Here is a 144,179-nt window from a genome sequence, read left to right on the forward strand (position 1 = left end):
GCCCATTGGAATATATATAAACTCTCCCCGGCCATATTATACTGTTCATCAGGGTCGTAGAAGTATTATACTGACATCCAGTCTAAGGCTGCACTAGTGCAAGAACGTTGCAGTAGTTAGTTCTGCTAATTCGGGGACTTACGTTACAGAGTAGTGTTGTTCTGGTGCAAGAGGATGCGCCTGCACAACCAAGGCACGCCTCCTTCTGCAAAACCTCTTCTTCAGTTCATATATGTTGCAAGGAACGCTTGCACAAGCAAATCAAGAGTGCCAGAGACTGAGTGATGTTGCACATCGGTCCAGCTATGTGACCCTCTTGCATGGGTGTGCATTTTTGTTCATTGCACTAGTGCAGTGTTCACCCGGATGTCAGCCACTATCTTTTAAAGTTGTTAACTCCCAGTGAACCTGTTTCATCCATGCTGGCTGACAAGACAAGCAGCCTTCACTAATGGTAGGGACCCACCAGGGCTGCAGCACAGCTGTTGGGGCTGCCTTTGAAGTTGCCCCCTTTTAAGTTGGGACTCGATGGGTCCCTACAGTCCATGGGGGGGGGGCTGCCGGTCATATCAGCCACCATAATCAGGTGTAAGAGAAAATGCTGGCATTCCATCCAAAGAAGAAAATTGCTCAAAGGATGTGTTGATTGGGGCCATCCAGCCCAAACTGAGAAACTGGCAGGTGAATTTAAGTGGGACATGGTGTGAACATATACTTACTTCTGCTGAAATTAATAGGAGCGGCACTTAGGTTCTCCCTTCTTATTCTAGCTAATATTACATGTTATAAGAGCATTTTTTGTGGGTGTTAAAGATGGGGGCCCTAATCCACTTAAGTCAGATGCAACAACTTGTGGCCCTGGATGGGAATGTTCATTCACATCTCTATCAACAGATACATCCAGCTCTTTTGGTGAGTCCTCTGAATTGAGCATCACAATGTGAATGCAGACAAAAGGTGCACCTGCATTACCTTCATATGCATAAGCCTGTTTTTGCAGGCAGATCTCCCTTGCTGGATTGAGACAACCATTTAAACCAGTGATCTTCACTATTTTTCAAGCAGGGGCTCCTTTGGCAAAAACCTTTCAGTGTGAGAGCCATTTTCCACTGCATTGACCTCTCTAAAGGCTGTGTTTTCCCCAGAGCTGGGTGGCAGGGTGGACAATAAACAAAACAAAGCCCTGTCAAGCCCTAGTGCCATCTAAGAAGGTGCACACAGAATGCTGGGAAGTGTAGTCCTTCCCAGCACTTTCCCCATAGAGCTCTATGGGGAAAACACTGGGAAGGACTACACTTCCCACTGCCCCATGCATGCCTTCCAAGATGGTGCTGTGGCTTGACAGGGCTCTGTTTCCCCTAAAGGAGCTGCACCAGCACTGGGGAAAGTGCAGCATTGTGTGGTGGGCATGGTCGCCTCTGCACTGGCCAGGGGAGAGTATTTGGCTTCAGCTGAAGTTTTTCACAGGCCTAACAAACAGTTAATTAGGGTGCCATACCTATAGCCAATGGAGGTTCTGGCAACCTAGAGGAGCCACCACTGGCCCCAAGGCCTTGCAGTGCACTGGTCTAAATCTGTGTGTCTTAAGACTTCAACAGCTCTGTCTGACTTCAGTAGAAATTGTAGCTGGTAGGAGAGTGCAGTGGTTGAGCAGAACACCGTGGTGGTAGTGAGTAGAAGTACTGCAGAACAGGGCTTTTGGTTTTGAGATTCTTCTCATTCAAAAGGTAAAGTAAGTGATTTTTTTGTTACATGTTTGCTTTCCTGTTATTAATTCTTAATACTTTTTTAAAATGGACCTTTGTTCCCAGCCTCACTGTCTCATTATAACTTTGGCACCTGTTTTGAAGAAAGACGCTTTAATAAATAAAGGAAAGGAAACTCCTGACCGAACTGTAATAAATAATAATATTCATCATAATAACTTAAATCTCAATAAATATTTTTTATCTAGATTTGTCTCTGACTGGATGCATTGCATCAAGTAGTCTCTGCTCGCTCATGACGACCTCAAATAGAAATGCAATTAAGTAAATGACCTTAGTCCTTTTGTAAACCAAAAAAAAGAAAAAAAGATCCACATGTTTTTTCCATGGCATAGCTTAGGCAGGAACAAGTGATTAAAAACACAACTTCTATTCACAGAGAATCAGAATGACCTGAACTCTAAGTAATCACTGTCTTGAAAAAAAAGTGGGATTGAATTCAGAAATCAGCTGTCCCTTTGGAATAGGGTTAAAAAAAAAAAAAGCTTTTAAAGCCATGCAGAACTTCAGCTGGGTGAAAACCATTCCTGACTTGTCCCTAATATACTAAAAATATTTCTGCTCACATCTGAGGCCTGGTACTCAAGTTACTCTGGTGGTGTGGGAGCTTCAGCAGTGTTGTTACTTCCTGGGCCACCAGGTAACCTGAGAAGCCTAGTACGTGGGCGTCCAGAGCGGTGAGGAGCAAGGGAGAGGAAGTTGCTTCCCCTGGATTGAGCCAGTCCTACTGAATTCAATGGGACTTACTCCCAGGTAAGTGGAGATAGGCTTACAGCTTTTGCCTACCCTCCCCAGAAAAGTCCCGTGGACATGCATGGCCATGTACCATGTGGGAGGCGTCCAAGCTATGGCTCCTTTCTGTGCCATTTTCTGAAGACTGGAAGGGGAGGAGTTGCAGCATGGGCTTCTTTGGCATGGTCTAGGGCTTCTCATGTTACCCTGGGAGCACTGGAAGAAACCGCTCTCATAGGTACTCTTGACAGAAACCCTTTCAACTAGAGGGTTTTTAAACAGTATTCCTGCAGCTCCTTGGAATTCTATCAAGGGTAAAAATCAGTGAGAACTTTAGTAATGGCAGACAACTTTCCCCTCAGGGTGTGCCCACCATTACCATTACCAAAGAGTGTGCCTACCGTTAGTGCCTACCTACTAACTGCAGGGAAGTCATGAGTGAATTTTAAGGCTCATTCTTGTACAAGGCGACAGCTAGGCCCAACAGGGCTGACCAGCAACCTGCATGAACGGAGAGTGTACCCTCATGCCCCAGAATTCTGTGCAACGCATGACTCTCTTGGCAGACAAATTAATGTAGAAGGATTGCTTGAGCGTAGGACATTTGAAACATGCTGCTTTAAACAACGACCCACCTATGGAGAAACGTGTGTGTGTGAGAGCATGGGAAACACAAGCTTCCCCATGTGCTGCCTCACAAACAGACATCATTCTTCTTTCTCAAATCCTCTACTTTCACTTTCTACAGCTGGGACTGCCTTCTCATCCGCCTTGTAGCTTAACTTCTTTCCATGTTCCTGCCTACCCTGCTTTTGCTTCATTTGTTCCCAGTGGTAAATGTGTGCCTCACAGAGATACTGCATCTATTCAAATTACACAGGTCTTATGAATAGGCTTGCTTGGGACAGAGCCACATGCCTTGGTGGAATAGACAGCAAGGAATGACAAGTCTGCAGGAAGAGGGGGAAAGCAGTGGCCATGGCCGTGAAGTACCCTTCACAATAAATGCATTTGTGTCTTAAGTGCTAACTCAGACTTTACCACCCCTTTGCTATATTCTCTGGAACATTATGGTCTGGTAGCCCATAAGTCATGAAACCCATAGATGACTACCACTCACCTCCTCTTAAAAGTCAAAGTCAAATTGTGCCCATATATTGGGGTTAGCATTGGGGTAGCTGGTGGTTGCTTCCAATTCTGTAACTGGAAATGCAAAAAGCCAGACAAATGATCAAACAGAGGTTGTGTTGTTAAGCACCTGCCTAGCCAAGTATTGCCAAAGGTGGATCACCTCAAAGCAAATGGTGTAGTTAACCTCCATCCCTCCTGGATCTCCGCCCCTGAGCATTGATGCCTATTATTTGCCTTCCTGTACAGACAAGAAGCCCCCAACAACGGTTGCATCTTCTCCCATTATCCTGTGCTGGATTTCAACCAACCAGGCTCCCACGACTGCTGCCGTCCTGTATGCTTGGTCCTCTTCCTTCATCCTAAGCCATCATTCCATCTCCTTGGGAGCCTTGGTCCCTTCTTTGCCATTTTAGCAGGAATGCAATACCATAGCAATGTCCAAACACAAAAGGACGTCAGACGCATCCACATTTTTTAGCGGAATGTTTTCTCAGTATATGGTATGTTGAAAGGTCATCGTCCAAAAATGAAAGATCATCATCATAAGCAATAGGTCTGCAGCAAGGCTGCGGTCTTATTTTGTCACTGGCTAACTTTCTGTTCTGGGTCAAATTGTTTAGAATTTGGTCATACAGGGTTACAGCGGACTCGCACGAACCGCTACAGTACCGGAAAATCATCTCTTCTTTGGTGGTGTATCCCAAACCCAAGTCAGTCACATTTAAGTGTATTTCAGCTAAGACACAATCCCGGTTTTTTACCCGTTGACCTCTCCGTCCCTTTCTGCTGCTGGAATTATTAGTATTTTTTGATGCATTTTGCCGGTTTCTTTCTCGTTTGGAGTAAAACGGAGCAGGTTTATCTGGTGACCTCTTCAGTCTTTTTATAGTGGCTTGAATAAAATCCACCACATCACCAAGTTGGTTGGGATAATCGCCAGGCATATTAGCTGTTTGGAAAAGACAGAAAGAAAACAGTGTGTCAAGTGACCACATATCCAAATAAAAAAAATTTATATATTTAAAATATATAAAATTGGAGAGATGTGGAGACACTGGGTTGAATTGTGCCTGCTGGGTTAATATGTATCCATTGGAAAACATTGCATTTCCATTCTAAATTAAATGGTCTTGATCCAGAGGTCCTTATGTGAGAGTGCAGGTAGTGGTGCATCCCCACAGCATCCTCTCACTGCTAAATGTATCATCAATGCTACACATCATTGATTGGGAAAGGTGTTCTTAGTCCCAGTCCACTTTGCCTCTACTAGTGACTGCTGAAGTCCTCATGCACAGCTCCCATTCTTTTCCAGTGGGACTGTACAGGAGAATTTCATGGTACCTAAAGACAACTCTTCCCTCCCTCCCTGCTAACTGTAATTAGATGGCCTTCAACAGTTGGCATGTGGAAATGTGTGAGATCATTATGAACTGTTCTCATTCTTTGATCTTCCCATAGCACAGTTTGAAAGAAGAAAACCAAGTGGGCTATGAATTGGGAAGGTAACACAAGCACTGCAGATGCTTTTTAGTAGTAGAGGTTAGCAGAGAGCAAAATTCACCTGTTGGCATGCTGAAATGTTAACAGGGTTTAAACAATTAAAATGACATCTGAAAGTAAGAACATGTGAGGCTCAGGGTGAAATAGAAACCCCTTAGTAGCATTCATTAATGAAACAGAACTTCAAAGATGCCAAGGTCAAATACTCTCTAAATGATTAATGGTGTTCTGGTTCATTACCTTACTTGCTGGCTTGCCAAAATAAGAGGGAAAGACTACAGGGCAGTTATTCCTCCAACTTAGCACTCCCATAAAATTGGACACTTGTCATAGAGTCTTCCCTCCCCACTCCCATCAAAGGGAAGTGTTCGATTCCTGATCTTTTACATGAATGGCAGTATTGGGAAAAGACAGGACTGAAAAACTCAGAACCCAATTAGCTTTGTTATTTTTCCCTATTGTGGACCCTTTCCACTAGACCTCAGAGTGTATCAGCGGAGAGGAATTAAATTAATAGGCCGTACAGGCAGTCCTCACCCTAATACTTTCTGTGTTAAGACGAACAACTCTTAAGACGTTTGTATATTGCCACAATTTCAAGTTTACAACTGTGTTTCAACTTTACAACACCTGCCCTGGAAGAGGAGGCTCTGCTGCTGGCGCATGGGCTAGAGGAGGAGGTGGTGGCAATGGCGGCTCAGACTTGCATTGTCACTAAGACTGGTAATCCTGGTGGTGGCGGCTGCTGCTGCTGCTGAAACTGCGGCTTTGAAGACACAGTTTTCAAAGGCAGGGAATGGAGCTCCCAGTCAGCAATTCCATGAACCGTTGACTGGGGAAGCTCTGCAGGGGCTGACGGGCCCATCCCTGGTACTGGCCCTGCCCCCTGCATCTGATGTCAGACACAGTGGCATGGCCACTGCCCGAGAGAGGGTCTGTTCGGACCCTCTCCCATCCTCCCCAGTCAACATTTTATGTAAATGCTGGGTGGCTGGGTTTCCCCCCACCCCCAGCCCAGGGGATGGCCATCCTCCCTTGCTCCACTGTCCCTACACCTAGGGGTATAGCTATAATTGAGCGGATGGGCTCAAAGAACCCGGGCCCCCCAGATCCACCCCTCCCTATTTTCTTCATTATCTCCCTCACTCCAAGGGGCTGCTGGGGAGAGGGGTGAACATGGGCCCCATCTCCCCTAGCTATGCCCCTGCTGGCCCATCACAAATTTCAACCCAGCTGCCTGGAAGTTTTACACATGAGGCTTTTAAAGCCCTTTAACTCACGTCTCTTCTGGAACGGAGGGGTTGTGGTCACATATCGGTTAGATTTATCCCTGCGAGTCATCGGGGAGCAGTTCACACACAATTCAGGTTTTTCACTGTGCATTAATGTGTAGCCCAATTTATATCTGGGGTTAAAACATCCATTTTTTTGCATCGGCTTTTTGGGACAACTTTGAGTTTGCATTAAAGCCTCCAGGTAAATCCGTGGTAAAGCCTGCTGTATGTACCGCCCTGAACCATTTCGGAAGGGCGGTATACAAATCAAATCAAATCAAATCAATCAATAAATAATAAAAGTCCCTGGAGTTTCCTTTGCCAAGAGGCTCTCCAACCTCTTCATTCCAGGCAAGGAAAAGCTATGCAGACAGGAAAGATATACTCTTCCCTTTGTTGCTAACTAGAGGAACCCAATGTGCCCAATTTCTGTTGGATAGGACTCCTTCCTCACCACCTTCCATAAGATCCTCTTCTCTCCTCCTTTTCATGACTGCCTGTCCCAGGGTCCATTCCCAAGTAGATTTACAAAACTGCCAGCCATTCCAAGTGCTAAATAGACTCTCTAGGAGCAGTGCCTCCCAGAACTCAGCGGTTTTACCTCATTCATTTCAATTGCACTGTTTGAATGTACTGTTTTTTCTGAGCTAATGATTCTTGAAAGCAAGTTTGCTCTATCAAATCCCCTACGTAATCCAAAGTGTTTGGATTGGAACACTGATATGTGTTCCCTGTCAGCATTTGAACTGGTTTTTCCCCATCAGCAAGGTAAAGAAGAGAAATTCTCAGCTATTTGGTCAAACTGTATTGAATTGTTTATGCTTTGAAATACAAAACATATGCTTGACGAAAGTGGTTTTCCCCACTTTTCTTATCCCCGCTCCCACCACGTTGGTTGTATCTTATTATGTTTAAGTTGTGTTTAAGGGATTTTTTTTTCTTTCTCTCTCCCCCTTTTTCTCTCCCAATATTCACATGTATTATTTATTATCCTTCATTTTGTTTATATAATGTAGCCTTATTGCAATAAAAGAAAAATCACCCTTATCATCATCATCCTCATCCCCCACATAAATGATTTATTTTGCTAATTCTCTAGGAGGGCATATTTTGATTCTCTTCTAATAAAACTTGGATATTTTGCATTGAAAGCTTGTCTCCCCCATTTAAATCTCTCCTGCGCCTATGTACACGTGAACATTGGGTCCAATGATCCCATAGAAGGACGCAAGAGTCTAGCCCCATGTGTTGTAACTTATACAAACATGTATAAAGCAGGTGTTTGTGTATGATTTTTAGAATGAAAGGCCTCCCAGGTAAAGGGAGAAGAACTCTCACTACACAGCTTCCATCCCATGGCCATGGGAAGAGAGCTGGTCTTGTGGTAGCAAGCATGACTTGTCCCCTTAAGCTAAGCAGGATCTGCCATGGTTGCATATGAAAGGGAGACTAGAAGTGTGAACGCTGTAAGATATTCCCCTCAGGGGATGGAGCCGCTCTGAGAAGAGCATCTAGGCCCCAAGTTCCTTCCCTGGCATCTCCAAGATAGGGCTGAGAGAGATTCCTGCCTGCAAGCTTGGAGAAGCCGCTGCCAGTCTGTGTAGACAATACTGAGCGAGATGGACCTATGGTCTGACTCAGTGGATGGCAGCTTCCTATGTTCCTATGTTCCCCAATCTCCAGGCACTTTCCTGCCATCTAGGCTTACTCCTGGTATGGGAGCCCTCTTGGGGGAAGAGTGATACTGGAAGAAAAGCGATGAGGTGGAGGTAAACCACAGACAGGTGGAGAGCTTGTAACACCCCTCAGCTGCCAGTGTTCCATGTTGCAGCATCTGCTTTGCATGCAGAACCTCCCTGGTTCAACACCTAGCACCTCCAGGTAGGACTGGGAAATACTTTTGCCTGAACCCTTGGAGAACCACTGCCAGGCAGTGTAGAATATACTGAGCTAGATGAATCAAAGGTGTCCTGAGCCACTTTAGGAAAGGCGGTATATACATTAATTAAATAAAATATGAGCTAGCTTCCTATGTTCCTATGCTTATCCCCTTTGCCCAAGAAATGGCCCCTTCCTGCTTTAGACATGACTGAGGCAGGCCTGAGTTTAAACAAAGGTATATACAGCATCCTGGATTTGGATACAGAAAGCCAAAGTGCAAATCCCTTCTCTGGAACATGGAAAGCTTCCTTATGCCATACCAGCCCCTTCAAACTCTAAATGAAGACAGAGTCCGACTCTGCTATGAAGATTCCTTTTCTAAGCATAATAAGTATCTCACTCAGGAAGCAAGAGGGTATTTATATCCATCCTAGTCAAGCCGCTGGCGATACACACGAGGACGAAGGCTGCGTGCATATGCATAGCCCTAGCTGGAGGAAGGATCACATGTACAAACGGATGCTGAACATGCAGTTCCTTCGATTGATCCTGCTGCTGAGGCTGTGCACACAGAGCCCTGTTAGGTAATTAGTGAGAGCACCAATCAACTGTTAGGGGAGTGGCAAGGCTGGATTTAGTTCCGCCTCCCCCTGCCAAACAGCTGAGCGACACAATTGCTGCTTTTTTAACTTGGCTATTTGCATGCAGTCCTGGCTGCTGCATGATATGCAGTTTGACGGTGGGGCATCACTTGTTATAGCAGTAATGCAATAAGTGGATGTTGCCCACCACTCCTCCCTGCTAGATCAGCTCCCTTATTTTGAGTCATATACTTAGTCCTCCTCCTCCTCCAACCAGAGCAACAAATACTGGATTGCTGTGCAGATTTGCATGGCACTGGAAATGTGCAAATGCAGCACTGAAGGGAATGGTGCCATCTGTCTTGTCTCTTCTCCATGCAAGTCACATGAATTAAAAAGAATATTTCAGCATAAGGATGGTTTATCAAGGCTATATCCAAGGCTGCGTACACCCTTGGCTACAAACAAAGAACTATGTTTTGCAAGGATAGCCAAATTCTACATTCAGATTTCAAAATTTTTGTTGTAAACTGCCTAGAGACGTACGTTCTGGGTGGTATAAAATATAAATACATACATACATACATGCATGCATACATACATATGCAATAACGGCATGCATTTGACAGATGCATGCTCACAGCCTAACTATGAGTTGCTGTGAGCATGTTACGAGAGTTTACTAGAGCATGCTTAATTTTTCTCTACTAAACAGGAGCTGCAGGAGCCCAATACGGATTGGAACCATGGTGTGAACGTTAGAGGGGCTTTCCCTTTTGACCTTGCCATGGTCCTAATTCATAATGGGCTCTCACTGCTGCAATTTGCTTTAGTGCTTATTATTTCATCAGTCCCCGTTTTTCTGCCCTGGGCCTTCTCAACAAGTTGTCAGCAACAAGTTGTAAACAAGCGGCTGAGCTATTAGAAGAAGCTGGGTGTATGCGGCTGCTCTCACAAATTCAATATAGTAATCTGTAGACACAAGAGTTCTTATCTGTAAAAGCTTTTTCATTACACTCCTGTTTCCCCCTAGAGTAGCCAGTCCTCACAAAGGTGGATCCCACAGGAGAAGAATCCTCAGAACACATAGAATTGCTTTCTGGAACAGTGGCCAACTTTCTGCACAGCTGAACACTGGTGTAGGGAGTCATCAGGACAGTTGCACCCATTTGCAGGCAGCCTCAATGGGGTTGTGCAACAGGGCAGTTGTGCGACGACTTAAAACAGCATCCATGCAGTCACACAGGCACAGGGCTACTTCCATTGGAAACGGATTGGGATGAAGTAAAGCTGTGTGACTGTGTGGATGCTGTTGCACAACTGTTGTGGATGCTGTTGCACAACTGCCCTGTTGCACACCATCATCTGGGTTGCCCGCAATGTATTCAGCAGCCCCAGTGGGTCCCTAACACTGGTGTTCTGCTATGCAGAAAGTTAGCCAGTGGGGTGAGTCACACGATTGCTCTGGGTGGGGGGAAGGCTGCACTTAACCTACCTTCTCCCCAATGACCAAACTTTCCTCCATCAGTGTTGTTCCAGCCTCCAGGCATCCCTCAATGCAATGCGTGGCATGCGCGTTGCATTGGGGATTCCCCACTCAGTTGGAAGCTCTATGCGCCCGTCTCAGTGACTCCTCAGGCTGCACACAGCCCGAGGAATCACACAATACCCAGTAGCCAGGGCAAGGTTGCAGAGCACCCTTAACCTCAGCTAAAAGCCGAGTCTGTTAAGAGGGTTAGGCAGGTAGGGATCAAAGGGATCCGCGAGGATTCCGCGGCTGCTCACGACCAGCCTAACCCTGCTTGGGTCAGCCCAGGCAGGGTTAGGCTGGTCGTGAGAACAGCCTCAGTGTCTTCATCACACAGAGAGATACTTCTCAAACATTATTATTAGCTGTCAGTAAATATCATTATTAACTATACTCCCAAAGATTATTATTAGCCGTTAACTAGTAGTATGGAAATATTGTTGATTTACTCATAATTACCCAAATAGAAAGTGACTCTGAATTTAAGATGATTCCCTTAAAAATTAGAGGTTAAATACAGGTTATACTTGCATTTACCTGAAGGGAACAGGACTCTGAATTTAAGATGACTTCCCAATTTCTAATATCAAAAGGGGGGGAAACTAGTCTTGGATTCAGGTAAATACAGTACCATCAATAGTTATAAGCTGCTTTTCAACAAAAACCTTTTCAAAGTAATTTACGTAGAAAAGAATAATGAGAAAAAGAGGCTCCCTCTTCCCAAATGGCCCACAATTCAAAAAGAAATGCAAATGAGACACCAGCAACAGCCCTTGTAAGGATGCTGTGCTGGACTGAATGTTGCTCTCTATCCCCCCTGCTAAATATAAGAGAATCACCACTTTGAAAGCTGCCTCTTTGTTAGTAGGGGTTAATGTTCAACCATCTAGGCACCGGGCAAAGTGTGAGTGGGATAGAGAGAGACGGAAAGGGAGAAAGTGAAATCTTTTGGCCAACTTGGATCATTCCTGAAAGAAAATGTGGCTTCTCTCCAAACTGTGAAGGGGGAAGCCCAGGAAAGATTCCAATGGGGAGAGAAGGGGGAACAGAGAAGACGGCAAGAGGAAGAATGCAGATGTGGTTTTGCATCTGCTGGGAAGATGCTGAGAAGGGGAGAGAGGCCTGAGAATCACTCTCTCACAGCAAAGCAACACTGGAAACTACTGTGTATGTTACCGCAAAAAGCACCCTGGGAAAACCATGCTACATCCACCACACAGACAATGGGTGGGCTCTGGCATACATGGTGGGAGGATGTGGCACTTCTGGGCAGGCAGAGGAGGGCAGAGGATCCTGACTGTAGCACAAAGTTGGACCTGCCCCCCTGCCTGCCTCTCCTCCCTCCCTCCCTCCCTTCCTTGAGCTGCACGTATGCCTGCTTCCCAGCTCAATAAATGAGAAAGCAAAACTAGAGCACAGCCTCTGTTTTGTGCTCCCTGCCAGAGGCGCTCTTTCCCCTGGACTTTGGGGATGAAGTCCAGGGCCTCCACAGCCCCTGCCCCCCCCATCTTTAGTCTGTCCTGGGTGGTGTGGTTGCCCAGTGGAGCATAATGATGCTTAATTTGCAGCAGGGGGGCCTTCAGGTCTAGACTCCAAAATTACCTAGTTGCACCTCTGCTCCCTGCTGCAAGGGACCAAATAGCCACCTTCTCTGGCTTGACTTTTAAATGATGGGTTGTTATTAATTTGTCCCCATGGAGTCTGAGGCGGTCCGGTTCCCCTACCTCTACACCATGGTCCAGATGGGGATGGGGCACAAGGTTCCTGGTTCAATCCCTAGTGTCTCCACGTAAGACTGGAAAAGACTTCTTTGAACTCTGAGGAGTCACTGACAGTCAGGGAAGATAATACTGAGCTAGATGGACCAATAGTCTGACCCAGTATAAGACAGCCTCCTATGAACCAATGACCCAGATCCCCTGCCCTCATCCCATGGGGGGATCTTTAAGCAAGACAGTACAAGCATGTCAGCACCAATACAATATCTACGTTGGCTCTTACTCCTAAATAAATGTGAATACTTGGGAATAAACCTGGGGATATACACGTTTACTTGGGGGCAAACCTTATTGAACTCAGCAGGACTGGCTTTCAAGAAAATGTGCACAGAATTAGTCTGCATGGCTGTAATTTACAAAACTCATAATCTGAAAAACAATCTTGCAAAGTCATTGGGCAGTTCTGAAGTAAGTAGTTTGTAGAGTGCAACTTCAGACCAATAACTTCAGGTTTCTAGCAGGGAACATGGCAACATTTGCTGCAAAAGTAGATTGCTGCTCTCAACCCATTAGTTTTAATGCAAAGTTTTTATATATTCTGATTTATTGCATTGTGATATACTGAACATGACACTTGTCAGTTTACAAAAAATCAAAGTAAATGGCACTGTGGCTAAAATCCATAAACTACTTAAACCATCCGTAAGGTCCATAAACAACCCAGTTAAAACTGAAGTTCCTGGACATCAGCCCAGTTAGGTCTAGCAAAAGCAGTGAGACTAAACTGTCTTAAATATAAACTGTAATAAGGCTGTGTCAGGGTTATATCAGTAAGCTAGAGTGCAACGTTCTAGCCTCTGTGGTTGGGGAAATCACACCAGAAACCAGTTTCAAGCCACAGATCACTTATGTTAGAGAAAGTCTTGGAGCAATACTTAATCTGATCTTTAAATCAGAGTTCTCCAAAAGATGCATGCAAAGGTACAGTAAGAGGAGGCAAAACAGTGGTAGTGCCTTCCCAATTTTATTTATTTTACATTTATATCTCGCTGTTCCTCAAAGGAGCCCAGAGCAGTGTACATGGTTATGTGTATCTTCACAACATCCCTGTGAGGTAGGTTAGACTGAGAGATAAATGACTGGCCCAAGGTCACCCAGTGAGTTCCATGGCTGAATGGGGATTTGAACTCATGTCTCCCCAGTCCTAGTCCAACACTCTAAATACTACACAATGATGGCTCAAATGATGGCTCTGTCATCCCCCCCCCAACATTTTTTGCCAGAAGACTCCTTTATGGTGGCCTATCCTCCAACCCTCCAGCCCCTCCAACATTTATCTCTGCTCCCCCAAAGAAAACTATCTCATTACACTCTTGTATGTGTGTTGTGGACTTGGCTACAGACCTGACCCAATTTTCTCTAGAGTTATTCTCATTCGCTTTGATGAAAGGGGCAGACATCCGGACTAAATTACTCAACGGAAGTCTTGTTGAAATTAATAGGACAAGTTAGTCACGACTAACTTGCCCTATTAATTTCAATGGGACTTCCGATGAATAATTTAGTCAGGATTGCAGCCAGTATTTTAAGTGGCTTGCATTTGGAGGTACTCTTGGCAAAGGTATTTTCATCTGGACAGCTCTGGAATGCATTGCTAGGTACTTAGAAGTTCAGAGGCCCAGCCCCACAGCCCACTCTTTGATAATTAAACTCAATCATATCCTTCCAAGAATAACTGCGGGGTTTTTTTTTTTACAATCTTTGATATTATAATACAGCACCTATGAAGGTGGAATCAGCAGAGAGCCAGGTGAGGCCAAGAGCTCTCTCCCATGCTCTGTGCGTGTGCCTTCATGGCTGCAATTCCTTTTGGGGAGAGGTCATGGAGGAGGGAGGTGGCTGGTGAGATTCAGGGCTCTGAGCAGTTCATTGGGGGCCAATGCCCCATGGGCCATGCTCTAGTGACATCCCTGCTGGAATGGGTTTAGAGCCTAGTCTACATTAAATTCCTCAACTCTTGCTTGATCCAAAGCAAGATTGTATGTGAAGCCCTATGAATCAGAAGTGTAGACATGTCAACTGTGAACAGCTGTGTTTATCATGTGGAGAACGAGAGTTACCACAACAACATGTCTCAACCAAACGTCTCATTTTCTAGTCATTCAGCTTAAACCTCTTTTGGCCAGAGGCCTCTAGGACTTCTGTCAAGCAACAAGACCAATGTACCACAGGGCTGTTGTCAGAAACATTAGGCCTTAGGAAAGATATCCAATGGGTCTGGAACAAGCGTTACTTCTCCAGATTCTATTGTGGTAAATGGGCAAATCTTGAAACAGGTTCTGCCTACAGTTCCTCAGGGCCTAATGCAGATGACAGAAGTATTGTAGGTTCCGTCTGCCAAACTAGCAGGAAGGGAAATTGGCTGCTAGAGCAGAACAGAGAATTGGGCACCATATGAAAATGGGCCCAGGAACCCTCCTTGCTTTCTCCATCCTGTGTAGACCAACGCTATATATTTGTATACTACCCTAACGTAATGGTATCTATGTTTGGTTAGGGCTCATAATTTTAATGGATTGTTCAGATTTCAGGAGTTCTCCCCTATAACAAACAGAAAACTCTATTTGATATGGACAAAGTCTGCCAATATTTTTCATAAAGTCATATGCCCTATTTACATATAGAGGCTGTCCACACAACCAAAAACTGGGTAGGACAAGTGTCCTACCCAGGTTTGGGACCTGTGTGTGCTCTCAATTGTTGGTTGTGTGGGAGCAAATAACTAGGTAGGAGGAGGAAGAAGTGACTGTGTGGGAGACAGGAGCTGGGTTGGGCAGCTTTTCCTCCTACCTTGGTCAAATGCTGGATATGAAAGCTGGGTAGGACAGCGCTGCTCTATCTAGCTCTAGTCTCCCACACAATCACTTCTCTCTCATCCTACCTACAGTCTCGTTATGTTCAACACTTGTACAAGTGTACAATGTAACAGGTAACAGATCTGTACATCTTTACGGTTATGCTGAACACAGGTACAGCAGTACACCTCCTATCTATACCATGCATTCAAGGGATCTGTATTAAGGCTCACTTTTTAAATGAACAGTCATTCACACAAACACACATGTACAGACATCTGTACAGTTGTACAACATAATGGGCAGGTTCAGATAAATGGCCCACAGCAGCCCCTACTTGTGATAATGTTGGGGAGATGGTACAAATGTGCCTGCCCTGATGTCACTCAAAACATGCCAATGCAATCTCGGCACGTTCTTTAATCAAGTGTGAGGGCTGATAATCCAGATCACCCTTCCACATGCACTACAAAGCCCTGTTCAAATGGTTTCGTAGTGTGTGTAGAGGGGCAATTTGCATGATCACCCCTCACAAGCGATTAAAGATGGTGCCAAGATTGCATTGGCACATCCTTGAGTGTCATCCAGGCAGGCGTGTTTGTGCTGTGATCCTGACATTATTGCACGTAGGGACTGCTGCAGTCCATTGTCCATCTGAACCAGCCCAATGTCAGAATAGAGTTTGTGTGTCTGAATTAACCAGGTTTCAATTTGTCCAGCCTTCTGAAATATGTTGTTTCCAAAATATGTGCTGAAGAGGGAGAATTGACTTTTGAAAGCAGCAGGAAGAGTAGCAACATTTGAAGCTGCCTAATACCGAGTCAAACCATTGGTTCATCCAGCTCAGCTGCCCACACTAACTGGCAGGGATTCAAGTTCTGGACAGGGTTCTTTTCCCCGTCCCACCTGGAGATGTCAGATAATGAACCTTGGATTTTCTTCATGCAAAGCATGTCTCTACCACTGAGCTAAGGCCCTTCCCCGATAGCAAATATGCTTTCAACTTCATCCCTCCTCCCCCTCAACATAATAAGAGTAAGCTGTTTGTAGAAATGCAATTCATTTTGTTTGGCACCCCAACATTCATTTGTATGTTAATAGGGGACTATAATTTCTGCCGATGTGAAGGACAAGACTGGGGTGGCCAGTTCTGAAGTTTTCCGGCTCTTGGACTATAACTCCCACCATCCGCAGCAATTGTGGCTGGGGATGATGGGAGTTGCTGTCCAGCAACAAGTAGGGAGCCTCGGGCGGGACTATACTGTTCATCATTTGTCAAGTTAAAATGTCGAAATCCCTTGATTTGTAGAATATTATTTGATATATGCAATGAGTCTGAGTATGCTTATATTCATGTTGTTGGGTGCTGTATTGCAGCTTTATTAAATCTAGTTAATGATGAATGTACTTTGATTGAAACTGATTTTTAGGTTTTTAATGGCTTCCCTCCACTCCACCCCTTAATCCATGATGATTCTTTCCTCTTAATGAACTCTGACTCATTCTTCATGAATGAAAGCTGCAGCCTCATTTACTTTATTAGGAATGACTTACACCAACAACAGTGCAGTGCTTCTGAATTTCCAGACAGCAAACATAGGTTTATGTCTGCCTGGGTTGCGGAGAAAGTAGCACATGATCTAGAAGTCATGAACTACGGATCTATGTTTGTGTGCAATTGCCAGAAGGGAGACATATCCTCCCCAGGATTATGGGAATTCCAGAAGCTGCATGTAACTAAGCTTGTAGATACTTCTGGTTTACATGCTATTTCCTCTGCACAAACAAGGGCAAGCCCAAGGACTGGGTGGCAAAAATTAGGTGGTGCCACCATAGGTGAATACCTGCGGCAGAAATTCACATGGATTTTATACCAGGTTAACTGTCATGACTCCTCCCAAAGAATATTGGGAATTATAGTTTGATGAGACTGCTGAGTCCTCTAATAGAGATCCCCAGCCCCATTCACAGGTCCCAGCATTGCCTGGGGTGTGGGGTGTGGGAAGGACTATTAAACCAGTTTAAGTTTGTGGATTAGATATGCCCCATATAGGTGACCTGTCAATCCTGCCAAAGCCAAAGACTGACAAACAGACTAGCACTGCACTAGTGCAACATGTTACCAAGCACATGGTAACACTGCAAATGAATCAAAAGCAGGGGCATAGCAAGACCCCCAGGGGCCAGGGGACAAAACTTGGGTCAGAGGCCCCCATAGTGTGCACCCCGCACCCCAAGCCACACCCCCTGCATATGATGTCAGATGCAAGGGGCCGGGTAGCCAACATCTGCCACTACTTATCTTGGCCTTCGGCTCTGGGGTGGGTTGGGGGTGATCCAAGTGGGACAGGTGCGGCGGAGGGCCTCTCTTCTCTGGCCAAACTGCGCACCTGCACAGTTTGACGATGGACGTTGCATGACATCACGGGCATGCAACATCCATAGTCGAACTGCACGGGCACGCATTTCGGCCAGAGTGGAGAGGCCCGCCGCCGCCACCACACTCGCCGCCTGTCTCGCTCAATCACCCCCCACCCCTGGAGCCGGAGGCCAAGATAAGAAGCAGCGGTGGGGCAGTGGGGCCGGAGCCGCGGCAGGGCGGTACAGGCGGTCTCCTTGGAGGCCCCTTGGGAGCCCCCTGACCCATTGGGCCCAGGGATATTTGTTCCTGCTTGTCGAATGGATGCCACACCCTTGATCAAGAGCACAAGAGATTGAAGCATCCACTCGGCTTTATGACCGTTGCTCATTGCACATGTGCAGTGCCCGTCTGGATGCCAGCCAAAGAAATAGCAGCTTCACGGTGACTAGTCCTCTTGAATCTCCATGTTTTCAGTATAATTGGCCTGCCTGTTGGGCTGTCTGAGATGTTACTACACACCTGATTTTGTCCAGGCCCTTTAAAGACTCTGGCCCAGGGGCAAAGTGTTCATTTTGGGCCCCCTGCCCCCACCGCTCCAGCCTTCATCTCTCTGGCTGACACACTGCGCAATGTTATGCCCATGGTGGAACTAACACAAGCGTAAAATTTGCACAAATGGAGTTACACGCAATTTCATTTGTGTGATGTTGAGCCTTAAAATTGTGCAATGTTTGTGCTTGTGAAACAGCACAGTTGCACAATGACGCAAACATTACATCCCACCACTTAAGTAACATCGCACAGAAGTGTTACGCTGCTGCATCCTGTGTCAATGTAAGACACCCAAATACTGAAATAACTCTTGATCCTGGGGTTGTATTCTAACTGCCTTGAATGAAACAGATCAAATGCATCATTTCAAACCCTGAACCATACTTTGGATGTGGGCCCTCCATGTGTGGGGCCCGGGGCAATTGCCCCCCTTCTCCCCCCAACAAAGAACCCGGTCTTTGTCTTTGCACCCAGTTTCCTGTGGGCTGGAAAATGTGGAAAGCTTGCAGAAGTGCCTATCTGGAGTTAGGGCCAGGACAACAGAAAGCACATTCAGCAGCATGACGGCGAGGAAGTGGCAAGGAGGAAAGGGAACTTTTTCTTACAGTCCATTTGGCCAGCATAGGGAGTCAGCAGCTTGCTGGAGGTGTGATCGTCTTCAGTCCCTTCTAGCACTGGGCGGGCCCTCTCGGGAGGTGTCTTACCAGCGGGAAGAGGAAAGGTGGAGATTGTGTTGAGTAGCACCACGCAGAGAGCCACCACATCCCATAACTTCATCTTAGATTTCCTTCCAGCACAGGACCCTGGCAAAGAGGAGACATGACATTAGCTTTCGCCTCTTCCCTCTGGACTGAAGCCCTACTATGCATGTGCCAGCCCTGGGCCTCTCTCCCCTCTCTGTCTTGGCAGCTTCTTGTAAACTGTAAGCCCTCTGGGCTAGAACCTTGCTATTTTTATGCTCTGTACAATAACAAACCCAACGCTTGGTGCTAAGACAGTGTTTATTAGCAGCAATAATAACTTGTCTCGTTGGCTGTCTCTCGTGAGTCAGCTGCTGGTTGGGGAGGGATAAAGAAGGCTGGGTTATCTCTATGCAGGCTGGAGAAGACAAGCAAGAGCCAACCGGCAGATGATGTTCAGGGGCTGCCCAAGGTATTGTGGTACCTGAGGTCAGCTGCCTTGCCCCATACCCCTGGGGGAGGTCAACTCCTTTTCAAAACCAGTCCTTGCAAGCTTTGAAAGTACATGGGGGAGGACAGGGAGGAGGGAACATTGCCAACCACCTCCTCTTCTCTCCTTGTGGCTTTTGCAAGCTTGCAAGTGTCAGCTTGAGAATTGCTCCAACTGTGGCAGTTAAGGGCATCAAGCTGCTTTGCTGGTGCCCCAATAATCTGCCGCCTCAGGTAAATGCCTAACTTTGCTTCATGAAAGGGTCACCCCCAATTATGATTAATGCATCATCAACCCCAGTGGGTTTAGTTTGCCTTCCATCTCCTTGGAGAAAGAGCGGGATATAAATGTAATTTTTTTTAAAAAAAATAAAAAATACTGTCAAAGCTGCAGTACAACAGTCTGGTCACTCTTCCACATCCTGTTTAGCCTCTGTACTTAAATTACAGGGGGAAAAGTAGGGGAGTACTGAATCAAAACCAATTTTAACCCCACCCCAGTTTTAGCCAAATCGTGCCCCCATAACCACCTGCCCCCTGCACAGTAGAAGTAAAGGGTCTCCTCAGTTTATGTTCTAAACACCTTCCTCAGTTTATGTTCTACGCCAGTGCCCACTGCAGTGATGAAGCATATTGTTTAGAGACATTCCCCTATATGGGACACTAGTCAAAAGTATTAAAAGAAACTAGCTGATCCAGTGCAGAGCATCTGCGCCCCTAGTTATCCCTCTCCCCCTCCCCATCTAAACTGACACCTCTTATGTCTGCTTGTTCATGGGGAATTTTAGAATATAAGAGGTGTCAGTTTAGATAGATGTCAGGATATCTTAGACAGCTCAACCTGGTTCTTGGGCAGCTTGTAAGTATGGCTGTGGTGAGATTCTGAATTAAGACTAAACACTTCTTGGAATTACGTTTCATATAAAGCCCTTTGAAATGCATTATGTGTGGATGTGTTATTATTTATGTACTATGTTTTATAATGCTTTACTATAAATTGTATAAGTGAACAATAATCTTTGTCTCTGAAGTTCTTATTTTTAAATTGTCAATACAGTACCCTATGTGAACTCAAGACCTGCACAGTGGTGCATTCTCTGTCTTATGTTTTCATATTCCTTGGCTAGCTGAATAGATGACAGCTGATCTAGATGATGATGATGATGATGATGATGATGATGATGATGATAATAATAATAATAATAATAATAATAATTCAATTTCTATACCGCCCTTCCAAAAATGGCTCAGGGCGGTTTACAAAGAGAAATAAAAAATAAGATGGCTCCCTGTCCCCAAAGGGCTCACATTCTAAAAAGAAACATAAGACACACACCAGCAACAGTCACTGGAAGTACTGTGCTGGGGATGGATAGGGCCAGTTACTCTCCCACTGCTAAATAAAGAGAATCACCATGGTAAAAGGTGCCTCTTTGCCCAGTTAGCAGGGGTGCTAAGGGTGTGAAAATCCCCTATTAGAGACAATCTGCGACAGCACATCCAACTTAATGTCTGAATAGGGCTACTTTAAGTAGTGGCCTGAGCCCCTGAGGCAGAGGAACTAGCTGCCACTGCCTCTCACAACACAGAAACACACCAGCCAAAGTTTTGTCCACCATTCCACCAATTTTTTTTGCTACCTCATCACACAATTGTTTTCCCCATCCTGTCTGTCCTTCCTTCTCACTCTCTTTCGAGCCCTCCTTGCTCAGTCTGTTGCATCTAGTGTTCCCTCTATTTCCCCATCCAGGACAGTTTGAGTCCTGGATACTTGAAGGACTGCCTGCTCCCAAGGGTTTTTGCCTGCCCAACAAGGTTGTCAGAAGGGCCCTTGCTCCGTGTGCTGACAATGAGAGAGCCTAAATTGTTGTGCACACAGGACAAGGCCTTCTCTATTGCTGCCCCCAGCCTCTGGGATGCTCTCCCAGTGAATGTCAACTCTTTGACATCTGTGGCAGCTTTTAAGAAACAGCTAAATACCTTTTAATTTGTTCAGGCTTTGCTGCTTCTGTTTGTCTTTTTTATGGTGTGTGTGTGTGTGTGTGTATGTTTTATGGTTTTGACTGTTTAACTGTGATCACATTACTGTTAAATGTGATTTTTATGGAATTTTATTGTATTTTAATTTTTGTAGACCGCCTTGGGATGTCTTATGAAAGGTGGTATAAAAATTGACCAATAAACAAACAAACAAATCAGTGTGTGGAATGAGTTTTTTTCTGGGCGGCAGTATCAAGGCAGTGTGCGCGCACATGCATTCAGAGTGAGGCCTTCCTGGTTCAACCTGAGTGGGATCTAGAATTAACTGAGTGGACATCAAAAAACTTGTGTGCATGTGCACACCTTAGAGGGAACACTAGAACATAAGAACAGCCCTGCTGGATCGGGCCCAAGGCCCTTAAGCATCCTGTTTCACACAGTGGCCCACCAGATGCCACAGGAAGCCTCCAGGCAGGAGTTGAGGGCATGCCCTCTCTCCTGCTGTTAGTTACTCCCCTGCAACTGGTACTCAGAGGCATCCTGCCTTGGAGGCTGGAGGTGGCCCTCAGACTAGTAACCATTGATAGACCTCTCCTCCATGAAGTTATCCAAGCCCCTCTTAAAGCCATCCAGGATGTTGGCTGTCACCACATATTGTGGCAGAGAATTCCACAAGTTGATTATGCGTTGTCTGAAAAAATACTTCCGTTTGCAGATCCTAAATTTCCCAGCAATCAATTTCATGGGATAACCCCTGGTTCTAGTGTTATGTGAGAGGGAGAAGTATTTCTCTCTATCCACTTTCTCCACACCATGCATGATTTTATAGACCTCTATCATATCTCCCTGCAGTCGTCTTTTTTCTAATCTAAAAAGCCCTAGGTGTTGAAGCCTTGCCTCATAAGAAAGGTGCTCTAGGCCCCGATCATCTTGGTTGCCCTCTTCTGCCCCTTTTCCAGTTCTACAATGTCCTTTTTTAGTTGTGGTGACCAGGATTGTACACAGTACTCCAGGTGTGGCCACACCATAGGTTTGTATAAGGGCATTATAATGTTAGCAGTTTTATTTTCAACCCCCTTCCTAATGTTCCCTAGCATGCAATTGGCCTTTTTCACAGCTGCCACACATTGAGTCGACACTTTCAATGAGCTGTCCACCACAACCCCAAGATCCCTCTCCTGGTCAGTCACTGACAGCTCAGATCTCATCAGTGTATACTTCAAGTTGGGGTTTTTCATCCTAATGTGCATCACTTAACACTTGCCAACATTAAACAGCATTTGCCATTTTGTCGCCCACTCCCCCAGTTTGGAGAGATCCTTTTGGAGCTCCTCACAATGTGTTTTGGATTTCACTACCCAAAAGAGATGCTATCAACTGCAAATTTGGCCACCTCGCTGCTTACCCCTACTTCTAGATCATTTATGAATAAATTAAAAAGCTCCAGTCCCAGTACAGATCCCTGAGGGACCCCACTTCTTACTTCCCTCCATTGTGAAAACTCTGGTTGCATCCTTTCTTCTCTCTCCTTCATTTTGAACCCTAGCCCACAGCCCACCATGACCATCCTTCCTTTCCCCCCTCTCCTTTACGCTCCCCTCCCCTCCCCCCAACCCCACCTGGATGGATCATAGAAATGGATCATAGAACAAACCAATCCAGAATTTTCACTTGAGGCACAAATGACCAGGCTCAAACTAGCATACTTTGGACACATTATGTGAAGACCCAGCTCCCTTGATAAGTCCATAATGCTGGGGAAAGTTGAAGAAAAGAGAAGAAGAGGACAACCAGCAGCAAAGTGGATGGACTCGATTACGACAGCAATGAATGCACCACTGAGAGACCTTAAAGGCAAAGTTGTAGACAGATAATCCTGGAGAGAATATATCTACAGTATGTGGTCGCTAAGAGTCGACACTGACTTGATGGCACATAACCAATCAACCCCACCTACCACACCCAGCATTGCCCAAACCAGAGCTGCCCTTACTCTCCTCCATCCCCTTCTTCTGTTCCTGCCCAGAGTTTTGAAAAGCCAGGGAAGGGACAGAAGGAAGAAATGTTCTGAGCCAGGGAACTAGAGTGTTGGCCTAGAGCATCTCCACTCTGCTGGCTTCAGTCCACTTCCTTATGCTGCCTTTGCCTTTTTGCAGAGCTGGTGTGGAGCAGGTCTTTCCCAAGCGGTGTGGTGGCTCTGCTCAGCAAAGAGCTGCTCTCATGGTGGCCAGACAGAGGTTCCTGAGGTGGAAGGGGTCTGCAGGGGACATCTTGCTGCCCTGGTGGTTCTGCCAAACTCTACTGCTATAGACAGCAGCCTCACCTTGCTCCATGGAAGCACCGCCCCAGCTACTATGTCCCATGTATCCATTTGCAGAAAATGGGTGAATACTGATACTGCTCAAAGTGCTGTTACAAAAGAAAAATGACTAGATACGTGCCCAGAAATCATACAGTGGGAGAGCACACAGCCAGAATTAATCTTAAAAACCTGGTTTTAATTGTTTGGTTTTAATCTGTGGTTCACTGTTTGATTTTTTTCTGAAAACCACCAGGAGATATTTGTTTTTGGTGGTACAGAAATGTAAATGATGATGATGATGATGATGATGATGATGATGATAATAATAATAATAATAATAATAATAATAATAATAATAATATATTAAAATCCAGGCATTTCTGAATAGAAATAGCCTATTTCCTCTCGGACATATATCTCCAAGGAGATATATTTGTCCAAGAATGGACACCAATGTCTAAGAGTGTTATATATCAGGGATGTGCTCTAAATCCTCTAGAATAAATCACTCAACCTGAAAAGAACCCAAACATGAAAACAAAATTCACCTAAAGTAGATTCATAAATGGTGTGGGCATATCCCCTTTCCCCTTGTCCCAGCAACATTTCCGTACCCAACACAAAAACTGCAGTTGAATCTCCCTCACCCTTGTTGTGTGCATGTACAATTGTGGTGTTGGTACCAGTCAAAAAGTGCCAACGAGCAATTTTAAGATCAGCTGTACATTTTAGCATTAAGAGTTTGTACATTTGCATTACAGCTTAGGGAATTATTATGCTGAAAAGCAGTATATAAATATTATTGCAGAAGCAGGAAGTGCAAAGCCCAATGGAAAAACCTATGACCATTCATACCTCTTTACAGGACTTAACTTGAACCTGGGCTCAGCCCTGTGAAGCACTAACAATGAAGGAAGTGGCTTTGAGCATGTGCAGAACTTTTTTCTTACCTACTATTACAATGATGATGATAACAAATATTTTGTGGTTGTTTCACAGCCACAACCCAGCCCTGCAGGGGTGGAGGACCTATTAAGATGGTCCGCCTGAGACAGCTGTTAGATCCAGTAGGATTCCAAAAAGCCTTGGAGGGTTTTGATGTTGGTCCTGCCAGTGATTCTGTCGATGCCCTAGTGGGAACCTGGAATAGGGAACTCACCACGGCGTAGACACGATCGCTCCTAAGCATCCCTTCCGATCTGCTTTAAAAGTGGCCCCATGGTATACAGAGGAGTTAGGAGGTCTGAAGCAGCAAGGTAGGTGACTGGAGAGCAAGTGAAGGAGAACTCAGCTTGAATGTGACAGGACACAGCATAGAGCCCATCTGAAGGTTTATGTGGAAGCGGTGCATATGGCAAAAAACCCATTTTAGTCTGCGTGCACTGCTTCTGCGAGTTCGTGTCCGGGAGAGCTGTCCCGGGTTGTGAGAAGTTTGATTCAGGCTCCAGCCAATTCAAACCAATCCCCGGGGACTTTATTCTGCTGTGATGCTTTTAATGGGTTATTTGCAGACAAAATCTCCTGTATTTGGGCCGACTTTGACTCCACTGTTTCTGCAGAGTCTATTAAGGTGGTGTCCAGCAATCCCTCTTACAGTATTAGATTAGATCAGTTTCAATCTGTGACACCTGATGACGTGGACAAGCTGCTTGGGGCAGTGTGGCCTACCACTTGTTCTCTGGATCCTTGCCCAACTTGGCTGCTTTTATCTAGCAGGGAGATTGTTGTGGATTGCTTAGTTAATATCATTAACTCATTGCTGAGGATTAATATCATTAACTCATCACTGGTAGGATGCTTCCTTATTTGAAGGAGGCAATTGTTAGACCACTTCTTAAGAGGCCTTCCCTAGATCCCTCAGTGATGGATAGTTATAGGCCGGTCTCCAATCTCCCATGGTTGGGCAAGGTGATTGAGAGAGTGGTGGCTAACCAGCTCCAAGTGGTTTTGGAGGAAACCAATTATCTAGACCCATTTCAAATTGGCTTTAGAGCTGGCTATGGGGTTGGGTCTGACTTGGTCAGCCTGATGGATGACCTTTACCGGGGAATTGACAGAGGGAGTGTAACTTTGTTGGTTCTTTCGGTGGCATTCAATACCATAGAACATGGTGTCCTTCTGGATCGCCTGGGGGAATTGGGGATAGGAGGCACTGCTTTGCAGTGGTTCCGCTCCTATCTCTTGGGCAGATTCCAGATGGTGGAGCTTGGTGAGAGTTCCTCTTTAAAGTGGGAGCTATGATATGGAGTTCCTCGGGGCTACATTCTTTCACCAATGCTTTTTAATATTTACATGAAACCGCTGGGTGAGGTCATCAGGAGTTTTGGTGCAGGGTGTTATCAGTATGCTGATGACATCCAAATCTATTTCTCCTTATCATCATCATCATCATCATCATCATCATGAAATGGCATTCACTCCCTAAATGCCTGCCTACAGGCAGTAATGGGCTGGATGAGGGATACCAAATTGAAGCTGAATCCAAGCAAGACAGAGGTGCTCATTGTGGGGGATCGGAATTTAGGGGATGAGTTAGATCTTCCTTTGCTGGATGGGGTTACACTCCCCCAGAAGGAACAGGTACGCAGCTTGGGAATGCTCTTGGATCCAGGCCTCACCATGGTTTCTCAGGTGGAGGCTAAGGCCAGGAGTGCTTTCCATCAACTTTGACTGATTTGAAAACTGCATCCATTCCTTTAAGAGAACGATCTCAAAACAGTGGTGCATCAGCTGGTAACCTCCAGGCTCGACTACAGTAATGCGCTCTACATGGGGCTGCATTTGTACATAGTTCAGAAACTTCAGTTAGTTCAAAATGCAGCAGCCAGACTGGTCTCTGGTCTCTGGGGTAGCCCAGAGAGACCATATTATGCCTGTCTTAAAACAGCTGCACTGGCTGCCGATATGTTTCTGGGCAAAATACAAAGTACTGGTTATCACCTTTAAAGCTCTGAATGGCTTGGGTCCGGGTTACCTTAGAGACCACCTTCTTCGGTATGATCCCCATCGCTCGTTGAGGTCATCCAGAGAGGTCCATCTCCAGTTACCACCGGTACGTCTGGTGGCAACTTGGAACCGGGCCTTTTCTGTAGTTGCTCCTGGTCTATGGAATGCACTCCCAGCAGATATCCACAGTTTAGGCTTGCTGTCGGCCTTTAAGAGAGCCCTAAAAACTTATTTGTTTGGCCTGGTCTTCCTAGGCTTGTAAAGTGTTATTTTTTTTAAGGTATTTTAAATGGTTTTAATTGTTTTTGAATTGTTTTTATATTGTTTTTAGCACTATGCTTTCAATTGTGTGTTTTTATGTCTTTTAAAAGTTGTTGTACACTGCCCAGAGCCTCTGGATGGGGCGGTTTATAAATGTAATAAACAAACAAACAAACCACTATTTGACAAAAGTTCTCAAAGCGGTTTACACAGAAAAACAGTAATAACTAAAGATGGCTCCCTGTCCTCAATGGGCTCAAAATCTAAAAAGAAACACAAGGCAGACACCAGCAACAACCACTGGCGAGATGCTGTGCTGGGGATGGATAGGAACAGTTGCTCTCCCCCTGCTAAAAATAAGAGGATCACCACTACCTACAAGTAACTGCAGCCCATTCACCCATCTCTGAGTTCACAGGACAGGCCAAGCTGATATTTTTAGAAATTATCCATTGTCTGTGTTATTTTTGGCTCATGCACAGAGAATCCACACTTAACAGACTGGAGCTGTTTGTGTATTGTGGGATCTTTCCATAAACCAAAAAGATTTATTTCTTATGTGTATTATATTTATACCCAACCCTTCCACCAAGGAGCTCAGTTGGTAGACATGCTTTTTCCTATCCCAATTTTATTGTGAGCAAAGTCAGGAGTCCCATTTATTTATTTATATATTTGAAACATTTAATATACCACCCACGCCAAAAACTCTGAGTGGCACACAAAAACATGCAAACAAGGCAACATTAAAAATTACATCTAAATTAAAAACTAAAGTAACTTAACAAAAAACAAATAAAATAAACTACAGGTCAAAAGCCTGGTGAAAAATAAAAGTCTTCAATAGAGATTTGAAGATCAGTAAGGAAGGGGCTAGATGAATCTGAGCAGAAAGAGAGTTGCAAAGAAGTGGGGCAGCAACCGAAAAGGCCCTTTTGTGGGTCCGAGAGCCCCGAACCTCTTGGAAATCAGGGACCGACAAGAGGGCCATCTGAGATGATCTAATCAGACAGGATGTAACTGGATGGGAGAGGTGAGTCTGTAGGTAGACAGGTGCCAAGCCCTGCAAGGCTCTGAAGGTCAGAACCAGGTCCTTAAATTGAACTTGGAAGCGAATAGGCAACCAGTAGAATGACTGCAGGAGAGGTGTTACCCTGTCATATTTTCTGACACCCATGAGTAGGTGAGCCGCTGCATTCTGGACCTGTAGCTTCCTGATCGTCTTCAAAGGTAACCCTAGATAGAGAGCATTACAATAATCTAAGCGGGAGATAACAAGGGCATGGGTCACAGTCATTAATGCTTGCCGATCAAGGTAAGGGCATAATTGACGAATCAGATGGAGCTGGGCAAAGGAACCTCTGGCTGCAGCCTCCACCTGCTGTTCAAGCAGGAGGTGTGAGTCCAAAAGGACCCCCAAATCACATACAAGCTCCTTTGGGGGCAGCGCCACCCCATCTAAAACAAGGTTCACATCCAGCTGTTGGCCGTTACGAGGGCTGAATAAAAGTAGTTCAGTCTTATTGGGATTCAGTCTGAGCTTGTTTGATTCATCCAGACCTTAACAGCTTCCAGGCATCGAGTAAGCACAGAAACAGCATCCCCAGAATGGTCTGGGATGGCGATATACAGCTGAGTATCATCTGCGTATTGATGAAATATCACCCCAAACTGGGAAATGACCTGACCCAGCGGCTTCATATAGATGTTCAAAAGGACAGGGACAAGAACTAAATCCTGGGGAACTCCATAAAGGAGTGGCCGTGGATCAGAGCATCTGTCCTCAATGCATACTGACTGGACACGCCCACTAAGGTAAGAACGGAACCACTGTAAGACAGTGCCCCTGATACCCAACCCATGCAGGCGGTCAACATGGATAGCATGATCGATAGTGTCAAAGGCCACTGAGAGATCTAAAAGGACCAAGAGAGGGACATTACCCTCATCAAGGTCCTGAAGAAGGTCATCTACCAGAGCAACCAGTGCTGTCTCTGTTTTGAACTATTTACATGTTCAATGCAGACAGTAGTCCACTTCCTGTTTGCACTCTGCATTTGAATGTGCCTGTACCAGCTTCACTTTAAAATGAACTTGCATACAGTCTTTCACAAAGAAACATGTGCACGTGTACAGACCTCTGTATGCATGTACAACATAATGTCCAAATAGGGTTAAAGGCACGCTTGTTTATTGCTCAATGATATATTGGTTCGCCAGTGTTACTGTGACAGGGAATGAAAAAGATAATACTGTATCAAGAGTGGACCTTGTTCTTATTGTTGAATGTTGCAAAACATCATCTGTATTGAGGATCTAGTATTATAGAAATGGATTTAAATGGAATCCAATGGAATGGAATCAACTCCTTAATTAAAGAGTCTTTAACCCATTGAACAGCTTTAAACTGCTTGTGCCATGTTTCCAGTAGAACGGAAGGGGACTTTCAGATCCTGCTTCATTGCCTCAAAGAGTTTCTCAATCTACAAAAGTCATTTATTCAGGATCAGACCCTAGAAAAGCCCATTTGAACCTCTCATGCTCTGTTTGAACACACAAATCTGTTAATCTGACTGAAAACAGAAGATGCTCATTTGGAGAAAAAAAACCACAATCCCATGTACATCTATATGTAACCACTGAATAACAGGAGGGAAATACAAAAACCAATTTAAACATCATGGGTTTGAAAACTGGTTATATTTTTTTCTGCCCCATCTTCAAGTCAGCTATACCATAGTGCTTGGATTCACTGACTCAATTAACTGGGATGTAGGTCAGGCTAGGAATCTATTGCGACATTTGTGGTTTCAGAAGGACTTCAGCCAAAAAGGCTTCTGAGTTTATGCTAATGAAGAGGTCGTGGAGATTACGGGTGGGAAAGCACTGGAGTGAATCTTCTACCTCTTAAGGAGAAGGAAATTTGTCTTGAAAATTACAGTGGATCAGAAAACTGGGTATAAGGTGGTCAGGGCCAACATCAGGGGTTGATCAGCTGGGGAAAGGGCAGACATTAGGTAGTTCAGAAACTACTTGTAGCTCCTAGGCTTATCTGAAGTAGTTATCCAGGTAGTTATCCAGGCATTCTTATAAGCAGTTATCTAGTCATTAGGATCACAGGAAGCTGTCTTATACTGAGTCCATCTATTGGTCCATCTAGCTGAGCATTGTCTACACTGACTGGCAGTGGCTTTCTAAAGTTTCAGGCAGGATCCCAGCCCTACCTGGAGATGCCAGAGATTGAACCTAGGACCTTCTGCATGCAAAGCAGATGCTCTACTATGGCTCCATCCCCTAAGGGGCATATCTTAGAGTGGTCAGTGCTCACATGTACTCACCTATCCAAATGCAAACCAAGATGAACCCTGCTTAGGAGAAGAGGCCATTCATGTTCGCTACAGCAAGACCAGCTCACTACCCCTAAACATTTGGTTTTGCTTCTCCCTCCCTTGCCTTCCATCCAGTACTGTAAATCTGCTTGGCTGGCTGAGTAGGGGCACGGCTGCACCATTTTAAATTCTCTCTCTTTCACTAATCAGAGTTGCTTTTACTTCTCTCTCGCCAATTTCGCTCCAGTTTCTTTCCCCACAAAAAAGCCTCTCTTGCTCCCCTCCTGTCCTGCAGCAACATTCACTTGGAATTCAGAGAGTTTGATGTTAAATCACATGAGAAGTCCTGCCCTATAACAACATGCTGCAGAGAGATCCTGGGGCTTAAATAAGTCTGATGGACAATATGCTCCCTGATCTGGGAACCAGATGTGTGGTTACTCTGTGGGTGAGAGACAGGCCCTCTATACATGCTCAGAAGCACTGTTTATTATTTTCTCCTGTGTCCCTGTACTGACATGCCAAACAGTCCCCCTGCCTCAAGGTTAGCCCCAGTATTCCGCTTTTCTTTTTTTATCCAAAAGGGAATTAAGATCGGGATACAGTTAAAGGGCCTCTGATACATTTACAGTGGTGGAGGGAAGGATCTCCTTGGCTTCCACATCAAAGCAGCAGTGATTTTGGCAACTTTCAGTCATAAAACATTATATGGGTACCAGTCATGCCTGGTAAAATGGGGATGAGGGGAGAAAGAAGATGAGAGGCATCTGCAAAACTGGAAGAAGTTGCAGCTTTTGTGTGTGTAGCTGGATTATCCTATCCCAGTTGAAACTATTATCCGCCTTACAAACAGGCAGTCTGGGACCAATCAGGCATTTCCCATCCCTTCAGCTTGTTCGTGAAAGAACAGGCTGACGTGTGGACTGCATTAAATTCCATTGCAAATATCTCAAGCTGTAGTTCTGCTACCAGAGATGAATTTCTGACCCAGCAAGCCAATAAGAGGTCACAGGCTGAGGAAACCAGAGCATTTGCGGGCCTCAGAGCCAGGGCAGAGTCTGCAAATCAATTTTCAGTGCCAAGGTTTAGCTGAGTGATATATATGAAAATAATGATGAAAAAATAGTGTCTTGGAGCTTGTGCAGAGTATCTTTTCCTCATTACCATGCAACGACAAGCAATGTCCATACAGTTCAGATTGGGGCTTCTAAGGCAAAGGACACAAATGGGTTCTCAACTACCTTGAGACCCGACACTTTTCACAGCGCTTGGATTTCAACCGGATTACAGCCTCATCCGCAACCCATTGAAGATGAGACCTTGGGATTTAACCGGTTGGCAGAACATCCTGAATCAATTAGATGGGCCTAAACAACGTGCGACACGTAAACGTATCGTTTCCCCCTGCGGGGTTTCAAATGCATGTTTACCCTCATTGGTTTTGGTGGAATTCTACTTCCAAGTAGTGGAAGCTTTGCCATTATTTGCCCTGATTTGCCATTATTTGCCCTGAACTGGAATCTTTCAGCATGTTTCTGAAATGAATGAGCATTTTGAAACCCCCAGGATGTGCACTGGGGACAGGGTATATGTGGTGCTAAAGTGCAAGAGGTGAGCCCAGCTTTGCACATACAGATCCATTCTCACTTAGATTAGGGCAACTTGCACCCCATTTTATGGAGAATTCCTGTCAACTTCTAAAGGGCTTATCTGAGTGCCATTGACTTCCCAAGGAGCAGCCTAGAACACTGCAAACAGGCAGCTTTTCATTCATTGTACAAAATCCAGACAGCCTGCAGCAAGGAAATGCTTCTTCTAGAGCCAAGATACCTGTAATGCCCAGGCACATTTATTTAATTTCCCCCACCTTTTTTTTACAAAATGCAACTCTGGAGCTTGCATAATCTGAAGCAGAAGACCTATGTCAGGGGAGGGGGCTGTTTCTTAACGCATTGCCCTAAGACGGGGTTCCCAACTTGTGGGGATGCTGGGAGTTGTAGTTCATCAAGGCGCTTTCCAGATTAGACCCTGCAATGTGGTCACGCCGTATCTCGGAAGTGTGCTTCTACACTTCCTGAGTTGTGACATCACAGTCCCTACATGGACAGCAGGGTGCCGTTCACATTTCCAGTGCCTTGTTTCAAATTTAATTGCTGCGATATAGAGCTGGGACGTCATATATCCAGTGTAAAAAGGTTGCTTTTTTCGTGTTGTTAGTTTCCATGAGACTGCTCCCGCTGCTGCTTACGTTTTGAATGCAACTTGCCTGAACGGAGGCATTTTGCTGCTGTTGAGCAGCTAGTCTGGAAAGTGCCCTCAAACACAGGTTGAGATCCCCTGCCCTATAGCATTTCCCCACACTAAAAATACACCCAAGCTGCTTCACTCTCGGAAAAGGGGCTTCTGAATCCTCTCCCTTCTGGTAGTTTCTCCACTAAGAATGGCTGCTTCTAAGAAGCATGGGAAACATTTTTAGCAGAACACCACGCAAGGGAGAAAGATACAAGCAGCCCCTCCATATAGGTCTGTAGTCCCTTGGGCATAGGATTAATTGAATGCGGGTGAGTGGGGGGGGGCAAATGCCCATGGCCTCTGAGGGAGAAGGGCCTGCCAGCTGAGTAGCAGCTTCTCTCTTGTTCTCCCCCTCTCACCTCTCCAAAGAAGGTTGGGAGGTGTGGAGGATAGGGGCCCATCATATATACAATCGAGCTCTATATCTTCGCTTATTGCCCCAGGTCCATTCCAACCTTGCTATGCCCTGGTCACTACAGCATCCTATGTAGAGAGGAGAGCTGTGAGATGAGAGCTGGTTTTGTGGAAGCAAGCATGCATTGCCCCCGTTGCTAAGGAGGGTTTGCCCTGGTTTGCATTTGAATGGGAATCTACATGTGAGCACTGTAAGATATTCCCCTCAGGGGGTGAGGCCACTCTGGGAAGAGCATCTGCATGCCTGCATGCAGAAGGTTCCAAGTTCCCTCCCTGGCATCTCCAAGATAGGGCTGAGAGACATTCTTGCCTGCAACCTTGGAGATGCTGCTGCCAGTCTGTGTAGACAATACTGAACTAGATGGACCATTGGTCTGACTCAGTGTAAGGCAGCTTCCCATGTTCTTAGTTTGGTCCTTGCGGATTTCACAATTCCCCCCGAGTTGTGACTATTTCAGAAAGTAGGCTCTCTCTCTTTCCCCAGCTAGCAGAACAAAAGTGTGTGTGTGTTGCCGGGTGCTGCTATATTGATTGCAGTGGCAGAAGTCAAGGATATGGTACCTATACCACAGTGCCAGTGACATCACTGATGATAGGAAAGACCACCCCTCTTATCTGTTTTTTGACCCTAACACCAACATTCAACCTACTAAGAGAATAGGATTTCCAGATTACACAGTCAACAGATCCAGGCTTTAGTTTTAAATTTCCCAGTGAAGCAGGAAATGAGGTAGTCAAAGCTTTTTCCACCTGTTCCACTTCAGGTCCATTTACATGCACCTGCTGTAGTAAGTTGCATTCCAGGTGGGCCACACAGTGGGTGAGGGGAGACATACGCATGTGGAGAGAAGCTGAGGTTGCCTCTTTTGCTTTATCAAGGAATTTAAAGCTACAGTATGGATTTCTAATTTGAAGTCTGGCAACACGAAAGGACATTTTATTACAGGGAAGCTAAAAGTGACCAACTTCTAGGCAAGGTAAGCCTCTTGTCTGTTTCCGTTCTGGCAGCCAGTCTTAGGCAAAATTCAGATGTAGCACGAAACCAGAGGTAAATGGAGCACAGGTTGGAACATCCGAATTCATGCAACTGCGGTTGCACTCCCCACCTGGAAAGCAGGAGGGAAAGGGGACGGGATGACAGGATGGGCACCAAGTGCTTTGCTCCCCGAGAATGAAGCGACAATGATGAATGTTCACAAGCACAAAACTCCAGGTGGCAGCATAAGCAAGGCACCCCATCACAGCACCGGGCGGGGAATAAATGGCTGGGGGAGAGGGGTGCCTGGGGCTGGGTTTAAGAGGCAGCCCTAACCATGGATTCTCAAGCAGCCAACTTCTATTTTTTTCACAGAAAGGTTCTGGGAGGGGGGCTCAGCCCCTTCCATGGGGTTTTGCGGTCCCTAGGTTTTGTTTTGATTGTTTTTAATGGGTTTTTTTTAGAATATTGCTTTAAAAAAAAATTAAATTGTTGTGTTTTAAATTTCTTGGTTTTGTTTTTAACTGATGTCTTAATGTTGTCCTTATCTTGTTGTAAACCGCCCAGAGACGTAAGTTTTGGGTGGTATAAAATATGTTAAATAAATAAATAAAATAAATAAATAAGTTTACTCATGAGCAGGGCCAGTCACCAAGGTCAGCATTGCTCCAGTCAGAGGAGCGATTCAACATATGTGATGATGATGGACGCCCTGAGATGGACTGCGCTGGCTCAAAAAAGAGTGCCAGGCCATGGGGACACCCCCTTACAACTCATGAGAAGAACCATCAGATGGGAGGGGAGGGGAGAGGAGGGGAGAGAATTGCAGAGCAAAATAGTGAATAATGTGTGATGATAAATCAACCCCTTCTCCTATGGACTGCTCTCTCACGAGAGTGTCAGGCCACTGGGGCTTTTTATGAAGCCAGACTGCTGTATGGAAGAAAGCTGTGGGGACGGGTACCCCGGTGACTGCCTTCCCTGTCTTGGTGACTGCCACCAAGTAGCTGTCAAAGATTGCCCCCTGACAGCCCATCCACCCACGTGGGCATGTGTACCTTTGCTTGTGTCCCAAAATGGCGACCCCACTCTCCTGAGGCTACTGGAAACTAGGGCTCCCCTCTCCTGCAATGCCCTGTGCCGGCAGATCTGCATACGACACAATGCTGGGCCAATCCCAGGAATTTGGAATGGGTTTAAAGATCCATCCCCACACCCGGTGTTCCCCCCATCCATGCACACAGCTAGGCTGTGACACAGGGAATGTCAGAATGTGTGCAAGGTTGCAGCTCTTCTGTTCTATCTTTTACCATGGAAGGTTGGGGGCCCCACACCAGTGGGGGCCCCAGGCTGGCTCAACACATGAGTGTGCAGTCCAACCAGAAACCTGGGCCTTGCAGCCACATAGTCTTCCCCAGTAGACTGGCCCCCTCCTGAGAGGGATAGCCCACTGGCAGCAATCTGCTGGCAGAGCAGGAGTGTAGTTTGGTCAGTGTGGACTGCTTTGACAGGGTGATCCCTCACAACAGCATCCTAGGTCACGTCAAGGCAGACCCCCCCCCCCGCCTGGATCCTTTGCCCTCCCTCATATACATATCTCCTCCTAGGAAGTCTTCATGTTCCCTTACCTTTCCTGAGTAACAGGGAAATAGTGCCGACCGATATCCCTCCCCACCTTTAAATTGTACATATGTGGGACTAGGTGCAGGGCTCTTAGGAGGGCAGCAGTGTCATCAATGTCTGAAGAAGCACTGGCATTGCATTTAAAGGGATTTAAATGCCCTTTCCATGACAAGGACAAGCAGCTGGCTCCAAAAATGCACAAGCACATTCAGCACACCCCCTTCAAGATTGTGGCCAGTCGTGGCTGCTCTGCTGACATGCCAATGCTTAGCCCACAGTCTGGCCATGGAGCTTGCTGGGATCGGCAGCCAAGCAGCAGGGAGGGGCTCCCATCCCCTGGAACCAGAGGTTGGTGGGCTGTAGTTGGAAGAACATCAACGTTGCAATTTCAAGTTTCAAATTGAAACCGCGGGTTTGCCAACCTCCAGTTTTGTGCTATGTCTGAATTCGGCCGTAGATTGTTGCTTTAGTTCTTTAGCTGGACAAGTCAAATGGACTAGTTTCTTGATTGTGTGGACCATTTTCACAAATGCCCTTAAAAAGTGTTGTGGAGGAGGGCTTTGACCTCTCATGCTCTTTGTGAGGATTGCCAGTACTAATGAAGAGTAACAAAGATTGCAAAAGAGAAACTAAATCCAGTTTAGTCAATAGCAGTTTTGTATTCGAATTTATGTGCACATTTAAGTCTTGTGAGTAGAGGCAGCCTGCCTCTACATTAGGGGTAGGCAATCTTGGCTCTCCAGCTGTTGTTGAACTACAACTCCCATCATCCCCAGCTACAATATGGCTGGGGATGATGGGAGCTGCAGTTCAACAACAGCTGGAGAGCCAAGGTTAACCAGTCTCAGGCCTGTTCTAGGAAAGCTGCCTAGGCCCTATGGCAGGGCTGCACAACTTTGGCTGTTGCTGGACTACAACCCCCATCTTCTCCAGCCACAATGGCAAGCATTCAGGGATGATGGGAGTTGTAGTTGAGTATCCACAGGAAGACCAAAGTTAGGAACATAAGAAGTTGCCTTGTTCCGAGTCAGACCATTGGTCCATCAAGCTCAGTATGGTCTACACAGACTGGCAGCGGCTTCTGCAGGGTTACAGGCAGGAGTTTCTCTCAGCCCTATCTTGGAGATGCCAGGGAGGGAACTTGGAACCTTATGCATGCAAGCATGTAGGTTCTCTTCCCAGAACGGCCCCCATTCCCTAACTAGGCTGCACCAATCCAGACTACAGATGGAAAATTCACTTGGTTGAATCCTCCTCTCTATATAATATACTATAACTGCTTATAGAAAACTAGTACGTTATGGAAACAAGTTCAAGCTCAGTATGTTAGTCTCCTCCCTAATGTGCTATTTTTCTATCAGTTGGGTTAAAACAATAAAATAAAACATTCACAGAAATAGGAGGAAACAGCCAGGAAAGAGGGGAACCAGACTTTAGACTGAGTGGGAAAACTTGTTGTTTGAAAGCAGAGCTTGGAGTATAAGCCATTCAGCTCTTAAAAGGAAGAGAAGAGCAGCAAAATTATTTCATTATTTATTAATTTATTAAATCATCATCATCATCATCATCATCATCATCATCATCATCATCATTAACAACTAACCCCCCTGCTCAGTGGTGCAGACAGAGGGGAAACTTGAGGAGCAACTCTTCAAAAAAATGTGTGGGGAGGGGTCAGGAAAGACCCTTTTAGGGGTAGATATGGGTTATTAATTTTGGTGAAGGAGTTCAGTAAAAAGAGGGGAGACAAGTTCTTGTGGGGGGAGGAATCTGCAGCTTGATACTACTTTTCAAAAAAAGGTTTTCAAAGTAGTTTACAGCAGAAGGAAAGAGAAGAGGATTCCCTGTTGTAAGTCACCAGCAGCCATTGAAGGAACACTCTGGTACACTAAATAGGGACCCCAGCTAAATATAAGAGAGCCACCATTTTAAAAAGGGGCCTCTTTGCCTAGTTATCAGGGGTTGAAGGGTCATTCCTCTATTTGTATAGGTATTATCCTATTCATTCCACAGAATCATGGGGATGGGGCTGTAGCTCAGAGGTGGGGCATCATCTGCTTGGCGTACAGGAAGTCTAAGGTCCAATCCCTGGCATTTCCAGGTAGGACTGGGAGAGACTCCTGCCTGAAACCATGGAGAGTTGCTATCAGTGTGGACAATACTACCGAAATGGACTCAGTAGAAGGCCGGTTCTAGGCTATTGCCTCTGAACTTGAATCTGGGGTATTATTTCTCACTTACATGCAGTAGAGGGGCACAGTTTGAGCCAATAATCTTGATAACCCTTAAAGCTTTTCCAAGTTGACTTAAATTCACACAGAAATTCTGCTGCACTGTATAGTAGATGAGTTGTTAGACTAGGAGAATTATTACACTATAAACCTATAATCTTATACTGGTTTAACTATTACGGCTTCTCCCAAAGAATCCTGGGAACTGTATTTCAGTGGATATGTTGAGAAACAGTTGCTAAAAGACCCCTACCCTGATGAACAGGGCCACATTTCCCAGGGTTCCTTGGAACAGAAATAACCAGTCTGTGGTGTGGGTGTACCTCGTCACCGTCAAAAAGATCAGGCTTTTCCTCACAAAAGTTCTCCACAGCACAAAGAAATTCAGCCAAGTGCAGGTCTACCCAGCACTGAGATGCAGTGACAGTAGAAGCTGTACATGTTATTTTTTAATACCTGCTACACAGCTGACTCTTAACCTATTGGGTACCAACTCTAAGCTGTATCATGGTGAAGTACTCAACATCTCTGTAGTGAGGAAGCTGTTTATACAGAGAGTCAGACCCTTGCTCCATTGACACCACAGAGTGTAGTCAGTATTCTCCACACTGACAGGCAGCAGTTCTCCAAGATTTCAGGCAGGAGTTTCCCCCTGGAAACGCCAGGAGACTGAACCTGATGTCAGGAGATTGATCTTATGCAAGCCAGACAGATGTCCTACCACTGGGCTTGGCCCCTCCATTTAGTTCTCTTTGGTCCCATTTCAACTGAGATTATACCACACCTCCCGATCAAACAAATTACTTGGAAATAAGTTTCCATTTAATGGGTTAAAAAGACAGGAGTAAGCAGCAGACATGATGAAAACTTTTCTACAAGAATTTCCTATGAAAACCAGTAATATTACTTGGAGCCAACGAATTGGAGAAGTACTCCATGTGGCAGCAGATGTGCGGCCACCACCAGCATTCCATGTTTGATTAAGTTACCATCTTCTTGCTCTGTACTCACAATTGCCCCTGTGGATTAGAATTCCTATTTGAATGAAGGACCTGCAGGGAGGCATGCTTAGGTCTTCAGGCAAATCACAGGCAATTACCCATCTCATTCCAAGAACTTAATTACAAGTATTCAGATAAACCCACCCATCCCAGTGAAAGTGGGAGAGCATTTCCACTCCAAAATAATTTCAAGAAGCAAGCATTTTAGGGTCAGGGCATGCAATAGCTAGACCCCAAGTGCTCCTGTTTTCTTGATTCAAGCATTACAGCTGGAGAGAGACTGCCTCTCTTTCCCTTCAGTCCATCCGATATGAGAAGGAAAAAGTTAGAAGAGACAGATCCCAAGGACAGCTTGCCCAGCTCTTTGCATCGTCAGCATCTCTTAGCATGAAATGTCAACATAAAGAAATGCTATAGCTTTCCTGGGCAACTGGTTTCATTATTCAATAGTTCACATAGTTAGGATATCCAGTCCAATAGGGCTGCGGAGCCTACTGATGAATGTTGGCATGGCTAACATTTGATCAATGCTCCCTGGCACAGCTTCTATCCATTCCTGTTACATATGAGAACTTCCTGGCAGAATATGCTCCATGCCATTTCCCCCCGATACATTTTTTTAAAAAGCAAGTTATCTGGGAGGAGAGCTGGTCTTGTAGCAGTGAGCGTGAATTGTCCCCTTTGCTAAGCAACATTTGCCTTGGTTTGAATTTGGATGGGTGGCTACATTTGAGCACTGTCTACTTAGGGATGGGGCCATAGCTCAGTGGTAGCGTATCTGCTTGCATGCAGAGGGGCCCAGGTTCAATCCTGTGCTTTTCCAGGTATAGCTGGGAAAGACTCCTGCCTGAAACCCTGGAGAGCTGCTGCCAGTCAGCATAGACAGTACTGAGCTAGTTGGATCAATAGTCTGACTGTTTTATGACTACAGCTCTCATAATCCCCAGCCACAGTGGCCAATAGCCTGCGATTATGAGAGTTATAGGCCAACATCTACAGGAGGGCTGAAGTTGAGCAGCCCTGCCTTAGTGTCTCCGAAGAGGGCTACAAAACACATAGGAACATACAAACAGCCCTGCTGGATGAGGCCCAAGGCCTATCTAGTCCAGCATCCTGTTTCACACAGTGGCCCACCAGATGCCTCTGAGAACCCCACAGGCAAGAACTGAGGATATGCCCTCCCTCCTGCTGTTGCTGCCCTACAACTGGTATTTAGAGGCATCGTGCCTCTACAGCTGGAGGTGGCCTAGAGCTCTCAGACTAGTAGCCATTAATAGGTTTGTCCTCCATGAATTTACCTATAATAAATATAATAAATTATTCAGTCAAGACTCTTGACTGAAGGTCTGGGGAGCTGCCTTTAGTCAGTATAGGCCACGCTGGCCAACCTGAGTCTCTCCAGCTGTTGTTGGACTACAGCTCCCATCACCCCCATTGCAGTTTACTGCAGCTGGGGATGATGGGAGTTATAGTTGTAGGAGAGGAGAGCTGGTCTTGTGGTAGCAAGCATGACTTGTCCCCTTAGCTAAGCTGAGAGATTTTACTTGAGAGATTTTACTTGGGGTTCTTCATTTTTGCATTATCCGGTTGCCATTCAAATCAGTTGGAAGACCTGGCCTCCCTCCCTCCCTCCCTCCTTCCTTCCTTCCTTCCTTTCAAAGGCAGTGGGAAGGGTGTCCTAATTTTTCAAGCTGAAAGCATAATAGCCCCGATTCTGCATTTCCAGAGCACCTGGCTCACAGCACCTGCAGCAGTAGCGTTCATGAGTGAGATTCTCCAACATTACACTGCTTGGGCAAGGATGCAGCACTCATGAAAGGAGACCTTCACAGCATAGGGCTTAGCTCCCAAATTAAAGAGAAGGGGACAACATAGGTAACTCCTAAGAGAAAAGCATTCAGCAAGGGGGCGAGCTGATTATTTCATGGGTTTTAATTTTACTTTAAGAATGTATATCCCACCCTTCTTCAAGGAGAACACATGGCAGCTAGCACAATGTTAGATCACAGAGACCACAAGAAACAAGAAGATGCATTCATACTGATAATTGCAATTTGGAACAAGATTGTTTAAAGAAGTGTCCTTGAAGGCTAGCAATGGCAAAACTTGGGTCTAGAAGCCACTGGTTGACAGTTTTATTTATTAGACTTTTATACTGCCTTTCATTAAAACAATCTCAAGGCAGTCTACAAAACATTTAAAACAATATAAAACTATAGAACAATTACACAATAAAAATATTAAATTGGAATATAAAAATACAAATCTAATTAAAAGTTTTTAAAACATACACAATGACACCATAGAATACAGAGCAGCAGCAACCAAAACAACACTCATAAAAGCCTGGGTAAAAAGCCAAAGATTTCACTTCCTTTTGAAAAACTGTGATGGAGACTGAGCAGCAGATACCAGCTGGGAGAGCATCCCAAAGTCTGGGGGCACTAACTGAGAAGGCCCTGTCTCACATGCACAACAGCCGAGCCTCCCTCATTGTTGGCATGAGGAGTGGAACCCCTTCGATGACCTTGTTAAGTGGGCAGAAACCCTTGGGAACAGGTGGTCCCTCAGGTATCCAGGGCCCAAACTGTTAAGGGCTTAAAAAGGTCAAAACCAGCACCTTGAATTTGACCCGGAAACAAATTGGCAGCCAAGGTAGCTCTTTCAAAATGGGTGTAATATGATCCCAGCCAGCGGGCAGTTCTGGATAAAATCCTAGCTGCTGCATTTTGCGCTAGCTGTAGTTTCCAAATATTCTTCAAGGGCAGCCCCACATAAAGCATGTTGCAGCTGTGACATGACTAAGGCTGGATCTGCCTTCTCAAGAAAGAGACGCAGCTTTGCACACTTGAAACTGTGCAAAGGCACACCTGGCTACTGCCTCCACCTGAGCTTCCAAAAGCAGAGCCAAGTCCAGCAATACCCCCTAGCTGCACACTTGCTCTTTGAAGGGGAGTGCAACACTTGCTCTTTGAAGGGGAGTGCAACTCCATCCAGAATCAGTTGAATACCCTCATCCCAATTGGCTCTCCTACTGACCAACAGCATCTCCTTCTTGCCTGGATTCAATCTCAGTTTTCTAGCCCACATCCAGCCCCACCCCCCGACTGCCTCCCTAGGATCAGGTGATAAGGAGAGAGAGCGAGAGCGGAGTGCTATCTGCATATTGCTGACAACTCAGACCATCCCTGAATGACCGCTCCTTGTGGTTTTATGTGGATGTTAAATGGCATGGGGGACATCTTGAGGCTCTACACACAATCCATGTGTAGAGCCTGGGAGGGTTCTGCAGAGAGAGTGGGCTAAGCCTGCTCTCAGGGCGGGGGCGTAACTATAATAGGGCAAGGGGAGACATCTGTCTGGGGGCCCACTGCCTTGGGGGGCCCCCAGAGGCAAGTCACATGACTGACTCCCCCAGCCGCGCACCCGCCACTGCCTCTTCTCCCAGCTGCACAACTTAGCACATGCGCTGGCACTTTATTGCAATAAGAGCCTCCCCATCTCTTACAACTTTTAAAAAGGCAGCCAAGACGCATTTGTTCACCCAGGATTTTAATTAGACATTGTTTTAATTGTGTTTTGATTGTGTTTTAATAGTTTTAATGTTTTAAATTTTAATTGTTGAAATGTGTTAATCTTTTTATTGGTTGTTTTTATTGTCTTGTAACATGCGTTACAAGAGAACTTGCGTTTTGGGCGGTATAGAAATGTGTTAAACAAACAAACAAACAAACAAACAAACTTTGTATTCCATGGCTGAGCCAACAGACTCTCGTGCTGAAGCCTCACTCAAAAGTCGAGCCTCGAGTGTGGGGCAGTCCTATAAATATTTTATATCTCACCCCCCCTCCCCATGGAGGAAGAAGAGCTGAAGGTAAGCATACACGGGTTCCTAGGCAGTTTCCCATCTGGGTACTGCTTGGACTCAGAAATGCTTGGATTCAACAAGGGGGCTGCATCAGCTGCTCTCAGACAATCTGCCCAAGGCCCATATGAAGCTGCTTTTTACAAGTCAAACCATCTAGCTCAGTATTGCTTATCCTGGCTGGCAGCAGCTCTCAGACAGAGGTCTTTCCTAGCACTACCTGCCAGGGATTGAACCTGGAACCTTTTGCATGCAAAGCATGTGGTCCACCACTGAACTACAGCGCTTCCTCAATTCCGACACACACGGCTGCTCGCTATGCCAAACAGGTGCTTGACACGCCTTTTTTTTTTGGTGCAGTCCCAGGCAGGCAGCAAACACAGGTTTAAGAAAGGTCATCATACCTGGATTGGCTGGCTGCATTCTGCTTGGTTAATTCTAAGCAGGTCACGCCTAGCTTAGAATTAAAGGTTAACTATTACTACTCTCGTGAAAGCACTATGGTGAACCTGTTGCTCGAGGACACTACAAACCAACCACTTTGATTTATTCACACTATCTGGCTCCTCCCCTTTCCCATTAATTTTAGAAGAATGTTCCTGCCCTAGCTGGTCTTGTGGAAGGAAGCATGACTTGTCCCCTTAGCTAAGCAGGGTCCACCCTTGTTGCATAAAAATGGGAGACTAGAAGTGTGAGCACTGCAAGATATTCCCCTCAGGGGATAGAGCCGCTCTGGGAAGAGCAGAAGGTTTCAAGTTCCCTCCCTGGCTTCTCCAAGATAGGGCTGAGAGAAATTCCTGCCTGCAACCTTGGAGAAGCTGCTGCCAGTCTGTGAAGACAATAGTGAACTAGATAGACCAATGGTCTGACTCAGTATATGGCAGCTTCCTATGTTTCTATAGTTTTGAGAAGCCAAGCCTCATTGCTATGGGTACTGCTTTTCTTTTCAAATCCTACCCAAATTATTCCTCAGCTCTTTTGCACATGCAAGTGTCTCCAGCGTGAAAGGAAGAGAGGTGCCCTCAGTCAGTTCCAGAAGCAAACATCTCAAAGGTGGTGGGAAAAAAACCACAATCTCACAGATGGCTCTTATTCTGCTGAAATCACCGGTCCATTTCAGGCTGAAGTCTGTTGCATCCGTGCTAGGGAGCAAGCAAATTCCACTGCATTCAGCAAGACTTGGGATCAGTGGTCCCTCTAATTTTTTTCATCTTTGTGCAGAATGAGTTTTGTTCTGGGTGGCAGTATCAATCTGTGTGTGCACATCTGCACTCAGAGTGGGGCCTTCCTGATTCAACCTGAACGAGAACTAAAATGAATTGGGCGGACATCCAAAAACTTGTGAGCGCACACACGTGCATACGCCTTGGAGGGACCAGTGCTTGGGATACTTCCCAACATGCTCCTTGAAGTGTCATTCAGTTGTTGCTTTTCCACTCTTGAGCCACAAGTGGAATTGCTTTGCTACCTCAACACCACCATGTTTTTGTGCACTTTAGTGTTCTGTCTGTATTATTTATTTATCAAATTTGTACTTTCGTCTCTGGGCGGTTAACAAAAGCATAAAACAAGTTACAAACATATACAAAAACGAGCTGTCCACCATGCAGCAATTCATAATGCAGGTTAAGGATGTGCACGAACCAATGGTTCGAGCACAGGTTTGGCACCGAACTGGTTTGGACAAGGTCCAGGCTGGTTCAGTGCTGCGGGGAGGGGATTGGTGAGCGGGAGCTTTAAGAAAGAGGTAAGCAGTTCCTTACTTGCTCTCCACTGCCCCATCCAGCTTCCTGCTGGGGCAGCGCGTGCCCCAAGTATTGTGTACAGCGCCAGCATGCACATGGCATCCACGCATCTGCAGTTGCCATTTGTGTGGTCAGCAACACCACGCTGACCATACACATGGCATCCGCGCATGAGCAGACACCATGTGAGTCTTGGCGTTGCAGGCAGGTACTTGGAATGCACACTGCCCCAGCAGGAAGCTGCATGGGGTGGCGGTGAGCAGGTAAGGACCTGCTCTGCTCTTTCTTAAAGCTCCCTCCCGCTCACCGCTCCCTTCCCCACAGCACTGAACCAGTTCGGACCATCAATCTCTGGTGCTGGACCTTATCTGAACTGGTTCGGTGCCAACTTTGTGCTTGAACCTTGGTTCGTGCAGATCCTTAATGCAGTTGAGTAGTCCATAGTGAAGGGTTTCTCAGCATCCACAGATATTGGACGACCATCCCCATCATGTCCAGCAAAAGACCTTGGGAGTTGTAGTCCAACAACATCTGGAGACCATGTTTGAGACCCTCTGCCAATAGTGTAAGATGGTGTGATTAATCTCCCTTTTAACCCTGTGTTTATGAATGTACACAGAACATATTCCTATGTGTATCTTGACACTTAAAAAAAGAAAGAAAGACTGGACCTATATTGGTCCAGCGCACAAAAAGTGCACTATATAACACTGATATATTAACAGTTGCTTTTGGTGTTTCTCCTTACCCCTACACCAGGGGTTCTCAAACTTTGGTCGCCAGATGCTTCTACAATTCCCATCATCCCCAAGTTCAACACCATCTGGTGACCCAAGCTGGAGAACTCCGGCCCTACCTGAATAATGTTTGTTAGCATTAATAACACAGTATCAGAACTAAACTTGCTGTGGTGTTAAGTGGCAAAACAGGTGTTGAAGGCATTCACACAATCAAAAACTGTGTTCTACCTGGGTTTTGGAGCTGTGTGTGCCCCCAGTTTTAAGTTGTCTGAAAGCAAGGTAAGAGGAAAACCTGGGTAGAAGTGATTGTGTGGAAACAAGGTAGGAGGAACAGCTACCCAGGTTTCCCTCTGACCTTGCTTCCAGACACCTGAAATTTGGGGGCACACACAGCTCCAAATCCCAGGTTGAACATAGTTTTTGATTGTGAGAATGACCTCTTTGAGTTGGTTTTCCTAAAAAACAACAACAGAGCAATGGTAAACCCTTTCCCCCCATCTCTCTACTCAAAGAAAACCTTTGTGGAGGCAGCTGGAAAGGTGAAGTGGTAGGGGGACAGAAATGCAGAGGTGTAGTGATGCAGCCCAGTTGTCCCCCCTGCCAAGTCAATGACTTGTTAAGTCCTCTCCTCCCAAAAAAGGACACCTGCAGCTGTACCTCTATATAGGTATATGTCTCTATAAGAGACTCTATATGTCTCTATAAAGAGACAGTTCATATGCATTAATAAAGGTGAGGATTTAAGCCCAAGGAATGTACAGAGTGACAATGGAGAGTGACCGAGGTTGTGTGAAGCCCCTCCCAGAATGAGCAAGTGCAAAGCTGAGAGGATCCTGGACTAAATATCTGGTATGGAAGTACCTTCTCTTCCAAGTTCACATGCCAGGGATCTTTAGGAGCAAAGTGGGGCGGGGGTGGGGGGAATCATGCCCAATTTCAACATGCCCAAAGCCAGAAATGAAACACATGCCAGTCACACTCATTACTAGAACTCCATTTCTAATATTAAGGATTGCTGGTCATGTGGTAGCAAACATGAATTGCTCCCTTTGCTAAGCAGGGTCTACCCTGGTTTGCATTTGAATGGGAGACTACAGTGAGCACTGACAGGTGGGATGGGGCTGCTCTGGGAAGAGCATCTCACCTCCATGCTTGAAGGCAGAAGGTTCCAAGTTCCCTCCATCCTACAACGTTGCATGTGCGTTGCAAATAAACAGCTGTATTTTCAAGTTGTAGGAGGGTTGCACAAACTATTTGTTTTCGAAATGATCCTGCCAAGCCGAAGTATTTTACAGCTGAACAGAGTGTGGGATCCGTCACAGCCTTGGCAATGCGTGTGCTGCGCCGGACGTGGAAAGTGGAGCTACAAGCCCCGAACTCTGCTGAAAACACCGGGCGCTGCCTGCTCAGCTGAAGTGCAATGGTCAGCTTGAGCCCTTTCGGCTTCTGAGGTACAAAGCGCCGATTCTCGCTTTGGTGCACTTCGCGGGCCTACTCTGGGGCAGTGAGAGGAGTCGTCCTCTATGGAGTTGAGGCGATGTGGCGGCGGGTCTGACTCTCCACTCTCGGCTCAGCTGTTGAATGGGGGAAGGGCCAGGGGTGCAGGGAGAGGGAAGGCCTGAGGACAACGTTTTTGGAGCTGCGAGAGGAAAAACACTCTTGGTGGTGGTGGCGGTGAGAGAAAAATACGTCCCGGAGGTTGAATATAGGGGTTCTTGTTTTGGCAGCGGGAAATTCAGGAAAACGGAGCGGCGGGGGGGGGGGGGGATCTGCACCCTCCCTGGCTAGGGAGCGACATTTTCGCAGCCGCCGCGTGCTCGCTCGAGCGTGATCGCAGCAGGGCTTGTCTACTCTAGGCGCTTTCTCCGAACGGCGGCTTTGCCCTGTGTTTGCCAAAGCCCGCTTGAGCGTAAGAGAGCGACGATTCCGAAGCTCCGGGTCTCCGGCGTGGCGGGAAACGCGCGGCTTTAACTCTATTCGGGGGGAGATCCGGCACCCACGCGGTTGCCGCGCGCTCTCGCTGCCGCCCCGCTGGACCGCCGCAGGCACTTGTTGCAGGAATCAAGAGGACTTGTGACATTGGAAGGGCGAGCCTGTGAAGCGGGCAGTGGGCGGAGGCTTAAGAGGTTCTACAGATGGCTTAAGTTTCTAGCCTCCTTAAGGCTGTTGATGGGGCGTAACTGGCTCGCGGCTCCAAAATGCTTGCACGGCTTCTGTGCCCACCCACCCCCGCCCGGCATCACCCTCCTTTGCCTTTGCTTGCATCCGGCGATTGGGATCAAGGCTGACCCGAGACCCTCGTTCCCTTCAGCAACAGAGATCGAGGGCACTCTGCACATGCTCAGAGAGCCTTGTTCCGCGTATGTCTCCAAGGTCAGTACGAGCACTCCAGCCTCGGGGGGGTCACCTAAAGATCCCTCCTAGAGATCCATTAGAGATCAGAAAATCTTGTCCGTGAACAACTTCATCAGGGATGAAGCCAATAGGAGACCAGTCCTTCACTCTCGATCCTCGGTAAACCCGTTAGATCCCCGCCCCGCGCTTTGGGTGCTAGGTCTTCCCAGGATCCTCAGGTAGCAAGCCGGCGGGTAAACAGTTCAGATTGGGGTGGGGGGCATCATTAAGTTTTCAAATGCATCCAACCACAGGGATTTAGCTCTGGGTGGGGAGAGGTGGTGGATTGCAGTAAAGCTCTGAATATAGACACACCTCCTTCACAGAATTCTAAACTAACTGTTGCACAGAATTGTAACTAACCTTGCGTGCGCTGGGCTGCCGAAGAGGCACCAGTTAGGACAGATGAGATCAAGGCACTGGAGAGGAGAAGGGTGCAGAATAGCTCCCCTCCCGGGATTCCATGTTACGGTACATAATCCCTTCCTCCTTGATTCGAAATAACCTTCCAATTGTTTCTAACTTATTTCGAATCAAGGAATTCGTCTCTGTTCAAAAGGGGTGTTAAATGAATCTGGTGTAGTCTAGGATTTCACGATTCAAAAGCGATCTCATTCACAAATCTCCGTGGGGATTTCCCCCCACCTTTTTTAAACATGCAAAACCTGGAGTTGGGCATAATAGGCTGGTGGGTCCAAATGCGAGATTTGCGGGCAGAGGGCGAGAGAAGGCATTCACCTTTCCAAGTTTTGTCTTCTGCGCTTGTTCGACGGCCAGACACCAAGGGCGAGTCTGTGGGACGTGTGAAAGTGCCCAGCCCAACGCCTTATGTATGCAGCTCCAGAATAGCGAGGGCGGGGTTTTCTTTCGCGGAAGGGGGCTAGGATTGATCACCCACCCCAAACTCCTGCCCCAGAAGCAGATTAGCCCCCCTCTGTCCCCTCCCACCCAAAATGCCTACTCCCGCCCCCTGCGTGCGATCGCGGAGGGGTGGTTTCCCTTAGAACTCCCCTTACCTTTGATCTGGTCTCTTCAGACCCAAGGGGGACATGAACGCCAGGAATCCCCAGTTCTCCAGTTCAGAGATGCCTATGGAGCCCGGGGCGCTGAGATCCTCCAAGTGGGTGGGCGACTAGCTGAAAGCGGCACGGCAGCGGGCGGGCGTTTGAGGGGTGGGGGGAGTTGGCTTGGGCAGACTTTAGTTCACAATCCAGGCGGGGGAGGGAGCTGCTGTTGCTGCTCCGCGCCCTCCCCCAGCAGCAGCCCCGCAGGTGCAGCCGGGGATCTCCTGCTTCCCTCACTCCCAAGCAGCCGATCCACCCCAACGTTCAGGGCAGACGGCAGCAGAAGCCAGACTGGCCGCAGGGTGCACCGCCTGTCAGTAGGAACTCGCCCTGGATGCAAAGTCCCTGGCTGGAAATCGGAGAGAGGCACCCCATCAACAGCAGCGGGGAGTCCAGGGGAGGCATCGGGGGTCCTGCAAGGCCAGCTGGTCCAGGGAGGTAGAACCGGGAGATCGGTGGAGCGCGCGCAACCAAGCTGAGACGGATGGATAGGACACGAGGGGAGGGTCCAAGCCAGGCAGGGATCTTCCAAGCTGCTGGGACCGAGAAGCCGGCAGAGCGAGGCTGCCTCCCCACTCCAAGAGAGGAGACCCGCGATGGTAAAGCAGCGATAGGATAGATCCACGTGGAATGATGCGAAGCGCCAAAGAGGCGGTCGGCGGCTCTTGCAAATCCAAACGGTGGGCGATCTAGTCTTTCTCTCTCTCTCTTTCCCCCCTCGCAGGTAATGAAATTCTGTAAAATCCAAAAGGGACAAAAGAGAGGAAGGAAAGAAAAGGAACTCCTGCTGAAGGAGATATAACTAAGCGATCACACCAGGGGGCAGAGGTGGGCGCGCAGCCGTCCAAAACACACGCCTAGCGGTCTCTTTGCCAGGGGGAAGCGGCGCTGGAGATGTCTTTATAGGGTTCCTGATTCAGTGACGCGCTCTTGCCGCCGCTTCTGATTCGCCTGCAGACCTAAACACACACACGCAGGAGCCTCTCTCTCTCTCTCTCTCTCTCTCTCAGCGCCCCCCCCCCCCAGCATCAAACAACACTGTAAGATCCAGCAGTTCCCAAATATCTCTTGGCTGAAGTCAGCGGCTCGACATATCATGTATTACATGGCAAGCAACGGAGAAGGCTTCTGAAGTTGGCCCGGCATCTTAGGCTCACATTTTCTTGCTGATGTAACCTAATCCCGCACTTTGGTGGAAGCCGCCCGCAGGGCATTCTGAAGCGTTCCCCCGCCCCCCCCCCATTCCATAGCGTTCGCATCATTTCTAAAGGGGCAGGGTCACAGGAGGCTGAAGCCCAGCTGCGATCCTGTTTCCACCACGTTTCCTCTAGATCCGAAATGCAGGCGAGGCTCCCAGTTCCTAAACTGCAGCGTCTCTCCCCAATTGAAAGCCTAAAAGTGAAAGCTATGCTATGAACTTGAAGAGAGAGAGAATACTACGGGTTACAGGTGATTTTGTAACAGGAGAATATCCTAGACGCAAGCCACGCCCACCAGGAAGCCACCCCGCATAAACCTGATCAGGGGTTGTTCAGTGTCGGTGGATGCCTTCTGGATACCTCTGAGGCATCGTCTTGAACAACCTGTTGGAAATTCTCTGTGGTAAGAGAATCCCTTTTTCATTATAGCAGAGTGCACAGAGGCACAACACAGCGGAATTTACTTTGGCATGCGTGTATGCTGAGAGTAAAGTAACTTGGAGCCAATTCATAGTTTCAAATCAATATATAAGGCATTTATTAAGGAACTCCATTCTAGATAGGAAAGTGAGGAGTTAGGATCTCTAATCTATCTATCTAGCTGGATGCAGATGGATTCTGCATCTTCTCTGCACACATGGTGCAGGGAGAGGAGCTTGCCATGTTGCAAGGTAGAAGGGCAGGTAGGGAAGAGAGAGAGGAAGGAAATTAATCCCTAAGAGTACCAATCTACATTTCAAAGGGGTAGTGTCAGAGCAGTGGAGAAGGGATGACCAAAGTTTTGACCCTCTAGCCCTCTGACTCACTAGTCTGTCCCCCACTGTCTGAGAAAAGAGACAGCGTAGAGTCCTTTAACTTCCAACATAACCAGCCTGCAGATTCAGTGAAAGGTAGAACAAAATAGTGAACAGAGCATAGCAAACAGGACATAGGAGTTTAGCGGGAAGTGTGCGGGGGAGCCTGGAACAAGCCCCTGCGATCACGAGGAGCCTGGTGGAGAAGAGAACGTAAGTACATATCCCTCCCTCGTTTCCCTCATATTCTTGGGAAAGGCTGTTTGGACAGTTAAATAGTTGACCATTACAGCTGAGACCTATCCTAATAAACTATCTAATAAACGGACAATAAGCTCCCTAAATACTGTAAACAGCCAACAAAAACAGTATGAAGATAGAAGGTCAGCAGGGGAAGGGGCACTTCCCAGTGTATTGCACAGAGTGCCACATGTATGACTATTTGCCCCATGGGCAGAAATCATGGGTGTGTGCTTGGTGCAAGAAGCTCCTGGCTCTCAGGGAACAAATCTGTTCCCTTGAGACCAAGGTGGCGGATCTGGAGAAGCTCAGAGAGGCATGTGATAGAGGCATCCCACTCCAGGACTGGTAGCGCCTCTGCTGTCAGGGAGAATAAAGGTCTTGGGCAAGGAGGACATCAGTCTGAGGAAGAGGGAAATGCTCCTTTAGAAGGGACCCCTTCCATGGATGATGAGCCCATATCCTCTCGCATGGGGGATACTCTGGAGGGTGGGGGCCTCATTGTAGTTGGTGAATGAATCATTAGACGGATAGAGAGATGGGTTTGTGACCCGCGTGTTGACCGCACGGTGACTTGCCTGCCTGGTGCGAAGGTTGCGGACATTACGCACAGGCTCCTAGGCGGTGATACGGAGGAGACAGCTGTCGTGGTGCACATCGGCACCAACAATGTGGGGAAATGCAGTCGGGAGGTCCTGGAAGCCAAATTTAGGCTGATAGGTAGCATTTTGAAGTCCAGGACCCCCAAGGTAGCATTCTCAGAAATTCCACCTGTTCTGTGCGCAGGTACAGTGAGACAGGCAGAGCTGAGGGGTTTCAATGCGTGGATGAGATGTTGGTTCTAGGAGGAGGGGTTTAGATTTGTTAGGCACTGGGACACATTTTGGGGCAAGCAAGGCCTGTACAAAAGGGACAGGCTGCACTTGAACCAAGATGGAACCAGACTGCTGGCGCTTAAAATCAAAAAGGTTGCAGAGCAGCTTTTAAAATGACACCTGGGGAACAGCTGATGGGAGCTGGGCAGTATCCCATTTGGCAAAAGCCATCCTTTAAAGTGTGAGGCTGCAAAGAATTCAGATAAAACAGAAGGGGACAGAGCAGAACCGCATAAAGAGCAGACGGGAGCCTGTGCCAGCAGGTCAAAGAGTCAAAAGAATAGCATACATCAGGGGAGAGATTCAGCATATAGGTGCTTATATGCCAATGCCAGAAGCCTCCGAGCCAAGATGGGTGAGCTGGAGTGCTTGGTTGCTAACGCAGAAATAGACATAGTGGGCATAACAGAAACATGGTGGAACAGTGAGAACCAGTGGGACACTGTTATCCCTGGGTATAAACTCTATAGAAAGGACAGGGAGGGGCGCCTTGGAGGAGGGGTAGCACTGTATGTTAAAGAAGGGATTGAATCTAACGAGCTAGAAAACCTAGGTGGACTGGAGGCCTCCACAGAAACCCTGTGGGTGACTATACAAGGCCGGAAAGGGAACGTGCTACTGGGGACGTGCTATCGCCCTCCGGATCATAATGCCGACAGTGACTGGGAGTTGCATCTGTCTTCACGGCAGAGGATACTGAGCATATACCTGTTCCTGAACCAGGCTTTTTAGGGATGGAGGCTAGAGAGCTGAGTCAGATAGAAGTGACAAGGGATGATGTTCTAAACTGTCTGGAAAAACTGAAAGCTAACAAATCACCAGGGCCGGATGGCATCCATCCAAGAGTCCTCAAAGAACTCAAATGTGAAATTGCCGACCTCCTTGCTCAAATTTTCAACTTATCCCTGAAATCGGGCTCTGTACCAGAGGACTGGAGTGTAGCAAACGTAACACCGATTTTCAAGAAGGGATCCAGGGGCGATCCGGGAAATTACAGGCCGCTTAGCCTAATGTCCATTCCAGGCAAACTGATGGAAAGCATCCTCATGGATAAAATTGTAAAGCACCCAGAAGAACAGGCCCTGCTGGGAGTGAGCCAGCAAGGCTTCTGCAAAGGTAAATCTTGCCTCACCAACCTTTTGGACTTCTTTGAGAGTGTCAACGAGTGCGTGGATCAAGGTGATCCAGTTGACATAGTCTACCTGGACTTCCAAAAAGCTTTTGACAAAGTTCCTCATCAAAGACTCCTGAGGAAACTTAGCAGTCATGGGATAAGGGGACAAGTACATGTGTGGATTGCTAACTGGTTGAAAGACAGGAAACAGAGGGTAGGTATAAATGGAGAGTTTTCACAATGGAGGGAAGTAAGAAGTGGGGTCCCCCAGGGATCTGTACTGGGACCGGTGCTTTTTAATTTATTCATAAATGATCTAGAAGCAGGGGTAAGCAGCGACGTGGCCAAATTTGCAGATGATACCAAACTCTTCCGGGTAGTGAAATCCAAAACGGATTGTGAGCAGCTCCAAAAGGATCTCTCCAAACTGGGGGAGTGGGCGACAAAATGGCAAATGTGGTTCAATGTTAGCAGGTGTAAAGTGTTGCACATTGGGACAAAAAACCCTAACTTCAAGTATATGCTGATGGGATCCGAGCTGTCGGTGACGGACCAGGAGAGAGATCTGGGGGTTGTGGTGGACAGCTCGTTGAAAGTGTCGACTCAATGTGCGGCAGCTGTGAAAAAGGCAAATTCCATGCTAGGGATCATTAGAAAGGGGATTGAAAATAAAACGGCTAACATTATAATGCCCTTACACAAAACTATGGTGCGACCACACTTGGAGTACTGCGTACAATTCTGGTCACCACATCTTAAAAAGGACATTGTTTCAGAGAAGGTACAGAAGAGGGCAACCAAGATGATCAGGGGCCTAGAGCACCTTTCTTATGAGGCAAGACTACAACACCTGGGGCTTTTTAGTTTAGAAAAAAGACGACTGTGGGGAGACATGATAGAGGTCTATAAAATCATGCATGGTGAGGAGAAAATGGAGAGAGAGAAATTCTTTCCCCTCTCACACAACACTAGAACCAGGGGTCACTCCATGAAATTGATTGCCAGGAGTTATAGGACCAACAAATGGAAGTACTTTTTCACACAACACATGATCCACTTGTGGAACTCTCTGCCACAGGATGTGGTGACAGCCAAAAACCTGGATAGCTTTAAGAGGGGTTTGGATGACATCATGGAGGAGAGATCTATCAATGGCTACTAGTCGGAGGGCTGTGGGCCACCTCCAGCCTCCAAGGCAGGATGCCTCTGAGTACCAGTTGCAGGGGAGTAATGGCAGGAGAGAAGGCACGCCCTCAACTCCTGTCTGTGGCTTCCAGCAGCATCTGGTGGGCCACTTTGCGAAACAGGATGCTGGACTAGATGGGCCTTGGGCCTGATCCAGCAGGGCTGTTCTTATGTACTTATGTTCTTGAAATACCTAGCCCCATCTAATGATCACATGGCCAGCTTCAGAGCATTTTCACACAGGATGCTAAACAACACCTTTTATTAATAATAATAAAAAAACCCCAGTGAGGCACTACCTTGGTTGTGGGGCTTGCGTGCTCTGAGAAAGGTGAGAGCTATGCCAGAGGTCCAACCATACTGGACAGGTCTCACCAGAGGAGCCAGACAAAGAGTGCCTCTCTCATCAACAATATGGTGAGACGTAACTTTAATAACTCTATACCGGATCGGTTGTCGCCCAGGTCAACAAGAATTGCACCAGGTGCTGGAGTCCCTGGACATCTGGTGGCCAGTGGGCAACAGGACTCAGGATCTTCAGTTGAGCAACCAGGGCTGGAGACTGCATGGGTACTGGAAAAAATGTCGCTTAACCGAAAAAAATATACAAAAAATGCCAACAATGAAATAATGATCTGCTGTTACAAGTCTAGTCCAACTAGAAGAGGTTATTTAAAAAGAATGTACCAAATTTGGAAAGAGAAGCATCCAGATACAGAAATAACAGAAGAAAGGCTAGCAGACCAGAGAAAATTCATAATAAGAAATAAAGTATTCACAGAAGTTGAGCTGGAAGAACTGCAAAGAGCAACACAGGCTCAAGGTATGGAAGAAGAATTACCACCAGCTTAAGAAGTTGCTCAGGTGCAGGTGGAGGAGGTGTTGGAAATAGAGGATGTCACTGTTACTGAACTGTTTCAAAATCAAAACCAGGCAACCTCCCCTTTGCCTTCACCCCAAAAACCCAAATGCCGTTTAACAGAAAAGCAACAAGAACTAAAGCAAAAAATAACTGAGCACATGAACCAAACAACCACCAGGGTTCGACTTCCAGCTCTAAAAACAGTTGCCAAAAAACAACTTGCTCAGGCATTAATGATGTCAATGCTGCACTTGCAGAAATAACAACCAATAATTTGCAAGAAACAAACCAACTAATGTACAGTGCAGCAACAATAACAACACAAGAGCTCGGATATAAGATCAGTGGACCTGTCAAAAAAGAAAGTAGTACATCACTTAAATGGAAGATTAGATTAGAAAATAAAATCTCCAGGCTTAGATCAGATGCTAGTAAACTGAAAGATATGAAAGACAAGAAGCTGAAGAATGAAAACACCAAACCGTATCTGATCCAAAAATACCACCTAGATTCAAGGAAAATTAGAGAAGTCCTGGAAATAATAAAGCAGCAAATAACAGCAGTGTCAAAGAAGATTAGCAGATACGAAGCCAGAATTACACAACACAGGCAAAATCTCCAAGTCCAGTTGAATCAGAGACGTTTCTACGAAAGCATAGAAGGAGAAACTACAAGAAACACAGAAACACCAAATAAAGAAGAAACAGTGCAATTCTGGGGAAAATTATGGGACAATCCAATGGATTATAATAAAAAAGCAGGCTGGGTGAAAGAGCTCGAAAAATGTAACCAACAAACGCAAGATCTAATAATAACACCAGAATTAATAAGTGAAAGAGCAAAGAAAATTAAAAATTGGACTGCACCAGGCGACGATGAACTGCATGGCTTTTGCCTTAAACACCTAACAAGCCTCCATAAACAACTATCAAAACAGTTCAATCATATTTTGCAAGGAGGTGATATTGAACAATGGCTAACAACTGGGAAAACTCATCTCATCATGAAAGACCCAGCAAAAGGTGCACTTCCAAGTAATTATAGACCGATAACCTGCCTGCCAACCATGTTCAAATTATTAACTGGAATAATAGCAGATGAAGTGATGCAACACTTATTAACTAACAAACAGCTTCCAGTTGAACAGAAAGGAAATTGTCCAAACACCAGAGGCACAAAAGACCAGCTGCTGATTGACAAAATGATTTTAGAAAATTGCAAGAGAAGAAAAACAAATCTAAGTGTTGCATGGATTGACTACAAGAATGCCTTCGACTCATTGCCTCACACATGGATACAAAAATGTTTAGAAACAACTGGTGTCAGGCAAAAACATTCAGATATTTATAAAAAAGCAATGAGCATGTGGAGTACACAGTTAACAATCAATGGCGAGACACTTGGACAGGTTAGCATTAGAAGAGGTATTTTCCAAGGGGACTCACTATCCCCTTTTTGTTTGTAATTGCCATGACTTCACTTTCACAAATACTAAACAAAACAGGCCTCGGATACCAAACATCTAAAACATCAAGTAAATTAAACCATCTGCTGTACATGGACGATCTGAAGTTGTATGGAAAGTCCCAGTCAGAAATCGAATCACTGCTAAACAGTGTCCGTATATTCAGTAGCGATATAGCAATGGAGTTTGGACTAGCAAGTGTGCTGCCTTAATAATGAACAGAGGGAAAATAACAAAAAAACAGAAGGAATAGAACTGCCCAATGGAAGCAAGATCAAGAACCTGGAAGAGAAAGAACGTTACAAATACTTGGGCATTCTCCAGGCTGATAACATTGCACACACTGAAGTTAAAAGAAAAATTGGAAGTGAATACATCAGGAGAGTTAGAAAAATCCTCAAGTCCAAACTCAATGGCGGGAACACCATACAAGCCATAAACACCTGGGCTATACCTGTTATCAGATACACTGCAGGAATAATAGACTGGACCCAGGCAGAGCTAGAGACGCTAGATCGTAAGACCAGGAAAATCATGACCATCAATCATGCTCTGCCCCCCCGCAGTGATGTTGATAGGCTATACCTCCCTCTCAGCTCAGGTGGAAGAGGAATGATGCAATTCCATCAAACAGTAGAGGAGGAGAAAAGAGGCCTTGAAGAATATATCAAGAACAGTGAAGAAGATGCACTGAAAATGGTCAATAATGAGAAACTATTAAATACCAATGAAACAGAGCAGGCCTACAAGAAAGAACAAGTCAAGAACTGAGCAGAAAAATGGAAAAAGAAGTCCCTGTATGGTCAATATTTGCACAATATAAGTGGAAAATCAGACATCACCAAGATCTGGCAATGGCTTAAGAATGGCAACTTGAAGAAAGAAACAGAAGGTTTAATACAGCAAGTGCCACCTTTGTAAAGAAGCAGATGAAACAGTGGACCACCTAATCAGCTGTTGTAAAAAGATTGCACAGACTGACTACAAACAAAGGCATGACAAGGATGATACACTGGGACACCTGCAAAAAATACAAGCTACCTGTAGCCAAGAATTGGTGGGACCATAAAATTGAAAAAGTGGTAGAAAACGAAGATGCAAAAATATTATGGGACGTCCGACTACAAACAGACAAACATCTGCCACACAATACACCAGATATAACTGTAGTCGAGAAGAAAGAAAAACAAGTTAAAATATTCGACATAGCAGTACCAGGGGATAGCAGAATAGAAGAAAAAGAAATAGAAAAAAATCACCAAATACAAAGATCTACAAATGGAAATTGAAAGACTGTGGCAGAAAAAGACCAAAATAATCCCAGTGGTAATTGGTGCCCTAGGTGCAATTCCAAAAGACCTTGAAGAGCACCTCAACACCATAGGGGCCACAGAAATCACCATCAGCCAATTACAAAAAGCAGCTTTACTGGGAACAGCCTATATTCTGCGACGATATCTATAACAATTGACAATAAAATTCTGGCATCCCAGGTCCTTGGGAAGGACTCGATGTCTGGATAAAGCAAACCAGTCAATTAACCAGTTAACACCTGTCTGACAGTGTAAACAACAACAACAACAATATATGTATATGTCTATCTATCTATCTATCTATCTATCTATCTATCTATCTATCTATCTATCTATCTATCTCAACCTACAGTTGATAACAGAAGACACTAATAAGTCCTTAATTCCTTACTGTTAAGGCTGAGCAGGGCTGTTTTACCTGTTGTAGCTGCCTGCAGACAGCACACACACACATCACACTTTTACTCCATAAAATTCAGGGTGGCATGAATAGGTCCCATCCCCTGTTTTATTCTCACAATAATCCTGTGAATTTGATAATTGCTGAGAAAGAGAGAGTGATTAGCCCAAGGTCACTGAGACCTTAGTCACTAAGCAGGGATCTGAAGCCGGATCCCTGTGGTCCTAGTCTGGGGCATTTTTAAGTTTTGATCTATTCTTTCTTTATTTAAAATATTTATACCCCGCTCCTATACACTACTTCTCAGGGTGGCTCACATCAATAGAATAGTCACTATAAGAAGATATATTTCTTCTGTTTATCTTAGTTTTGTGTACATTGACCTGATTGATTGCTATTTTTTCTCTATGCCAGGGCTGCATTCCTTTGCTCCTCCCGCTGTTGGTGCACTACAACTTCCATCATCCCCAGCCACAGCAGCCAAAAGCTAGGGATGATGGGAGTTGTAGTCTAGCATCTGCAGGACAGCCGAAGAACAAGTTGAGCAGTCTTGTTCTATACCCAGGTGTATGTACATCTTCCAAATGAGGATCTGCAAATGCATACATACAAGAAACAATAGTCTTGTGACACCTTAAAGACTAATGCTGCAATTCTACATGGGAATAAGCACCATGTTCAGTGATGCTCACTCCCACAAAGAACTGCAGCCTTAGTCTTTAAGGTGTCACAAGACTATTTTAACTGCGGTTTGCATAACCTGATGGTATAATCCTCAAACTACTGCAAATGTTGTATTTCTTTCTATTTAAACTAATTTCTCCTGTGTTGAAGCCACTTGGCTTGCTAAAGGCCTGCAGAATTGGGTAGCTTGTTCAGTAACAGATTTCAAAGAACTTTCTGCTAAAAGAATGTTTAAAAGTAGCTAATTGAATGTAATTGTGAACAGCTGCCCCATGTTGCTACTGTCCTCACTTGTGCCTGCCACTTTATTTTTTCTGCTGCCTCAGGATGAATTGGGATTTTGGCACATGTCCAAATTGGTCAGTATCCTTCAGCACAGGGTTGTTGTGATACCCGGGGATCACATATTGCCCATTCAACAGAGGTCCTCAAACAGAAACAAGGAATCATGCAATGGAAATCTGTGGAGCAGTTTACAGAATTTCTGCTAATGTTGCATTTGAATTAGGGGTGTGCAATTCGGGTTTTTGGTGTTTTGATTTGGATCTGAATCGAAACACCCCCGATTTGTTTTTGGGTCCGAATCTGACCCATCTGAGACACCCCAGATTCGATTTGGATCTGAATTAATCTGAATCTGAATCTGAATTGATTTGGATCAAAAATGGGTCCCAGGGCCAAAAGAGTGGGGTAGGCTGGTAGTGCCTAATGGGTGGAAGCTACCATCCAGATTGCAGAGGAATTGGGCAAAGGGCTGATTTTTGGTGAATTTTTGAAGTTTTAGTGTCTTTGGGGCAGATTTGGGGCATAAAGTGGTATCTGGGGCGGAAGAGTGGTGTGGTGTGGTGTGGTGTGGTAGTGCCTAATGGGTGGAGGCTACCACCCAAATTGCAGAGGTATTGGGCAAAGGGCTGATTTTTGGTGAATTGTTGAAGTTCTGAGTGTAGATTCTCTGGTAGCAAATGTGCTTTTCAATACAAACCATGAAGCAACTTTCATTTGCTATCAGAGAATCCACGCTCAGAACACCTCAGAAACAACAGAACCCTGTACCCCATGGGTTAGAAACCCATGGGGGTGGCTGGCACCCTTTATTCACTACACCACCACTCACTCTGGGCCACACTAGCGTTCCCCAATTGCAGTTATGGGGCTGCTGAAACCAACATGATTCCCTATGGAGAAAAACCTTAAAAATGCATAAACTTCCACAAATCACCAAAAATCAGCCCCCTGCCCAAATCCTTAAAAAAAAATTCTGGTAGCTTCCTTGCCCCACTTGGGCACTACCACCAACCCCACACTGCTCTAGGCCACCCCTTTCCCCCCGACGTGAAGCGATACACCTCCATTATACCTTATGGGGAAAAACCTTAAGGACACGTAAACTTCAACAATTCACCCAAAATCAGCCCTTTGCTCAATCCCCCTGCAATTCGGGTGGTAGCCTCCACCCATTAGGCACTAGCACCACACACCCCTCTTTTGCCCTAGATCCCACTTTAGGCCCCAAATCTGCCCCAAAGACACTAAAACTTCAACAATTCACCAAAAATCAGCCCTTTGCCCAATTCCTCTGTAATTTGGGTGGTAGCCTCTACCCATTAGGCACTTAACATAAACTGAGTAATACCCCACTGCCTTGTGGGTGGGAGTGGAATGTAGTTGGCACATGGCAGTTGGCGCTGTTGAAAAGACAGTCAAAATGAATAGAAAAAATGAATCTGTGTAATGAATCCTCAGAAGGATTCCTCAGTGTAATGAATCCTCAGAAGGATTCATTGAGGGAAAGTTATTATACCCCAAAGAATCCGAACACTTGAAAAATAGTGACCACACATTTTGCTCCATAACTCCACTACTATAAGGGCTAGAGCTTAGCTTTTTTTTTTTTAAATGAAAGCTGGCAATCTGGGGGAATTAATAGGAGGGATCTGAAATTGATTAGAATCGAATCAGGTGCGATTTGATTTGTACCCAAATCTAGCCAATGGACCACAGAGGTGATTTGTTTTGTCTCTGAATCACCCGAATCAGCTAGATTCGGGTACAAATCGATTTGTACCTGAATCAATTTGCACATCCCTAATTTGAATACCATAATGGTACGGTGGTAATTACAGTATCACTTAAAGAGAACATTCAGAAATGTATATTGATTTAATAACAACAACAAGAACAACAACTGATTAATCACTTTTATGTATATACCATTTTTTAATAACAAAGTTATCAAAGCGGTTTACATAGAAAATAATAAGAAGGTGGTTCCCTGTTCCTTTGGAAACTCATAATAGGAAAAGAAACACAAACCACAGCCTCCAGAGGGATGCTGTGCTGGGGTTGAATAGGGCCAGTTACTCTCCCCTCCTAAATATAACAGAATCACCACTTTGAAAGGTGCCTCTTTGTCCAGTTAGCGGGGTCAATGAATTATTAATTAATTGATTTTCTTACTCATTTATTTCTCTATGTAAACCGCTTTGGAAACTTTTGTTGAAAAGTGGTATATAAATATTTGTTGTTGTTGTTGTTGTTAAGCATGTCTAAGGACACTCAAGCTTTGTTAGATGGGTTCATCCTATTGAGTAAAAGCTGTTTCACACATTATTCTAATCCATCCCCAGCACAACATCCTTCCAGTGGCTGCTGCTGATGCCTACCTTAAGTTTCTTTTTAGATTGTGAGCCCTTTTGGAACAGGGAAGATCTTAGTATTTTTTATTTAGATTTTTTAGATTGTGAGCCCTTTTGGAACAGGGAAGATCTTAGTATTTTTTATTTATTTTTCTATGTAAACTGCTTTGAGAACTTTTGTTGAAAAGCAGTATATAATTATTAGTAGTAATAATTATGGTGCAACAAACCCAGGCTAGCTATTGAGTATACACAACAGAGTCCTGTATGACTATTGCACCATTTTGGCTTGAAATTCACAAGGCAGTTAATATGACATTGCCGTTATCATTGCCCATTAAGGATGTCCATGTTTGTTGGGGTACATCCCCAGCATATGGAATCTAGCACTACATCAAGAATTGTGGATTGTTCATGCTTGGGGTGTTGCCCAAAGAATTATCATGCAAGACTGGAAGGACAAATTCACTCCTGAATTGCAACTTTGGATTACTGATATGTATTCCCTTTCAGCATTTGAACTAGTTATCCCTCCCCCCCCAGGCAACAAGGTAAAGAAGAAGTATTTTCAGCAATTTGGTTTGAACAGTAATGAATTGTTTACCCTTTGAAATATAAGATATATATCCTTGAAGAAGATGTCCCCCCTTTTTTCCTTATCCCTTTCCCCCTTCTCCTGCATTGGTTGTATCGCATGTTTAAACTCTGTTTAAGGGATTCTTGCTCCCCCCCCACCTCAATTATCATCATCATCATCTTCTTCTTCTTCTTCTTCTTCTTCTTCTTCTGGTTGGACTACAACTCCCATCAACCTTCAGCCACTGTGGCTGAGGATAATGGGAGTTGTAGTCCAACCACATCTGGGGACCTGATGTTGGGGGATCCCTGCAAGAGAATACTGTAGCCAAGTGTGTCATGCAGGAATAGTAGTCAAGCCATCAGGGGTTGTTTGCCTTGTATGACATCACAGTCAGACTTTGCCTTTTTAGGTACTGTATGTGCTTAGAGCATCTTATGTGTAATCCTAAATACAGCAATGTGAAATGTCACTAGATGCAAAACCATCGGGCTCTTGAACCAGATGCAAAACCATTGGGCTCTTTGTCTGACCAGAGACAAAGTAGGACAACAAATGAGTGTACATACTATGAGTAATGATAGCTATATCGCACGACTTGCAACACACTGAAAAAAGCTATTGTCCATCTCCAGATGGATCTTGAATGCAGTGGTTTATGGAGGGACATAGACTGTGAATGAACAGAGCCTTCTTTGGGTCATTACTAAGAGTGGATGCAGACAACCCAGAGTTTACAGCATCATACACTGGTTGTCGATAGCCTCTAAACAAGAAGATAGATATAGTTAACAGCCCTCAGGATATTTGGGAAAGCAGAGAGATGTTAACACTCCGCTTAATAATGCAGCTGGATGCTATAGATATGTTTCTCTGCCGTGCCTTCTGAAGTCATGCAGTTTTCTTTTTTAAAGGCTACCAACTGTCTCCTTGCCATATGAATCTCTCTCTAAAAGGGCAGAATATCAACATCCTCAAGACAAATTGTTCTTATACTATCAGCTCAGATTGGCTGAATGGTAGACGGGTCTGTTGGCGGCTGAACATATGAAGCTGACTTAAACCAAGTGAGACTATTGATTGTGGAGGAGAACTGGTCTTGTGGTAGCAAGCATGACTTGTCTCCTTAGCTAAGCAGGGTCCTCTCTGGTTGTATATGAATGGGAGACTAGAAGTGTGAACTGTAAGATATTCCCCTCAGGGGATGGAGTCGCTCTGGGAAGAGCAGAAGGTTCCAAGTTCCCTCCCTGGCTTCTCCAAGAGAGGGCTGAGAGAGATTTCTGCTTGTAACCTTGGAGAAGCCTCTGCCAGTCTGTGAAGACAATACTGAAGTAGATAGACCAATGGTCTGACTCAGTATATGGCAGCTTCCTATGTTCCTATGTCCTAGGTCACTACTGTCTGCAATGGCTCTTCAGGGCTAAAGGCAGGGGTTGCCCCAGCTTGCTGCTGACTCTATGGACCCCTCCTGTTCCATTTCTGTATCTCTAGTTAGGGCTGGCCCAAGGTATTACAGCACCCGAGGCAAAGTGCCAAATGCTGCCTTGCCTCACAGTCCTGGTGGGTGGACAGCCCCCTTTCAAAATTGACCCTTGCAAGCTCTGAAAGTGGAGCAGGGAGAAGGGAAGGCTGCTAGCCTGGGTGAATGATGTCTAGCCTGTTCTAGATGGGGCCACACTCCCCTGAAACACCGGGTTTGCAGTTTGGGGGTGCTCATTGATCCAGCATTGTCACTAGAGGCTCGAGTATCCTCTGTGACTCGGAGTGCCTTTTATCAGCTTCAGCTGATACGCCAACTGCGACCTTACCTGTGTTGGGAATTCTCTCTGGTAAGAGAAACCCTTTTTCATTATAGCAGAGTGCACAGAGGCACAACACAGTGGAATTTGGTTAGGCATGCATGTATGCTGAGAGTAAAATAACTTGGAGGCAGTTCATAGTTTCAAATCAATATAAGGAGTATTTATTATAGAACTCCATTCTAGATAGTAAAGTGAAGAGACAGGATCTCTAATCTGTCTAGCTAGCTGGATGCAGATGGATTCTGCATCTCTGCACACATGGTGCAGGGAGAGAGGAGCTTGCATGTTGCAAGGGAGAAGGAAGGGAAGAGAAGGGAAGAGAAAGGAAGTGGCTGGAAGGAAGGAAGTCCCTGAGATTAGCAATCTACATATCAAAGGGATAGTGTCAGAGCAGTAGAGAATGGATGACCAATGTCTTGGCCTTCTAGCCCTCTGACACATTAGTCTGTCCTCCTATGTCATTGAGACAAGAGACAGCGCATAGTCCTTCACTTCCAACAACCTGGACAGAGATAATTTGGCCACAGCTATTCATGCTCTGGTACCTTCTCACTTTGATTACTGCAATGCTTTGTACATGGGGCTGCCTTTGAAAACAGTCTGGAAACTGCAGCTGGTACAAAATAGGGCTACAAGATTATTAACAGGGACTGTAAGTTTTGAGCATATTACTCCAGTGCTTCGTCAGCTGGACTAGCTCCCAGTCCGTTTCCGGGCCCAATGCAATGTGCTGGGTTTAACCTTTAAAGCCCTAAATGGCTTGGGACTAAGTTACCTGAGTGAGCGCCTTGCCCCATATGTCCCTACCTGAACCTTAAGATCTTCTTCAGAGGCCATCCTCTGGATGCCCCTGCCAAATGAGGTGAAGCGGGTGACTACCAGGCAGAGGCGTATCTAGGGAAAATAGCGCCTAGGGCAAGCACTGAAATTGCACCCCCTGTCCAAACATCTGACACCCATCTTAAATATAAGAGCCCCTGGTGGCGCAGTGGTAAAACTGCCGCCCTGTAACCAGAAGGTTGCAAGTTCGATCCTGACCAAGGGGCTCAAGGTTGACTCAGCCTTCCATACGTCCGAGGTCGGTAAAATGAGTACCCAGAATGTTGGGGGGCAATATGCTAAATCATTGTAAACCACTTAGAGAGCTTCCAGCTATAGAGCGGTATATAAATGTCAGTGCTATTGCTATTGCTATCTTTCAGATAACTTTACCATAATATCAGCTGGAAAATACAAGTCAAGCTCGTTAATCTTTTAATAGTTCAAAAATTATATAGCAGTGGATTTAGCCAGACCAAAACATGCTGGAAAACTACAAATTTCAGTATGCTGGGGCTCATGAAATACCCAAATACTATGTGGAGGTGTACTTGGAAAACTAAACAGAAGTGCCTGTCTAATTCTCTATTATGAATTGTAGCATCACTATTACATAAGTTTTAAAAAATAAATGGAGAATTTGACTTTCCCCAGTTACTCTGAAAATAATTAAAGGATATGCAGAGTAAACTGTGTCACTGCTTGGAATATATCTAGTATTTCAGAAAGACAGTTAAAATGAGAGAAAGAGAACAAGAAACTCCCAGTGGGCCTTAATACTAAGGATTTCACACTGATTCAAAGACAAACTCATCATTAATAGCCATATTATTAAGACATCACATTTAACTCACTTATCACAAGAAGCAAAGTAAGAGCAAATGAATAAAATTCTAGCTCATAAGCTTCAGCTCAGTATTCATAACCCCTGATTCTCTGTACATAGTTCCAAACTAATATGTGTACAGTGACATATATTATATATTTTTTTAATATTTACCTGTAGCCCCTTGGGGGGGGCTTCCTAAAGGCCACGGGTGGTCTGAAAAGTTTCCCCTCCCCCCACTGGCCTCTAGGGCCTTGCAGGGAGCATTTGAGCATGTGCCGTGGCCATTTAAAAAAATATTTTTTTAAATGGCTGCTGAAAACAAAATGGCCACCACACATGCTCAAATGCCCCCTGCAAGGCCTGGCATGGCCTAGGGCCTCATAAAGGTCATTTGAGCATGTGTGGTGGCCATTTTGTTTTTGGCAGCCATTAAAAAAAATAATTTTAAAAAATGGCACCCCCTTCAAGTGGTGCCCAGGGCAGTGCCCTGCCTGCCCTACCCTAGATATGCCCCTGCTACCAGGTAGAGGGCCTTTTTTGTGGTTGCACCCCATTTATGGAATAGCCTCCCCAGTGAGGTTCACCTGGCTTCATCACTCTGTTCTTTTAGATGCCAGTTAAAGACCTTTTTGTTCACTCAGACTTTTTAAATTCTCATTTTCAGATTTTATCTGATTTTTAGCTAATTTTAAAATGAGTTTTTAAGCTGGTTTGTATTGTATTTTGTGTTTTCTTTTTCGTCTGTTATGATTTAATGCATTATGTGTTTTTATTGTATATTTTAATCCTCTGTTATAAGTCTCCCAGAGAACAATTTGCTATACGGCAGCTAACAAATAAAGTTTCATTATTATTTCTTGTTTACACAGTCAGACAGGTTTTCTTGACCAGTTTATTTTATGCAGACATCGAGTCCTTCCCAGCCTGCTCTTCGCAGTTCTTCCAGCTCAACTTCTGTGAATACTTTATTTCTTATTATGAATCTCCTCTGGTCTGCTAGCCTTTGTTCTGTTATTTCTGTATCTGGATGCTTCTCTTTCCAAATTTGGTACATACTTTTAAAATAACCTCTTCTAGTTGGACTAGACTTGTAACAGAAAATCATTATTCCCTTGTTGGTGTTTTTCATATATTTTTTCCGGTTAAGCAATGTTTCTTCTAGTAACCCTGCAGTCTCCAGTCCTGGTTGCTCAACTGAAGATCCTGAGTCCTGTAGCCCACTTGCCACCAGATGTCCAGGGACTCCAGCACCTGGCGCGGTCCTTGCTAACCCGGGCGGTGACCGATCCGGTATAGATTTATTAAAGTTACGTCTCACCATATTGTTGATGGGAGAGGCACTCTTCATCTGGCTCTTCTGATGAGACGTCAAGTATAGCTCTCAGCTTCTTCAGAGCACGCAAGCCCCACAACCCCGCCAAAGTAGTGCCTCGCTGGGGCACCTCTTCTTCTTCTTCTTCTCCTTCTCCTTCTCCTTCTCCTTCTCCTTCTCCTTCTCCTTCTCCTTCTCCTTCTTCTTCTTCTTCTTCTCCTCCTCCTCCTCCTCCTCCTCCTCCTCCTCCTCCTCCTCCTCTTGACACCTTGCTGGTGCCCTCAAAATCTGCCTCCTGGGTGACTGCCTCTCCTCTCCTCATAAAAGCACTGCCCCCGTCTCTACTGCCTGTGATCACTATTGTTTCTCTGTACTTGCTGTTTCCTCTGTGAATCCTGGACCTCCAGTGTTCTCAGCTCAGCTGAGTTTCCTTGAGAGATACTCTTTGGGTTTAATTCTACAAAAACTTTCTGTCCAGATCCTGAAAAGAGAGACTTGGACAGGCTTCTGCAGGATAGCTCCTATCCCCTAGGCAGCCAGAGTAAGAAGAACCTTGCTGGATCATGTCCAAGGTCTATCTAATCCAGCACCCTGTTCTCCACAGTGACCAACAGATGCCCCTGAGAAGCTTACAGGCAGGAGATGAAGGCATGCCCATATCCTGCCATTGCTTTCCTGCAACTAGTATTGAGTTTTGCAGGTACCCTGCCTTTAAACCAGGAGGTAGCTTATCAGCATGTATAGTAGTATCCATGGATAGATGAATGTGTCTCATCCCCTTCTGAGAATATTTAAACTAGTGGCCATCACTGCATCTATTTGGCTTAGTTATTATGACTCCCTCCTCAAGAAGGTCCATCTAGATGTGGAATCTGCCGTATATATTTTGTAGTGAAGACAGATGCATAACATTCTTTTTTCGGGGTGGGTGGGTGGGACTTTTTAAATGATTCCCCCCACCACTTTTCTTATTGAAAATAAGTCGGATAAAAATAATTTTTAAAAAGCATTTTGTATGCCTGAACACTGAAATAAGTAGGATAGGAGTTATATTGTTATGCAAGTGTCAACCACAGTAATGTAAAAAATGGTTCTCCACTTCTTTGAAAGACCACACACAAATCCGCAGGATCCTTATAAAAAATGAAGAAAACAAATCTACTGCCATTTGTAATCTTGCACAACTCTTCTAGCCTTCTGGAAGTCTAATTCTGCTGATCTCTTAATTGTAGTTAACAGCACAATCTTACATGTGCATACTCAGAAGTAAGTCCCCCTGTATTCAGTGGGGCTTACTCACCAGTCAATGTGTTTAGGATTGCAGCCTGAGAGTATGAATTCTTTCCTTTCTTCCATCAGCCTTAACTGTAGTTCAGAATTACAAATCCTAGTTTCAGTTCCTAGTTAGAATGGGAGCCCTGGTTAACATTGGTGCACATGTAATGCTCACCGGTGGTTAAGGACAATGAGGGAAAGAAGGCAGAATTTGTAGCAAACTGAGGCAGCCCATAAGCTGTGGCTTGCTCAGTTTTTCAAGCATTAAGAGATCAGCAGCATGACACGTGCCCTGAATCTACAGTTTTCCTCGGTCTTAAACACATTTACCCTCCTACCTTTACTTAAAAGTCAGCATCAAGGGAACATACATCAGCCCTGTTAACTGCCGAAAGGGGTGATGGAATTTTACTGTGTAAGCATTGTCTCTCTTCTTGCCTAAGGCATCTTTACCTTCGTATTTATGTGTTCATGTTGGGTCCTTGGGGTGGAGTCAATCTTCAGTTCTGTAGATTGGTTGTTTTATCAGTATGGTTTTGTTCTCCCCCTCTACAGAAATGGCTGTTACCTTTTTAGCTAATGCCAAGAAATAATAAACAATTAAGATGTTGCTTCTGCAACTAAAGTTAAGCCTCTTGTTTAATTCCTTCTAAATCAAGGAGGCTCTACACAAGATCGGTGTGTAGAGCCTTACTGGGCTCTGTGGGGGAAGTGGGCTTAGCCCGCTCTTCCCGTAGATGAGCAGAGAGCTGTCCCTGGGATGGTCCATCATGGAGCTGGTAGGGGCGGCGGGGATTGGGGGCCACCCAGCCCCCGGAAGTTCCAGAATGCCCTGCGCAAGTGTGTGGTGCATCCTGGGGCGGCCCCCGAGGCCGGGAGGCTTGTGTTAGCCTTCCGGTCAGTAGTCTCCTTGTGAGTCGCCGTGGCACAGAGATGCCCTGTTGGCATCTCATGGCCAAAACAAACAAACAAACAAACACACCAAAAAAAACACAAACAGGTTCATGGAGCACTTGCTCCATTAACCTGGTTTAAGGGGAGGGAGAATTAGGCGGGCTAGTTACCATGAAACCACCAGGCTTGCCCATTAGCCTGGCGGTTCTCACGATCCACAGAAACCGGGCTGGGCTCCCTTAGCTTGATTTCTGTGGATCATGGTAATAGCTTCAAGGAATCAGTCTGCAACACTGGGGACCTTTTAAAACGGGGTCTCTCTTTTATTTAGCAGGGGGAGAGGAAATGTCCCTATTCAGACTAGCACAGCATCTCCCCAGGAACTATTCTTGGTGGCTCTTTTGTGCTTCTTTTTAGATTGTGTGCCCCTTTAACTCAAGAACCCTCTTCTCATTCTCTTTGCTTTTTTAGCCACTACATGAACTGTTTGTTGTTGAAAAGTGGCATGTGCATGTTTATGAATAGCAACCACCACTTTTGATAGATGTTCTCTGGTTTAGAGAGTGGGGTTTAGCTTTATGTAAACCACTCATTTTTGGAATTTTAAAATTTTATCAGCTTTTACAATAGCTTTACAATCCAACTACATTCATTTGATTAAGTAAATATTCACTTCCCGCTTACCTGTCTGTGCGGTTCACATTAACTATACATATAAACCATTGCTATAATAATTCAAAACATACATACTCCACATAGCTACTCAATTTTACCCAGCCCAACCTGCTGTTATTACTATATTTCAAACCCTGCTGAAAGGTCCATATTAGAGAAATGGTTCCTTAAGTAAAGTAAAAATGGTTCCCAATCTTCTTTGAAACATTCCAAATTTTCATCCCTTATAAGTGCTGCAAGTTTTGCCATCTCAGCATATTCCAAAATTATTATCAACCAGTCTTCTTTTGAGGGCATTTTATTGTCTTTCCATTTCTGCGCATATACTATTCTAGCCGCCGTGGTTGCATACATAAAAAATGTTAAATTTCTTCTGGAGAACTCTCCTTGAGTTATTCCCAGCAGGAAGGATTCTGGCCTCTTAGGAAATGTCATTTAATTTTTTTTCTTCAACTCATTATATATCATATACCAAAAAGCCTTTGCCTTCCCGCATGACCACCACATATGAAAAATAGTTCCTTCGCATTGTCCACATTTCCAACATTTGTTTGAAACATTTTTACACATTAATGCTAATTTTTTTGGTGTCAAATACCACCTATACATTTCAACCACTCATAACTCTGCTTGACTTGGTATCCTCCTCCAATTGCAATCTACAAAAGCACTTGAGTGCTAGGTGGCCAGATTTGGCTTTTAAAAAGCCAAATTCTGGCTTACGGCCCATTTGACCCATGAGTATACCCCTTAGGTTCTGGCAACTCTGCTTGAGTGCAGGGCTGGCCTAAGTTCCTTTAGTGCCCAAGGTGGTATGGTGAGACGCTGCCCCTGGCTTCTTGGATTCCCTCTTGGGTGCTCAGTGTCCAGTCTGAAGCATGGGGGATGCTTAAAACAAGAAAAGAAAGAAGTAGGGACCCGGGGGCTGTGCATGGTCTGAATTATCAGATAGATCCCAATAACTATCTAGGCTATTCTTGAATCCTGCATGCCATGCAAGGGATAGTCTAGATTGCACTGTGCTGATGATCAACATTGGCTCAATGCATTAGGATGGGGGAGGCCTACCTTTTCATGAAAACCCAGCTTCTTTGAAGAAACTGGCTGCCTTCTGAGTGAGGGGTGGCCCAAGGTACTGTGATGCCTGAGGCAAGGCATCCAATTCTGGCTTGCCCCGTGACCCTGATGGGGGCCAGCTCCCTTTCAAAACCCACTCTTGCAAGTTTTGAAAGTGACACAGTGGGGGGAACAGTCTCCTCTTCTCTCCTTGTGCTTCTTTCAAGCTTTGCAAGGAGTGTGAGGAAAGGCTCTCCTTGGAAAGCTTGCAAGGGTCAGATCATGGGTCCCAAAGGGCTGCTCCACTGTGGCCATGCAGTGGCTTTTTTTTTTAAATGGCACATAGATTAGCCACGGTGCAGTGGGCAGGTGTGGGGTGGCCGTTAGAGGATGCCCCCGACATTTGGAGCCCCCCCCGGACCTTGGCGTCCACGGACCGGGGCCCCAAGCTCCGGGGATTAGAGCGCCTCTGACGTTGCACAACCCTAGTAGTGCCTATTTCCTCACAACAAGAAACTGGTAGCCATTGCTGATTCAGAGCAAGCTTCTGTTGATAGTGGAGGGATGGGCTAAGGTATCCTTCATCTATGCAAGGATCAGGATCACTGGGATGGCCCAGCTGATCTCCACAGTAAATGTTTTGTTGGACTCATCCCTAATACTTTTGGTGGAGACGATCCACACTGAGCTCTGTAATAGAACAGTGGTGATTCATGGCTTGGGGGGAAACTTAAAAGGCACATGAATCAAAAAAGCTGAAATACAATGTAAATAAAACAGGAAAGCACAGCGGATGCATGCAGGCAAGCCAAACAGAAGGCTCTAGGAAGAAATGAAACAATCTATTTTTCATGGCACTGTTTTCTTATCATCCTTATCCCTTGGAGATGGTCAGAAATTTGTAGTTTCATGCCTCTGAAGTATCTAGAATGTCTTAGGCCCTGTAAATAGATTAAAACAACGATTCATGCCCTGCCCATAGACATGATAGAAAAGGAAAAGAGGATGAGGAGGAAAAAGGTGGTCTGAGACATTTTGCTGCCTGAGGTGAAAGACATTATTATGACTTCCCATCAATGAACATAATGTCCCAGCAGGGAGAGGAAGGGTGGTGGCAGTGGATGGCAGGGGTGTCACTCATGGTGGTGAAGGGTTGGCACTCATTGTGTCCCGCTACACATGTGCTTAAGGCAGTCTCCTCCCCTGCCTCATGGGGAGGAAAGAGGAAAACCCTGGGGAGGAAAAACCCTGGGGAGGAAAGAGGAAAACAAGCCAATTCAGGTATCAGACTTTCAAACTATACAATTACCAGGTGGAAAAGCCACTAAGGGGATGAGGATTCAAATGGCCACTGATCCCCGCTGACCCTACACTTATTTTCTTATTTATCTGTTTTAAAACAAAAGTCTCTATTTTCAGTAATTTTAAAGAGGTCCCAAACCAACTATAAGGACATAACTTAAGTATTAGAAACCTCTCTTTTTCCTATAGTTTTGTAGCATCCTGAGGGATGATAGGTCTACTTTTCACAACTTTGTACTAATTCTGGTTATATTGGCTGACATCCAGACTAATACTGCATAAGTGCAAAGACATTGCACTAGCTAGTTGTGAGAAGTGAGGAGCTTGTGTTCCACTAGTGTTTCTCTAGTGCAAACATTCTTGCACCTGTGCAGCAAGGTGCATAACTTGTGGTGTGCTTCCTTCTGGGGAACTTCTTCCTCAGTTCATATATGCTGTAGGGATCATTTGAGCAAGAGCACAACTTGAGCATTTTGCACAGCTACACAATCTTCTTGTGAAGGAAATAGATGCACTGGGAAAGCACATCATTAGTCTAGATATCACCACTCTTTTCTCCTTCATTGCTATTATTGTTATGGAGAATGAACAATCTTAAGCTACTGCAGTAAATGAGAGGGTGAGAGGCATTTTATTTATTTATTTATTTATTTACATTTATATCCCGCTCTTCCTCCAAGGAGGCCAGAGCGGTGTACTACATACTTAAGTTTCTCCTCACAACAAACCTGTGAAGTAGATTAGGCTGAGAGAGAGAAGTGACTGCCCCAGAGTCACCTAGCAAGTATGATGGCTGAACGGGGATTTGAACTCGGGTCTCCCGGGTCCTAGTCCAGCACTCTAACCACTACACCACACTGGCTCTAAAATTTAAAATCGATCAAAGTGACTTTTGCATTTATAAAAATACATATTGGCAACCCCCTCATTTAACATCTCAGAGGACAAATTTGAATTATTCTGAATGTTTGTGAATAGTTGTTTGAGCTATGCCCTAAATAGGTAAAAATATGCATGCTTTTTTTAACTTTCCCAGTTTCTAAATACAAATGTAACTTCCTTGGGGCTTGCTATTTTTCTGTAAAGTGCCACACTCAGTAATGTAGGGAGGCTGGTGGCGGCCCGTGTGTGGCCACAGCCCCTGCCCCCCCCACATCTGATGTCAGATGCAGGGGCCCAGCTAGCCATGCCCCCACGTCTGATGTCAGATGTGGGGGCATGGTCTCCCTTCCAAATGGGGCAGTGTGGCCCCGTTTGGAAAAGAGATTGGCCCACACTGTGTTGGGCAGTGCGAGCCAATCTCTCTCCTAAATGGGGCTGTGCAGCCCCATTTGGGAGGGAGGTCTATCAGCCCCATTGTGTTGGCAGAGAGACCAGGAACAGCTCTCCCTGCTTTTTAAGGCAGGGAGAGTCACTCTGGCCATGCTGCCAACACAGCATGGGCCAATTTCGGTTCCAAAAGGGGCTGCGCGGCTCCGTTTGGGACCAAAATAATGCCCCCCACGTCTGACGTCAGACTTGAGGAGGGCATGTCTTGGGCTGCCCTTGGGGCTCCTGATTGGTGGGATCCCGCGTTCTTTGAACCCATGCGCCCAATGGTGGCTCCGCCTCTGGCCACGCTGTAAAGATGGTGCTATAAATAGACAAACCAATGGGGAAAACATAATGCTCATACTTTCACCACGGGTCTTATTCACATATTGAGACATTTGAAAGGGATGGGCCTGAGACTGTTTGTTGCCCAAATCCTGAAATCTGGCAACTCTAGATATAATTTACCATCTGGTCCTTTACTCTGTTTATCAAAATATACTACATGTAGTGTTTACCCTGTAGGTAATGAATTGATGTCTCATATGATAACAAAAGCCAGGACTGTATTTGCAAGGTATTGGAAACAAGCATCAATTCCATCTGTTAGAGGATGGGTTGATAAAGTATGGCAACATGCTTTCATGACAACATTCATTTACATTAATTAATAGCAAGATTAATGTACAGGGGAGAAAGACAGATGTTGTATACCATTTATTCATTTTTGTAATATTACTGAAGTGCACACATTATCATTGTTTCAATATGCTATGACATGGGAATTTTTTGTATTTACATTTTAAAGTTTTGAAATAAAGAAGGGGATGTAAGAACTTCAGAAAGGCATTTCTTCTACACAATTACTTCCAAGTCCAACTGTAAGCTATCTGAGGATAGAGAATAAACTATGCAGGACTGGCACTGAGGTTGCCTTCAGAAAGGCCCATTGCTGATCCCTGAGAACTTCTCTGTGTCCATAGCCATAGTATGATGGTAGCAGAGCACCCTACAGATTCACCATCAATACATATTCTCTTGGAGCCTACTCAGGTGGAAGTGGGCCCATGAGAGAGAGTTTGCTGCGAGCCCCGAAATCTGGAGCTGGCCCTGTTAGGGCTGGATCATAACATGCAGAGGCTCTAAGCGATGTCAAGCTTAAGAGGCCCCATCGCATCACAAAACAGGCCTGATGTTCCGCCCCAGCAAATCACTCCCCTCCCCTCGCCACACTGCTCATGGGTTGCACAGTGTTCACCTAAATAGGTAAATGTTGCTTGCAACTGTGATGGCTGCCACTGGTCTAAACCAGGCCCGGGTCTAATAAAATTTAAATATAATTTACAGTTATTTCTCCACAATGAACTCAATATGGTCAATAGTTGTGTAGCCATATAAGTATATTTTTGCCTACGGCTTTCTTTTTTGCTTGCAGTACTTTAACCAGCAGGGACAGAACTGGGCAAATACTTAACTCCTGGAATGAGTTGTCATCCCTGGTGGGCTTCTCCTCAACTGTTGCCAAAGATTCAGCAACCCTCTGAAATCTTTACATTAGAATTCCACAGGGCTGGGAGCCCCACTGAGCTATTTCTACACAGTGGAGACATTGTTACCATTCATGGGTTGAATTCCGCTCATTTAATTTCCAGCAATTATTCCCACCCTTTACCAATAGCCATAAGGCCTGAAAACAAGCATGGAAGAGCATTTTCCATTAATCCAGGCCATGAATCTATGCTTCTCTTGGCAATCAAGTTCCTTTCCTTTGCCTTTCGAACAGTTATAGAATTCTTCTCATTACCAATCATGCTCGTCATAGTGTGTCTTATGCTTCTATCACATTCCTTAGCTGCTCATTCATGCTTTAGAGATTCTTCCAATAATCACTAGAAGTGAGTTTACTTTATTGTTCAACGACCGTTACACTTCATGGCAAAGTTCCTGATCTTTTGCAACCCCCTGAGCTTGTTCTTTCTTTGTGTTTCTCTCTGCTGTTGTGGCAGCCTCCACCAACAGACTTCTTGTCTCCTTTGCTAAAACACCTTTGTGTTTTTCTATCTATTAAACTTCTTAGCAATTTGCTGGGCTGCTTGGTTCATCTAACACAGCAGGTTGAATACAAATATTGGAAGTGCTCCTTGTATCTGTTCTTTCCTCTTGTGTATTTGAAAACTGGGGTTTGTCATAGGCTCACTGTCTGACATTAAGAATCTAAGAACAGCCAGAATGGTCAATAGTCCATTGGGTCTAGCTAGCTCTGTTTAGTCTGAGTCTCTCTTGCTAGCACCAAGTGGTGCAGAGGTACTTGAACTGACAACAACATTAAGGGTTGCTGTTTTCCTGATGGAACAAAACAGCCCCAAACCATGATGCCTCCATCACCTTGCTTCACAGTTGGGATGAGGTTCTTACTTGGAAGGCAATGTTTGGTTTTTGCCAAACAAAACATTTGTGATTGTGTCCGAAAAGTTCAATTTGTGATTCTGGATGATTCTGAACATCTGGATGACTCAGAAGGCCTCTGGAATAATGTCCTCTGGACAGATTAATCAAAAATTGAACTTTTTGGACACAGTCACAAATGTTTTGTTTGACAAAAACCAAATTCCACATTCCAAAGTAAGAACCTCATTTCGACTGTCAAGCATGGTGATGGGGGGCATCATGGTTTGGGACTGATTTGCTGCATCAGGATCTGGACAGTTTGCCATCATTGATGAAACTATGAGTTCATCTGCGTATCAGAATATTCTAGAGGACAATGTCAGGCCATCTGTTCGTGAGCTGAAGCTGAGCCAGAGGTGGGCCATGCAGCAAGACAACAACCCTAAATGTTGTTGTAAATTCAAGTGAGTCTACCACAGAATGGCTGAAGAAGAACAGATATTGGGGCTATTCTCACAATCAGCAAAAATCAGGCTAGGAGAGCCTAGCCCAATTTTTGCTGATTGTGTAAACCACCGGGATCACAGGCGAGCCCGGTGGCTTATAAGCGGCTAGCCCACTTTTGTAGCCCTCCCCAAAGCCTGGGTTTGTGGAGCGAGTGCTCCGCAAACCCGGGCTTCCCGATCATGAGTAGCTGCGGCGTGGCTCCGCGCCGTGGCTACTCACGAGTACACCCCTGGAGGGGAGGCGAAAAGCTGCCTCCAGGCTCCAGAGGTCTCCCCAGTATGCCCTACGCGCTCACGCAGGGCATACTGGAGCTTCTGGGGGCCGGGCAGACCCCGAGCTCCCCAGCCCCCACCAGCTCCGTCACGGAGCCGGCAATCATGTGGGCGGCTGATCCAGCCACCCAGGGCTCCCTTCCTGCTTGTGTGTGCACTCTCAAGAACTGGGTCTCACTAATCGTGAGACCCGGCTCATTGTTTTTTGAAGTGACCACGTCAGAGTCCTAACCTCAACCCTATTGAAATATTGCGGCAAGACCTCAAGTGAGCTGTTCATGCAAGAAAGCCCTCAATTGTCACAGAGCCAAAACAGTTTTGCATGGAAGAATGGGCCAAGATTCCTCCAAGCTGACGTGAGAGATTGATCACCAGCTACAGGAAATGTTTAGTTGCAGTTATTACTGCTCAAGGAGTTGCCCCCTGTTACTGAATGAAGGGATCACATACTATTTCACACAAGGATGTTTATTGCTGACTTTTTCTGTTGAGTGAATATTCAAAACATGTCCTTTTTGCCTAGTTACTTATTTGTTGGGGGTTGCCTTTCTCTCTTATCAGGGTTTAGCTTAGGATCTAACCATATTTTGAATTGTGCTCAGGGCAGGGCAGAGGGAGGCCAGCGATGGCCCGTGTTCAGCCGCGGCTGCTGCCCCTCTAGCCCTGCCCTCTGCGTCTGATGTCAGATGCAGGGAGCATTTAGCTACGCCCCCGTGTCTGACGTCAGACGTGGGGGCGTGCTTTAGCTCCCAAATGGTGCCACGCAGCCCCATTTGGGAACAAGATCAGCCCGTACTCCCTTTTAAGGGCAGGGAGAGTCACTCTGGCTTTGCTGCCAATGCAGCACGGGCCAATCTAACTCCTGAACGGGGCTGCATGGCCCCGTTGGGTAGTGAAATATACCCATGCTGCATTGGGAGTGTGGCCAGGACCAGCTCTCCCTGCCTTTAAAAGGCAGGGAAAGTCACTGCGGCAAGGCTGCCAATGCAGCGCGGGCCAACCTAATGCGCAGCCCCATTTGGGAGCTAAACCACGCCCCCACATCTGACACCAGACATGGGGGCATGGTGAAATGCTCCCTGCATCTGATGTCAGATGCAGGGGGCGGGGCTAGGTGGGCTGTGGCGGCGATGCTAGCATACGAGAGGGAAGTAGCTGTTTTGAATCCTATAGAAAAGGGGATAACGAGCCAGAATGTCTGGATGTGGAAAGAAGTTGGCAAAGCCTGCAAAGGTCATGAAAACTAAGTCGGAAAAGGCCGGTTTGCAGTTCCCAGTTAGCTGTATTGGGCGGAGCTAGCATACAAACCATTCTAGGGGGTTCACAAAGTTTTTCTCAGCACTGGATGTACATTGTGCTGCACCCCCTGGAGGCATGATATAAGTATAATAAATAAGGTGTCATTGTGATGGAAAAGCTGAAAGCCTGAGGTACTATTATTTAAAACCCCAAAGGACTCATGGGGAAAACTAACACCTGAATTCCTATATTAAACTCCTTTTAAAATAGTGGGTAAACTGGAAACATCACTAAATGAGCAAACTAGTGGTCAAGGCGGAGATCAACATGGTCCTCTGTGCAGGGGCGTAGCAAGGTTGGAGTGGGCCCAGAGACAAGATCCTAAATTATTTTTTTAAAGGTTTTGTAAATTGTGGACGATGAAAGTCATTTAATGGTGGTACTAGAGAAAGACATGCTGTTCCAGTAGCTTTAGGTCTTAACACTCACATCAATTTCAGAGGATGACTACAACTGAAGGAAGCCCAGGCGGGTGCGTGGCTGGGGGAGTCAGTCTTGTGACTTGCCTCTGGGGGGCCCCCCAAGGCAGTGGACCCCCAAACAACTGTCTCCCTTTGCCCTATTATAGTTACACCCCTGCCTCTGCGCAAACCAGCTTTATGCACTAAAAAAATGTTCATAGGCACCCAACATTCTGGGAATCTGAAACAAATATTTCTTCGGTTGTCAGAGGCTGCTCTTTTGATAATGAACCAAATAAAAACTGAAGCTAAAATGAGATTGCCAGTGTTACTATAGGTATCTGCTGTATCTGAAAGGGATTGGAAATGGAAAACATATTCATCTTTAACCTCATCTCCTTTAAAAATAACCACATTTTGATGAATATCTCCAGAGGTGTTTATTACCCCAGACTGAACAACCGAATTTTTTAAAAAGTAACTTTTTGCTTGCTATAGTTAAGAATGCAAAGAAATGATCTAACATGCAATGGCCTTTTTATGATGTGCATAATTATACATATCATGCATGCATATTTCTGTGTGGTGTGGTGCTCTCAATCCATCATAGACCCCTTTTGCCTCATCACTTTTTTGATGTAATAAAACCATCACCACATGATTGTGCATGGTGAAGAATCCCCTTGCTGAGTAGAGTCCCGGTGGTCCAACCAGTGTTCCCTCTAACAGGGATTCCCAGATGTTGACTACAACTCCCATAATCCCCAAGCAAAGGCTGTTGCAGCTGGGTTGTAGTCAACAACATCTGGGAATCTCTGTTAGAGGGAACTCGGGGTCCAACACTCTGTTACTAGCTGTGGCCAACCAGACACTTCTGGGAAGCAGAGTATGACGCAGTAGCCAAGCCCTGTTCTTTCATCTGAATGTGTTCTCATTTTGCAAGAGCTTTTATTTGCCACGCCAGGGCAAATAAATAAAAGTTTCATGTTGCTTGTCTGACAGCAGATGCAAACTCTGTGTACATTTAGGAGAATTATTCATTATGTGAAAGTACTACTACTACTACCACTACTACTACTACTGCAACTACTAGGACTATTTATATATCACTCTTCAACCAAAGCTCTCAAAGTGGTTTATACAGAAAAATAAATAATACATAGAGGCTATTCCCACGATCATCCGAAATCGGGGTAGGGGAACCTAGCCTGATTTTGGATGATTGTGGGAGCCACCAGGCTCACAGCCGAGCCTGGTTGTCTCCCGGCGGTTAAGTACCCCTCCCCTTAAACCGGGTTTGTGGAGCGAGCGCTCCACAAACCTGGTTTTTCTGATCGTGAGTAGCTGCGGTGCGGCTCCACGCCACAACTACCAATTAATGTTGTTAGTGTATTTACCTTATTAATGAAGTTTCCTTGACATTTTTAACTTATTCAAAATGGGCCAAATCCTTCTTAGACAATGCTTTCTTTGGATTAGGTCAAATCTTACAGGCTGCTTTTCAGGCTAGTTTCCAGTTGCTGATCAATAAGGCATGTGGCAGGAAAGAATGGCATGGGGAGAGAGGTCAGTACCAGGCAGCTACAATCTGCAGCAGAAATGACTCTGCACCCCTCCTGCACACATGATTTCACCCAGCTCTGTTCCTGGCCAGGAAGGAAGCTAAGGGGTTGGCCTGGCTCCTGGAAGGCTGGGGGAATCTCCTACTTACTTGACTGCTCTGCTCCTTATTCTGGGGTAGAGAAGTGAGTGAATGAGACATATTTCAACATTTGAAACAAGTTATTCAAGCTATAGGACCATAATATACTGTGGTTGCATTGTCTGACATTTTGTTGTAAAGTTCCAGTCTGATGGATAGGGGAGCAAAAAGGGATATATATATTTATATATTTATATATTTATATATTTGGGGTGTGTGTGTGCCCACTATGCCTTGCTGCCCCTTGGAGTCATTCCTATCTCCCAACTTGGCAATGAATGTAGATTTTCATTTGACATGCAGTGGCCTGACCATGGATAAGGGCAACAGATTGTGACGCTCGGTTGTACTGAATTCTGATGTTTGTGTTGAACTGGCATTTCCCCCTCTAAATGGAGCTGTTCTTCTGCAATCACAGAATTGTTAGAGGAAGAGAAAAACGGCATGATTGCAAGACTACATGCTTCTGTTCATAAGGCTGAGCTATTTGTATTTCCTTATGCACCGGCCACTTAACCTCAAACTGACCTTAATGTAGGCCCAAAAGGAAAACATATACAAAGTTTAGCACACAGTAAACAAAGGACATAGTTTTGAACAATGTGGGGCGGGGGGAAAGCAGCGGGGGGAAAGCAACACTCCCTGCCTTGAATTTTCAAACCCTACATTTTGCTGGTTATAAGTAAGCTGTTGTGAGACTTAACCATAATATGGAAATTGGTTAGTGGGAATCTCTGATGATAATCTATCCTTAGCTTGGTGATCACTCGTGACAGTTTTTGATGCATCTGTGTCGTAAAGCATGAGAAACAAGGATGAAAGCAAGTGTCAAGGAATGTTCCAGCTTTGTGCATATATTGTGGGAGGAAGGATACAGCAAAAAGAGAGGACTCTCTAGGTGTGTTTTGCTAAACTTATCATGTTTCTGATTTCTTTAATATATTTCTGCCCTGTTATGGGATCCCTGAAGTGGCTAAAAGAATGAACATTAAAAGCATAAACAATGCTCAGAAATTCAAGGGCACCCTGAAACAGTATAGTTTTCGTTTTGTGTCTGAATGTTTAATGGGGCGGGGCCAACTAGACAAGGAGGCAAGTCTCACAATCAGTGAGACGCGCCGGGAAGGGGTCTGCGGGGAGAGTGTGGCAGCAGACAATCGGGCAAAAGCGGGCTAGGCTCCCTTAGCCCGTTTTTGCCCGATCGTGAGAATCCCCTCAAGATGTCTCAGCTTTCAGGTCATGGAAACAAGTTCCCTCATGCTGATTGGGTTTGCCTCGTCACATTCACATCAGACGAATGCGACTAATGCTTTGATAGCAATCCATTGTCACAGAGCAGGAAGTGACCAAATCGCACCCAGTTGTCATGTGAGGCAGCCTTCATGCAAGGCAGACTCATCCACCATCTTCAGCACACCATCCTCACCAGGCCTCTTCACACATGCATGGTCATTATTTAATGTCTCAATTTATGAATTGTCCTGGTCATCCCAGCTAGAATATTCCCTGGCTGACTGAGCAAAGAGGAATCTTTTACAGTAAAAGGGATGATTCTCTTTATTGAGCAGGGGGAGAGCAACTGGCCCTATCAATCCCCAGCACAGCATTCCTCCAGTGGCTGTTGCTGGGGTCTGTTTTGTGTTTCTTTTTTTAGATTGTAAGCCCTTTGGGGACAGGGAGCCATCTTTATTTCTGTCTATCTATCTGTCTGTCTATCTATCTATCTATCTATCTATCTATCTATCTATCTATCTATCTATGAATGAAAACCACTTTGGGGACTTTGGTTGAAAAGCGGTATATAAAGATTCATTATATTTGTATTCGTAGAATATGACAGACTGAACTTCCACATTGCCTCAAACAGGATGCTTTCCCATGAAATCAGTTCACACCTTCAGCGGCCGGCTCCCACTTTGGGGAGAGGCCATATCTCAGTGATGGAGCACCTCCCTTAAATGCAGAATGTCTTAGGTTCCATGCCTGATCTCTCCAGTCAGGCCTGAGAAATGACTCCGACTAGACCCTGGGGAGTCACTGCCAGTCAATGTAGACAAAACTGAGCTAGATAGACCAAAGATCTAACTCAATGTAAGGCTGCTTCATATCTTCTAATTCAGGGGCGTATCTAGGGTAGGGCAGGCAGGGCACATGCCCTGGGCGCAACTTGAAGGGGGGCGCCATTTTTTTAAATTAAAAAAATGGATGCCAGAAACAAAATGGCCACTGTGCATGCTCAAATGATCTCTGTGAGGCCCATGCCAGGCCTCACAGAGGCCATTTGAGCATGCGTGGTGGCCATTTTGTTTTCAGCAGCCATTTTTTTTTTTAAAAATTATTTTAAAAAATTGCCACCGCACATGCTCAAATGGTCCCTGCAAGGCCCTAGAGGCCAGCAGGGGAGGGGAAACCTTTGCAGACACCCCCCATGGCCTTTAGGAAGCCCCCTGAAGGGGCTACAGGTAAAAGATTTTTTAAAATAAATTGGCACTATGTACAGAGAATCAGGGCTTGTGAATACTGAGCTGAAGCTTATGAGCTAGGATTGTATTCATTTGCTCTTACTTTGCTTCTTGTCATAAGTGAGTTAAATGTGATGTCTTAATAATATTGCTATTAATGGTGAGTCTGACTTTGAATCAGTGTGAAATCCTTAGTATTAAGGCCCACTGGGAGTTTCTTGCTCTCTTTCTCTCATGTTAACTGTCGTTCTGAAATACTAGAATATATTTCAAGCAGTGACACAGTTTACTCTGCATATCCTTTAATTATTTTCAGAGTATCTGGGAAAAGCCAGATTCTCCATTTATTTTTAAAACTTATGTAATAGTGATGCTACAATGCATAGTATTGTATCTGGAATTAGACAGGCACTTCTGTTTAGTTTTCCAAGTACATCTCCACATAGTATTTGGGTATTTCATGAGTATATCAGCATACTGATATTTGTAGTTTTTCAGTATTTTTTGGTCAGGCTACGTCCACTGCTAAATAGTTTTTGAAAATATTAAAAGATTAAGGAGCTTGACTTGTATTTTTCAGCTGATATTATGTTAAAGTTATCTGAAAGATGGGTGTCAGATGTTTGGTCTGGGGGCACAATTTCAGTGCTTGCCCTAGGCGCTATTTTCCCTAGATACGCCTCTGTTCTAATTGTTAAGCATACCTAATAATCAAGTGCGGAGCCACTCAATGGCACAGCAGGGAAGCAGCCTGCCTAGAGAGAAGGAGGCTTTTGGTTCGAATCCCCGCTGCTGTGTTTCCTAGAGTATGGGAAACTCGTATATTGGGCAGGAGCAATAAAGGAAGGTGCTGAAAGGCATCATCTCATACTGCACAGGAGAAGGCAATGCTAAACCACTCCTGCATTCTACCAAGAAAACCACATGGCTCTGTGGTTGCCAGGAGTTGACACCAACTCGACGGCACAACCTTTCTTTTCCAATAATCAAGTGCAGAGATATCAAACTATGCACATATGCTTGCGAACTAGCCCCACGGCTTACCACTAAAGTGTTGACCTAGGACTGTGGGAAGCTGCCATATACCATACTTACCTGAGCAGAAGGTGACTCTGAATTTAAGATGACCGCCCTAAAAATGTAAAACACAGGTTATACTGTTCTTGCTCAAAAGGGACAGGGCTCTGAATTTAATATGACCTCCCCCGCCAATTTCTAACATCAAAGAACTTGTGTGTGGGGTGGGGGGGGGCTAGTCTTGGATTCAAGTAAATATGGTAAGCCTTCTTCAGATAGACACTATATTTATTTATTTATTTATTTATTTATTTATTTATTTATTACATTTCTATACCAACCTCTCCGAAGGCTCTGGGAGGTATACAACAACCCCCCCCCAACTATTTAAAACAATCGATTTAAAACAATATAAAATAAAATTTCAAACAATTTAAAACATTTAAGAACAATTTAAAAACCTTGGAAGGCCAGACCAAACAAATAAGTTTTTAGGGCTCTCTTGAAGGCCAAGCATGAGCCCAAACAACGAATTTCTGCCGGGAGTGCATTCCACAGCCCTGGAGCAGCTACAGAGAAGGCCTGGCTCCGAGTTGCAACTAGATATGCCGGTAGTAAGATGACCTCAGTGTGCAGTGGGGATAATACAGAAGAAGGCGCTCTCTAAGGTAACATGGACCTAAGCCATTCAGGGCTTTAAAGATAATAAACAGCACTTTATCAGCAGCCAGTGCAACCATTTAAAGACAGACATAATATGGCCTCTCCAGGCTACCCGAGAGACCAGTCTGGCGGCTGCATTTTGAACTAACTAAAGTTTCCAAATGGCATACAAAGGCAGCCCCACATTGAGTGTATTGCAGTAGTCAAGACTGGAGGTTACCAACATGGAACATAGGAAGCTGCCATATACTGAGTCAGACCATTGGTCTATCTAGCTCAGTATTGTCTTCACAGACTGGCAGCGGCTTCTCCAAGGTTGCAGGCAGGAATCTCTCTCAGCCCTATCTTAGAGAAGCCAGGGAGGGAACTTGGAACCTCCTGCAATTTGGAACTTGGAACCTACATGCAAGTATCCCAAAGTGCTGTGTCAGCCTGAAAAGGCAAACCATGATGGTGCTATCGGCAGGTTAGGGCAGCCCAGCCTGCCAGTCCCGGAAACGCCTGAACTCTTGCTTATGGCATTCGCCTCTTTAGACAGATGCTGCTGTAACGGTGAGCAGCACAGCAGGGAAGGTGAGTGATGCTCCAGGGTGGGACGTTTGCAGTGTTTGGGGATGCTTGTAGTGTATGCAGCATCTTTTCCCCATAACATCTAAAGAAGGCCATAGATGCACACTTGGTGAACTTGGAACTGATCTGGATACTAGTGGCGCTGCAGAAGGGAAGCAGCTGGGATGTTTTCTTTGGCGCGTAGAAGACCCCCACAGTGAACCAGAAGGCATAAGGCTCCCATTGTGTCCTCAATTGGCCTCATTATGGAGTGAAGCCTGTGCTTAATTTTTAATCAACATGGGCCTACCCAGATAATAAGGCACTTCAAATGACTGTAAGCAGTTTCCTTTGTAATCTATTGGCCCCTTCTGCCTGTGGTTTAAACTTTGGCATATGCTGAAGTACAATACCCCATGTAACCAAATGTCATTTCTGTGCCCCCAAGGCGAAAAAAAAAACCCCTGAAAAATTAAACTTGATACCAATGCACTGATTGATCTGGCTGCAGACAAACCCATCTACAGCAGGAGCCCATCACATTGTCATTCACGACAGCTTTTTGCTTCTTTCCCATAATAAGGGCAGGCAAGATGAATTGCTCACAATGCAAAACACTGATTGTAAAAAGCACATGGAGGACAGATGAAATAAAGATCTGCAGATTGTAGGAGCTGATCATTTACTTGGCAGTCTATAAGGTTTTTCACACGACCGCTGTCTGTGGGGCTGGGGAGGGTGGGGGGAAAGGCAGGATCGGTCCTACCTTCCCCCCCCCAGATGATCACAGCTTTTTTTCAGCCACACAACTCGCACGCCCACACAAGCCACGCTACAGCATGCATTGTAGCTATTTGGAAGGTGGGGAAATGAAGCCCGGCCTCTAGAAATCCCACAATGCACTGTGCGTGGCGTGTGGTACATTGGGGGGGGGGGCGGTTGGTTCTCCATTGCCGTGCACTCTTGCCACCCAGCTCTCTGAACACTTGGACTGCAGGTAGCCTGAGCATTCATACGACCAGGCAGTGGGACAGAAGGGCACAAACCTGCCCTTTTACCTCAGTATTAGCCTGGATACAAAACTCGGGCTACCCTGGTGCAGAGCGCTGGGATTAGTACTACCCAGGTAGGGCAGCTTGTGTGAATAATCTTTATTTGTAACAAACTGGAAACAGTGAAAAGCAATACGGCACAATCCAGCAAAAGTGTAAGCCCCTGTCTGAAACTCTGGAGTTCATAAACCAAGTATAGTGTACCTGGGTAGAGAGGGAATGGATATGTGCCAGTTACAGGTGAAACTCGGAAAATTAGAATATCGTGCGAAAGTCCATTAATTTCAGTAAGGCAAATTAAAAGGTGAAACTGATATATGAGGCAGACGCATTACATGCAAAGCGAGATAAGTCAAGCCTTAATTTGTTATAATTGTGATGATCATGGCGTACAGCTCATGAAAACCCCAAATCCACAATCCCAGAAAATTAGAATATTACATGGAACCAAGAAGACAAGGATTGTAGAATAGAACAATATCGGAGCTCTGAAAAGTATAAGCATGCATATGTATTCAGGACTTGGTTTGGGCCCCTTTTGCAGCAATTACTGCCTCAATGCGGCGTGGCATGGATGCTATCAGCCTGTGGCACTGATGAGGTGTTATGGAAGACCAGGATGCTTCATTAGCGGCCTTCAGCTCTTCTGCATTGTTTGTTCTCATGTCTCTCATCCTTCTCTCGGCAATGCCCCATAGATTCTCTATGGGGTCAGGTCAGGCGAGTTTGCTGGCCAATCAAGCACAGTACACTGTATACTTTTCAGAGGTCCGATATTGTTCTATTCTACAATCCTTGTCTTCTTGGTTCCATGTAATATTCTAATTTTCTGGGATTGTGGATTTGGGGTTTTCATGAGCTGTACGCCATGATCATCACAATTATAACAAATTAAGGCTTGACTTATCTCGCTTTGCTTGTAATGCGTCTGTCTCATATATCAGTTTCACCTTTTAATTTGCATTACTGAAATTAATGGACTTTTGCATGATATTCTAATTTTCCGAGTTTCACCTGTAAATGTGCTATAGCCACACCCCAGCACTTCCCTGGGTTCAGTGCCTGTCTGAGGGGGGCAATGCGAATCCTGGGCACACTTCTTCCACATGATTTGGAATCCTAAATGCCCAGAGTTCTAAATCATGCAAAGGAAACAACCCAGGTTTATGCCATACCTAAGAATCCCACATCTTCAATCCCCAGTGCTTTGGACACTTTGAGCTCTTTTGTTGAAAAGCAGTGTATGAATAGTAGCAGTAGTTCTTTAGGTATGCTGGTCCTAAGCAGAGGCATCTCACCCCTGGACGTCCAGGCTGAAGTTGAGGGCCTCCACACACACCCTGGAGTCCCCCCCCCACAACCCCCTTTAGTCTGTCCTGAATAGTGTGGTTGCTGCGTCAGGTGTCTGGGTGTAACCTCTGCTTTAGAGATAGAGGGGGAAGTGGGGAAAGAAATATGTGGGATGGGAATTTGTGCCCTCAAGAACCCACATGTTAAAAATATTCTGTGTGCCACAGTGTGTCCAGTGTGTGTGTAGGGGGATGAAGCTTAACCCAGCGGTTCGGGAGTGGGGTGTGTGTGTGTGTGGTCCAAAGCCCTTTAGGTCCAGTCTCCAAAATTACTTAGGTGCACCTCTGGTCCTAAGCCCTATACAGCTGTAAAGTTCAAAACACGCACTTTGAATTGGTCACAGAAATGGACTGGAAACCCAGATAGCTGCTGTAATATGGGATACTGTACCAACACATTTGTCCACATTGTATCTGTTCCAAGGAGGCATTTTATGGAGCCTCTAGCATTGTATGGGGCTTTCTTTTAAAAGACTGAAATTGTGAAATACTGTGATGACTGATTTTTCAGGACCAATGCAGAGGTCTGTCTTTGCTTCAGCAGTTCTGATCTCAAACCAGTGGGCTCATGTGGGTTGTTGGGTTCATGTGACACTCTGTGGGTCTAAGGTTGTTGGGTTCATGTGATGTTTTGTGAAAACTGTGAATCACTTATTATGATAATGTGGTGTCAAGTTGGGTAAACCAGCCAGCAGAATTCCGAGTGAGATTTTGCGGTTTCCTTAATGTCAGGCTGCCTTTAGACCAAAACAGGGTAGTCAGAACCACCTCAATGTGATTATGAGCCCAGATCCTGTGAGCAGTATTTCAGTGATTATAAAGCATTGGGTGAAATTATAAAACTTTCCCTTTTCAACTGAGATGGTAATAAAGGTTGTGGAGCAAAGGTTTTGACTTCTTGAATAGAATTTGGGCCGGAGGTTTGACGTTTCATTAATAAACAGAAGCTTCCTGTGGTAGTTGGCTGTGGTTTCATGACTGGCAACATACATGGAATTCAAGCTTATGTTTAAAAACCTTCTTTTCAGTATTTCAGAGACAGTAAAATGATTGGCAGCCAAAGCTGTGTGGGAGGTGAAATGTAGAGGGAAGGAAAAAGAAATTCTGGGTTATTTGATTTTTATTCCCGTTACACCGGCATAAAGCTAGAGCAGTTCCCTGGAAATGGGTGGTGTTTACTTCAGGTTAATGTCACTCAGAATCCATTTCTTAGTCTCAAACTATCATTTTCACTAAGTGAATATGCTGGATAATTATACAACTTCCCATTATGTGATGGAGTAGTCTTCTAGCTGTAATTATACTAGACAGAAAAAGAGAGGAGAGAGAGAGAGAAGTCAAAGGAAAATGAAGGACATGAAAACAATAGAAGTTTGAAAGAGTAAGTTAAAAAATACAGCGACTCTAATGGAATCGATGCTAAGGTTAAGTACAATCTCAAAAGAGTAAAGCGAATAAAGGGAGGAAGTGAAACTTCTGCAAAGTTAATAACAACACTTGGCATGGTCCAAATGAAGAGGGCCCTTTGCAGTTGTTTTTTGAAGAACGTATCATAAAGATGGGCAAGCGATAAGGGGTGGAGCCCTCTTCAGATGTAATAACTGCAAGCAGCATTCACGCTTACAACTGCAAAAGCGGAGAGGAAATCCTGCCACTCACCTCCTTCTGCCGAGTGCACACACTTATGATATTGTTTGTTTGAAAGGTGACAGGCCATAAGGTTCCATGAGCAGCAACCTGGATTGATCCTGGATCTGGTGAACACTTACAAGATGTCCTTGTTCATACAAATGACATCGTAAGCGTGTACGCCCTGCACAAGGAGGTGAGTGATAGCCCCGGGATGGGACTTCCTTGTCAGGGCTTGTCTTGGACCACTGGAGTCAGACTTGGATGAGTTCATTCAGAATGTAGCCATGGAACCAGATCTTGATGGACGCCTCAGCATTAAGCCTGAACAGGATCAGGAGGGGGCTAGGACTAATGAACCAGGGGTCCCTGACATGCCCACTGAATCCCCAGCTAGCACGGAGACCACTGAGAGAGGAAGCAGGAACCCTCCCGAGGTCTTGGAGTGAGAGGACGCTACATTAGAGAGCATCCTGGAGCCCTCTGAGAGTGAGACCCTCATAGCTGGACCATTGTGGGTGTGCGGGTTCCCCTCAAAGCCTCCTGTGAACTCTGATCAGGAGAAGCCTTTCCATCAGAATGGAAAGTGCCAGAAGAAAGCCCACAAAGCCACTCGAGAATGCAGGTAGAGTGCATGTTTACCTGCCTGAAAGGACCTTGGTCAAGGGCTACTCATGAACTAGGAAAAGGGTCTCCTTGGGAGGAGGGGAAGCCAGCCGGCAGGCAGCCTCAGCTGTGACAAATGACTAGTTAGGCTCTGTTCTCCAAGCCTCAGATTTATAAATCTTTCAGTCTAGCTTGCTCACTGTTTGAACAACAGCTCTTGTTGATCATGTCTCAAGCTCTCCCTTGCTCCTGGACCCAGCCAGTAGCAGGGACTAGGGATGTGCACAGAACTGTGGCTGGGTGGTTTGAAGGTGGGGGAGGGTGCACTTACCCCTTCTGCTGCTCCCCCCCACCGCCTGTGCTCGTTACTATTAAAAGCCTTTGGAGTGGCAGCGTACCTCCCTGCTGCACCCTGGTTGAAAGGGAGACTAGAAGTGTGAGCACTGCAAGATATTCCCCTCAGGGGATGGAGCCACTCTGGGAAGAGCAGAAGGTTCCAAGTTCCCTCCCTGGCATCTCCAAGATAGGACAAGATTGTTTTTATAGGACAAGATTTTTTTAATTGAACCAACAAACTACCAAAGCATACAGTACGTTGCCAAAGCACAATTATATACAAAGTGGTTGTTTGTACATGATATATCTACAAAGATTTACACACAAGGATTTGGAAACCCACAAGGTTATGAGGTATATGCAGGTAGTACTGTAACTCGGGGGTGGGGGATTACAAGGCACATCAGGTAATCGGGGGGGTTATGTCCAACGTCCATTTCCACAATTTGTCCCATTGCTGTTTAGAAGAGACACTCTTGTCTTTTTGCACATAACCATACAAACTTTTCCAGAAGAGATTTACTGTCTCATCTGCGTGAACCTCTTGGTCACGTCTTCCCTCTCTATTCCTATGCAGGAGCATTGCATAAATGACAAATAGGTTTACTAGCCTGATTACGAGGAGGGGAACATTTCAATAGGGCTGAGAGAGATTCCTGCCTGCAACCTTGGAGAAGCCACTGCCAGTCTGTGAAGACAATACTGAGCTAGAGAGACCAATGGTCTGACTCAGTATATGACAGCTTCCTATGTTCCTTCCTATGTTCCTGTGTTGCCTTCTTCAGCCGGAAGTGGCCAGAAGTACCGGGCATGTGTGCGCCAGTCGCACAGGCGCCCGTCTGCCATGTACTTGCCCCAGCCTCAGCAGTTTATCCTTGCTGGCACCCCCTGTTGAACTGTGAGTGAACACTCCTAGCTGCGTGGAGGCCTTGCCAATGCGCCAGGACATTCCTCCCTGCTTTTGCACTGTCTGCTGTAAGATATTCCCCTTAGGGCAGGGATTCTCAACGTGTGGGTCCCCAGATGTAATTGGACTTCAACTCCCATAATTCCCAACCAAAGGCCACTGGGGGTAGGGATTATGGGAGTTGAAGTCCAAGAACATCTGGGGATCCACATGTTGAGAATCCCTGCCTTAGGGGATGGGGCCATAGTTCAGTGGGAGAACATCTGTTTTGCATGCAGAAGGTCCCAGGTTCAATCCCTGGCAGCATCTCCAGGTAGGGCTGGGAATGACTCCTTCCTGAAATGTGAGAGATCTGCTGCCAGTCAGTGTAGACCAGGCCTGCTCAGCTTAGGCCCCCAGCTGTTTGAACTACAACAACCATAATCCCCAGACACAGTGGCCAATAGCCAGGGATTATGGGAATTGTAGGCCAACATCTGCAGGAGGGCCAAAGCTGAGCAGCCCTGCTGTAGACAATACTGTGCTAAATGGACCAATGGGCTGTCTTGGTATAAGGCAGCTTCCTGTGATAACACATTTAAGGTCATGTCTTATTTAACCCAGAGATCCTGGTGAGAGTGACTGTGAGGCAGAACAGACACTGGATTGCAAGGTAGCCTTGAATGATCAAAAGGTTTTTTTTTAAAACAAACAAACTCAGTTGCCCTTATTACAACCCGGCAAAGTGGTCCGTATTAGTTGATTGATTTGCTTCATTTATATACTCTTTTCCTGCAAATGCCCTCAGGGCATTTTGTAATTTTAAAATACTAAAATAGCAACAGGATACAAAAGAGAAAATAAAGCAACAGATTCTCAGGCTACTGATGGTCTCTACAGTTGCTGGCAGCATGAGCAACCCCGTCTCCACTTCTCTCTGTACTGGGTTGGCCAACCTGGGGATCTCCAGCTGTTGGACTACAACTCCCATCAAGCTCAGCTGCAATAAATTGTGACAGCACGCAATACAGGCAGGAAGGCATGTGCACGAACAGGTTTGGAGGCCCTTTTACAGACCTCTGAACTGGTTTGAAAGTCTGGCGGTTCGAAGATGGGGGGGGGGGATAGCATTAAGGACTGGGGAGGGTGCTCTTACCTCCCCTTGCCATGTTTCCCCCACTAGCACTGTGGTTTAAAACAATCCCGCGGGGTGGCAGTGTACCTCCTGGCCACCCTGGTGCGCGGCGGATCGTAAGTACCAGGAACTGTCTGGTGCATGTGCGCACATCTTTGCCACCCTGCGGGACTGTTTTAAACCACAGCACTGGTGGGGAAAATGCAGCACGGGGGAGGGGGGTAAGAGCACCCTCCCCGGTCCTTAAAGCTATCCCCCCCCTACATTTGAACTGGCAGTCACTGGTTCCGTGGACATCCCTACAGGCAGGTGTACAAAGTGCTCTTGCCTGTACTGCTGATGTTTATTTTTCCTGTAGTGTGGTGAGGGAGCAGCTTCACTTTTAACATGAAACCTAGAAGATCTTCCTCCTGCAGTCCTGGGAAAACTCAGCCTGATGGGAATTGAAGACTTTTCTGAGGCTACAGAAATTGCGCCGTTACATTCCCCAGAAAATCGTGCACCTTTTCCAGGACTGCGGTGGAAATCTCTTCCAGGTTTCATTTTAAAAGTGAACTCATGGAAGACATTGCTTCCTCTCCATGCATGGAGGAAAAATAAAAGTACAGCTAACCTGTCTCCCTTCCATGCTGGTAAGTACCTATCACTTTGGGACAAAATTGGCCGCTAAAGCTTTGCACAGCCTTAGTGTTAAAAGTGTACATACAGTTTGTTCAGCAAGTTCAGGCTTTTTCAGACCATTGGGTGGACACGTGTTCAGTGAGCAGCTGCTCCTCTTGTATAGGATGTTCAGAGAACATGTGAACCTGGTTTTTTAAAAAGGGCTCCGATACATGCTTTTCATGTTGATTGTAAAGATGCATGCATGTATAAATGGCCTTTTTTCTTTTCCTAATGCACATGACTCCTGGCAACAACACAGCCATGTGGTTTTCTTGGTAGAATACAGGAGTAGACACTGACTTGACGGTACAATCTTTCCTTTTCTTTAATGCTCATGAGTGGGGGCCTTTCCACCATCTCACTGCACGTCTGGAAGGAAAAAAGCTCAATGTCATGCGCACAGCTGCCCTTCATAACCTACCCCATGTGCGTGTATTTTGCAACTGTATTTTTACAAACGTAACCCTAAGTTTGATATTGCTCTTTAAATTAAGAAAAGATTTAGCAGCAGGGTATGATTATGCTGTACTGTATGTACCAATGTATACTGAGTGAGTGCAAGATCTAAAAATACATTGAATGCTGACCCATATTTTGGATAAGTACATAGTAATGCTCAAACTATTTACATAGTGTTTTATTTCACTTTGCCTGGGAGGAAGGGAGTTTTTAAAAAAATTCAAATGAACTTTATGCTGGTTGGATTCATACAACATTGTTTTTCTTACATGGCTGAGCCATCTGCACCCTTCTAGCTCAAATAGAGGAAGGGAAAATTTGTATCCGGGGTGTGTGGGGTAGGAGAAATAGTTGCTAGAATATGCTGGGCTTGGCAGATTGGTATCTTGATATAACTTTTTTTTTTTTTTAAAGTAAGAATATAGAAGAATATAGAAGGGGTTAGCAGAGCTGGACAGCTGCTGATTTCCGGAGAAGCTCCTCATTTGCGGAATCACTATTCGCAGTTCCGTGTATCTGCGGGGCGTCCTATAGACACACTTTCTCAGTATCCGTGGATATGAAGCGGTTAAACCCACATATCCATGGTTCCTAGAGAGCCAGAAGTGACCACATAGGTAACTTCTGGCTGCCATATTGTCTCTCGGAGCCCACAAAGAGACAAGAGGAGCCATTTTGTGGCTCATTAAAAGAAAGACATGGACTTTCCTCCATGATTTTTTTTTGTGGTTTTGGGGGGCATTCTGCCCTTTGGAGGGCATTCCTGGGCACATTGGGAACCTGCAGAGCATGCCACAGTACGTTCTGGGCCATTTTGAGGCCATTTCGGCACTTAACCCCTCCCCCAGCCTGGAACCTAATTCCCCTTTCTCCATAGCCCTAATGCATTGTTACTCATGGTTCCGTTCCTCGTGGCAGTAGGCCCTGTGAGTAATTAGGTTCTCCTGTACTCACTGATGATCATTTCTATGTCCCTAGCCTTTGTGAGTAGTGGTGGAGCAACCCCCTTGCAACCCATCCAAGGCAGGATCCACCTGGCTCCAGGTGCTGATGTGGAGTGTCCATGGCCCTACCACTCACTGACAGGTGTCCCCAAGCTGCTTGGTGGAGACCCAGGAGACAGTAGCATCGGCAGCATTGCTGTTTGTAGCCAGCCAGGCGTGGCAGTGCCCCCAAGGACAGAGAGGCAGGGCTGGGGAGGCAACCAGCACCTGGGATAAGCTGGGAAGTGATCGAGGAGGAGATCTCATGAGAGGATGGGACCTTGCAGGCCGGGTAGGGACCTACCCCCTCACAAGCAGTGTTCTCTCTCACAGGAATTTCCACATGTTGTTGACTACAACTCCCATAATCCCCAGCCAAAAGCCACTGCAGCTTGGGATGCTGGGAGTCGTAGTCAATGACATCTGGGAATCCCTGTTAGAGGGAACAGTGCTCACAAGTCCAGTGAAGATGGTAGCCAGCTATTTAGGGAATGGCTGATGATGGTGTTCCTGTGGTAGAGGGAGTGACAGCATGCGAAGAAGCCCCAGGATGAGTCTGGCAGAGGTGGAGAATCTGGAGCTAAAAACTGGTTCAAAGCTGGTAACTGGGATACGGGGGTGGAGGTGGTGCTAGAACTTTCCTGTCACTAAATGCTTCCTCCATGACTGAGGCCCAGAGAAGAGGGGGAATGGTCACTTGGTCACTTGCCCTCACAGGGAGCACAGCCAGAGTCCACACCTGAACCTGATGAGACCTCTTTCAGAGAGGGGGAAACAGGATGCTATTGTGGCCTCCGCCTTAGGCTGTGACCTTGGAGAGTGTACAACACCAAAAGGCCTATCTGGGGAGGCTGCAGTACTGAGGGACCCAGCGCACCCCCTGTTGGGATTCTTCCTCTGAACTCTTGTCTTATCACCTCTAGAGTAGAGGCAAGGGCAGGCCTGTGCACAATCCCAGAACCAGCAACACAATGCCCCTTTGGCCTTCCCAAGGCCTTCCTTTCCTCAGTCTGACTCAGAAGGGGGGACCATGCACAAGTGTATGTGTTGCATCTTGGCCTGGCTGAGATTCACAAAGAGGTGGAGCTAGAGGTGCACTTACGTAATTTTGGAGCCTGGACCTAAAGGCCTTTGGAAGCACACCCCCTGCACCTTGCTGGAGCCCCCCTCCCCCAAGTTAAGCATTATCGCCCACACACCATGTCAAACACGGTATTTTTAACACGTGGGTTCTTGAGGGCACAAACAGCAACTGCAAAAGAATGCAAGAATATAAAACCGGTATATTTATGCAAATATGCAGTCGCAGAGAAACGCTTCAACACGCAACTTAACATATTCCCATCCCACATATTTCTTTTCCCATTCCCCCCTCTGTCTATAAAACACCCAGCACAGGTCATAACCATACTTTGCCACCTGGCGCAGTACGGGACAGCAGCTGCCACACCACCCAGGACAGACTAAAGAGGATGGGGGGGGGGGCAGGATGTGGAGGCCCTGGACTTTGGCCCCAAAGTCCAGGGGTAAGAGTGCCACTGGGCCAGCTGCACTATAATGCCTCTTCATCTCTTCCTGTTCGATGCTGGTACAACAGCTCTGGAGGGTGCGGGACAACAGCTTTCTTTTGGAGCCCTGCAAACCCAGCTTCTGCTGGACAGCTCCTAAACTGGTCCAGAATCGGCTTTTGAATCTTGTGTAATGCCGCAATGCTCTGATTTGATGGAAACAGACCTTGGAAAGGCAGTTGTGGGGAGGGATGGGTGGAAGGGAAGCTGTGTGGGTGTATGCATGCACACGATAGTCAAGATGCACCTCCCCATTGCCCAACTTAGCAATTCAACCACAAGAGGACAAGCAGAGGGTTCTTGAAATCTGGCGCACTAACTGAACTTTTAAAATGGATTCCCAATTTCTCCTCAAAAGGTGCAAAAGAAAAGAAGAAGCCCTGTCACTGCTTCATTAGTGTCAGAGACCAGAAAACAGGAACGGCTGCTGATGAATAGGGACAGTTGGAGGGTGTAGTGGTGCTCTCGTGCAAGTCCTTGTCATTTTAATTGGATTAATTCATGATAAGTTGCCAGTGGATTGTATCCTATGATTTGGACATCTGTGTGTCCCCCACTTTGTTGCCCTTCACGGCATTCAAAATCTACAGCTTGAAATGGGAGGGCCACTTCTGAATGAACTTGCTTCTTCTTATGACTGTAAACTTCCTTGAACACACCCTTGAAGAGGGGTATTGTTATTAAAATATTGCTGGAAAGAGCATCTTCATACTGTACTGTACCTGTACTGTACCGTAGCCTCTAAAGCAGATGCCTATAGGAAGAACTATGTGGCTGGATCAACTCTGTCCTCCGGATGTAGACATTGTTTGCTCCACTCTTGAACTTGATCTGTGGGGTGAATGTTTCCAGGTAGTGTTTGCTCTTTGCCCCAATGCCAAGGCTGAACATAGCCCTGTGTTCATTATGACATAGATCCATTCACATTTTATGTTCAACACTCATACAATGAGTGTACAGTGTACAAGATACAGATCTGTACACAGGTACAGTCATTCACATGTTACCTGTATGTTGAATGTAGGTACAGAAGTACACTTCCTATCTGTACCATGCATTTGAAGGGCCTGTATCCAGGTTCACTTTTAAAATGGACACAGGTACAGTCATTCACACAAACAAATGTATGGGTGTACATCATATAGCATAATGCCTGAATCAGACTTACGTTGTGCCTGTATTCAGATGTCTAGGCACTTTTATATGTTTTTGTGTGAATGCACAAAATGCATGCACCTGTATTCATTTTAAAAGTGAATCTGGGTACAGACCCCTCAAATGCAGGATACAGGTATGAATGAAATGTACTGCTGTCCCTGTGTTCTGTGAAATGTACTACTGTCCCATTTGAATAACTGGACCTGTATACAGATCTGTATGTATGTACACTGTATACAGAATGCATAAGTGCTGAACATAATGTGTTAATAGGGCTCTAGTCAGTAATAGCCAGAATTCAGTAACAGCCAGAACTGTTACCAAAATAGGGAAAAGAAGAGGACAATTCCATCAAGTCTGTTCCTGTGAAAATTCGCAGTGCCACCGATCATGTAGTGTAGCCTTTCCATGTAGACATAAAATGAAGGGAAGGAACCTGTTTGTTTGTTCCAGGATGGAAAATTTACATGTAGAAGCCCAGCCCTGCTGAAACTAAAAACCTGATGCCAATAGGTTGTAAGTTCCCTTTGAAGATCTAAATGGTGGAAAGTCAGGACATAAAATTGCTAAAGAAGTGCATTAAAAAGTGACTAGTGTAATCAATAGAAATGAATATTCAAGATTGTTGAAGCTGTAAACATGTGGTACAGTGAAGTGAACTTTTTTGCAGGATCAGGGTCATGTCAGGAGAAGATGCAAGAGCCTACATATGTGATGGAGTTGGAGCCAGGATCAGAAACCACAATGCACACAATTAGGAATTTTGACAGAGAGCCAGAAACTACTGGCAGAAGAATACAATTTATAGTTGGGATAAACTACGATTAGGATACATTTGGTTCCCAGTGAATTGCCATATTGGTGGAGAGGCAGAATGGGGAAGTGTGATTGCCTAAAAAAAGGATGGGGCAATTTATTCCATACTAAAGGCTGTATTGGACATTTAACATGGGCTATTTTTCATTCTTTGCTTGCATGCATGTAACTTGTCTACCATTTGCTTGAACCAGGCAGCTGTCAAACTAGACATAGAGATCTATGAGAACCAATGTGGCCCTAGACTCAAGTTCAGTGGGTTCCTTCCACAGTGGGTGGATTTGAAGAAGATAGCCTCTCCCTCCTGATGTGCAAAACTGGAGCTGCCCAGGGCCCATGGAAGAGTGAAAGGTCTGGGGAGTCAAGCTCCCTGGTCTACCTTCCATACTGCTCTCCCACCACTCAGGAAACCACTGGGCCAAGTGGATTAAAGATGATTCAAGCAAGAGAGTGGCATGTTTTAGTGGGGGTGGGTGGGCCTTATGCCTAAGTTGTGGTGATGGTGGGCTATGCAGTTTTTATGAATGAAATTTTACAAAGACATGGGACCAGTTCAGAAGAATGTGACTCCAAACACCCCACAACATATGATTATGGTGGGAAGGAATGTGCACCCGCTGCAATGTCATTAAAGGACATGCTGATGTGTTCTCAACACATCCTTTAATTGTGTTTGATGGGGGATAATCCAGATTGCCCCTTGGCATGTGCTGCAAAACTCTGATTAAACAGGGGTTTTCAGTGTGTGTGTGTAGAGGGGTGATTCAGATGATCACTTCTTACATGCGAGTAAAAGACTGATGAGAATGCATTGGCATGTCCTTGAGTGACATAGGAGAGGGCATGTTCCTGATGAGGCTGCAGCTGTATCACATGTAAAAGGGGCTGTGCGCTAATGTTCATCTGAACTGGCCCCTGGAGTCAATAGCCCTGTTCAGACATTATGTTGTACAAGTGTATGGATATCTGTACACTTGTAACTGTTTTTGTTCTGTTCATTTTATATGTGAAACTGGGTACAGACCCCTCAAAAGCATGATACAGATAGGAAGTGCACTGTACCCACATTCAACATAATGTGTGAATAACTGTACCGGCATACACTTGTACGAGTGTTGAACATAACGTATGAATAGGGCTTTTGAGGCTTAGTTTCCTATCTGTAAAAGCTACCTTGCATGTTGGTAAAAGAAATAACTTTGTTGGCTAAATGTGCTATATGCTCAATTAATAATAATTTATTCTGCTTCTGAAATTAAAGGGTTCTGCTCTCCTCACTCATTTGCCCTTTTGTTGTAAAAAAAGCAAAAACCCACTCTCCCTTTTTTTAACATGCTAGCTGATCTGTGTTGAAACACATAGCTTTGCTGTCATCACATCAGGTTTGACCCTCAACCTGGGTGCTCACATAATTAAGATGGAAACAATACTGGCCTGCTTTGCAAGGTTGTCTCCTAATAATTATGAAATCCACCAAACAATGCCAACAATATTATTTCACAGGCCACACAAAAGTCTGTCAGCAGAAATGTGGTCCCTCTGATACATTTTGAGTTTACAGTGAGTTTACAAACCAAATTCACAGCACGTGGGAGAAGGATACTCAGTCAGTGGTATTTTTTGCCAGTCTGCCATGTTGTTTCAAGTTGGCTGCTACTCAAGATATACGCAACATCTCTTTGTAGCTCTGGTGCTGACAGTTGGATACAAACCAAATTGACAGCACGTAGCAGGGAATACTGCTCGGTATGAGTTACTGTGTTAAAAGAAGCAGAAAGTAGGATCCATTAGTTCTGTTTCAAACAACTTGTTTTTTGGGGAGGGCAGCTCTGAAGAAGGGATGCAGGGACCTCTTCCTCCCGCAATCCTCCAAGCAGTTGGCCAACAACTTCCATTGCCATGGCTACCACGCCTTCCACACATCTCTCTGTCATCTGAGTTGGAAACGGGAGAATCGGATTGTATTCCTATTTGGCTCCCAGTTGCTGATCCCTAGTCTAGACAATATGCGGGTTGTGCAGGGGCGTAACTATAATAGGGCAAGAGGAGACAGTTGTCTGGGGGCCACTGCCTTGGGGGGGGCAGAGGCAAGTCACATGACCGACTCCCCCAGCCGCACACCCTCCTGGGCTTCCTTCAGTTGTATTCATCCTCCGAAATTGATGTGAGTATTAAGACCTGGAGCTACCAGAACAGCATGTCTTTCTCTAGTACCATTACATGACTTGCATCCTCCACAATTTACAAAACCTTTCTAAAAATAATTTAGGATGATGTTCTATTGTGGCACATAGGTGTTTTATATATATACATACATAAAATTTTACTATGATTTTTGTTATCACTATTCAGCCTCATTTAAGATTTCTTTACTTCATGAGCTGAGCTTCAGTGAGGGGGGGGGAGCATTTTAAAATCTTGTCTCTGGACTCACTCCAACCTTGCCACGCCCCTGGGGTTGTGCAACACTTAAATCTGTGCAAATCCACTAGGAACCTAGGAAGCTGCCTTATACCGAATCAGACCCTTGGTCCATCTAGCGCATTACTGTCTACACAGACTAGCAGGGTTTCTCCAAGGTTGCAGGCAGGAGTCTCTCTAAGCCATATCTTGGAGGTGCTAGGGAGGGATGCTCTTCCCAGAGTGGCCCCATCAGTGCTCACATGAAGTCTCCCATTCAAATGCAAACCAGGGCAGACCCTGCTTAGCAAAGGGGACAAGTCACTCTTGCTACCACAAGACCAGCTCACCTCCCATTCTTTGATGTAATTCCTTTTGCTCCCAGAAGAGATGTTATGTTAATTTGTAATTGTTTGCTTTCTTCACATGGTAAACTACAAACATTTCCTGAATCAATCTGTTCTAGAAGATAAGAGAATGGGATGGGAAGAATAAGACAGTTCTCTTCAAAAGGATTTTGTAATTGTGAATGTTGATGGGAAGAGGTTTTTTGTTTGCATAAACTGCCTCAGGAAATAGTCTTATCACTCCATTCTGTCCTTTCTAATTTCTGGGGATTCCATTGATCCATGAGTCCTTATAACTTTTCTCTGTGTGGCAAACAACAGCTTGGTGTCAATGGTGTGCTTTCGATCAAGAAAGTGACACGAGAGACAGCATGGTGTAGTGTTGAGAATGGTGGACTAGGATAGGAGAGACCTAAATTCTAATCTGCTTTCAGCCATGAAACTCCCTAAGTGATTTTGGGCCAGTCACTTATCTCTCAGCCTAACCTACCATAAGGGATTGTTGTGAGGATAAATATAACCATATTCTCTGTTCTGGGCTCCACTTCTGTTATTCCAAGCAAACCATGGTTGCATTTCATTTTTTTAAAAACCCACCTAAAACTTGGGAAAGCAATCAGTGGCGCACTTGGGCTTTTTTGTAGCCCGGACTTACAGGGCTTTGGAGCCCGCCCGCCCACCCCCCCCGGACCTACACCACGTGGTGGTGGCTAAGCCACTGGTCCCAGGCTGGGCCTGGCCGGCCACTCACAACATTCATGCCTGCGCAGTGCGACTCACAAGCGTTGCAAGCATGTTACATCACATATTTGTGACACCTATTTGCGAGCAGCTGGCCAGGCCCCATGCCTTAGCTGGATAGCCTTGCCCTGCCCGCCCCCCGAGCCCCAATAATGCACAGTGTGAGTGTGCAGAACATTACTGGGATCCCCCCTAGTGTGCCAGCCACAGCTGCTGCACAATCCGAAAAACGAAGGTAAGGGAGCGCACGATCCCTTGACCTCATTTAACCTGGAGGTTACTTATGTGGGTTTGCCACCGTGTAGCCACCGGGATCAGGCACGATCCTGATGGTTCACACGAGCATGCAAAACCAGGCCGAGCTCCCTTAGCCTGGTTTTGCCCGCTCATGTGAATAGCCTCTAGGGGAAGAAGACAAAAAGCGCTTGGGGGGAAGTGAAAATGTAGCACTTGGGGGGAGCTTAGGAAAATGAGGAGGGAATCTCCTTGTGGGGTGGGTGAAGAAGAAAGAACCAGTCTGAGGCATCAGAAGGATTGGAGGAACAGTCATAACATGCCTTTCATACATGAAGCAGAGAGAGAGGTGCCATTATCCTGAAAGAGATGTATGGAATTGGAAATGTTATCTCCTCAGGTCAAAGTGTTTTTGTTTAATATTTTGCTGTGCATTTAAAGAATGCAATTGGATGCCAGGAGATTTACCAGAAAGATCAGGTCATTCCACTGCTTGAGCACAAGGCCAGCAATGATACTCCTATAGCTACTGTTCTGGCATGGAGCAATAAGAGGGAACTTGATTTTGGCTTCCTAATGGAAACCCCCCAAAGAGAAAAGTGTGTGTTGTGACACGCAAGAGAATTAACTTAAGCTCCTGCCCCATGCCACGGATATCTCCATTTAATATCTGTAAGGCTGCTGGACTCCTGTCAGACTGCCCCAGGCGGTGATTCTTGATTCCAGTTTATGTGGGGTGTGTCGGAGCCTCGAGGCACCAATTTTATGACAGTCTCAGCAAAGGGATTTCTGGGTTGCTGTTTGCATTTTGAAAGTGACCTATCTGCTCCTGGGATTAGTCTTGAATGCCTATGAAAGAAATTAGGGAAGCATGTGCCATCCCGATAACAGACATGCGGCTCTCTATAAACGGGAAGGCATTTTGTCTGTCTGGACCGGAGAAGCAACAGTTTGAAGACTAGGCTTGAAATGGAAGAATAATACTATCCTGTACTTGGCCATTTCCCTGAGAGGAACAAGCTCCCAAGGGCAGTCTTCTATGGGGTCAGTTTCCTTTTCAGGAGAGAGGGCCAGACACTAATGGTGGTTCCATATTACCTGTTTATTTACAAGCATGCAAGGTTAGAGAGCAAAAAGCAGGGAGCACCGGGAAAGTGCTAGCATCAGTTCCCCCAAAGCAAGCAGCATATTAGCAGACCCCAAACTGCCTTCTTGTGAGGTGGTCACAAAACTTGGACTTCTGTCCCCTTTCCCTGCTAACTGAGCAAAGAGACACCTTTCAAAGTAGTGATTTTCTTATATTTAGAAGGGTGAGAGTAACTGTCCCTCCCTACCCAACACCCCTCCAGTGGTTGTTGTTGGCTGGTGTCTACCTTATGTTTCCTTTTAGACCGTGAGCCATTTTGGGATAGGGAACCATCTTATTTATTTATAATAAGCTGGTCTAGATTTGAGTCAATGGTCTACCTCACATTGGCCTGGATAGGATACCTCGTGGGAACTCTGTACCCGCTACCTTGATTTCCATCCAGGAACAAAGATGGGATAGAAATATTCTTTGTACCCAGCTTTGTTCCTGGAGGCCCAGGTTGAAGCTGTGGTCTGGAGCACCTTTTAGTAGCTTCACGCAGTACGACAACTGCATCCGTTCTTGAAAAACAAGAACCTTGCCACGGACATACACGCCTGTCTGGATTAGATTACTGTACTGTGATGTGTCCTCAAAACCAATTGGGAAACTGCAACTGGTAGAAAATTCAAGACCATGGCTAATGCTGGTCATTTACCAACTTTCAGTGATTTTGAAAACTGTTCACATGCTACTGTTCACATGCTACGTGAACTATTTTTGAGCTATATTCAAGGGGCTGGGCTCTTTATTCCTCCTAAATGGCATAAGATGGGAGTATCTCAGCACCTTCTCTCATTCAAACCTCCCCATATGTTAAGATTTCAAGCAAGGCACTGCTCTAGTTTTCATCCTTAGCAAATTAGGGTGACAACTACCAGAAATAGGACCTTTCCAACCATGGCACCTCCCCTCTGGAATGGCCATGCCTTGCCATTCCTGAGGGCATCCTGGACCTTTTGACTTTTCAGGGGGTGTCGGAGACTTCAGTGGGGAGGAACTGGAAAAGCCTCATTCCATGAACAGATCCAGTACTTAGGGTCCAAACTAGGCTGTTGCTGATTTTTTAGATAGCTTTTAAAAATGTGACTTTTAAAAATATCATAATTAAATTTGTGATTTTTTTTATAAGCCACCTTGAGGACTGCTGGTCAAAAGGCAGGGATAGAAATCTGAGAAATAATAACAATGATTTCCTGGAAATGGTAGCTTCTTGGGATCTCTTCACTGACATGCTCTGCTAAACTGGTGGAAGATAATTTCATCCGCTTACAATTTCATCACAGTCCCAGAGTCTGCAGTTAGCAAAACAATGACTGGATCCATTGCAAGCACTTAAGAAATTCTTGAACACAACCCTCTTCTGATTCAAATCTGATACTTTCCTGCCAAACTGGTACATTAGAGTAATCAATCAAACAACTAAAGACAAAAGCAAAATAAGCAGATAAAAAGCAACACAGAAAATAATGATTGGCCGGACTCCAGTTAAAACAGAGGGATGAGGCTTTGGAGAGTCCCTCTGCCTCAGTGGAAGAAGTACAACATAAAATAAATAATGACAAAACAATGAGTGGCACGTTGAAAGTACAGAAACAGAGCAAAATAATTAGCTCCATGCAAGAAAGTGATGTGAAATCAGAACTGGATAAAAAATAGAAAGCTAAGACAGTCGAGCTGGGTTTTCAAAAAAGAAAATATAATATTAAGTTAGGAGGTTTACCAGAACGTTGTGGATGTAAATCTAGAAATCCTGAGTAAGAGAAAGATGTTAAAATGTCTGCCTACTTACCTGCAAGTGGTGCAGGGTGGGTGGGTGGCTGGTAAAGTAGATGTGAAACCCTTTTAAGCTTAATGTTCTTTTTGGATTCAGTTTAGGTGGGTCACACATTTTGTAGAGGAAGCTATTACATGATAGAGTAAGATATTCAGTCAGGGTGAATAGTATTGTTCTCAAGACTAGAACAAAAGTAGCAATTTTCTCATATTTCAATTACATTTTGCAGTAACAATGCTTACATGTATGTATAAGGGTTGAATAACTAATGTAAGAGGAGGAGGATTGGGAGGAGAAATTACTGCAATGGGTTTACTTCCTCCAGAAGAATCAAGGAAGCAAGATCTTTAACAGGAATAATAGGTGTGGAACGAATACATGACTTCGACATATACAAAAACCTAAGGAAGTGGTGATATTAAAAATTGAAATAAATGTTATTATAGTGAATCCTTGGCTGATCCTAATGTCTATTATGTGTATATAAAAGTTAAGATAGAAGGAAAGTAAGTATCTATGGTATATATTTACGATCCTTACTCTGGAACAATAGCATTCTTTTCTAATTTATTGGAGGTGTTAGATGGATTTACAAAAACAGCTGATCCCACGCCAGAGGCCAGGTGAGTGGTGGAGGTGATCCCCTGCTGCAGGGGGTATTGGGTGGTGTGCTTCTGCTCTGAGCAGTATTCAGGTGCAGCAAGAGCAGAGGTAAGCACTGATTAATTTACCCTTAAAGGTGCTTCCTGCCCTACTGAAAAAGAGAACTCTTAATTACAAAGGGTTTTAATGGAGTTATAGGTCCTGATCTGAATGAAACTTCAGCCACCTCCTCCTGTTTACCACAGGATAAAAAAAGATTTAAAAAAAGAATATGGTACAAGATGCTTGGAGAACTTTAACAGTAGAGGAAAGAAATTGCATCCAGTGATGGCATGAGGAAAAAAAATACACGAGGAGGGTGCAAAAGAGGGAAAATGCATTTCTGTGGGGTGAGCTTGGCCTGATGCATTAGATTTCTGTAGGATAAATCTATTATATATTTTGAAGAGTTTGTGCAAAATAAAGTCATACTTCCTGATTACCTACAGATACCAAATTTTGCATACACAACCCTGCCACTGAAATTAGGTGATTGCCCTACTTCTTATGCTGGATTATGCTGGGTGAAAGGTTTGATTTTTTTTGGTGTTTTTAAAGAAAAAATTCTGAATCATATTTTAATTGCAATTGTTCTGAACAGATTTTTAACACTCAATCAGTTCAATAATTCAAAAACAACACCCTGCCCAAGAGAATCAGAAGATTTTTCTCAGATTCAGATTTAGTATGATTCAAATTTACCAGATATGGGTGGTAATTATTCAATAAAATGAATAATGTTTGAAGTTGAAATTCTGCAGAAGTCAAACAGTTTTTACTTCCCTTTTGCAAGCACATTAATTAAAAAATCTATCTTGAACTTAAAGTATATATGCTAAATGACTTTGTCCAGTCAATGATGGGTCTCACCTACCTGTTTTCCATGAAGGGTTTTTTCAGGGGCGACTCCCCAATGAGACAAGGTGAGGTGAGTGCCTCAGGCAGCAACTGCACCACATAGCAGTAAGGGAGGGCACCCTGCCCCATCACCAGGTGTCACCCCACCTGTGAACCACTGCTACTGCCTCCTTACTAGGGATGTGCAGAATGTTTGTGGTCGGAACATTCCTACTGTGAACCAGCCGTTCCGAGTGTTCTGAGCTCAGAACAAAGCTCCCTTCAAATGGAGGGCCAGTCATGAGTTCGGAATGGAACGACCCTATTCCAGCTCGGAATGTTCCAAGCGCCATTTTGGACTCCAAAATGGTGCTCTTCTTGCCTCTGCACACGTGGTCAGTACCACAGTGCAAATGGCTGCCACACGTGCACAAAGGCCAGAAGAGTGCCATTTTGTAGCCCAAAATGGTGCTCGGAATGTTCTGAATTGGAATGGGATTGTTCCATTGGAACAATCGGCTTGACCGGGTATTCCAATGGAACAATCAGGGGATTTTGGCATTCTGAGCTGGAACGGAATGCAAAATCCATTCTGTGCACATCCCTACTCCTTACTGCCCTTGCCACTTTCTGTGCATTTCCCCCTCTTGCATGCTCCTCCCTTGCTAGCATGCCCCTTTCCCCCCTCACCAGGCTGGCTTCATATCTGGGGTGTGTGTGTGCTGCAGTTCTGCTTGATGTTGAAGAGAAGCAGCAAAGTCAAATGCAGCAGCAGCAGCAGCCTCTCCTCATTGCCCCTGCTGTGCTAGCTCCCGCAGCTTGATCACTCTCTCTTCCCTTCCACCAACAAACTTCTCTTTTCATCTTCTCCTGTGTTGGGGCATTGCTGCCATTCGTGTCAGAGTGCAAGGTGGTGTCAGTGTTTTTTTTAATCTGTGTCTTTTTTCATTATAGGCTTATTTCTTCTCACAGAGGAGAAAGCATTCAACTGTGTGAGCCTCCACCTGCAGTCTGAAGTGGTTCACCCCAGGTACAGCTTTGCTAACTCTGTGAGAAGAAATAAGCCTATAGTACAGATGAACACAAGACACCTAATGGTGCAGAGGGGAAATGACTTGACTAGCATGCCAGAGGTTGCTGCTTTGAATCCCCGCTGGTATGTTTCTCAGACTATGGGAACACCTATACTGGGCAGCAGCGATATAGGAAGATGCTGAAAAGCATCATCTCATACTGCGGAGGAGGTGGCAATGGTAAACCCCTCCTGTATTCTACCAAAAGAAAACCACAGAGCTCTGTGGGCGCCAGGAGTCAAAATCGACTTGACGGCACACACTTTACCTTTACAGATGGACACAGATCAAATGCAGAAAATATTAACAATTACAAAAGTTGGCTGTGTTTCAGACCAGACCCAGTCCTGGGCGCTTTCCAGATTACACACTGTTCAGCAGTAAAATGCTTCGGCTTGGCAGGATCATTTTGAAAACATAAATCGCTTGCATAACCCTCCTACAATGGGAAAATACAGCTATTTTTTTGTGATGCACATGCAACGTTGTAGGACTAAAACACAAGCATAAAATCCAAAAGAAGGTTTTGGAAATGTGAAAGGCACCTTGCTGACAGTGCAGGGATTGCGATGTTGAAACACAGGCTGTATGGAAACACACTTAGTGAACAGTAGTAACACTGTTGTAAGTGTATAATCTGGGAAAACACCCTGGAGATCTAGGTAGCTACTGCATTTACCTGAATTCAAGACTAGGTCCCACCCCCCCTCCAAGTTCTTCAATGATAGAAATCAGGGGTTCATCTTAAATTCAGAGCAGTGTTCCCCTCTAACAGGGATTCCCAGATGTTGTTGACTACAACTCATAGAATCCCCAGCTGCAATAGCCTTTGCTTGGGGATTATGGGAGTTGTAGTCAACATCTGGGAATCCCTGTTAGAGGGAACACTGGTTGGACCACCGGGACTCTACTCAGCAAGGGGATTCTTCACCATGCACAATCATGTTGTGGTCATGGTTTTATTACATCAAAAAAGCGATGAGGCAAAAGGCGTCTATGATGGATTGAGAGCACCACACCACACAGAAATATGCATGCATGATATGTATAATTATGCACATCCTATGTGTTAATGTGCATTTATGAAGTGGGGTGGTGGTCGTTGGCTACAACTCCCAGAATCCCCATCTGAAATGGCTTTTGCTTGGGGATTATGGGAGTTGTAGTCAACAACATCTGGGAATCCTTGTTAGAGGGAACTGTGATTCAGAGTCCTCTTCTTTTGGGGTAAATAAGGGCATACCCTAAGTTTGACCTCTATTTTTTTAAAAGGGGCTTCTCTTAAATTCAGAGTAGTCTTGTATTTGGGTAAATACAATTGTTTTATAGCTGCTTCCCTCATAAACACAAAATAATCTTATGTAGATTTAACTAAGGGTTTATTCAGAAACAACTCTATTTTCTCCTTCTCCTTTTTCCTTTCTGACTCCACCCCTGCCCCAACTCTCTACAGGATCCCCCTTGGGACAAACCTCTCAACTACAAAACACAGAAGATTACTATATAGAAAAAAACACATCCCTCCCTTTAAAACAACCAAAATTGCATTAATTTAAAATTAATTACATCTTTCCTGAAATCCTTGGTACATATTTGACTATGATTGCCTTTAGAATTCCATAAAACCAAGAATTCCGACATTACATGGTCACGTGGACCAACTCTTCCCTATTGGTTAGGATCAAGTCATGGATAGTTAATCCCCATGTTCCTTCCTATCCTGCACCTTTTGAAAGAGGAAGTTGTCAACAAGGCATGTCAGGAATTTGCTGCAAATCTGATACTTAAAGAGTTTGTTTCTCAACAGATATCAGAGTAGCTGTAGTTGAAGCAAGAATCTATTAATTCTTGCTTCCTTGAATTACATCTGTCATTTGTTTCAGGAAAATATTTTCAGGATCTGATTTTTTAAAATTATAATGCGGCAAACCTTTCTAGTAATAACATTTCCTCTTCCAGACCTTTAATTGCTCCTATGTTTTCCTTGACTTGCGGAAACAGATCTAATTTTCTGATTTTGTTCTGTCAGTCCACCTCCATTTCATATAATTTGTTCTTTCCCAACAGATCTAAGGGAAACTGTTTATGCTGTCACACTGCAATTATTGGTTGATTCTGTTTATTTTGCTGAAAATTACTTTGTGCAATCTAGGCTATTTTAAAATATGTTTGTCACTTAAATACTGAACACAAGATGGGCATATTTCATTAGGCTGCAGTTTCCACCTAGCACCTATTAACCTTGACATAGGAACCTCCCCTCATACTTGCTAAGTCTACTGGCTCTCTGAGGAATGGCTGTCTGGTCATTGTCTTCATGCTCAGCCAGTTTCCTCACAGACATTAAAATTAAAAATAGAGGGAGATGTACAAATGAGGAGACTGGCAGGTCTCGTTCCACACTTCCAGAATGATGACACTCTCTCCCTGTTTTTGTCCATGTGTCAAGGTCTAGCTCATGATCTGGCAGCTCCAAAACCAAGCTTATGTCTCCATTGGGATTCCAGGGAGACACTCCGGTGTCTCAGATTCAGCCCACTCCTTTCCCATGCACTGCCCACAGTGTTAGGTTCGGAGGATCGGAAGCTATCATGGCATCTGTCCCCGTCCACACTGCTGGCGTATGCCTCAAAATCAACACTGACCTCAATAGCCCTATTCAGACATGATGTACAAGTGTACAGAAACATATATGTTTCTGTATTAATGACTGTACCAATGTTCATTTAAAAAGCAAGCCTGGGTACAGGTCCCGTAAATGCATGATACAGTTAGGAAGTGTACTGCTGTACCTGTGTTCAACATAATATGTGAATAACTGTACAGATCTGTACCTGTGTACACTGCACACTTGTATGAGTGTTCAACATAACGAGGCTATTCCCACCATCTCCCAAAAGCGGGCTAACGGAGCCCAGCCCACTTTTGGGCAATCATGTGCTGCAACGGGAGCCGTGCAGCTCCCAGCAGCTAGCCACGACAAATCCCCCTCCCCTTAAACAAGGTTATCAGAGTGATCGCTCCATTAACCTTGTTTTTGTGCTTGTGTGTTGCCACGGCGTGCGGCAACACATGAGTAGACCTCCAACCGGGAGGCTGCAAGCAGCCTCCTGGGCTACAGGATGTCCCATGCACTCATGCGGGGCATCCTGGAACTTCCGGGGGCTGCGTAGCCCCCAATCCCCGCAGCCCCCACCAGCTCCATGATGGAGCCGGCAGCCGTGTGGGCGGCCAATCTGGCCACTCAGCTACGAGCGGCTGCTCGTCTGGCACAGCTCCCCGTCAGGTGCTTCGCATGTGTCATGTGAAGCGCCTCAGTGTCTGAATAGAGCTCTTCTGTTTTTGAGTACAGCTTCTTGAACTTTCCATTTAGCAAAAATGGAAAGTTTGCAGAGTTTCTGGGTGAAAACAGTTCCTAAATCTGCCTTTGGTTTTGGATCTCTTCCCTCCCCTACCACTAGCTGCTTAGGTGTACATCTACGTGTGCGTTTTCTGTGTCCCCACAGTTCAGTCCCTGTCACTGTCTGGCCCATCTGGTCTATGGTCTATATGTGGAATGGCAGCTGCATTTGGTAGCTAATATCATTGCTTTTGCTGAATATTTAGGTCAGTTCAAGCCAGCTTTTCTTCTGGGGCCTTTGGAAAGCACACCCCTTTTGACCAGTGCCAAACCTCATTCTGCAAAGTTTTAAAATATCAGTTTTACCAGACAGTGCTGGTCAGTGTACCCTCTAAGAGGGATTCCCAGATGTTGTTGACTACAACTTCCAGAATCCCCAGCTGCAATGGCTTTTGCTTGGGGATTATGGGAGTTGTAGTCCACAACATATGGGAATCTCTGTTAGAGGGGACACTGGTGCTGGTAATGTATGGTGATTAAAAGCACAATCTCTGAGCAAGGAATTCCTGATTTGAACTCTAGCTCAGCCATTACCAGTTGCCTTAGGCATGTCTCTATGTTCCACTCCTCTCCCACTCACATACTGATGCTGGCCTACCTTGCAGGGTTTCTCTAATGGTTATTGAAACAATATTTGTAGAATGTTTTGAACACTCAGGGGAATGATGCCAGGTAGCAGTAATATTTATGCCAAGTAATATTTAAAGAGATAAATTAATCCTTATATGCATGCACTTTGCCAGACATTGTAGCTATTTCTTTCTTAACTTCTCTGACAAATAAACTAATCTCTCTTGTTAACTATCTTAATTTTTTTAATGGGCTTTAAGTCCACTGGTAGAGGTCCCAGTTTCAATCTCTGATTTCTCCAGGTAGGACTTGGAAAAGACTCCTGACTCCCAAGGCTTTTAAAAAGGAAAATTCAGAACTGCATGATGCTGTTTGAGTATAATTTGCACTCAGAGCATGCACCACCACAACATATACCTGTGCTTTTTATTTGTCTGTTGCACACATCCTTTTGTTGCCTAGATTCACATTCCATGACATTTAGAAGCCTACAGAGTTGGCAGAAAATCCTCAGGGTGACAGCACTATTGCAGAAGAGTGTTACATACATTGATGAAGAGTGTGTATGGAATAGCAGTGGAGTCTGTGAAAAGTGTCTTTGGCAGGGGGAGGATAAAGGGGTATGTTTGATCAGGGTCTGGGTTCTAGGGGAGCCTGGATTACTTTTCTCACTGTTATCAGACTCTTTTTACATAATCTAACATAATCTAACTTTTGGATGCTTGAATTTTTGAACTGCACAAATCATCTTTTAGAACTGCACTTTTTGTTATGGAACATCACATATTGTCTGGTTGCACTTTAAAAAAAACCCTGTCTAAAACCCTGGAGAACTGCTGCCAGTCTCCATGTAGCAGCAGCAGCTTTATTGCTTATATACTCTTAGGCCTTTACAAGGCTCCTGCCAATCAGTGTAGATAATACTGAACTAGAAAGACCAAACAGTATCGTGCAACCTTTCCTATATTATTGGGTTTTTTAAAATTTCACTCATTCCCCCCAGATATTCTTGTGAATTAACTCCTTTTGGTGGGAAAAGTCTAGAGTGACAGAAGGCACTCTATTAAAAACAGTGCCTCAGTTGAGGTAACTGCTGCTCAGCCTTCTACTTATTGTACAAATAAAGACATTTTCACTTGGCATGTGTCTGGCCCGGCAGTTCTGAGCCAACATGTATTTTAGCTTTCTGCTGCATGATGGCACCATCCTTGGAATAACTTCTCACTCAGCAGCGACATTGATGGCGTCTCCTGTCAATGCGACGGATGAATCCTAGTTGCTTTTATGGGCATGCAGATGAGAGGAAATCCCAATCCTGGATGGACATGTGCGATCACAGACAGCAATTGTAACTAGATTGCCACAACAAGCGAGGAGGGCATAAAGTGTCTTTATATGCCAGGCGCCTCACAGCCCGACAAGCATGACGCCCTTTAGTCCATCAGTAACTATGCCTTGCAAGGTGTTAATTCTGCTGGGCTTCAGGATGGCCTTTAGTGTATCCTTATAATGTTTCAGCTGCCCACCTCTATTTTGCTATCTAAATTGCAACTCATTATAAAAGACAGGCCAGGCATGGAGAGCCAGCTATTCAGTCAAGCAGTTTAATTCCTCCTTACATCATCTTTCCAATTCCAGAACCTCACCATTATCTGGGCACTTTGGTCCAATTCATATATTACCTGGGCGACAGGCTTGCTGCTGACAAAAAGTCTGCTTCTACGTGTGAGACCCATTTTGCAGTCTTAACACATGCAAGAGTCAATCAGGTGGGTTTACTAGATCATGTGGAGTAGGAAAAAAAGTGTCACCCCTGCCTTGGTACTCCAATAGAGGGATGCTCAAGGCAGCTTACAACAAAAACAGAGCTCCTTGAAGGGAAGGTTGAGATAAGCATGTAACAAATAAAGTCACTGACCATTATAACCTTGCTCTTTCCTTTCCTTTCCTTTCCTTTTGCTTCTCTCACCATAAAACAGGGGTGGTTAACCTGAGGTTCTCCAGCTCAGCGGGAAGGCTGGCCTAGTGGTAGCAAGCATGAATTGCCCCATTTGCTAAGCAGGGTCCACCCTGGTTTGTATTTAAATAGGAGACTACATGTGTGAGCACTGTAAGATATTCCCCTTAGGGGATGGGACCGCTCTGGGAAGAGCACCTACCTGTTTGCATGCAGAAGGTTCCAAGATCCCTCCCTGGCAGCTCTAAGATAGGGTTGAGAGAGAGACTCCTGCCAGCAACCTTGGAGACGCCTCTGCCAGTCTGGGAATGCAATATTGAGCTAGGTGGTCCAATGGTATGACTCAGTATATGGCAGCTTCCTATGTTCCTAGCTATTGTTGGATGATAACTCTCTAGGGTTACCTTTGAGGACAACTGGAAAGCTACAGCGGGTCCAGAATGCAGCAGCTCGTTTACTTATGGGTGCCAGAAAATATGACAGGGTAACACCTCTCCTGCAGTCATTGCACTGGTTGCCTATTCGCTACCGAGTTCAATTTAAGGTCTTGGTTTTGACCTTCAAAGCCTTGCGGGGTTTGGCACCTGTTTACCTACAGACCCGTCTCTCCCATCCAGTTATATCACGTCCGGTCAGATCTGCTCAGATGGCCCTTTTTTCAGTCCCCGATTTCCGAGAGTTTTGGGGCACCAGGACCCATGAAAGGGCCTTCTCAGTTGCTGCCGCACTTCTCTGGAACTCACTTCCCTTGCAGATTCCTTTAGCTTCTTTATGGTTGATTTTTAAATCTCTATTGAAGACTTTTCTTTTTCGCCAGGCTTTTACCCTGTAGTTTACCCATGCTTTTTTTCTTTTTTGTTAGTTACTTTAGTTTTATTTAGAATGTAATTTTAATGCTGTCTTGTTTTGTATGTCTTTGTACACCGCCCTGAGAATTCAGAGTGGGTGGTATATAAAATGTTTCAAATAAATAAATAACTCCCATCGTCTGTGGATCAGTGAATTACTTCTCATGTCAATAAACTGCAACTGGGGATGATGGGAGTTGTAGTCGAAGAACAGATGGAAAGTCTCCAATTGGCCACCCCTACCCTAAAGTCGAGCAGTGCTTGGGGAGGCCCAGAGAGCGATTGTTTGGACATGTGGAGGCTCACTATGACAAGTATGAGACCTTCTTATATTATTTGTAAATTTAATCATATTTATATCCCGCCTGATATGTGTATCTCTAGGCGATATACACAATTTAAAACACAGCCAATGAAAAACAGGGGCGGGGGGGAAACAATTTCACAGAATAAAAATGTTAAAACAATTCCATGGGATAAAAACAAACAGTTTAAAATTAATTTCAGTTAAAAGCCTGAGAAAACAGGTGTGTCTTGAGGGTCTTCCTAAAAGCAGTTGGAGGTGGAGATGCTCTTATTTTGACAGGGAACATATTCCAAATCCCTAGAGCATCCACAGAGAAGAACCATTCCCAAGTCTCCACCAAACAAGCTGGTTGCAACCATAACCAGACCTCTCCAGATGATCTTAATAGGCAACAGTGTTCATGATAAAGAAGGCACTCTCCTGAGTACCCGGGACCCAAGCCGTTAAGGGCCTTTTAGGGCTTATAGCAGGATATTTAGCACATTATGATAAAGGCACTTTCATTCTTGATCTGACTATATGTTCTTGAGCAAGCATGCGAAAAAGCAGAACTATCTCTGCCAATGGACAGCTCATTGTCAGTCACATAGCATTCTATAAAAAAACACTGCTAAGATAGCAAATTTGTCTATGACCTGGAGTGATGCTTCATTAACTGGAGACCTGGTTGGACTAAGAACCTGGAATATAAATCCATTTCCCTGCAAAACTTATAAGGCCAAACTATTATTTTTTCCAAGCAGAACCATCAGCGGGCAGTTGTATTGCTTCCCAGATTATGCACCAGCTGTGGGCAACTCTGTGTCAATGCATGAGTGGAAAGGTAGTCTAAAAAGCATGGAATTATAATTCGTAAACAGCGGTCAGTTTTTCTACAGTGGTCGTACGTGGATCCAATTATCCTCATGTGGATCTCTGTGGATTGGAGATAATGACTCTTGCCAGATGGTAGAGTCTGAAGCATAATTAAGCATATCCATTTTACACTCATTCCAAAGGCTCAAATAAAAATTAAACGGTGTGGGACTCTGCTGGACAGGAATTGCAGAAAAAGGAAATTCCTGTACAAGTCCCAAATGCAACAAGAGCACCAGCTTTATGTTTGCTCTAACATGAGGATTATTGCACTGCAGTGATGTAAAACCAACTATACAAAAAGGGGAAAAACAATGTTATTTCTTCACAAACTATGCATATATCCTTGGATATGCACCTGTTTCAGACTGACTATTCGAGAATTAAGACATAGAGGGCTTTCTCATGACATGAGCTGCCTGGGAGCCCTCTGCTCCTGGCTGCTCCAGTCGAGGGTAGCCTGCCTTTTGTACCTGGCATTTTACCGAGGTAGAATAAACCATTTGTTTTGAATGAAACACATGCAATTTGCAAGCTTGTCTATGAGAACCTTCCATAAGGTTGTTTCAACAGGTGATCCTATGGTGCATGCTCAGGGTGCAGACAGATGTCATATTCTCAGGGTGGGCACAGCAGGGTCGCATGCAGCTTTGGAACTTGTATTACAGTCATACACAGCAGCCAATTGAATGCTGGATCAGTGAATTACTCCTCATGTCAAATAGGTATGTCAGCCCACAATCTTGCCCATTCTTTGGATAGTCCACCATTTTTCTTTTTTAAAAATTAATTAATTAAATTAATTAATTATTTGATTCATATACTGCCCTGCCAAAAACGGCGCAGGGCGGTTTATATCAAATTAAAAACAATTAAAATCAATTAACTATTAAAATCAAAACTAAATAAATTAAACAATTAAAATCATTCAAACATTAAAATCATCATCATCATCATCATCATCATCATCATCATCATCATCCTTTATTACAGTCATAGACCAGCATAAAATGCATGTTAAAGAATACGAGTAAATAAATGTGGTAATAGAAGGTGGTTACATAGATGATGATGCATATTAACATTAAAAGAACTAATAACACAAATAATGTTTGAGGGTGATTACATGTTAAAAATACAAGTACTAAAATAGCTAACAGTACTAAAATAGTAAAAATGAAAATGAATAAAATAATAATAATACTATTACTATTATGTTTAAAAGTCACAAAATGCATAAAAGACATTAAAAGGGGGGCATAAAATAAAAACCCATAATATAAAAAAGCTATAAAAACCAGAATAAAAATTATATTGACCATTAAAACCAATTAAAAAGGAATAAAAAGGAAGAATGAGAAATTACAGGGTCAGATCAACCATTAAAATCATTAACATTAACATCATCTAAAGCCAACATTAAAAATTAAAACCATAAATCTAATTAAAAGCCTGGGTGAAGAAATGTGTCTTCAGTGCCTTTTTTAAAAAGTTGCCAGAGCTGGGGAGGCCTATCAAATAAAAATATACATTTATTTCGAATGAAATGAACGCACCATCAAACCACCTCCACCATTTTGGAAATGTTATGGCTGTCTTTGTCCTTTGAGGCCATTGCACTACACAGGCATAGGACCTCGCTTGTGTGAAGGCCTTTGCTCATGAATATCTTTTGCTCTCAAGCAGGCTACAATTGTTGCTTCTGCTTATGGGAGCAACAGTTGTGTGCTTTGGACCCTATTGCCTAAAGGTCATACATCCCTTCCTCCAAGCCAGGGGTTCCCAAAAGGGATACTAGTACTCCTCAGAGCCCTCTTGTCTCTCCATTTTGCAGCCGTGCTCTTTGTTCCGCATCTGAGGATCACTGGCTTGAAGCTGCCGTGTCCTCAGCAATTTGTATGCTGCAGATGGGAAGAGAGGAGGATGAAGACCCTCCTTGTCTGCTCCTGATTTTATGGCCAAGTGTTGTAGATCAGTGTAGCCCTCCCCTCAGCCTGACAGGCTTCAGAAAATTAGTGCTGAGTACTCCCATTGAGAAAATGTGTTCCATTAATTTCAATAAAACTGCTTATGAGTAACTAGGTGTGAATGAGAGCCAGTGACTGGAGTAGACGTCTCCCTAACTGTAACACTTCAGTTTGTGGTTTATGCAATACATGTGTACACACATTTAAACATTATTGTTATAAGACTGGCTACTCCAGTCACTGGCTTGCATCCAGATTAAGTTACTCATAAGCAGTCTTAATAAAAACAATGGGACAAAATTACTTTGTGTGTGTGTGTGTGTGTGTGTGTGTGTGTGTGTGGCACAGTACCTGAATTGAAGGTTTATGACAGAAGGGGTACACTTGTTAAAAAGTTTGGGAATCTCTGCCCTATGTCAACTGTTAGCCTCCTGTGCTGTGAAGGGTTCCCACAAGTAGGCACTGTGTTTTATAGCTGCTTCCCTCATAAACACAAAGTAATCTTTAACTAAGGGCTTATTTAGAAACAACTCCATTTTCTCCTTCTCCTTTCTCCTCCCTTTTCTTTCGAATTCCACTCCTCACATTCTCTACAGGATCCTCCTTGGGAAAAACTTCTCAACAACAAAATATAAAAGTTTACTAGATAGAATACAACACCACACATCCCTCCCATTTATAACAGCCAGAATTGAGTTAATTTAAAATTCAGTGACAAAGTCTTGAAGTATTTTAGGTAGCTTCCTGTCACACACTCTTCTCTTAGTGATGTTTTTACTATACAGAGGATTTCATCAGCCTCCTCTGTGAGGTCAAAACTGGAGGCAAGATCAAATTCCACTCCATCTCCTTGCTTGAGATCAGACTCCCTTCCCTTCTTTCTCATAGTATGCATGCTGGAAAGTCTCAAACTGTTCCCTTTCTTTCAATCATCCATTATGACAGAATATCCTGGGATTTTGATTATTTGTTTTGGTCCAGAATATTGGGAACATCCCCTTCTCACTTTATAAGGTAGCCATACTCAAACACACACCCCCACCTGAAATGTTCATAGTTTTGTACCTCGTTTCTGATCCACATTGATTAAGTGCTGTCAAGTCAGTGTCAACTCTTAGTGACCACATAGATTCTCTCCAGGATGATTTGTCTTCAACTTGGCTTTTAAGGTCTCTCAGTGGTGCATTCATTGCTGTTGTAATTGAGTCCATCGACCTTACTGCTGGTCATCCTCTTCTTCTCTTTGATCCACATGGTACATTTGTTTGATCCACATGGTCCTTCTCTTCTGATCTACATGCAATTTGTATTTTTGTTGCTTCTCCCTTACCCGATCACAAATTTCTGCATCCTTAGAGTGAGATGGCATGGAAAGCCCTATCAGTTTTTACCATTAGGTATGTTTGGCAGTAGCTTTGTGCCCTCTCAGCAGTTCAAGAGGTGATTTTTCCGATAGTGCAATGAGGAGTAGTTCGATAAACAAATAGTGTTCCATGGATTGCCTGTTGTTGTTGTGTAGTAGCCAGTTGTAAACTTTCTTTCATGAATCTGTTCATTCTTTCCACTTAGGGGTGTGCACAGAACCGGCTGACCCAGTTCAGTTTGAGTCTGAACCAGACCCGAACCAGACTGGACCAGTTCAGCCCAGAACTTACCACCTCTGGGGGACTTGCTCTAGGTGGCAGGGGAGGGTCTCTACCAGCCTCCTTGCTTCCCAAACTGGCCCATTCAGCCAGCTCTTCAGCCCATTTGGGCCTTCTCCCTCCGGCGCGGATGCCATTTTGGAGGCTGCCATGCCTGCACAATCGGCCTCTGTGTGGCCTGGGTCATTCCGCACTGGAGGGGGAAAGCCCGAACGGGCTGAAGAGCCGGCCGAATGGGCCAGTTTGGGAGACAAGGAGACTGGCGGAGGAGGGAAACCCCCCCACGGACCCCCTTCCACCTAGAACAAGTCCCCCAGAGGGGGTAAGTTCTAATTTTTTTTAATTAAAAAGAAATGGTAACCCCCCCTGAATGACAGTGTGTGCCTTTTGGTCCGGGTTCAGACTGAATGGGGTGTGGTTCTGATACTGAGCTGGATGGACCAATGGCCTGACTCAGTATATGGCAGCTTCCTGTGTGTTCCTGTGGTTCGATTTAACCCCGAACAGTCAAGCCTGTTTGCACTTTACTATTTCCACTAAGCCATTCCCTCAAGGATGGTTCAAGGAAAGAGTCTTGTGCTTTATTCAATGATTATGCAAGTATTGCTCCATTTCAAATGAGGTAAGCTGTGTTCCATTGTCAGTCACTAGTTCTTTAGGAAGACCTTCTCTTGCAAAAAATGCAGCCATGAACTGTATCACCTTGTTTGTAGTAATGTTGTTGGCAAATGAAACTTCTGGCCATCTGGAATAGTACTCCACCATCACAATGACAAATATTTGTTCTATTGGTTGATTATCAAAAAGCCCCATTTCCCCCAGGGACCATTGGGATACTCTACTGGAGTCAAGGGGGTGGTAAAAGTCTTCTGTGATTTGTCAGATACAGCACAAGCCACACAGTGTTGGGTTACATTTTCAATCTGTTTGTCCATACCTGGCCACCAAAAACTATCTGATTCACCTTTTAGTCAAATTCATGCCCAGGTGACCTTTGTGGGCATTTTTAAAATCACTTTTGCTTATAAGGAGGTTGTAAAGAGTCACCATCAAATGATTAATCCTCAGCATCAGCTCACTGAAAAGAGACAGCTCACTAACTATGTGCATGTATGGTTGAAGATTTTCAGGTGTCTTGTTTTCAAATGGCCATCCATTAGTTATGTAAGGTTTAAGTTCAGTAAGCACTTGATCAGCACTGAGGGCCACTTTCCATTCAGAAAATATGATCACTCCATGAGTGGATGAAGCTATTTGCACAATTACTACTCCTTCATCCTCATCTTCTGGGATCTCCTCTTGGGCTGGAAGTGGAAGTCGAGATAAATAACCTGCAACTGTATTCTGAAGACTTGGGAGATATTATACCTGGAAATTGAAATCCATGTCTGTCTGGTGATCCATTTGGCTATTCTTGGGCTTGCTCGACTTGATCCCTGAGTAGTAAATAAAGCAGATAGGGTTCTGCTTTAGTCTGACTGTAAAGTGAATTTTCTGCTTCATAAGTAAGTGCCTCGTTGCCTAAAAACATGCTAGAGCTTCTTTTTCAATGACATAATACATCTTCTCTGAAGCAATAAGCACTCTGGAAGCAAAGGCAACTGTAACTTCTCTGCCCTCTTTTTGCTGGGTCAAGACAGCACCCAAACCATATTCAGAAGCAACAGTGTTTATAATAGCATCCCTGTGGGTGTCAAAAGAAGTGAGAGCAGGACTTGCAGCAATGGCTGATTTGAAAGTCTGAAGACTAGCCTTGTAGGATGCATCCCAGTTAAATGGTACATTCTTTTAAAAAATAAGATGCAAAGGATAAACTGTTGAGACAAATTGTCTAACAATTTTAGAGTAATACAGAGTCCTAAAAATGAGTGAACTGCATCCATGTTGTGTGGCTCTGGTGCTTCCTGAATAGCTTTCAACAAGTCTGTTTTGGGATGTATGCCACTCTGAGATACTATGCATTCCAAGTACATCACCAAATGTGTGAAAACTGACATTTCTCTGCAGAGATGGTAAGTCCATCTTGTTGGAGTTTTCTTAAGACTTTTGTCAGTTTAGCATCATCCTCCTCAATGTTTTTGCCATACACTGAAATGTTATCCTGAAAGTAAGTGATGCCATCCATAGTCCCAAAAATTGCATGCATAATTCTTGGAAATATGGAAGCTGCAGAGGTTAATCCAAGGGCAAGCTTTTGGATTGAAAAAGACCCTCTGAGGTAAGGCTGAAGGCTCTCTCTCTCTCTCTCTCTCTCTCTCTCTCTCTCTCTGTATTTGATTTATATACTGCCCTTCCAAAATGGTTCAGGGCTGTTTACAACAGATTAAAACCAATTAAAACCAGCTAACAATCAAAATAATTTGAAAGAACTTTGAAAGAACTTTTGAGCAGGGGAATTTGGACTTGTCTTCGGCCTATCATCAAAGTTGTAAACACTGAGGCCTCTTTTGGAGTAAGCAGCATTTCATTGATCTTGGGTAATGGATGACAATCCACTATTCATTCATTCATTCATTCAATTTCTATACCGCACTTCCAGAAATGGCTCAGGGCTGTTTACACAGAGAAACAATAAATAAATAAGATGGATCTCTGTCCCCAAAGGGCTCACAATCTAAAAAGAAACATGATAGACACCAGCAACAGTCACTGGAGGTACTGTGTTGGGGTGGATAGGGCCAGTTACTCTCCCCCTGCTCAATAAAGAGAATCACCATGTCAAAAGGTGCCTCTTTGCCAAGTTAGCAGGTGTCCCATGTTGGAGTTCACACATTTAAGTCCACACTACCATGCTGGAGTTCACACATTTAAGTGTACCATTTGATTTCTGCACAAGAACAATGGGAGAGACCCATTCTGTTGAATCAACAGGCTCTATGATGTTAGCATGCTATACATCCCTCACTTCGTCTTGTACAGGTATTACATTTGCCTTCATCTGAATTGTATGTTTGAAATGTATGGCAGTGCCAGAAGTATTAGCAAAAACATCAAAGAAATCAGCAGTCATATCAACATATGGATGTTCCATCATCTGTAATATGGGTTCCATGCTATTTGGGTCTATCCATAGATCTTTCTGATGTTTCCAGCCCAATATTGTGACTCTTTTTTGTGACACATAGACTTTCCCTTCTGCAGTAAGTCCTTTGTATTCCAGGACAGCACTGCAGTGAAGTATCCATTTATGGCAATAGGGGAACCTCCATATCCCCATGGGTGGATGTCTGAAGCCTGCAAGAGCAAATCTGATGTAGTGAGGAGTTTCTTGTAAATGAGAAGAGAAATGATAGTGTACGGAGAACCAGAATCAGCCAGCATCTGCACTACATGGCCGTTAAGTTTATCTTGACAATGTGGAGAAGCAGGCTCTGATTCTACCACACTTAAAAACGCTGTCAGGAAGTGGTTTGTCTGCCTCAACCTTATCATATGGTGAATCAGTAATGGAATGGATAGCAGACTTGCAAAACTTAGCAAAGTGTCCCCTTTTTTTGCACCTGTTGCAGGTGACCTTCCATGCAGGACAGTGAGCAAAATTGGCTTTGTGGACAGAGTCTCCACATCAGTAGGATTGATAGCTCTTCCCTTTTTGTGCTGCCACTTTCTGGGGCAGTGCCATATGAGAAGGTTGGGACTGGATGGATTTAGACTGAGCAGCCAGGATTTCAGGAGGGTACCAAAGAGAGTGATTTGGCACAGTGAAGAACATTTTTCACCCTCCCAGCAAGGGTTGTATAAGCCGGCCATGTAGTTGGCAGTGTGTGCATGTGCAGCGGCCTCAAAAATGGCTGCTGCCAGTGCACAGAGGACTGGAACGGGCCACAAATGGCCCAAAATGGACTGTTGGAGACTGGTGGGAGGCTGCTGGTGGTGGGAAATCTCAACTGACCCTCTCACAGCTCCAGTAGCACCCCTGAAGTCTGCATTTTTGGGGTATTTTTAAATTTTTGGTTCCTCCTCCCCGCCGAGCTGCGCCCGAACTAGTTCGGATTCAAGCTGGACCAGGTGTGGCTCTAGTGTGCACAGAACTGGACTGGACCCAGTTCAGTTTGTGACTGGTTCTACTCCAAACGAACTGAGTTTTTCGGTTTTGTACACACCCCTACTCCCAGCCAGCCCTAAAACTTTATCCAAGGGAAGTTTCCTCTCCAATAGCAGTTTTTCATGCAGTTTGGAGCAGCTGATAACAATGTGACCCCTGATCATTTCTTCAGTAAAGTTGGCAAACTCACAGGTTACATTTCAGGCATGCAGTGCTGTGACAGATTGATCAATAGATTCACCAGTATGATTCACATACTGATCAATAGATTGATAATATCCAGGGATCTAGAATAGATCTTGTAACATTCAGCAATTACATTCAAAGCAGGTTTGAAATGATCATCTAAAGCAGGGTTTCTTAACCTTGGGCCCCCGGATGTTGTTGGACTACAACTCCCAGAATCTCCAGCCACAAAGACCATGTCTGGGGATTCTGGGAGTTGTAGTCCAACAACATCTGGGGGTCCAAGGTTAAGAAACCCTGATCTAAAGCTTGAAGAGCAGCGTCATAATAATTGACTTCCCCTTCCAAGCTGGCAGGAAATGGCAAATGAGTATATATTATTTGGCCCTTAGGGCCCAATATAGCTTTCTGCTTTGCTGGAGTAAAATCAGGGGTCTGTATAGTGCGGAGGTAATTGCAGAAATAGGACCTCCATGGTTTCCAGGAAAGAGCAGGTTCTCTTGGGGTGGACAAGAAAAACGATGCTGGTGGTGGGATCTGAGCCATGCTTCAGTGGGCATCCAGTGAATTCAGAGTCCAGGACTGAGAAGGAAAAAGTACTTTCAAGGGCTGTGCAGGTCAGGAAGCTGGAGAAACAATCAGCAGCCATGATAGTAGAAAATAGTTCAGGAATGTAGGCTCAGTAATGCATACCTGCCAACAAGTCCCTATTTTCCCATCCACCTGAATGGGAAAATAGGGACATGTTCGCAGGTATGGTAGTGCAATAAAATGAGGTTGTAGGAACATTCACAAGCATTGCAGGCTCATATGTTTAGCTGTTCAAAATCTCGGTGCAAAATGTTTTATAGCTGCTTCCCTCATAAACACAAAGTAACCTTATGTAGATTTAACTAAGGGGTTATTCAGAAACAACAGCATCTCCTCCTCCTTTCCCTCCCTTTTCCTTTCTGACTCCACCCCCTGCACTCTCTACAGGATCCCCACAGGGACAAACTTAACAACAAAACATAAAAGGTTACTAGACAGAATACAACACGCTGCTAAATTTTGTCGTGTTGCTATACTTGCAGTCTGATATAGGCAAACAATTGTACCTTCTTTTAATCCTTTGATTTTTTTGTTTAGCATATGCCTATATATGCTCTTGTGAAGAAGCAGCTGCATCTTATGGAGGTGGAAAAAAATAGGGCAGGCCTTTGAAATGCATGAGCCGACATCCAGAGCAACAACTGCTTGCAGAAGGATGTTGTGCTAGTGCAAAATTATTGTGCTAGCTAGCTAGTAGCTGTGTTGTGCTACTGCAAGCATGTCTGTGTTTGCACAACTGCAGCAGATCTCATTTATTTTCATTGGGACATTTGTGCAAAAGCACTATAGCGCAATTCTGCAAATCCTCCCTTTTTAGCACAACTAAGCAAACTTTCCTACTAGTGCAAATTTTCACACGTTGCCAGCTGTTCTTTTGCACTGGATGTCAGCCATGGTTCCCGAGAGCTCAGCAGACCGATTTCAGTGACTGTTTACTTTTGCTTGCTGCCCACAGAAAATGCCTAATTATAAAGAAGAGTGAAAAAATTCATTGTAAACAAAACTGGCTGATCTCTAATAAAAACATTGATAAAAATAAGTAGCTACAAGCCAGTTTCAGAGGAGGCCAAATGAAAATTCAAGGAGCTAATCAATATTCTGCTTGAAATCATAAATAGACTTTGGGAGAAGGTTCCCGCAGTTAAGGATAGGTAATGCATAAATATCCTCGCTCAGTTACATGACATGTTGAAAGTTGCGCTGGAGGATAATTGCTCTTTTAATTTCCAGCCTCCTGCTCTAGCACTGCCTTGCTACATGACCTTGGGCAAAGCAAGTGAACTTTTCCCCAGAGATAAAACTAGATCCAGCTGTCCCAGACTGTAGTCTGTCTGTCTTGGCCGCTGTCAAAATCCTCCGTGCATTCAGGTAGCAATTTCAGACAAAGCCCCTATTCAAATGAACGAGATGTCAGGACGAGCCGGGTGTATCTGGTTGCACTGAGTAAGTGCACTTATTTGGATCTACAGTACATGGCACTTCAATAGGCAGCAACACTGTTAACATTGTTGATATTGCCACGGCTGTAATTAAAGGTCTGGAGATAAAGTTCCATTAAAACAAATGCTGGAGTTTTGCAGTACTCTCCAGATGCAATTGTCTTTATTTTCCCGTGAGCTCAGGAGAAGAGTGAATTTCAATGATGACACCATGATGTGCTATAGAATTCTTAGTGGGGAATTGAATGGCAGGTCATTGTTTGACTTCCCCTTCCCGGTTCCTACCTCCACTTTGGTCTTCCTTCTTCTTCCTTAGTTGGTTTCCCTTGTTCTCCCCAGGTACCTCTTTCAGTCCAAAACTATGTTATAATGTAATGATTGCATGAAGGATAGTTTTATATGAATTCCCCCACCCCGACAACCCCCCCAAACCCCCCCAAATCAGAGGAAGATCATGTAAACCAGGATTCTAGGCCAACAGACACTCATGGAAAGAATCCAGTTTGTTTCGTTGGTTTAGTTAAAATATTTATAGGCTGCCTTTTGGGTCACAGTGGTAATGGACCATAAAATAAATCACCAAACTATTTAATTAAAACAATGACAAGCAAGGCAGTAACAGTAAGTCAACAATAAACAAATTTAGTAGGTGAATACTTGGAATAAAAAAAAATGATTCAGCGTAATTGAATAAAAGAGGAGGAAATCCCCTCAGCATCAGAAGGACTCTAGAACTGTTTGAAATAAAACAACCTTAAGCTGGCATTGGAAGACCAACAAGGAGGGGGCAAAGCAAACTTTCCCCCAGGACAGCATTCCAAAGTTTTGGTGCCACTGCTGAAAGGGCCCTGCTATCGGTAAGCCCTGCCACTGCATTTCATATTTTGAAGGGACCATGTTATGCTGAGCCAAGCAGCAAGGATGCGCAGACAGAGTAGTGGTTGAAGCAACAATCTCAGTTTGCCATATCACAAGGCCAACTCGTGTGATGTCACACATAATGCTGTAATGTGGGTATAGTGTCCTTTCTCCTAGATATTGTGGAGGAAGATGCATCGTTGCTATTTTTCAAGTGTGCCTTTCTAGTGTGCATAATCCATCAAGTGTGATGATTATTGTCAGTTAGTGCAGCCTGAGGAAGTGGACAAGATCTTAGGCAGTGTGTGGGCAACATCATGTGCTCTGGACCACTGCCCTTTATGGCTAGTAGCACCTGCCACGGAAGGAACAGTAAGGTGGCTGCAGCAATAGCACAGCATATTATACTCAGTGAGTATAATATATACTCAGTAATCCTCTCCTGATGTATCTTCCTCAACGGTACATGAAGGGCTCTTTCTGCCTTCCAGGCCCTTTGAAAACATTTTGAAATTCTCTCCTTTTTTATTCTCCATCCCCGCCCCCCGCCCCCAGCCAATGAGAGCACAGTTACCTATGTCAACACTTGATTTGAATGACAAGCCAACCAATAAGCAAGGAGATCTCAAGCCAACCAATAAGCAAGGAAGTCTCAAGCCAATCAAAAGCCAATGCCAGAAAACCAATCAGCAAGGAGGAAAAGCCTGCCAAAATGGCTACTCAAATAATGCAAATCGATTTGTGTCGAATTGGGGTCATTTCAATTCAAACTCGAATCAGGCCCTTTTTAAAAAGGGTGATTTGATTCGCATTAGAATCACACGAATTACCCTGATTTGCACGAATCGTATTGCACATCCCTAGTCTACAGTAAACAAATGTAGAGAAATCAATGACATACATGCATGTGTGAACCAGTCTTAAGTTTTTAATACTGATACTGGCATTGTTGTTATGCTATTGTTGCTGGGTTCTGCTGCTGCTGTTCCTGGGTGCTGCTGTGTTTTTGTTATCCTCCCTGCACTGAGCCAGTGTGGTGTAGAGGTTAGAGTTCTGGACTAGGGCCAGGAAGACCCAAATTTAAATCCCCATTCAGCCCTGAAATTCACTGGGTGGCCGTGGGTTATTCACTTATCTCTCAGCCTAACCTACCTCACAGGAATGCTGTGGTTATTTCTTTATTTATCAGATTTGTACATGGCCCCAAACTTTCATCTCATGTGCACTGCTCTGGTCTCCTTGGAAGAAGAGTGGGATATAAATGTAAATATATACATTTCATTATATTATGTCCTATCAGCAATATGCTGTTTTACACTTTTATCAATAACGATGTATTTTTATTTTATTTTATTTATTCGATTTCTATACCGCTCTTCCAAAAATGGTTCAGGGCAGTTTACACAGAGAAATAACAAATAAATAAGATGGATCCCTGTCCCCAAAGGGCTCACAATCTAAAAAGAAAAATCAGATAGACACCAGCAGTAGTCATTGGATGGCAATAACGATGGCAGGAAAAGTAGTCTAGAAATGTTTCTAAATACATAGACAAACAATCTTGGGTTCTTTGTCAAAACTGAAGCTCTTGGTAGTTCACCATTGGCTGTTGCTGGTGTCTATGTGTTTCATAGACTACTGTGAGCTACTGTGAGCTCTTTGAGGGCAGGGAACCAACTTATTCTTATTGTTCTTTCTCTGTGTAAAATGCTTTGAGAATTTTTGTTGTTGAAGAGCAGTATATAAATAGTAGTTGTAGTAATAATAATAGCCAGAGGCATAACTAGGGAAAATGGTGCCCAGGGAAAGCACTGAAATTGCGCCCCCCCTCTGAAATTGCGCCCCCCCGGCGGCGGGCCCTGAACACTCCAGCCGCCGCCGGCCTCCCCCTGCCCCGTCCCCCCTGCTGCCTTTCGCTGGTGGGGTGGGTGAGCCGCGGGTGGGGTGGGTGAGCAGGGGCCAGGAGTCCTCCTTCCACCCTGGCAGCGGCGGGCAGCGGCGGGCGGCAGCTACGACTGGAGCGACGCCAAGGCCTGCCGTCCGGCCCAGTGTCGCTTCTCAACTGTGCCGTGCGCCTGCGGAGAAGGGTGATGGCAGCAGAGGGTATAGCGTCTCATTCTCCCTCTCTGTTCTCTTCCTCCCTTCCCACACATTTGAAGTTTGCTGGAATGTTCAGGGCCCGCTGCCGAGGCCAGGCCGAGGCCGACCGGACCAACAACAACCCACTGGGGGGAAAGCCGGAAAGGGCAGGAGAGGAGGGGGAGGGAGAGGCCGCGCTGCTGTCTGTCCGCCGCCCACAACGGCAGCATGGTCCATGATGCCGCAGCCCCCGTGCCGCGCCACGCCGCTTTTTTCAACTCGGGGGAGGCCGCCCACTCCGCACCCGCGCCACCCACTCTCCAGCTGCCCAGCCGCTGCCGCCCCCCGCCAGCCCGAGACACCCCCAGCGGCCCCAACAAGTAACAAGCTGGCCAGCAGCTCTCCAACAAAAGCAAGCCCACAGCTCCGGTATTTTAAAGATTCAAGAACAAGAGATACATCATTGTAATAATATTAATAATTTTTTAAAAAAAACAACACCTGATCCTCCTGTGAAAACTTTATTGATGGTGCTGGTGGTGATGTTGTTTGTGCTGGCCAAGCAGATCCTCTTCCCCACGGCTGGACTCGGACGGAGCAGCAGCAAGCAACAGGCAGGCAACACTCGTCGTCCTCTCCTCGTCGCTTCTCAACTGCACGTGCGTGCGTGCTAGGATCAATTCGAGGCGAGCATGTGCGTGAGTCAGAGTGGTGGGTGGGGAGGACTAGGAGGACTCCGAGGTCATGCTGAGTTGACCAACAATGCCGCACGGCCTGTACCCGCAGGCAGCAGTGAGAAAACGCCCAGCCAGCCGGAGCCGGGGGGGGGGGGGGTGCCGTGCTGGTGCGGCTGCTTGGAAATTGGGTGGGTGAACAACAGACTCGCATGAGTCATGGGCAGTGAGGCGCCCAGGCGGCCAACCCACCCGAATCAAGAGCTCGCACGGGGGAGGAGGCGCCATGTCGGCGCAGCTGCTTGAAGTTGATTTAAAAAATTTTATACATTCATTGAGTTGGGTGGGGGCGCCGGCGGGGGGGGGGGGATCATGGCACCTTGGTGCGCCCCCTCCCAAAGTGGTGCCCAGGGCACGTGCCCTGCCTGCCCTACCGTGGTTACGCCCCTGATAATAATAGCAGCAGAACACAGGAACATAGGAAGCTGCCATATACTGAGTCAGTCCATAGGTCCATCTAGCTCAGTAGTGTCTACATAGACTGGCAGTGGCTTCTCCAAGGTTGCAGGCAGGAATCTATCTCAGCCCTATCTTGGAGATGCCAGGGAGGGAACATGGAACCCCCTTCCCAGAGCGGCTTCATCCCCTAAGGGGAATATCTTACAGTGCTCACACTTTTAGTCTCCCATTCATATACAACCAGGATGGACCCTGCTCAGCTAAGGGTACAAGTCATGCTTGCTACCACAAGACCAGCTTTCCTCTTCATAGACCAGCCCCATAGACCAGCATAGACCAGTAGCAATATTTCTCTGTGGCATTGAGTTCCAGTTGTGGGAGGACTTCTTTAACACAAGGGTTCTATTTCTCCCCCAATCTTTTTGCAATATGGACTTCTTTTTGAAAACTAGTTTGTAAATATTCTATCTATCTATCTATCTATCTATCTATCTATCTATCTATCTATCAATCATATTTTTATACTGCCCTATATAAAATCTCAGGGTGGTTTACAATTTAACCAAACAACAACTAAAACCTAAACATCATGTAAAAACACATTAAAATTACCATAAATAAAACTTTAAAACTTTAAAACACCATAAACTAAAAGCCTGATAAAACTATTTCAAAAGCCATTCAAAAACAACCAGAGATGGGGAGATTCTGATTTCATTTGGGAGTGTGTTCCAGAGCCTTGGGGAGACCCTAAAAAAGGCCTAGTTTTGGGCCGCCACCAAATAAGCTGGTGGCAACTGCAACCGGACCTCCCCAGATGATCTTCATAGGCAGCCTTAATATATCTTAATATATAATGATCTTAATAAATAATCTTAATTATATAATTAATAATACTAATACTAATAATTAATAATGCATATCTTTATTTGTTGGTCGCCCCATAATAACTACTCTCTGGACACTTGATTTAAGCAGGGAATTTATCATTCCTTTAATTTTTTTCTTTGCCACCTGTGGGATTCCTCTGGCCTCTGGCATAAGCAAACAAGAGGGATGTTGTGAGAACAAGGTTCCTCAAAGGAGGGAATGGCATAGTGGTGCATCAACTCCCCGTCTTAAAATACTGTTCATCGGTCACACCCCATGTTGTCCATAATCACCCAGCAGGACACACAGTGTGTCTTTCAGTTTAATGTGGATACCCTTCCTTAAACCAACATTCTTCCATCACTTTGCACTGCTTCAATACTTGTGCACTCAGAGCCTTCAGCTGCCTGTCAGCTAACAGCTGACAGAATAAATCAACTGAACACTGGAGGTTAGGAGCGTTTGTTTTACCTCACTTGACATGACCTGTAATACCTCATTGGCTGGGGATGGATGTAGTCCTCCCTTAGGGAAGTTAAGCACTTCCTGTCTTAATAGTTCTTTATTTTTTGAGTGAGCGGAGAAGGGTGATGGCAGCAGAGGCTATAGCGTCTCATTCTCCCTCTCTGTTCTCTTCCTCCCTTCCCACACATTTGAAGTTTGTTCTTTGAAACCATTTCAAAAATATTTTTCTTATAGGGAGGTCTCTGCCATATCACAATACGTATTCATAATTCATATTCAATCAAGGGTAGAAGTGAATGGGGAATGGGGAGGATAAGAGAGAATTTTTCTGGTTTTAGATTTTTGTTAATACTCAGGGAAGTGCATTGAGGGATTCTATAAGTCCGAGAAGCACATCTGCCAAATGCTAACTTAATCAACTTTGGCAAAGGAGTCCATGATTACTCTGAATGATCCATTGCAAACTAAAGTGCAGCCACCTAACTCTCCAAGCACCTATCTAAGAAAAGTTACTACTGTGAATCCCTTTCAAGAGATGGTTCTGTCCCCTGCTCCCAGCACCTCCATACTTTTTTATGACTGTAGCATCAAGGGATGATTTGAAATAATAATCATGGAACAGACCCAGCCAACAGAAGGCCTTTTCCTACAACAATTCTGTGTAGAATGGATAGAGAGGAGGAGCAGGATTGTGCCAATTGCCCCTGCCCCCAACGTCCATTTTTACCTAAAAGTTGGGGCAGAACCGATGTATACAACTTGTGTTCATGTGCTCTCTTTCGGTGTGATCATGGAGAACCCTATATTTTTCAGGGATCCAAATAGCACATATAGAACAGGTAGTACAGATGTAGACTCTGACCTGACCTTGGGTGAACACATGAGCCCATTCACATGTAATGTTTGCCTATCTGTATACAGTGTACACAGGCACAGATTTGTAAACAGGTCCAGTTATTCACATGTTGTGATGTACAGCACTCATGGAGCCAGCGTGGTATAGTGGTTAGAGTGCTGGACTAGGACCATGGAGACCGGAGTTCAAATCCCCATTCAGCCATGAGACTTGCTGGGTGACTCTGGGCCAGTCATTTCTCTCTCAGCCTAACCTACTTCACAGGCTTGTTGTGAGGAGAAACCTAAGTATGTAGTACACCACTCTGGGCTCCTTGGAGGAAGAGTGGGATATAAAGTGTAAAAAATAAATAAAAATAAAATAAATACAGCAGTATGCTTCCTATTTGTACAATGCATTTGAGGGAACTTTACCCAGCTTTATGTTATAAGAACCATTTGAGTGTACAAGAAATACATGAGAATAATATAAGAAATATATAAGAACTGTATAATTCAAATGTTTGAGTGCACAGGCAACTGAACTCAGATATAACATAATGAGCCTTTTCTCACAAGAAGTGAGAAAGGGCTACCAGTTTGCCAAAAGAGCTTAACTCCCTGCAGAAAAGCATTCCACCATCCCTGGGCGGGTGCATCGCCTGCCCACATAAGCAGCAGCTGCTGCTGGCAGCTCCAAGGGTTGGGGTGCCGAGATGCTCTGCCCTGTCTCCAGAGCTCCAATAATGCTCTGCACGAGTGTGTGGTGCATTATGGGGATCTCCCTCCCTGAGTCTGCCAGCAGTATATCTTCTGCTAACTGAACAAAAGAGGCACCTTTTAAAAATGGTGCTTCTCTTTATTGAGCAGGGGGAGAGCAACTTGCTCTATCCATCCCCAGCACAGCATCCCTCCAGTGACTGTTAGTGGTGTCTATCTTATGTTTCATTTTTAGATTGTGAGCCCTTTGGGGACAGGGAGCCATTTTATTTATTGACTAGTATTTTTCAGCCCGTTAAAAAAACGGGCGCTAGTTGCCTTCTCCACCCTCCCATGCCGCCTCCTCCCGCCTGGGCCTTCCGCCTCCCGCAGTGGTTTTGGGTGTGGGGGGGGCCCTCCGTGGTGGTTTTGGTTTGGGTGGGGGGGTCCTCCACGGTGGTTTCGGGTGGGGGGGGTCCTCTTCCCCCCGCCCGGCTTTGGCGGCGCCGCCAGGCCTCGGCCACGCCTCGGCCGCCGCCTCGGCCAGCTTCCCCCTCTGCCTCTTCCCCCCGCCCCACTTCGCGGCGGCTGCTTCTCCTCGGCTGCCGCTTCTCCTCCTCCCGCCCATCATGGCAACCTGGTCCCGGCAATCGTGTCTCCCTTCGCAGTGGTTTCGGGTGGGGGGCTCCTCTTCCCCCCGCCCGGCTTTGGTGGCGCCGCCAGGCCTCGGCCGCAGCTCCGCCGCCTCTTCCCCCCGCCCGGCTTCGGCGGCGCAGCCAGGCCTCAGCCACGGCTCTGCCGCCGCCTCGGCCAGCTTCCCCCGCTGCCTCTTCCCCCCGCCCGGCTTCGCGGCGGCCGCTTCTCCTCGGCCGCCACTTCTTCTCCTCCCGCCCATCATGGCCGCCTGGTCCCGGCGATTGTGTGTCCCTCGGCGTGTTCTGGGCATGCGCGCTGCGCATGCCCAGAACAGCCAAGGGAGACACGGACACACGCCAGGCTCTTTATTATAGAGGATTTATATCTATGTAAACTGCTTTGTTGAAAAGCGGTATATAAATATCCGTCATATTCGTATTCCCCTGGTAGACCTGGATAAGGGATGAACCTCACTCAGTTTGGCTACTAACAGACCAAGATATGTGACTGCAGCACCAAGTTCAAGTTCGCTCCATCTCTCAGGCTGGGGGTACTTGAGGTTCCATGTTATGTGTGAACCCACAAGTACTTGTGGCACACCCACAAGTATGTCTTTTGTGACCTCTCATCCAAAGGAAGCCAACTGCACATAGAGCATCTTACCACTCGAGGAAATAAAGAGTGCATAACAATTATATGATCTTTGATGCCCACTCTGCACTTCTATATGGATTGTGGTCAGGGCAGATGCCTCTCTCACGCCATCCTAGAAGCACCTTTAAAAATGCCCAGCCACTAGGTATCTAAGCTTCTTCTGGTATTAGAGAACAATAGATAACCAAACAATAGATCAGCTGAAAGTGATTGGAATGTTCACTAAGTGCTCAGGTACTCAGGTGATGGGAGCAGAGTGGGAAGGAGCCTCATTAGAATGGGATAATACTGAGTGTGTAAAGAATAGCCTACATTGTTGCTGTGCCAGGATTTGAGTCTCTCTTGCCAATCTGAAACATTGTGGGCTTTGTTCCTTGGTCTAGTCTTTTCATTGTTATAGCAAGAGAAAGTCTCTTCTTCTTGGAGGAAGTTACCAGATGCCTGCTTTAAACAGAGACCTTCTCTGCTAAGGTTCACTAGTGCAACTTTATGAGGTTATATTTTTTCCGTTGATTCCAGCCTGGGTTCTGGCACGGCACCTGACATTTTTGACATGTTCTTCTGGCCCTTTGCAAAGGAACTATGCAGCACAAGGAGTTTGCATGGGCAGAGAATAGGCTGGGCTACCTTGGGCCTCTAGAATGAGTTCCTGAGGGCATGTCCACCCTACAGACTTTTGGGGGGCTTGTGTGATATATTCTTTTATTCCAATATCAATTATAAAGTATTTAAAAACTGTACAGACTAACATAAAGAAGAGCTGCAATGTCTGTATAAAAAACATATCTGTCTTCTTATATTACTTAACAATTACATATACATAGACTAGGACTACTATGAATATTTTAATACCACTTTCCAACAAAAGTTCTCAAAGCAGTTTGCATAGCAAAACAAACAGTAAATAAATAAGATGGTTCCCTGTCCCAAAAGGGCTCACTATCTAAAAATACAAAATGGATTGTTTCAAAAATAATATCCTAGGTATCCAAGTATCTCACCAAAAGTATGCCTAAGTTATTTACAAAACTATATCTAAATTATTGACAAACCACAAAAGCAAAGAAGATGGTCTTGAAAATTGATGTTCCAGTACTCGTTAAACACAACAAAGAGTACAGACTGTAGGGCTGCAATTATATGTGCACTTACTTAGGAGTAAGCCTATTGAACACAGTGGGACTTACTTCTGAGTTAATGTGTAGGATTGTGCTCAGCTGTAAATTGGTTTAGCAGTTATCTCCTTTCCTTAGAAAACTGTGGAGATCGTAATTCTGTGAGCATGGCCAGAGATCTATGTAAGAGAGTTTTCTGCAGTCTCGACAATTCCCAGGATTCCTTGGGGGAAGCCATGACGCTTAAACTGCATAGAACCAATATAGGCTTGTTTGTGTAAGGCCAAAGGGGAAGCAGAAAGGCAGAATGCTCTACCCAGAATTCATAATGGTAAGAACTTTCTAATGTTTTATCTTGGCAAGTAGAGTAAAGCTGAAATGCTTAAAATCAGCTAGAGAGTCCTTGCTTCAGAAGATCCCATCCTTTCTAAAAATAAGGTGTACAATCCAGACAGGAGTGCTTTAGTTTCAGCTTTCTCCGCAGTTATGGAAAAGCCTCGCTAGGGCTTTTCAATGTACAGATCTTGATGCCAGGTTGAAACTTTTCTGCTTTCTCAAAACTTTTTGTATCTTTGGTATAGTTTTAAAAAATCTGTTTGTGATGGCCTATTGTAATGGTTTTCCTTGTTTTCCATGCTCTGTTTTTATCTGTTGGGGAAATGGGAAGGATTACAGGTATTGGGGAAATTGTGCATATGTCTGTATGTCTGAACACCCAGTACAAATATGGCATCATTTGATGTGTGTGGCGCTGGGCTCATACACCATATGGCCTCACCATACAAAGAACCCTGAACTAAATGTCTCAACTGGTCCAGTCATCTTCCATTGCAGGAAAACCCTGCATTACTCACGCCAAGTTCTTATTTCCTTGACTTCTGATTCAGCGCTGCCAGACGGTGCTGGGAAAAAAAATGTGGCAGGGGGCAGGGGGACAGAAGGGGCAAAGCTCATTTATGAGTGGACAAACTGTGTTCCACCTATACGATTTCTGAAGCAGAAATGGGGGTGTGGGGGGACAGGATCTGAGGGGGCTTTTGTCTCCCCTTGCCTCCTCTCTGCTGCCAGATGAAATTGTCAGAGCTTAGCAAAGGTCAAGCTCCAGGTTGTTGGGTTTTGGGACCCAAGGACAAGGCCCAAGCATAATGTATCTGGGCCCAGTTCGAACTTGTAAAACATAAGCCCACTTCCACACACACTATCTCATGCCTGATTTGTATTTATAGGTAGCCGTGGTGTCTGGCTATACATTCCTCCCAGGCATGAGTTCCTTTCCCTGTGTCCATTCTTCTCTGTAGACCAGATCTGCAATCTGTAGACCAGGCCTAACTCATTCACTTGAGTTTGGGCCTGTAAATCTAGCAGGAGTCCAAGAAATTTTGCTGCCTGAGGTAAAAGACAATATGATCCCCCATCTGCCGGCAGGTGCACCCATGGTGGAGGTGGGGCAATATGTGCTGCAGTCTGCAGCCGTAAGGCGACCACCTCACTCGGCCTCATGGAAAGGCTGCTCCTCTGAAAATCCTAGCAGCAGCATTGGTGGCTCACATTGTCCCTGAACATATAATGCTTTGTTCCTTCTACTAGTTGCCCCTCTCCAGCTATTAACACAGGGAACTCTGGGGCTTGTAGTTCCTGAGAGGGAATGTCACCAAGCATAAATCACTCTGGCTGCATTCGCATGTAATGCAAAACTGGGTAGCGGTTGGAACTCTGTTATGTCTGAATGTGTGCAACGGTGGTTTCGTGTCTAAAGTGACCTTAGGTTTGCCTCACCAAACTCCAATTTGAACCTTTGGTTTGTAGTAATATTGGCCGCTTTAACCTGAGTTTTTTCAATGGTATAAGTCTGAATGTGGATGGTGGCATAACCGCTGTTTTGTTTACTTTCTGGAACTGTAATCATAGAGACAGCAGCACAGACCCACCCAGAATCATGCCCGCTCTATACCTGTGGCGCTTCTCACTGGCCGCCTCTCTGAGCACTTGCCCCGCCCCTGCCTCCAACCCAATGAAGCACTTGCCCGGCAATTGGTACACTGCCATTTCCCATCCCAAGTTTGTCAACCTGTCAAACTTCCAAGTCACACGGGGCATGCCAACTTCCCACCCTGTCCCTTGCTCCCCTCCCTCCTGGCAAGACGGGCACTATGTGCTTTGCTCTCTGAAAATGAAGTGACAAAGATATAGATACACAAGCACATGCACTCAAGGTGGCAACATAAACAGGGAAACCCCATTAGAGCTCTGGGGCGGCAACATATGACAGGGCGGCGATACCCAGGGTTGGGTTTAAAAGGCAGTCCTAACCTGGAATTCTCAAATGGCTAAGGTCTATTTTTTGTACAATGATGTTGGGGAAGGGGGTCCGAATGTGAAGGAGATATTCCTTCTCTGTGGTGATGATGATGGATGCTGTTCCTGAGCGGACCACTCACTCACGGGTGTGTAAGGCCATGAGGATACCCCTTCAGAACTCATGAGAAGTTAGGTAAGGGTTCTCCTGTCATCTGTGGTGACAGGGGTGTTGAGCCAAATCACTAATAATGTGCACTGACATCCCCTTCTCCCATGGATCATTCACTTACGAGAGTTTCAGGCCACGGAGACATACATGGAGGCCAGAGGCAGATGCCAACCAGCCAGGTTGCTCTATACAAGCAAGCCACAGGGATGGGTACCCCATCAACAGCTCTCCCTGTCCTGGTGACTGCTGAAAAGAAATTGTCAAAGTGTGCCCTCTGTCAGCCTGACCACACATTTGAACATGTCCATCTTTTTTTTTTTTTTGCCCAGAACGGTGACCCCACTTTCCTCCCTCTCCCATGATTCCCCACAGTTGCAGATCTGCATATGGTGCAACACTGGTCTGAATCCGGGAAATTTGAATGAGAGTGAAGATCTGTCCCTGGTGTATGCCTAATCTGCCCACTTGGCTATACCCGGAACATGGAGCATCAAAATCTCCTTTGGGTATGCCAAAGGCTTCTCTGGAGAGGAGAGGAGTCACTGTGCAACAGTTCTATCATTAACCAGAGAGAATGGGGCCCCCACACAAGTGGAGCCCCTTGTTTGAGTTAGCTCAAATCATGAACGCTCAGTCCGATGGAAGACTGATGGTTGGTGAGCCCAAGGTCCTCCACAGTAGACTGGCCCTCTCATGAGAGTGCTGGTCCCCTAGTGGCAAGCTGCCATGGGGGTAGGAGTATTGTTTGGTCTCCATGGACTGCTTGGCCGGGATGAACCAACATAGGAACATAGGAAGCTGCCATATCCTGAGTCAGACCATTGGTCTATCTAGCTCTGTATTGTCTACACAGACTGGCAGTGGTTTCTCCAAGGCTGCAGGCAGGAATCGCTCTCAGCCCTATCTTGGAGAAGCCAGGGAGGGAACTTGGACCCTTCTGCTCTTCCCAGAGCGGCGGCTCCATCCCCTGAGGGGAATATCTTATAGTGCTCACACTTCTAGTCTCCCATTCATATGCAACCAGGTTGGACCCTGCTTAGCTGATGGGACAATTCATGCTTGCTATGAAAAGACCAACTCTCCTCCCTAAGTTGTGCAGCCTGCTCTAGATGCTCCTGTAAGGTGAGGGCTTTATAGGGCCTGTTGGATCAATTAACAGTGCTCAGGCGGCCTGGTATTTCAGCCTTACAGCACAGAATTAAATCGTGAGGTGATCTTCACTATTTTTAAAGCATGGGCCACTATGGCAAAACCCCTTCAGTGTGAGAGTCTTTTCCCACTCAGCAGACCTCTACACAGTACTGTGCTTTTCTGACTGCTGGGAGGGTCTTAAAGACAGAGACCTCAAGAGCTCTAGCGGGGAAGCACTGGGAAGGGCTATCCTGGCTACTACTCTGTGCATGCTTTCCATGATGGTGCAGGGGCTCAAGAGAACCTTGTTTCTCTTAGAAGATCCCCCTGGCACTGGACAAAGTGCAGCCAGGCATGGTGAGTATGGACATCAATCTCAGCATGGTGCCAGGGGGGCTGTGCAGAGTATTCAGCTTTGGCCAAAACTTCATACAAGCCCAACTCCACACAAGTCAGGGAGCTGGACTTAGGGTTAATGGGAGCTGCCATAGGCCCCCGGGTCTTACAATAGAAAACACTGCAGTAGTGGAATCACAATACTCACAGTGAAGGAGACAGGGCATTGGAGCCTGGCTTCTGGAAGCCGGGTTCAAGACTTTGTGCCTTACAGAAGCCAGCCATGGGAAAAACTGCTCCCTAGATAAACCCTAAACATAACAGAGAGGAGACAGCAAGTGACCTTACTCGTCTGTAACTACCACAACCCATTGTTGAATCTTCTAATGTCTTGTGAAAGTAATCTTCTGCCTGCATGCAAATAAACAAATGACTCAGAAAAGAATAACTCCTTCGCTCTCTTTACCCTGATTCGTCGCTGACTCTGTTTCTTATTAGGCAGCTGTGGCGGGTTGCACAAGAAGGCTTGTTGTATGATAGGGCCATATGAACAAGACTGACTCAATTTCCTTACCCATATGAATTAGCAACTGAGCAATTTGTGGAACTTCCGTCATGATAATTCTGTTGCTATCTTGCAATTTACAATTCATAATACATCTAATTTTTTCCCCTGATTGCAGGAAATATCTTATTTTAATCACATTGATTCCTCCCTCCCACTGGCCCAATGCAGCCAGGTCTTTCAGAGATGCATTGTTCTGCAATGAGTGAGTGATCTTGTATTAATAGCATTTATTCTTGATACATTTCTTTCATTCTGAGTCATAAAATAATTATTTGTAAAATGATTCCCATCTTGCATTACCATTGTACTCTACAGTGCATCTCAGGTCAATGAGGAAATAAAAATAAAAATGGTAGCATCTCTATAAATCATACACTGGGTACAGTCCAGACAAAGTTTTTAAGTTCTGTTGACTTTAATGAAAAATTGCTGAGCATGGGCATGCAATCATGTATTTCTTAGATGTCTATCCTCAATCATTTTCTTAGGCTCAGGTGTATAAGTCTCAGAACCACATGGATGGGCCCTATCACACAGATCTGTCCCACCAATTGCAGCTTGGCTAAGAGGTGAGGCAACATTTGTGTGGGAAGGTCCTATCCAACTGGCCTGGCATACATGGTGTTTTACCCACACATTGTACCACATTGGTCTTGTGGTAACAATCATGAATTGTACCCTTTACTAAGCAGGGTCCACCCTAGTTTGCTTTTGAATGAGAGACTACGAGGCTATTCTCACGGTCTGCCAAAATCGGGCTAAGGGAGCCTAGCCCGATTTTGGCAGACCGTGAGAACCACCGGGCTTGCAGCCGAGCCTGGTCTCACAAAAGCGGGTCACCCGCTTAAGTAGCCCTCCCCTCAGCCCAGGTTAGCGAGCTCTCCACTAACCTGGGCTTTCTGCTCATGAATTGCTGTGGCGCGGCTCTGCGCCGTGGCAGCTCATGAGTAGACCCCTGACCAGGGGGCTAAAAAGCAGCCTCCCGGCTCGGGGGTCTCTCCAGCATGCCCTGTGCACTCGCGCAGGGCATGCTGGAGCTTCTGGGGGCCATGCAGCCCCCGAACTCCCCAGCCCCTGCCGGCTCCGTAACGGAGCTGGTAGTCATGTGGGCGGCCAGTTTGGCCACCCACAGCCGACTAACGGGTTGTCTGTGGGAAGAGCAGGCTAAGCCCACTCTCCCCGTTAACCCCATTTTGGCAATTCCCACTGATCGTGGGAACTGCCTCTTTATGTGTGAGCACTGTAAGATATTCCCCTTAGGGGATGGGACCGCTTTGGGAAGAGCATGCAGATGGCTCCAAGTTCCCTCCCTGGCATCTCCAAGATAGGGCTGAGAGAGAGACTTGCCTGCAACCTTGGAGAAGCAACTGCCAGTCTAGGTAGACAATACAGAGCTAGATGGACCAATGGTATGACTTGGTATAAGGCAGCTTCCTATGTTTCTATGTTCTTCTGCTTCATGAAGAAATGGCTCCCACTAAAAGTACATGTGAATGGGGACTTCATGTTCCTTTTTGTTCTGACTGAATGCCTGGAAGGCCTTTTCAAGAAGGAGCCTTTAGTGGACAGGCTCACACAAGGAAAAGTAGGCGATCAGTATGTTAAAACATGAAGTGCCTTCAGTCCATAAACAAATAGAACAACTCTGCTTCTTTTAATTATTTATCCCAGCTGTGCTGAATATTTTTGGCAGCTCTGTATTTTACCCCTTACATTATCTTTGGGCCTATTCACCCAGCAAAGTTGTATCCGTTTTATACCAGTTTAACTCTTAAGGCTTCCTTCAAAGGATCTTGAGAACTGTAGTTTGGGGAGGAAACTGAACGAGGCACTTCACATGACCCATGTGAAGCGCCAGGAGGATTTGTGTGGGGAGAACAGGCTTAGCCCACTCTCCCCGCACACGAGCAGCCTCCAAGCCCTGGGCAGCCAGATCGGCCACCCACACGACTACCGGCTCCATCATGGAGCCAGTGGGGGCTGTGGGGATCGGGGGCCGCCTGGCCCCTGGAAGTCCCAGGACATGGGGCATCCTGGGGAGACCCCCAAGACTGGGAGGCTTGTTCTAGTCTCCTGGTGGGGGTCTCCTTGTGTGTTGCCATGGCGTGGAGCTGCACCACGCCAGCACACGAACAACTGAATGGGGTTAGCAGAGTGCTTGCTCTGCTAACCTTGTTTTAGGGGAGGGGTAATTTGGTTGGTTTACTGCAGGAGACACGTGGCTCTTATGTCAGTAGACAACCAGGAGAAATTGTGCTAGGCTCCCTTAGCCTGATTTCTCCTGGTCATCAGAATAGCCCAATATCTCTTTTGTGCCCCACTTCCAGAACTATAGTTCTCAAGGATCCCCAGGGCAACAAAATGACTATGAAAACGGTTTAAGTCTGGAGGAATGATAGAGACATGCTTTGTCTTCTAGGCTCAACAAACTGGTTTTCCTCCACTCTAGCAATCTGTCTATATGCCTACCAGTGTTCTAGGCTAGTTTAAGTCTCTCTGATTAAGTAGCTCTGAACCTAGGATGTTTTTTGGGGTGTGTGTGTGTGTGGGGGGGGGGTCCCTTATTTATTTGTATGTATGTATGTATGTATGTATGTATGTATGTATGTATGTATGTATTTAACAATATATACCACCCAAAACCAATGTCTCTGGGCAGCAGGTAGTGGCTCACATACCATGCAATGCAATACGGGCGGCCTGGGGGACCAACTGTGCTACTGTCAGGGGCAGCCAAAAGATTGGAGTGCTCCAGGTGAAGGTTGCAGGCACAGGCCGTGAACGCGCCTCTGGGGGAGAGGGGGCAGCGGGCGGCATCTTTAAGTGTAAACAGAGCTGGTGCACCATGCCGCCCAGCAGCTCCCACGGCGGGGAATCGCCTCTGCCATTCACCTGGCCTCTGGCGGGGGCTCGCCTCCGTGGGAGCCAGGTGAGTGGCGGAGGTGATTCCCCACCGCGGGGGCTGCTGGGAGACATGGAGCACTGGCTCCATTTACACTTAAAGAAGCCACCCCCCCCCAAGGCACGTTCACAACCCGCGCCTGGAAGGTTGGCTTTGGTGATCCCTGTTGCTTTTTCCCATGTGGGTGCCTCCCATTGGATGGGCAGGCAATCTCTGCAGGCACCCATCATCTGGCTGGCTGGCTGACTGACTCTGATGGTGCACACACATGACGCAGGCCATTGGTGCCCCTCTTTGCTGGGCACTTCCTAGGCAGATGCCTAGTTCACCTAGCCGGGAGGTGGGGGGACTGGCCCCGGCTGCTGTATAAACAACATTGACAGATCTACACAACAGGGCAGCCCTGTTCCATTGGGAAGTTGTGCAAACACAGTTGTATAACAGGCTGTACATTATTTCCAGTGGGAGTCCCATTGCACCGCTGAGTTTGCACAACTTTCCAACAGAGCACAATTGCCCTGTTGCACACTTCCGCAATCGTCGTTAACGCAGATGCAACAGCACAGCATCTGCCCACATTGCATTATGCAGTATGTGAGCCACTGAGTTTAATTTTACTAACAATGTATTAAACACACATTTCCATAATCTAACATTCAGAAGAATACAACAAAACAACAGCAATACTAAGATAAGAATTAATAAGCCTAGGAAAGGTGCCACTATGCATTTTTTAGACTCTGAGATGCCATAGGATCCTGTCATTTTACAACAGGCAAACACAGCTATTGTTCTGGACCCCCCAGCCCTCATAGTTAGGGCCCTACATCATATTCTAAAATGCAGCCCTAGACTGCAGATATCCATGAAGATGACTGTGCAATTGAATTTGCAGAGGCTGCAAGATGAAATAACAGAATTAACAAGAAACTGGCAGTTGGGGGAAAGCCAGGATAGAAAACCAAGGACAAGGCAGTTTCTTTTAAAGTCACAGCAAGATTTGTCAATAAAGAATTTCCTTTCCATGTAGAAGGTCAAACATCAAGATAGGAAGGTAATTTGGACTGCAGTGAAGATGCATTGACCCATAGGGGTAAGGGTCGTTCTGATAGAGTGTGCTGACAGAGCCGTTTCAAATCTGCTGTTTCTAATGTAATACAGTCTTCTCAAGTGACTCAAAATTCAGAGGTGCAGTGTGGAGAGTTGCTTATTTGAAACTTCTCACATGGCAGTGGTCCACAGACCTCTCTCCCCACATGAGGGACCTTTTAGCACAGTCCTAAAAAAAAAAAAGGCAGTTTCTCCAGAAAGTTACAACTACAGACATAAGTCTGAATAAAAAGATTGCTTTATAGAATACCAATATATTCAATAGGCTTGCCTACAATAATGATGAAGGGATTTCCATGTGACTCATACACTCTGGTGGATGCATGTTCTAGTTCAATGTTTTACCTCTGCTACAACTACTAACAATATAACACAGTACAATACAATACAATACAATACAATACACCTATCTATTTCTCAAATGTATAGACTGCCCCAAACTTCTGTCTCTGTACAGTTTACTACATAAAATGAATCAAAACGAAAACTTTAAAACAATGTAAAACCACTGTAAAATCGAAAAGCTTAGGTGAAAAATGAGTCTTTAAGAAACTTTTAAAAAGTTGTCAGAGATGGGGGGGCTCTTATTTTAGTAGGGAGCACATTCCAGAGTCTCGGGGCGGCAACAGAGAAGGTCTATCCCTATGTAGCTACCAGATAAGCTGGTGGCAACTGCAGACGAACTCTCTGGATGATCTCAATGGACGGTGAGGCTCATGGCGAAGAAGACACAATCTTAAATACCCAGAGCCTAAGTTGTTTATCTATCTATCTATCTATCTATCTATCTATCTATCTATCTATCTATCTATCTGATTTCTATATCACCCTTCCAAAAATGGCTCAGAGCAGTTTACACAGAGAAATAATAAATAAATAAGATGGATCCCTGTCCCCAAAGGGCTCACAATTTAAAAAGAAACAGAATATAGACACCAGCAACAGTCACTGGAGGTACTGTGCTGGGAGTGGTTTAGAGCTTTATAGGTTATAACCAGCACCTTGTATGTATGTATGTATGTATGTATGTATGTATGTATGTATGTATCTATCTATCTATCTATCTATCTATCTATCTATCTATCTATCTATCTATCTATCTATCTATCTTTCTATCTAATTTGTACACCGCCCCAAACTTTTGTCTCTCGGTGGCTTACAATAGCGTAAAAACAGTTAAAAACATGTACAAAAAACTTAAAACAATTTCACGATTTAAAAATAAACCAGAGATTAAAACCCAAAAAATTTAGGAAGCTGAGAAAGCTTGGGCAAAAAGATGGGTTTTCAGGTGGTTTTTGAAAATTTCCAGAGATGGGGAGGATTGTATCTCAGCAGGGAGTGCATTCCACAATCTTGGGGCAGCGACTGAGAAAGCCCGTCTCTGTGTAGCCACCAAATGAGTTGGCGGTAGCTGGAGACGGACCTCCTCAGGTGACCTCAATGGGCGGTGGGGCTCATACTGAAGAAGACGCTCTCTTAGATACCTAGGGCCTAAAGCCATTTAGGGCTTTTAAAGTTATAACTAGCACCTTGTATTTTGTCCGGAAGCCTATTGGCAGCCAGTGTAGCTCCATCAGTAAAGGAGTAACATGGTCTCTCCGAGATGACCCAGAGACCAATCTGGCTGCCGCATTCTGAACCAACTGAAGCTTCCGGACTACATACAAAGGCAGCCCCACGTAGAGCGCATTACAGAAGTCAAGTCTGGAGGTTACCAACAGATGTACCACTGTTTTGAGATCATTGATCTCGAGAAACGGGCGCAGCTGGTGTATCAGTTGGAGCTGATAGAGAGCACCCCTGGCCACCGCCTCAACCTGAGAAACCAGGGAGAGGTGTGAATCCAGAAGTACTCCTAGACTGCGAACCTGTTCCTTTTGGGGAAGTATGACCTCATCTAGAACAGGTACATCAAAATCATCTCTGGAGTTCAGACCCCACACAATAAGTACCCCCCTCTTATCTGGATTCAGCTTCAGTTTATTCTCCCTCATTTTGCCTCGGAACTTATTGGCAGCCAGTGTAGCTCTTTCAATACAGGAGTAATATGGTCTCTCCGAGATGACCCAGGGACTAACCTGGCTGCTGCATTCTGTACCAACTGAAGTTTCCAGACTATGTACAAAGGTAGCCCTACATAAAGTGCATTGCAATAGTCAAATCTGGAAGTTACTAGCATATGTACCACTGTTCTGAGGTTGTTTATCTAAAGAAACAAGCACAGCTGGCATATCAGCCAAAGCTGAAAGAAAGCACCACTGGCCACCGCCTCAACCTGGGAGAGGTCTGGATCCAGAATTACCCCCAGACTGTATACCTGTTCCTTCTGGAGAAGTGTGACCCTATGCAGAACTGGCAGATCAAAGTCATCTCCCAAGTTCTGAACCTGCACAATAGGTACCTCTGTCTTATCTGGATTCATTATCAGTTTGTTATCCCTCATCAGGGGCATAGCAAGGTTGGAGTGGGCCTGGAGATGAGATTTTAAAATGCACCCCTCACTGCTGATTAACAAAGGAGACTTTCAACCATGCAATGCAATCCTATGTATGTTTTCTCATAAACCCTGACAAATTCAGTACAGTTTGCTTCCAGGTAAG

The 144,179-nt window shown here is 45.2% G+C and overlaps 1 protein-coding gene across 2 annotated transcripts; it reads right to left on the reverse strand.

Moving 5' to 3' along the window:
- Nucleotides 1-1,879: 1,879 nt before the first annotated feature.
- Nucleotides 1,880-105,003, reverse strand: GDNF (glial cell derived neurotrophic factor). 2 transcript variants are annotated; one of them, XM_053289718.1, is made up of 4 exons: nt 104,876-105,003; nt 103,375-103,486; nt 18,486-18,683; nt 1,880-4,578 (listed from the first exon to the last, which is right to left on the reverse strand). In XM_053289718.1, the coding sequence occupies exons 3-4, from the start codon at nt 18,655-18,657 to the stop codon at nt 4,085-4,087; spliced, it is 666 nt and encodes a 221-aa protein (XP_053145693.1). In that variant the 5' UTR covers nt 18,658-18,683; nt 103,375-103,486; nt 104,876-105,003; the 3' UTR covers nt 1,880-4,084. The 2 variants fall into 2 exon arrangements, with proteins under 2 accessions (XP_053145693.1, XP_053145692.1); XM_053289717.1 differs by lacking the exons at nt 103,375-103,486; nt 104,876-105,003 and adding an exon at nt 48,165-49,049.
- Nucleotides 105,004-144,179: the final 39,176 nt, after the last annotated feature.

Source organism: Hemicordylus capensis, chromosome 2, assembly GCF_027244095.1.
Source record: "Hemicordylus capensis ecotype Gifberg chromosome 2, rHemCap1.1.pri, whole genome shotgun sequence".
NCBI classification, from domain to species: Eukaryota; Metazoa; Chordata; class Lepidosauria; order Squamata; family Cordylidae; genus Hemicordylus; species Hemicordylus capensis.

Bases quoted from the DNA above. Each gene is read 5' to 3' on its own strand.
- GDNF (XM_053289718.1), bottom strand. From the start codon at position 18,657: ATGAAGTTATGGGATGTGGTGGCTCTCTGCGTGGTGCTACTCAACACA. The intron at 4,579-18,485 runs GTAAGAAAAAGT...TTTTCCAAACAG, and splicing joins CTATGCTGGCCAAATGGACT to CTAATATGCCTGGCGATTAT.